General features: G+C 47.3%; 2 protein-coding genes across 3 annotated transcripts in view; one reads left to right on the top strand and one right to left on the bottom strand.

Annotated features, from left to right (window-relative positions):
• The first annotated feature begins 69030 nt into the window (after positions 1-69030).
• LOC137545187 (V-set domain-containing T-cell activation inhibitor 1-like) lies at positions 69031-114425 on the top strand. 2 transcript variants are annotated; one of them, XM_068266305.1, is made up of 7 exons: positions 69031-69238; positions 78035-78199; positions 100794-100842; positions 102134-102179; positions 109149-109481; positions 111438-111716; positions 113670-114425. In XM_068266305.1, exons 2-7 carry the CDS (start codon positions 78186-78188, stop codon positions 113711-113713), a joined length of 765 nt encoding a protein of 254 aa, XP_068122406.1. In that variant the 5' UTR covers positions 69031-69238; positions 78035-78185; the 3' UTR covers positions 113714-114425. The 2 variants fall into 2 exon arrangements, with proteins under 2 accessions (XP_068122406.1, XP_068122407.1); XM_068266306.1 differs by lacking the exon at positions 78035-78199 and having other exon boundaries at positions 69033-69238.
• Positions 114426-135919: 21494 nt separating this feature from the next.
• The window catches only part of LOC137545309 (uncharacterized), a 19709-nt gene continuing 11449 nt past the window's right edge, over positions 135920-144179 (bottom strand). The window contains exons 4-5 of the mRNA XM_068266424.1: positions 141933-142190; positions 135920-136080 (exon numbers count right to left, since the gene is read on the bottom strand). Of these exons, the coding sequence (XP_068122525.1) occupies positions 135920-136080; positions 141933-142190 (419 nt within the window). The remainder of the gene's footprint in view (positions 136081-141932; positions 142191-144179) is intronic.

Raw genomic sequence — 144179 nt, 5'->3', positions numbered from 1 at the left:
ACCCAAACCAAATGGATGCACTTTACAGCCGTCTTGATGCACTCACCACCTTGGTGGAAACTTTCATCCGAGTGCTGGACAGTCACCAGGCCCAGATCAACGCCTTGTCTGGGACTGTACAAGTCCTTCAGACGGCTGTGAATACCGTGCGATCTCCTCCTAGCACAGACATATGTATGCCTGTACCTGAAGGGTTTTCTGGCCACAGATCTGAATTTCAGAATTTTAGAAATCGAGTGTTATCGTACTTTGAGTTAAGACCTAATTCTTCGGGAACCGTGGCACAGAGAATTACGTTCATTAAGACTCTGTTGTCAGGGGATTCCCAGACCTGGGCATATAATCTTCAGCCAGGGAATAAAGCCTTAACCTCGGTTGAGGAATTTTTTAAAGCTATGGCTATAATTTATGATGATCCGGACATTGCCTCTACCGCTGAGCGGAAGCTCAAGACTTTACGGCAGGGCAAGGGTCCAGTGGAGGATTGTGCAGCTGAGTTCAGGAAGTGGGCAGTTTCAGCTAGATGGGACTCATTCGCACTTCTGGACTGTTTTTTGTCTGGGTTGTCAGATGCGATCTCTAATCTAATGTTGGGTCACCCCGAGCCGAAGTCTGTTGATGAGGCCATTTCTTTAGCAGTCAGAATTGATCGTCGCCTACGTTATCAGAGACAGACTCGGGGTAGGAATGATTTGAGATATGTTTCCTACACCGCGCCTCAAACTGATTCTTTTCCATCTGATTCATCTCCATCCGACTCACCTCCACCAGAACCAATGCAAGTTGGGCGGTCGAAATTGTCTCGGGTGGAGCAGAGGCGCAGAAAGTCAAAACAGCTCTGTCTATACTGTGCAGAGGAGGGTCATAGAGTTCGGAGTTGTCCCAAGCGGTCTTTACCTCTAGATGATAAACGTTTGCTCCTTCCTTGTGCGATATCTTGGAAGGATAAGACAGAGATTCCTGAAGCCTTCATTGACTCTGGCTCAGCAGCCAATTTTATAGATTATGAATTTGCTAAGAAGTTGGCGGTTCCGATCACCCCATTAAAACAACAGATTCGGGTCACTGCAGTGGATGATTCCCCCCTGCAGAGTAACCACCCTCTGTCTCAGACCCCAGAGTTAAGGGTCACTATAGGGGTGTTACATAAAGAGAGTTTACGATTCCTAGTGTTACGAATGACGACCTCCACGTCCATTCTTGGCATGCCATGGTTACAACTTCACTCGCCTCAGATTAATTGGGTTACAGGTCAGCTGACGAGCTGGTCTACCCATTGTTATCAGCATTGTCTAGCAAAGGTAACCTTAGGTAAAACCAAGATTCACATGGAGGGATTGCCAGATCAGTATTCGGAATTTGCGGACGTGTTTTGTCCCAAATCAGCAGATAGACTTCCTCCACACTGTCCTTTCGATTGCCCCATTGATCTCAGGTCTGGTTGTATGCCCCCTAGAGGTCATCTCTATAATTTATCTGGGCCAGAGAAATTAGCCATGCAAGACTACATCCGAGAAAACTTAGCTAAGGGTTTCATTCGTCCTTCTCGGTCTCCAGCAGGTGCAGGTTTCTTTTTTGTGAAAAAGAAGGATGGAGGCCTCCGTCCATGCATTGATTATCGGGGCTTAAATAAGATTACAGTAAAAAATCGTTATCCTTTACCCTTAATAGACGATTTATTTACCCAGGTCACCGATGCTAAGATTTTCTCAAAGTTGGATTTAAGGGGTGCATACAACCTTGTGCGGATCAGGGACGGCAATGAGTGGAAGATGGCCTTTAACACGCCCGACGGGCATTACGAGTACCTGGTGATGCCCTTCGGGTTGTGTAACGCCCCGGCCGTCTTTCAGGAGCTGATTAATGAGGTTTTCAGAGAGGTTTTAGGCAAATTTGTCTTGGTATATTTAGATGACCTACTAATTTTCTCATCTAACCTCTCAGAACACAGGGATCATGTTAAGTTTGTATTATGGAAGTTAAGACAAAACATGCTGTATGCTAAGTTGGAGAAATTCATTTTCGAGGTGACCTCTGTCGCCTTTCTGGGGTACATAATTTCAACCTCTGGCCTCTCTATGGACCCTGCAAAAGTCTCAGCTGTCCTGGAGTGGCCCCAACCTGTAGGACTGAAAGCTCTCCAGAGATTCTTGGGGTTCGCCAACTACTATAGGAGGTTCATAAAAGGGTACTCTACGGTAATCTCACCTCTCACCAGTCTCACCAAGAAAGGGGCAGATACTCACCACTGGTCCCCTGAGGCCCATGCTGCTTTCTCCACCCTGAATAAATTGTTCTGTTCTGCACCCATATTGAGACACCTTGACATCACCTTTCCCTTTATCGTGGAGGTAGATGCCTCAGAGGTAGGGGTAGGGGCTGTGCTGTCTCAGCGTTCTGGGTTGCAGGGAAGATTGCACCCTTGTGCCTATTTCTCCCATAGATTTTCACCCGCAGAGAAAAACTACGATATAGGCAATAAGGAACTTCTAGCCATCAAGTTGGCCTTTGAGGAATGGCGCCATTGGCTAGAAGGGGCAGAGCATACCATTACTGTTTACACTGACCACAAGAATCTGGAATACATTGAGGGAGCTAAGAGACTTAGTCCCCGACAGGCCCGGTGGTCATTATTTTTCTCGAGATTCAGATTTGTAATCACGTATACCCCTGGTAGTAAGAACATCAAGGCAGATGCCTTATCCAGATGTTTCGAGCCCGAGACAGCACAGCCCTCAGAACCAGAAACCATTCTCCCGCAGAAAGTGGTCCTGGCAGCTACCGAGACCTTGAGGGACTGGGCAGAGACGTTAGGTCCCTTCCAACAGGATGTACCAGAGTGGAAGCCTGATGGGGTCATGTTTGTACCATTGCCTTTTCGTCTACAGATTTTGCAGCTGTTCCATTCCCACAAGAATGCTGGGCATCCTGGAGCCACCAGAACGCAGGACCTTGTTGCTAGGTGTGCTTGGTGGCCTTCATTGGCAACTGACTGCAAGGAGTATGTGAGAGAATGTGCAGTGTGTGCAAGGAGCAAACCCTCCCGTCAGGCACCTGTGGGGACATTACAACCTTTGCCAGTCCCGAGTGAACCATGGACCCATCTGTTCATGGATTTTGTGGGTGAGCTCCCCAGGTCTGAGGGCATGACGGTCATTTGGGTGGTAGTCGATAGATTCAGTAAGATGGCCCATTTTGTCCCCCTGAAAGGACTCCCCTCGGCCCAGGAATTGGCCGACCTCTTCATCCTGCATATCTTCCGGCTGCATGGCATTCCGGAAAATATAGTGTCAGATCGGGGAGTCCAATTTGTTTCCAAGTTTTGGAGGGCATCCTGCCATCAGTTGGACATGGAGCTTTCTTTTTCATCAGGCTACCACCCACAGACCAATGGCCAGACCGAGAGACCCAATCAGTCTCTGGAACAGTTTCTGAGGTGTTATGTTGCAGATGCACAGACCAACTGGGTCAAATTCTTGCCGTTTGCAGAATTTGCACACAACAATCTGAAAAGCTCCTCCTCAGGATTTTCCCCATTTCAGGTGGTGATGGGAAAGTTACCTAAGTTCACCCCATTACCAGTGGCTTCTACCCCGTTTCCAGCCCTGGAGGATTGGCAAAAGTCATTTAAACAAATCTGGGGAATAGTGAGAGAGAATCTGGAGAAGGCTTTTCAGAGTCAGAAAGGTCAGGCTGACAAGAAACGTTCCATAGAGTGGGAATTCCGTCCAGGAGACTTGGTCAGGGTGTCTACACGACATTTGGCTCTGAAGCAACTGTCGCCCAAATTAGGACCCAGATTTGTGGGCCCTTTTCCAGTGACCAGGAAAATCAATAATGTCACTTATGCCATTGATCTCCCCGCCAGCATGCGAGGCGTGAGATCATTCCATGTGTCCCTGCTCAAGCCTGCAGTGCACGTGGATTCCGCTTCCCCCCCTCCCCCTGTGTTGGTAGATGATCAACCTGAGTACGAAGTTGAAAAGATCTTAGACTTGCGGCTTGTGCAGAACTCCGTGCAGTATTTGGTCCATTGGAAGGGGTATGGCATAGAGGAAAGATCGTGGGTGCCAGACTGTCGTATGCACGCAGAGGAGTTAAAAAGGGAATTCCATAGCTTACATCCTGGAAAGCCAGGTGGGAGCTGTCCGGAGTCCACTCCTCAGGGGGGGGGGTACTGTGAGAAATCGCGGAAAAGCCGCCGCGCGTTCTGATAGCAAGGCGGCTGATTCCGCGTCCAACGCGGTGGTTTGCGCGCGGAAGCGTGCGTCTGGTAACATGGCAGAACGCGGAAAAGCTGCCACATGTTCTGACAGCAAGGCGGCTGATTCCGCGTCCAGCGCGGCAGTTTGCACGCAGTAGCGTGCGTCTGGTGTGGCTGAGCCTGTTAGTTCACACAGGTTTAGGAATACGCGCGCGCGCTGAGAGGCAGAACTCTTATGACGGCCAAGAGGGGACCAGCTGACCAGGCTGGTCAGCTGACGCCAGAGCAAGTTACTATTGGTCCATCACTTAGGGGTGGCGCCAGAGGGCGCTACACTATATATGGTTACTGCTAGCCAGTCACAAGTTGTCTGCCGTTGCGAACACTACGTGGAAGCACTCAGACCTTAGTCAGATCCTACAGTGTGTTAGAACCGGCAGGACCTGGGAATTCACACTGAGCCAGAATTCTTATCTTGTTATTGTGTTATCATTCTGTTATACTTCAGACTAGTTCCAGGGTGTTGATGACCACGGACCTCACACCCAAGACTAGGGACTTGTGTTATCATTCTGTTATACTTCAGACTAGTTCCAGGGTGTTGATGACCACGGAGCTCACACCCAAGACTAGGCATTTCTGATATCTGTTATGACCTATTGCTTTCCTGACTACTCTTCTGATCTCTGATTCGGTACCTTGCATATCTAATACTCTGATGCCAAACCCTGCTTGCCTTGGATACCGAATCAGCCTTCTGTCTATGTACCTTATCTGACCGTGTGTTGCCGACCTGGCTTGCTCGACCTCGAGAGCTATCTCTCCTATTAAGAGATAGTCTCCAGACCAGTCAGTGACATTCACCTTGGGTGTCACTCACTCTCTGGACCTTCCTCCTTCCAGCCTGACTCCGCCCCTTGGGGAGTCTCAGGCTGCTGGAAGGTTTCCTTATCTCAAGAGCAGTATTGTCTGTACTGTCTCTAATTACCTGTGCTAAACTCAAAGTACTACTGTTACATCAAACACTCACATTACCCAGGTGTTCAGCGGTTAGTAATATATCTGTATTATCGGTGATTCTGCAGATCATCAATAATCAGGTATATATCTGTATTCTTGGTGATACTGCAGATCACCAATAATCAGATTCTCTCTGCGTGCTGACACCGATCGTTACAAATAGGTACGATTGTGTATATTCAGAACAGATTGTAACCATAACGATTTTGAAACGTTTTTTATAACAAAGTTGCATTACATACATTTACACAGATTAACACATAGACACAAAGCTTAAAATAACAGGGATAAAATCAGAAAGCTCTTACTGTAGTTATGGCTGATCAGTCCATTTGGCGAATGAAGAAAACAAAGTCCAGTTAAAGTAGGCATTAATGTTTAAGAGTCCTTGAAACACAGCATGCGTTCGGTCCTTCTTGAACACATGCTCCAAGCTCTCCTTTAGCAGATGAAATGAGGAAGGACAAGGGCGGGCTCTGCTGGCCCCATATTTATAGTCTTAAAATTGGGGCTGGGTTACCCTCCAAACTAGGTGGAGGGAAGGCGGGGTTATCTCCTGGCCGCAAGGTTGCCACCCCCAGACTCAGAGCAGAAAAATGTAACCTTTATTAATAATCTGTGGGACTCCGCCCCAGAGTGGCGCATCGCAAATCCGCGGCTATATTCATAAGCGGCCTGCGACCCTGTATCAAATGAGGTTACACGTGCCTATTCTATCGCATTCGCTCTACGTAGGCTGAATAAAGCAATTTTCCTACTGACTCCTGACAGTTGGAAAATAGTAATTCAGTGGAATTACAGAACTGGCTTATGGGTATCTGAAAATGTAATCTTTGTCTTTCTGTGACAAGCCTATTTTGAATTACAAATACATAAAAGTTCTTTTTGTTTGATTGTATGATTTTTGGAGGGAGCTCTTATCTGGCCAGTTCGAGCTGGCTTTTTTGGGAGAGGGCTGAAGCAGGAAATGGTCCTCCGCAGGAGGTCGGGCCAGGTGTGAAATTCCTTTCCATGTTATCAGGACACTGGGCATGGGTGAGGGGCTTGCTTCCCTTCAGATTTGAAAGGAAAGACATTTGTTGTACATTTACACAGCACTGACAGTAATGGTGCTGAACCATACGAAAATCGTTGGCGATTATGCACGACTTTCCGTAATGTTCGCCACACTTGTCACTACTGCATGAGCTATTTTGTCATTGAATGCTGCTAAACGTTATATTTAAATTTCTGTATGGAAATGGTGGTAAAAGTATGTAGTAAGTACACTCAAGTGCTTTCTGGCAGCATTTTGCACTTTGCTGATTACTGACAAATGTAATCCTATAGGATTACTCTCGCAGCACTTGCAATTTGGGAAAATCGCAAACATGCTGAATGCAGCATTTTCCGATTGTGATGCGATTCTCATTCACTGAAATGAGAATCGCAAACTGCAAGCGTGGCAACTTGCAAAAGACTGCAATGCGCAATCAGTAGGCATTGCGTTTTGCAATTTCTAGTGTGAATGAGCCCTAAGAGATATCCTGGAATTTACATCTTTCTGCTCCTGTCCTTGGTTCGGAAAACTGCAGACAAGGAAGTAAAATTTCACTCATACCTTTGAACCGCTACAGTTTCTCCTGTTTTACATCAAGGAGACATTTATTGCACTGAGAGGCAGGCATCTGCTGGTCTGTGGGCTAGATTTATCAAGAGTGTTTGAGACAAAATACTAGTAGGTTTTCAGAAATCAGTGCAGAACTGTCTCAGACATCCTAAGAAATCACTAGATAGTGCAGATTCCTTCTTAAACTGTGAGGAATAGGAGGAGCTAGGAAGGTCTCTCAGGCAGTGCAGTGTGTGAGGGAAATTGCTGTTGCTGAGGTAACCAATACATCTGCTGTCAGCAAGCACTGAGTGAGGGGGGAGGAGCCCTCCACAAATCACATCTAGCCTGATCTATCTGAAGAACTGCTAATGAGCACTTCTTAATCTGCAGCAGTTAAAGAGAACCCGAGGTGGGTTTGAAGAATATTATCTGCATACAGAGGCTGGATCTGCCTATACAGCCCAGCCTCTGTTGCTATCCCAAACCCCCCTAAGGTCCCCCTGCACTCTGCAATCCCTCATAAATCACAGCCACGCTGCTGACAAACAGCTTGTCAGAGCTGGCTGTGTTTATCTCTATAGAGTCAGTCTGCTGCTCTCCCCGCCTTCTGCAGAACTCCTGTCCCCGCCTGCATCCCTTTCCTCCCTGCTGATTGGAGGGAAGGGACGGGGGCAGGGACCGGAGCTATGCAGGAGGCGGGGGAGCAGCTGAGACTGACACTACAGATGTAAACACAGCCTCACAGCACGGCTGTGATTTATGAGGGATTGCTGAGTGCAGGGGGACCTTAGTGGGGTTTGGGCTAGCAACAGAGGCTGGGCTGTATAGGCACATCCAGCCTCTGTATGCAGATAACATTCTTTAAACACACCTTGGGTTCTCTTTAAGGAATGGATTTGCACTTTTCTTAACTGTAGTGTAGCTCTAGAAATCCACGCTAAACTGCCGCTATTACATAGGCTTTGGGAAGTTTCTTACTATCATGCAGAACTGTTCTTCTGCTGGTTAGAACAGTTTTACAAGAAAAAACTGTCAATAATGCTTTGATAAATCTGGCCCTGTGAGTCTGATGTGCTGGGGATTAGTACCTGATGGCAGGAGTAGCAATGCATATTGGGTTCAAAAATGTGTACAATTCTGTTCCTGTCCCGTCAGTTTTGTATCATTTTTCTACCAGTTCTAATCCTGACTGATAGAAAACTGATAAAAACTGACAGGACTGGAACAAAACTGTACACATTGTATGTGTGAACCCAGCCTTTAGGCTACATTACAGGACGCTGTTGGTCGGGCTACCCATGACCATGCCCACTTTCCCGCTGCATGGCCACGCCCATTTTTTGCTGTTTCTCCCTGGGTGCCCCTGCTCTACCAGGATCCTAGAAACGCCCCTGGTCTATGGCTAAAAGAATTAGAGGCAGAGGATCAGCAGGATTGCCAGGTAACTGGTATTGTTTAAAAGGAAATAAATATGGCAGCCTCCATATATCTCTCACTTCAGTTGTCCTTTAAAGGGACCCTGAGCAGTGCCAGAATTTAAAAGATTACACTTACCTGGGGCTTTTTCCAGCCCACCACAGGCCGCAAGGTCCCCCACTGTCCTCCTGGCTGCTCTCTGTGTGCCTCCGCCGGCCCCCGTTACCGGTGCGCACATGCGCAGACCTGTCACGCCGGCGTGATGACGACGGGCGTCAGGAACCAGGAAGAGCCGGCCAGGGTGTCACCGGTAACGGAGGCCGGCGGAGGCACACGGAGAGCAGCCAGGAGGACACTGGGGGACCTCGCGGCCTGTGGTGGGCTGGAAAAAAAGCCCCAGGTAAGTGTAATCTTTTAAATTCCAGCCCTGCTGAGGGTCCCTTTAGGGCTGGGATCACACTTGTCAAATGTTAATTTGCATATATTCAGCAGTGGTGCTCTGGGAGACATCTCAAGCTCACTCCAACCTGAATTATCGCAAATTCTTTCTGTTTTAGGAAAGCAAACTTTTGTTTTTCTTAACATCTTAGTAAGGGGGCTTTTAGGACCATTGTAGTCCCTTACACACTTCAATGAGTTCTGGGTAACCATGAGCTAGCTGGTTAGTCTGTACCTCTCGGATTTACAAGCCCTACTCCATAGAGCCAAATTAATCCATGCCATGCACTGATGAGGATCTAACAATCCGAAACAGTCTGTATGCATGTTGGATTATTATGGCTCTGTACAAATTAACAAGCTGACACATCATTGCATTCCAGTGGTTCTGGAGGTGTGTTTAGCTTCTAAGGGTACAATGGTTAATTTGCATACATTCAGCAGTGTTGCTCTGGGAGACATCTCAAGCTCACTCCAACCTGAATTATCGCAAATTCTTTCTGTTTTAGGAAAGCAAACTTTTGTTTTTCTTAACATCTTAGTAAGGGGGCTTTTAGGACCATTGTAGTCCCTTACACACTTCAATGAGTCCTGGGTCACCATGAGCTTGCTGGTTAGTCTGTACTTGTCGAAATCACACACTTTTTTTCCGCATGCAAAACCGCACTACAACCGAAAACCAATGTTGTGTAATGGGATGGTTCATAGATAAATGTGATTTTTGCATGTAGAAAAAAAAAACATACTTTTCCTGGTGTCACAATGGAGCATAAGAGGTGGGCAGTTCTCTGCCTCCAACTGGCAGATAGGACTACCTTGAATATAAAATTAGCTCCTCCCTATCCACCATATTCCTTTTTCGTCCTCGCCACCATTGGGACCAGGATACTCCTTTCTGATTGGCTGATTTGTGCTATTATCCTTACTTTTGCTATTTGTTTGTGGCTGCAACCAGTCTCTGCCTCTCCTGGTTGTAGTTCCGGTATTTGGTGTCTAATAGAGCTCATGAGTCCAGAAGACTGCTCTCTGTGTTGTCTTCACCTAAACGGTGATATTTGTGGCTCAAACTTCTGTTTCTCTCCATCTCCATTTCCAGTTTATTACTCTTATGCATTAGGCCTAGTTCACATTAGCGTTCGCTGTCCGGATTCGCCTGATCGGATCGGACCGTATACTGTACAAACGGAACGTACGTTCCGCATAGCAATGCAAAGTCTATGCGGCCGTTCACACGCGTCCGTTCCGTACGGAAAGGAGTCGGATGGGATCCGGACACTTTTCCAACATGCTCTATTTTTCGGGTCCGGATCATCCGGCGGACGCACCCGGACCGGAGCCTGACTGCACCCAGGGCCGGATTTGTACTTCCCAGTGCCCTAGGCCTGCTGTCACCAAGTTCCCCCCCCCCCCCCCCCCAAAAAAAAAAAAATATTTTGTCCAACACTCTGACTAGCAATCACTGGTTTGAATGGGCTCATTTCAGTTGTGCTGCTTTGCCCCCCAGTCAACAAATAATTCCTGTAATTTGCGCTCCTGCCCGAATGTGCACAGCAGCCGATAGTGTTCTGGGCATGCATACTTGAGAAATGATGCTGATGTATGACCGGTACTTGTCAAGAATGCATAACACTGTACCGGCCATGGGCAGGAGCGAGAAATTACAGGGAGCGCGAGTGGCCAGAGCATGCGCTGTTTCTTTGTCCTCTGTGCGACTGGCTGCAGTCGGAGCCACAAACAGGTGGCAGGGCAGTGCAATGGAGAGAAGCCCATCCAAAACAGAGAACAGGTAAGTAGCAAACATCCTGTCAAGACCCACTTTGGATGTTCTTTTGTAATTAGAGAGGACCTGAACTCAGAACTTCCTCTCTGCTCTAAAAGATATGCAACAAAATAGCCTTTAAATATAAACATTTCTTTGTTACAGCTAATACAAATCCTGCAATAAATCTGCAGTGTGTCTACTTCCCGCTTTTATGGAAGCAGACATATTTTTAACATCCTGTGCTTTCAAATGAGCTTAGATGTCGTGGCAGTCAGGTGACACATTGTAGAGATAAATTACAACTTGTGATTAGACACAGAGGAGGGGGAATTAGACAGGCTCTCTAAATACATACATGGTACATTCTCGGTTTTCCTTCTGTCCTGTGCAAGAGTTCAGCTCCACTTTAAAGCATCTGAATGACATTTATGTATATTTGCTGAAAAATCTATGCATCTCTTTTGAATGCTGAATGTACATATGGTGGTGTGCTCTAACATATTGACAGTATACAGGGACAAAGTCTGAAGAAGGCTTATTAGCAGAAAGCTTACTCTTTTTCTTTTAAGCAATAAAATGGTATCATCCTGATTCAAAACTTTCTGCTTTTGCTGATGGTACAATGCTCTGCTGCTACAGGAAAGAAGAAGGATGCCAAACCATACACACTAGCATAGAGGTAGTAACAGCTCAGGTGTCCTTTAAAGTCACAGTTTAGCAATGAAAGGGAAGCAAGCAGTTCTCATAGATGTTAGGAGATGAAGGACAGAAAGGAGCCAGGAAAGAGTTAACTGAATCAGACAAAGGATCACTGCTAGCTAGGGGAAAAAAAAGAGAGAGTCATAAATTAGGATTAGTTAAAGTAATTTACAACTGCTGGGTCAGTGTCAAAGCTGTAAAAAGAGGTGAAGAAACTAGCAGACCTCACTGATGTTTGGGAATGCCTGCATTAAAACTCAGCGTAACTTAGTTCTATCTGCTTTGCAATGTAAATCCCTGGCATTTCTCACATCATCTGTATGTCTATCATACAGAGAAATGGTGACAGTTATGATTGATCCTGATTGTTATAACACATGAGGAAATGTGAGAGAGAGAAGCAAGGATTGGGGAACTCTGGAATTCGCTGCCTGGCTGTGCTGCGGGACCAGAAGAGATGATTTACTTTGACATATGACCTCTTCTCTCTCCAAGTCATGCCGCCCTTCTTATCTTATCTGATTTTATCGCCCTAGGCCGTGGCCTTTCTGGCCTTTCCAGAAATCCGGCCCTGACTGCACCATCCGGAAATAGAAACCAACGGGAAACGGAAAGCACGGAACACACTGGCTATCAAAACCGGACGTTCTACCCCACTTCCTATGCGTTTTCTAGTGGCCATTTCGGATGGGGACACATGGGCCCAGCATTCCTGGAGTGGAGCAGCAGTGACTTTAGTGCTGGAGCTGTTGGCAGTATGTCGGACGTGGAGGTGAGGCCCTAAACATCGGAGGACCTGATTGTACAGGTGCACCTTCTGCTGACCTCCCACACCCCAACAATTTTAATAGTTTATTTATCTATTTTTACCAAACGGATCCGGATGGCAGCCGTATTCATGCCTGATGCAAACGGACCGGATCCGGTCCGGATCCGGTCCGTTTGCATCCCAGAACGCAAGTGTGAATGGGGCCTTAAGCGTGCGCACAGCCTCGATTTGGCTCAGTGGCCATCTTGTGAGCTGCAGGAGGTTGGAGAAGGCAGCTCTTGATGTGGTGGTGGCTATTTTTGATGCAGTGCCGTGCAATGCCCTCATTTAGAACATCCCCAGGACTGAACTCCTGAAATATAAGCAAAACCAGAAAGAGGAACGTGTCCCTTTGGTTGTCACCTACAACCCACACCTGGAAATCTTAAGGAGGATTGCTAAGGAACTTCATCCCATTTTATACAAGGATCACAGACTGAGAACGATATTCCCTAAACCTCCACTCTTGTCATATCGGCAACCACACAATCTAAAACAGATGATTGTCAGGAGCTCTTTGAATAGGCCTCAACAAAACGGAACATCACCCTGCCGACAAAAAATATGTGGGACCTGCAGACACATTTACTCCACTGACAGGGTAACGATACCAGGTTCACAACAGGAGTACAGAGTACAAGGTACATTTTCCTGTGGGTCCACCAATCTGGTATATCTGATCATGTGTGCTAAATGCCCCAATGTTATGTACGTGGGAGAAACTGGACAAACTCTGCGCAAACGTATGAATGGACACAGGCACACTATTAATGATACCAAATCTGGACTCCCAGTTGCTACACACTTTCGGTCCAACGGACACAGCATGGATGATCTTCGTGTCACTGCCCTGAAGGGTGGCTTCAAAACGTCAAATGATCGATTAATAGCAGAAACAAAATTTATAAATTTGTTCAAAGCTGTGGAGAAGGGTTTGAATAAGGACAACAACTTTCTATATTGGTAGGAGATTGATGATGTTTGAACTGTCTCAGCCACTCTAGCTGAACTTGTGAACTAAGAATTTACGATACCTCTGGGTCAATCCTAATACCAGGTCTGTGAGCATGGCGTAAACAAGGATCCTTATCTTACCCCATTTAGATGGTCTGTTTGAATTAAGGCATCTTAATGACGTATTTATGCTTGAGAAAAATATCCGTTTTCCCTTTTGATGTTGCATGTATATGTTATGGCCAGAACCTGAAGTGTGGCCACTTCTAGTTCTGGCCGGCCACTTCGGGTTCTGGCCGGCCAATGTGTGAACTGGCCGCAGTGCAGCGGCCAATGTGAGAAATGTTATGTTTACGCCGTCTCGCTGCGGTCAAATTGATGACAACTTGCTTAATTTAATGAAATATAGCCGGCGGCAATGTAATAGATGAAGCCGCCGGCTTTCGCACTGCCTCTCTCCTCCCCCCCCCCCCCCCCTCTCTCCTCTCCCCGCCTCCCATACAATAAGTAGCAGCCGGCGGGGACACGCGTGTCCCAAGAGTCGTTCGTCGCGGCATGCGAATCCTGCCGTTCCTGCAGAGCGGGTGCTGGCAGAAGCAATGTCTGCAGCCTCCCCGCTCTGCTGCCCTGCTGCGACGAACGACTCTTCGGCTGCATGTCCCCGGCTGCTACGTATATTGTATGGGAGGCGGGGAGAGGAGAGAGAAGGGGGGGGGGAGAGGAGAGAGGCAGTGCGAAAGCCGGCGGCTTCATCTATTACATTGCCGCCGGCTATATTTCATTAAATTAAGCAAGTTGTCATCAATTTGGCCGCAGCGAGATGGCGTAAACATTACATTTTTCACATTGGCCGCTGCGCTGCGGCCACTTCGCACATTGGCCGGCCAGAACCCGAAGTGGCCGGCCAGAACTAGAAGTGGCCACACTTCGGGTTCTGGCCGTAACATCTATAAGCTGTCTGTACCATCAGCCTGCAAACTAACAGGATGTAAACCTGAGGAAGGCTGCAAGGCCGAAAGCTTGTTTATTCTTATTCATTTGTAGTTAGCCAAGAAATGGTATCATCCTGATTTAAAACTTCTTGTTTTAAGCCATCTAAGAAGACAGCTCTGTGTCCTAGTAGCTTGTGAACCGGACATAGAGGGTATAAAGCAAGACGTTGCTGTGACAGGCTTATCTAAGCCATCTAAAGGTATACTCTCAGCAAATCAAAATGATATATGGTTAATGAACCTGTGTTTTTTAACTATAGCCTGTGTTTAGCTCAGTAAGCTAATAATAGCAGCTTAAACTGACAGTGGCTCTTTTTTATTTTTTTTATTTTTTTGCTTTGCCTTAGCTGTGTCTGTCTGCCTATTATGGGAAAACCATCTAAAAGAGACCCTCACAATGGGTATAGGTAAGGAGGGTAAGTTATTTAAAGAGGCGTGCACTCTAGTGAGAGCTGTTTGTAGTTTTTACCTTTATTATTATTGTATTAGTGTATTACACAGGACGACTTTTCCCCAAAGTCGGCTGCTGAATGGAGCTGCCGACTTTGGGGAAAAGTCGTCCTGTGTAATACAAGCAACTATGGAAAGTTGCATACCCTTTTGAAGCTCTCTTTCTCCTCTTTCCAACGACACATAAACCGTCGCCTTACGCCTTTTAGTTTTCATTATTTTTGCGATCGAAATCGCGTTTGCTGATTTCGATCGCAAAAATAGCGAAAACTAAAAGGCGTAGGGCGGCAGTTTATATATTGTTGGAAAGAGGAGAAAGAGAGCTTCAAAATGATATGCATCTTTCCATAGTTTCTGCACTGCTCAGAGTCCCTTTAAGAAACAGACTACACAAGATATATCCCCTCTTGGAGGAAGACGGGTGTAATATTGAAAGAAAAAATTATGTGACTATGGAAGAGACTTTATTCTTGTAACGAAGATCCCAGCTTTTAACTTAGCTGTAGGAACAGCATTGATTGCTGCATGTTTTTGTGAATGGATTTGCATGAGTGTGCAGAAGTTTATTTTGACTTTGGTGTAATATTGGATTCTTACCCTGTGGTTGATGCTTCAGCTAAGAGGTTAGCCAGGAATAGTTCTCTTCGATTGGAGGACTCAGTGACATTCAGAGATCTGTTAGACAGGCAATTAGATCAGGACTATGTCATTGGGGTATGCATCCAGACCAGCAGTGGCACTTACCTCAGTGACAAAGTCCTTGAAAGTCTGAAAGGTGCTATAGAAAGAAATGCAAAGCAGTACTCACTCTGTCGCTGGAAGAAATCATTTTAAAAGAAGCTAATTTCATAGAGGAAGCAGCACTGAACATAATCTAAGGATCCAGTTGTAACGATCGGTGTAACACAGAGAGGGTCTGATTATTGGTGATCTGCAGTATCACCAAGAATACAGATATATACCCGATTATTGATGATCTGCAGAATCACCGATAATCAAATATATCACTAACCTCTGGACACCTGAGATATATGAGTGTTTGGTGCAACAGTAATAGTTTGAGGACAGCACCTGAAGAGCAGGTGCAAAGGCAATAAGGAATACTGCACAAAATAACAAGTTCCTTCCAGTAGCCAGAGACTCTACTGAGGGAGGGGTCAGGCTGGGAGTAGGAAGGACCCGAGCATGAGTGACACCAAAGGGAGGGTGTCACTGACAGATCTGTGAACTATCTCTTAACTGGAGAGATAGCTCTCGAGGTCGGACGAGCCAGGTCGGCAACACACAGACAGATAATGTACAAAGACAGGAGGCTGATTCGGTAATCCTAAAACATGCAGGGTTTGGCAACAGAGAATCAGATATAGCGAAGTACCGAATCAGTGATCAGAAGAGTGGTCAGGAAATCAGAAGGTCATAACAGATAATAAACAATGCCTAGTCTTGGGTGTGAGCTCCGTGATCCTCAACACCCTGGAACTAGTCTGAGATATAACTGAATGATAACACAAGTCCCTAGTCTTGGGGTGTGAGGTCCGTGATCATCAACACCCTGGAACTAGTCTAGAGAATAACACAGATGATATACAGAATTCCTAGTCTGGGGTGTGAGGTCCGTGGTCATCAACACCCTGGAACTGGTCTAGAGAATAACACAGATGATATACAGAATTCCTAGTCTGGGGTGTGAGGTCCGTGGTCATCAACACCCTGGAACTGGTCTAGAGAATAACACAGATGATATACAGAATTCCTAGTCTGAGGTGTGAGGTCCGTGGTCATCAACACCCTGGAACTGGTCTAGAGAATAACACAGATGATATACAGAATTCATAGTCTGGGGTGTGAGGTCCGTGGTCATCAACACCCTGGAACTGGTCTAGAGGATAACACAGATACTGACAAAAGGTCTGAGTGCTTCCACATAGTGATCGCAACGGCAGACAACTGAAGAATGACCAGCACCCAGTATATATAGTGCAGCGCTCTCCAGCGCCTCGCCTAAGTGCTGGACCAATGAGAACTGGTGAAGTCGTCAGCTGACCAGCTTGGTCAGCTGACTCCCTTCTGGCTGTCATAAAAGTTCTGCCTCTCAGCGCGCGCGCGCGTGTCCTTCTGAACCTGTGTGGACTATTAGTCCCAGCCACACCAGACATGTGTTGTGTACCACCCGCCACGCTGAGCGCGGAACCAGCCGCACCTCTATCAGAGCATGCGGCGGTTTCTCCGCGTTCAGCCATACTGACAGATGTAGGCCTATGCGTGCAAACCGCCGCGTCAGACGCGGAATCAGCCACCTTGTTCTCAGGACATGCAGCGGTTTCTCCGCGTTCAGCCATACTAGCAGATGTAGGCCTACGCACGCAAACTGCCGCGTTGGACGTGGAATCAGCCGCCTTGCTCTGAGCACCTGCGGTGGCTTTTCCGCGTTTTCTCACACCAGTAGATCTATGATCAATTATGGCAAAAGGGGCCTTAAGGCTGGAACCCTGGGCAGCAGACCCCTCTTCTAAGTCAACACTTGTATTCCATATGATGGCGAAAACCCTTTTGTTTCAAAAATGGATCCTGCAATATCCAGAGGCACTGGTGGGAAGTCAGGGCTTTTACCCCAGGACAGTTCAGGTGCCAAAGGTTTCGTCAGTAAAACAAGCAATGTACCCAGAGATTTAAGATCTTATAAACCGGGGAAACCACTTAACAGAAGTTGTAAAGGAACACAATCTACTTTTCTTAAAACTGCCAAGAATAGATCTTCAGTTCCATCTGTGAAGAATGGAAGGTCCTTTTGGATGAACGGAGTTGGTAGAGGGGCCAGAATAAGTCTCTTCACTGTTGTTTGGGTGGGGAGAATATTACAGACCCCTAGGTAAAAGGTGTTTTCAGAAGGTCACAGGTGGTCTTTCACCACAATTCCAAGACTTCTTCATGTTGTAGAGACTACCAAGTGAATCAAGAATTCAAAAAAAATCTTCAAAAGAAATAGATTCCAGGGAGACTCTCCATTCTTACCGGAAGGCAGTGTATGAATATACTTGGCCTCATGTCATCCACAACCCCTTTAGTGAAATGGACTCATTGGAAACTGCACATTCTAGACAAACTTCTTAAGCCAGTGGTAAAGCAGACACTTGAACTGACCAATCTTTATTTCCTCAATCATGTGGAGAACTGTACAATGGTGTACAATGGTGGCAAGTTCCTCAAAATTTGCAGAACTGCTGTTCACTGATTCTGCCCTTCTGGAGGAAAGTCACCTCAGATGCCATTACGCATGGATTGGGGCAACTCTCGAAGAATGGGCAGTGCAGGGTACCCGGTCCTCTTCCCTAGATCTTTTTGTGTTCAATGTGATAGAGCGAAGGGCTGCCCACCAAGCCTTAAAGTGGTCTGAAAGCCAGCATTTCTACTTTGCTCCAAAAGATTCCTCACAGCTTCTATCCCAGAATTTTTTTTTAGCAGAACATCACTGAAATGGTTAAACAAAGCACTTTGTCCTGCTATTCAGCTTCAATCTGCATCCAAACTGGAGATAACAGTATCTTTGTTTACATTCCAATGTTGATACAATGTGTGTAAACACAGTGTAACAAGTGAAAGGAGCTCTCTGTGAAGCTCTCTGTGCTTCAAGAAAATGTTAATATATAATAAAAAGCAGTTTGAATAAAATGCAATGGCAGGTTTCAGGGCAAGATCAACTACACTATGGAAACTTGTAATTTGTAAACAGACAATATTACTTGCGCACAAAAGCAAATATCATAACTGTGTGAGTAATAAAAAGTAGAAAAACACATTTTTATTGAATGTTATGTCGGAGTTTCAGACCACTTTCAGTTCTTTTCTCCCAGTCATCAAGTGATGTCCAGTCACTCTTTGCCTAGACAACAAGGCAGCCATCTCTTGTGTCAAAAGGCAAGGCGGGACTCACAGGGACACTCTGAGGAGAGAAGTTAATCCCATAATGGTTCTGGCTCAGAGATATCTGTTGGATGTCACCGAGGTTTATCTCCCGGGTCCAGAAAATATCCAAGCGGAAAGCCTTCCAAGGAAAATGTTGTGCAACATGAATGGCCACTAAATGTCAAGATTTCATAGTCAAGAGGTCTTGACTACTGCAACACCCTACTCTGTGGTCTACCAAAAAGCAGACTGGCACCTCTCCAATCCCTACTAAACTCTGCGGCCCGTCTCATCCACCTCTCTTCTAGATCCTCTGATGCAGCCCCTCTCTGCCAATCCCTCCATTGGCTACCAGTTGCCCAAAGGATCCAGTTTAAAATTCTCACACTTGCATACAAAGCTCTACACAAGCTATCGCCTCCATACATCTCCTCTTTAATCTCCAGATACCTCCCCGCCCGGACCCTCCGTTCCTCACAGGAGACCCTTTTGTCCTCCAGCCTAGTCACCTCCTCTCACTCTCGCATCCAAGACTTCTCACGGGCTGTCCCTCTCCTTTGGAACTCTCTCCCTCAGCCGGTTCGTCATGCCACGAGTCTGGAAACCTTCAAACGTACTCTGAAAACACACCTGTTCAGACAAGCCTATAATTTGCTATAGGCAGCACTGAAGGCACACTGGCTCACCCACTAATCTTTGTGTTTCCTTCCCCTTTGTTTCCTCCCCACTACCCTCTAGATTGTAAGCTCGCAAGGGCAGGGACCTCCTCCTAGTGTTTCTCATATCGCTGTCATTTTAACATATGTATATGTACCAACTACATATCAACTATGTATGTATTTGTATTTATTCTATTCAATGTCATGACTGTACAGTGTCTTGTATTTCTTATGTATATCCCCATTATTTGTTTGTACTATGTACAGCGCTACGGAAGATGTTGGCGCTATATAAATAAAAAATAATAATAATAATAATAATCTGTTCACGACCAAAGAAAACGGCAAACTACCGAGAAGAACAGCAAGCTACCGACCAGCAACTCTCCCTCTGACGATTCCTAACCCTACCCCCTTGGTTGTGCCTAGTCCTAAGACCCCCCCCCCCCCCCCGGTGGTGCTAAACCCGAAGACCCCCTGGCCTGGTGGTGACTGACTCTAAGACCCCCCTGCTGGAATTAATAAAGAATCATAGCCAGATGTGCCAGCTTCCTTCCTACTTGATATTTGTCATTCAAACGTGACTTGACAGACCCCACTGCAAAATTAAACACATGCTTCACTGAGCTTCAGGAGTCAGTGAATGACAGTTGGCTTAAACTAAATTCTGACAAGACTGAGGTTCTTGTCATCGGAGGTCAGCACCTAACAGCAAAGCTGCTCCAGATGCTAACAACACCACTAAGGGCAGGGAACTCAGACCTTACTAGCTCCAACACAATTTTAGCTGAAACATTAAGGAATATTGCAAGAATTAAGCACCTCCAGAGGATCTTCCAACCCTAGTTCACGCCTTCATCACATCACGGCTGGACTATTTCAATACCCTGTATGCAGGCCTTCCAAATAAAGACCTACACTGCCTGCAGATAGTACAGAATGCTGCCGCAAGACTGTTAACAAGCCAATCCAACACTGCCTACCCATAAAATGGAAAGTCCTTTTAAATAAAATTGGCATTCAAATCCCTACGCGACCTAGGTCCCCGATACCTGAAGGATTGGGTGCAACCAGGCCCGGCCCTAGACTTTTTGCCGCCTGAGGCAAGCTTTAAATAAATCACCGAGCTGGAGGGGATAGCGGGCAGGAAGGGGGTATTGGGCCTAGCGTCGGGGAGGGGGGTCGGACCCCCCCTCCCTCGCCTGGGTCCCCCGTCCTCCGCTCCCCTCCAGCTTTAAAAAGTTACGTCGCTGGCTGCAGCTATTGTAAGAGGCAACAGGCGGGGATTACTCACCTCTTCCTCGTTCCAGCCTGCGCTCCACTGACCTCACTTCCTGCTACGCTGCAGGAAGTGACGTCAGTGGAGTGCACGCTGGAACGAGGAAGAGGTGAGTGATCCCTGCCCGTTGCTTCTTATAGCTGCAGCCAGCGACGTAACTTTTTAAAGCTGGAGGGGAGCGGAGGATGGGGGGTCCGACCCCCCTCCCCGACGCTAGGCCCAATACCCCCTTCCTGCCCGCTATCCCCTCCAGCTCGGGCGGCCCCCCACACCAACGGACGGGCGGGTGCCGCCCCCCCAGAAGTGCCGCCTGAGGCAAAAGTTTCACCCCACTTCATGGGCGGGCCGGCCCTGGTTGCAACTGCATCACACCTCCCACAACCTCAGATCAAAAGGATCCAATAACTTGACCACCCCCAGAGTCCAACTAAAAAACTTTTTCATGCTGCCCCTACCCTGTGGAATGCCTTGCTACACCTAATCAAGACAGCTCCAACCCTGGACAAATTTAAATGAAAGCTGAAAAGCCCCCTGTTTAGTCTGGCATTCATGATCACATAACTTTTCCCCTGTACATATCACTATGTACTGATCTGAGACAAGCTTATGAACTTTGGGTCCTTTGGGAGAAAAGTGCTTTACAAATGTTTTGTTGTTGATGTAGAAACCAGATAATACACCTTCAGATAGTACATTTGCATGTGAAGCAGAACTGCGGTTGATGAGAACACACAGCTTAACATCTGCCTGCAGGAAGCTCTCTGATATCACAGATCTCACATTGCAGAAGGCGTTGTAACATGTAGTGCGGTCAGCAAATACCAGTAATAAACACACCCTATAAACCTAGAATATACTTATAATCACACTATGTACACAGCATATACATGACACCCTTATGTTACATACACACTTGAAAGATAAATGAAAGATCACAGACCAATTTTACCCCCTTCCATGTAGTATGAGAGCCATACATACACAGTCTATTCTATTGGATGAACTGCAGCTTGTATAAAGCTGCAGTGTACATGGGAGTGCTGAAACTGAATGGGAAGGGTGAATATAAGCTGTGATACTGGCAGTGTGCTTTGTGTTTCAGGTGCTGTGAGGAGATCAGCTTACCTTACAGAAGAGTTGCTGAGGAGAGTGAAGAGCTGTGAGCCAATCAGCTGCAGCTGGAAGAGGATTGGACAAAGCGTTTTCCCTCCAGGGAAAGCAAGAAGTTTTAAATCAGGATGATACTATTTATTGGCTAACTAAAAATGAATAAAAATAAGCAAGCTTTCGGCCTTGCAGCCTTCGTCGGGCTTATAGCCTGTTAGTTTGCAGGCTGGTGGTACAGACAGCTTTATACATGCAACATCAAAAGGGAAAACAGATATTTTTTTCAAGCATAAATACATGCCATTAAGATGCCTTAATTCAAACAGAACATCTAAATGGGGTTAGAGGTTGTTAGCTGAGATAAGGATCCATGTTTACTCCATGTTCACAGACCTGGGATTAGGATTGACCCAGAGGTATCGTAAATTCTTAGTTCACAAGTTCAGCTAGAATGGCTGAGAAAGTTCAAATATCATCAGCCTCATACCAATATAAGAAGTTGTTGTCCTTATTCAAACCGTTCTGCACAGCTTTGAACCAATTTATAAATTTTGTTTCTGCTATTAATCGATCATTTGACGTTTTGAAGCCGCCCTTCAGGGCAGTGACACGAAGATCATCCATGCTGTGTCCGTTGGACCGAAAGTGTGTAGCAACTGGGAGTCCAGATTTGGTATCATTAATAGTGTGCCTGTGTCCATTCATACGTTTGCGCAGAGGTTGTCCAGTTTCTCCCACGTACATAACATTGGGGCATTTAGCACACATGATCAGATATACCAGATTGGTGGACCCACAGGAAAATGTACCTTGTACTCTGTACTCCTGTTGTGAACCTGGTATCATTACCCTGTCAGTGGAGTAAATGTGTCTGCAGGTCCCACATATTTTTTGTCGGCAGGGTGATGTTCCGTTTTGTTGAGGCCTATTCAAAGAACTCCTGACAATCATCTGTTTTAGATTGTGTGGTTGCCGATATGACAAGAGTGGAGGTTTAGGGAATATCGTTCTCAGTCTGTGATCCTTGTGTAAAATGGGATGTAGTTCCTTAGCAATCCTCCTTAAGATTTCCAGGTGTGGGTTGTAGGTGACAACCAAAGGGACACGTTCCTCTTTCTGGTTTTGCTTATATTTCAGGAGTTCAGTCCTGGGGATGTTGCTGGCTTTCCTGATTTGGGCCTCAGCCATGGGAGGACTGTAACCTTGTTTAATGAAAGTGTTCTTAAGGTGATCCAGGTGCTTGTCTCTGTCCATCCTGTCAGAACAAATCCGGTTGTACCTTATAGCTTGGCTGTAAATTATAGAGTTCTTAATGTGTTTAGGATGAAAACTGTCATATCTCAGGTATGTGGGACGGTCTATAGGTTTGCGATACACAGAGGTTTGTATGTTGTTACCCCTGATGTATATGGTGGTGTCCAGAAAGTTAATCTCTGTGTGAGAGTAGGTAAGTTTCAATTTGATTGTAGGATGGAAGGCATTGAAGTTCCTGTGGAACTGGAGAAGATCATCCTCACTTTCGGACCAGATGATTAAAATATCCCCCTCCAGCGAGGAAGAGCCAATCAGCAGAATGACAGGTGTCAATAAAAACTGTTCCTATCACAGAGCTATCACACTTGAGGACGGAGCTGAGCAGCTGCCCGACCGCCTTCCCCTTTTTTCATTAAAGAGACTCTGAAGCGAGATTAAAAATGGCTTTTTACCTTATATTCAGCAGAGGCATGTTTGCCCCTGCTAAAACGCCGCTATCCCGCGGCAGAACGAGGGGTCTTTACCCCAAATCCCCTCCATGGTGCCCGGGGAGCGCTTCCTGTAGAGGCAGAGCTTTCGGCTGTAGCTCTGCCTCTCAGCGCGTCTATCAGCACGTATCTCCGCCTCTCCCCCGCCCCTCTCAGTCTTCCTTCACTGAGAGGGGCGGGGGAGAGGCGGAGATCCGCCGGCTGATAGACACGCATGGAGGCAGAGCTACAGCCGAAAGCTCTGCCTCCATGAGCAGCAAAATCCACAACCAAGAAAGTCGTGGATTGTGCATAGGGGGGGTAAAGACTCCTCATTCTGCTGCGGGATAGCAGCATTTTAGCAGGGGCAAACATGCCCATTTTGAATATAAGGTAAAAAGCCATTTTTAATCTCGCTTCAGAGTCTCTTTAAGTTTTGTTGCGGGCTTCGTTTGGGGGGGAGATTTTGGACTTTAAAGGACATTGCTTGGAGGGATTGAGTTGGGTCCACAGACCATCAAATCTGTTTCGTGGCTGGTTTTTATGTGTGTGTTTTGGAGAACAAAAATGGTTGTAAGTTAATAAAGTTATTTGGTTATGGTTAAAAAAGAAAATAAACTAAAAAGTTAACAAAAAAATGGTTTAACCCTCCCCCAATAAAAAGGAGGCCTCGGCCTGTTAACTGCCAGCTGGTGTCTGTTTTATTTCTTTAGCTAAGTATATTTATTATTATTATTATTATATTTAAGTATTGTTGGGTTGATATCAATGAAATGTTGAATGCAATCCCATGAGCTGAACTCCCCATCACATAGAAATCTTTGCAAGATGCTGTACACAAAGATGCTGTACACATGCAACAGATCAGTATCTGCAAAAGATCTGTTCCTGCAAAAGATCCGTTCCTGCAAAATGCATTCATAGTCTATGAGATCTGCAGATCCTCATACACACCTTGTTTAACAGACATTCATCTGCAGATCAGACAATCATCTGCAGATCTGAAAATCCATCCTGGTGGATCTGATCTGCAGATGAATGTCTGTTAAACAAGGTGTGTATGAGGATCTGCAGATCTCATAGACTATGAATGCATTTTGCAGGAACGGATCTTTTGCAGGAACAGATCTTTTGCAGATACTGATCTGTTGCCTGTCTACAGCATCTGTGTGTGCAGCATCTTGCAAAGATTTTATCTGACGCGTGCAGCTCCATAGAAGAGACTGTGTAGAGTATGGCTCTCATACTACATGGAAGGGGGTAAAATTGGTCTATGATCTTTCATTAATCTGTCAAGTGTGTACAGTGTGTATTACGGGGTGTATTAGTGCTGCTCACATTTTTTTGCTAAAGGTGTGAAACAGACATTTGAGGTTAACTGCCTAAAATGAAAGCAGTGTGGCCTATTTTGGGTAATGGTAATTACATTATTAGCCAGAAAATCCGCCAAACAGGCTGACTGTGGCTAATTAAAAAAGGGGGAGCTGTTACAGAGCACCCAGTGATGTTGTAGCAGAACCATTAGGAATTTTTAAGAGGTCCAGATGATTTGCATATTCACCCATGATGCATTGTGGGGGTAACTTCCTGCTTACTTCAAGCTAAGTGCATGGAATTAAATTGTGCTTTAGCAAAGCAACAGTGGCGTACCTAGGGCATTTGGAACCCGGTGCTGGGTATGAAAAGACACCCCCCACCCCCCCTAAAAAATGGGCGTGGCCACAACCTGCGGCATGCTTTGCAGCAAAAAAAATGGGCGTGGTCATGACCAGATGAGGGCGGAGCTAACTGTATTTTAAAGTATTAGCTAGTATAGTTGCCCCCAGTATAGCTAGTACAGTTTCCCCCAGTATAGCTGCCCCCAGTGGAGCTAGTATAGTTGCCCCCAGTATAGCTAGTTTAGTTGCCCCCAGTATAGCTAGTATATTTGCCCCCAGTGTAGCTAGTATATTTGCCCCCAGTATAGCTAGTATAGCTGCCCCCAGTATAGCTAGTATAGCTGCCCCAGTATAGCTAGTTTAGCTGCCCCCAGTATAGCTGCCCCCAGTATAGCTAGTATAGCTGCCCCCAGTATAGCTGCCCCCAGTATAGCTAGTATAGCTGCCCCCCAGTATAGCTGCCCCCAGTATAGCTAGTATAGCTGCCCCCCAGTATAGCTAGTATAGTTGCCCCCAGCATAGCTGGTATAGTTGCCCCCAGTATAGCTAGTATAGCTGCCCCCCAGTATAGCTAGTATAGCTGCCCCCCAGTATAGCTAGTATAGCTGCCCCCCAGTATAGCTAGTATAGTTACCCCCAGTATAGCTGCCCCCAGTATAGTTGCCCCAGTATAGCTAGTATAGCTGCCCCAGTATAGCTAGTATAGCTGCCCCCAGTATAGCTGGTATAGTTGCCCCCAGTATAGCTGGTATAGTTGCCCCCAGTATAGCTAGTATAGCTGCCCCAGTATAGCTGCCCCCAGTATAGCTAGTATAGCTGCCCCCAGTATAGCTGCCCCCAGTATAGCGAGTATAGTTGCCCCCAATATAGCTAGTATAGCTGCCCCCAGTATAGCTAGTATAGTTGCCCCAGTATAGCTAGTATAGCTGCCCCCAGTATAGCTGCCCCCAGTATAGCTAGTATAGTTGCCCCAGTATAGCTAGTATAGCTGCCCCCAGTATAGCTGCCCCCAGTATAGCTAGTATAGTTGCCCCCAGTATAGCTGCCCCCAGTATAGCTAGTATAGCTGCCCCCAGTATAGCTAGTATAGTTGCCCCCAGTATAGCTGCCCCCAGTATAGCTAGTATAGCTGCCCCCAGTATAGCTAGTATAGCTGCCCCCAGTATAGCTGCCCCCAGTATAGCTAGTATAGCTGCCCCCAGTATAGCTAGTATAGCTGCCCCCAGTATAGCTAGTATAGCTGCCCCCAGTATAGCTGCCCCCAGTATAGTTGCCCCCAGTATAGCTAGTATAGCTGCCCCAGTATGGCTAGTATAGTTGCCCCCAGTATAGCTAGTAGAGCTGCCCCCAGTATAGCTAGTATAGCTGCCCCCAGTATGGCTAGTATAGTTGCCCCCAGTATAGCTAGTATAGCTGCCCCCAGTATAGCTGCCCCCAGTATAGCTAGTATAGCTGCCCCCCAGTATAGCTGGTATAGCTGCCCCCAGTATAGCTGCCCCCAGTATAGTTGCCCCCAGTATGGCTAGTATAGTTGCCCCAGTATGGCTAGTATAGTTGCCCCCAGTATAGCTAGTAGAGCTGCCCCCAGTATAGCTAGTATAGCTGCCCCCAGTATAGCTAGTATAGCTGCCCCCAGTATGGCTAGTATAGTTGCCCCAGTATAGCTAGTATAGCTGCCCCCCAGTATAGCTAGTATATTTGCCCCCAGTGTAGCTAGTATATTTGCCCCCAGTATAGCTAGTTTAGTTGCCCCCTGTATAGCTAGTATATTTGCCCCCAGTGTAGCTAGTATAGCTGCCCCCAGTATAGCTAGTATAGCTGCCCCCAGTATAGCTAGTATAGCTGCCCCCAGTATAGCTGCCCCCAGTATAGCTGCCCCCAGTATAGCTAGTTTAGTTGCCCCCAGTATAGCTGCCCCCAGTATAGCTAGTATAGCTGCCCCCAGTATAGCTAGTTTAGTTGCCCCAGTATAGCTGCCCCCAGTATAGCTAGTATAGCTGCCCCCAGTATAGTTGCCCCCAGTATAGCTAGTATAGCTGCCCCAGTATGGCTAGTATAGTTGCCCCCAGTATAGCTAGTAGAGCTGCCCCCAGTATAGCTAGTATAGCTGCCCCCAGTATGGCTAGTATAGTTGCCCCCAGTATAGCTAGTATAGCTGCCCCCAGTATAGCTGCCCCCAGTATAGCTAGTATAGCTGCCCCCCAGTATAGCTGGTATAGCTGCCCCCAGTATAGCTGCCCCCAGTATAGTTGCCCCCAGTATGGCTAGTATAGTTGCCCCAGTATGGCTAGTATAGTTGCCCCCAGTATAGCTAGTAGAGCTGCCCCCAGTATAGCTAGTATAGCTGCCCCCAGTATAGCTAGTATAGCTGCCCCCAGTATGGCTAGTATAGTTGCCCCAGTATAGCTAGTATAGCTGCCCCCCAGTATAGCTAGTATATTTGCCCCCAGTGTAGCTAGTATATTTGCCCCCAGTATAGCTAGTTTAGTTGCCCCCTGTATAGCTAGTATATTTGCCCCCAGTGTAGCTAGTATAGCTGCCCCCAGTATAGCTAGTATAGCTGCCCCCAGTATAGCTAGTATAGCTGCCCCCAGTATAGCTGCCCCCAGTATAGCTGCCCCCAGTATAGCTAGTTTAGTTGCCCCCAGTATAGCTGCCCCCAGTATAGCTAGTATAGCTGCCCCCAGTATAGCTAGTTTAGTTGCCCCAGTATAGCTGCCCCCAGTATAGCTAGTATAGCTGCCCCCAGTATAGCTGCCCCCAGTATAGCTAGTTTAGCTGCCCCCAGTATAGCTAGTTTAGCTGCCCCCAGTATAGCTAGTATAGCTGCCCCCAGTATAGCTAGTATAGCTGCCCCCAGTATAGCTGCCCCCAGTATAGCTAGTATAGCTGCCCCCAGTATAGCTAGTATAGTTGCCCCAGTATAGCTAGTATAGCTGCCCCCAGTATAGCTGCCCCCAGTATAGCTAGTATAGTTGCCCCAGTATAGCTAGTATAGCTGCCCCCAGTATAGCTGCCCCCAGTATAGCTAGTATAGTTGCCCCCAGTATAGCTGCCCCCAGTATAGCTAGTATAGCTGCCCCCAGTATAGCTAGTATAGTTGCCCCCAGTATAGCTGCCCCCAGTATAGCTAGTATAGCTGCCCCCAGTATAGCTAGTATAGCTGCCCCCAGTATAGCTGCCCCCAGTATAGCTAGTATAGCTGCCCCCAGTATAGCTAGTATAGCTGCCCCCAGTATAGCTAGTATAGCTGCCCCCAGTATAGCTGCCCCCAGTATAGTTGCCCCCAGTATAGCTAGTATAGCTGCCCCAGTATGGCTAGTATAGTTGCCCCCAGTATAGCTAGTAGAGCTGCCCCCAGTATAGCTAGTATAGCTGCCCCCAGTATGGCTAGTATAGCTGCCCCCAGTATAGCTGCCCCCAGTATAGCTAGTATAGCTGCCCCCCAGTATAGCTGGTATAGCTGCCCCCAGTATAGCTGCCCCCAGTATAGTTGCCCCCAGTATGGCTAGTATAGTTGCCCCAGTATGGCTAGTATAGTTACCCCCAGTATAGCTAGTAGAGCTGCCCCCAGTATAGCTAGTATAGCTGCCCCCAGTATAGCTAGTATAGCTGCCCCCAGTATGGCTAGTATAGTTGCCCCAGTATAGCTAGTATAGCTGCCCCCCAGTATAGCTAGTATATTTGCCCCCAGTGTAGCTAGTATATTTGCCCCCAGTATAGCTAGTTTAGTTGCCCCCTGTATAGCTAGTATATTTGCCCCCAGTGTAGCTAGTATAGCTGCCCCCAGTATAGCTAGTATAGCTGCCCCCAGTATAGCTAGTATAGCTGCCCCCAGTATAGCTGCCCCCAGTATAGCTGCCCCCAGTATAGCTGCCCCCAGTATAGCTAGTTTAGTTGCCCCCAGTATAGCTGCCCCCAGTATAGCTAGTATAGCTGCCCCCAGTATAGCTAGTTTAGTTGCCCCCAGTATAGCTGCCCCCAGTATAGCTAGTATAGCTGCCCCCAGTATAGCTGCCCCCAGTATAGCTAGTTTAGCTGCCCCCAGTATAGCTAGTTTAGCTGCCCCCAGTATAGCTAGTATAGTTGCCCCCAGTATAGCTAGTATAGCTGCCCCCAGTATAGCTAGTATAGCTGCCCCCAGTATAGCTGCCCCCAGTATAGCTAGTATAGCTGCCCCCCAGTATAGCTAGTATAGCTGCCCCCAGTATGGCTAGTATAGCTGCCCCCAGTATGGCTAGTATAGCTGCCCCCAGTATGGCTAGTATAGTTGCCCCCAGTATAGCTAGTATAGCTGCCCCCAGTATAGCTAGTATAGCTGCCCCCAGTATAGCTGCCCCCAGTATAGCTAGTATAGCTGCCCCCAGTATAGCTAGTTTAGCTGCCCCCAGTATAGCTAGTATAGCTGCCCCCCAGTATAGCTGCCCCCAGTATAGCTAGTATAGCTGCCCCCAGTATAGCTGCCCCCAGTATGGCTAGTATAGTTGCCCCAGTGTAGCTAGTATAGCTGCCCCCCAGTATAGCTAGTATAGCTGCCCCCAGTATAGCTGCCCCCAGTATAGCTAGTTTAGTTGCCCCAGTATAGCTAGTATATTTGCCCCCAGTGTAGCTAGTATATTTGCCCCCAGTATAGCTGCCCCCAGTATAGCTAGTTTAGCTGCCCCCAGTATAGCTAGTATAGCTGCCCCCCAGTATAGCTAGTATAGCTGCCCCCCAGTATAGCTGCCCCCAGTATAGCTAGTTTAGCTGCCCCCAGTATAGCTAGTTTAGCTGCCCCCAGTATAGCTAGTATAGCTGCCCCCCAGTATAGCTAGTATAGTTGCCCCCAGTATAGCTGCCCCCAGTATAGCTAGTATAGCTGCCCCCAGTATAGCTGCCCCCCAGTATAGCTAGTATAGCTGCCCCCAGTATAGCTAGTTTAGCTGCCCCCCAGTATAGCTAGTTTAGCTGCCCCCAGTATAGCTAGTATAGTTGCCCCCAGTATAGCTAGTATAGCTGCCCCCAGTATAGCTAGTATAGCTGCCCCCAGTATAGCTAGTATAGCTGCCCCCAGTATAGCTGGTATAGCTGCCCCCAGTATAGCTGCCCCCAGTATAGCTAGTTTAGCTGCCCCCAGTATAGCTAGTATAGCTGCCCCCAGTATAGCTAGTATAGCTGCCCCCAGTATAGTTGCCCCCAGTATGGCTAGTATAGTTTCCCCAGTGTAGCTAGTTTAGTTGCCCCAGTATAGCTAGTATATTTGCCCCCAGTGTAGCTAGTATACTTGCCCCCAGTGTAGCTAGTATATTTGCCCCCAGTATAGCTGCCCCCAGTATAGCTAGTATAGCTGCCCCCAGTATAGCTAGTTTAGTTGCCCCCAGTATAGCTGCCCCCAGTATAGCTAGTATAGCTGCCCCCAGTATAGCTGCCCCCAGTATAGCTAGTATAGCTGCCCCCAGTATAGCTAGTTTAGCTGCCCCCAGTATAGCTAGTATAGCTGCCCCCAGTATAGCTGCCCCCAGTATAGCTGCCCCCCAGTATAGCTACCCCCCAGTATAGCTGCCCCCCAGTATAGCTAGTTTAGTTGCCCCCAGTATAGCTAGTTTAGTTGCCCCCAATATCGCTAGTATAGCTGCCCCCAGTATAGCTGCCCCCAGTATAGCTGCCCCCCAGTATAGCTACCCCCCAGTATAGCTACCCCCTGTATAGCTAGTATAGCTGCCCCCAGTATAGCTAGTATAGCTGCCCCCCAGTATAGCTAGTATAGTTGCCCCCAGTATAGCTAGTACAGTTGCCCCCAGTATAGCTAGTATAGCTGCCCCCAGTGTAGCTAGTATATTTGCCCCCAGTATAGCTAGTATAGCTGGCCCCAGTATAGCTGCCCCCAGTATAGCTAGTATAGCTGCCCCCAGTATAGCTAGTATAGCTGCCCCCCAGTATAGCTAGTTTAGCTGCCCCCAGTATAGCTAGTATAGCTGCCCCCCAGTATAGCTGGTATAGCTGCCCCCCAGTATAGCTAGTATAGCTGCCCCCAGTATGGCTAGTATAGCTGCCCCCAGTATAGCTAGTTTAGCTGCCCCCAGTATAGCTAGTATAGCTGCCCCCCAGTATAGCTAGTATAGCTGCCCCCCAGTATAGCTGCCCCCAGTATAGCTAGTTTAGCTGCCCCCAGTATAGCTAGTTTAGCTGCCCCCAGTATAGCTAGTATAGCTGCCCCCCAGTATAGCTAGTATAGTTGCCCCCAGTATAGCTGCCCCCAGTATAGCTAGTATAGCTGCCCCCAGTATAGCTGCCCCCCAGTATAGCTAGTATAGCTGCCCCCAGTATAGCTAGTTTAGCTGCCCCCCAGTATAGCTAGTTTAGCTGCCCCCAGTATAGCTAGTATAGTTGCCCCCAGTATAGCTAGTATAGCTGCCCCCAGTATAGCTAGTATAGCTGCCCCCAGTATAGCTAGTATAGCTGCCCCCAGTATAGCTGGTATAGCTGCCCCCAGTATAGCTGCCCCCAGTATAGCTAGTTTAGCTGCCCCCAGTATAGCTAGTATAGCTGCCCCCAGTATAGCTAGTATAGCTGCCCCCAGTATAGTTGCCCCCAGTATGGCTAGTATAGTTTCCCCAGTGTAGCTAGTTTAGTTGCCCCAGTATAGCTAGTATATTTGCCCCCAGTGTAGCTAGTATACTTGCCCCCAGTGTAGCTAGTATATTTGCCCCCAGTATAGCTGCCCCCAGTATAGCTAGTATAGCTGCCCCCAGTATAGCTAGTTTAGTTGCCCCCAGTATAGCTGCCCCCAGTATAGCTAGTATAGCTGCCCCCAGTATAGCTGCCCCCAGTATAGCTAGTATAGCTGCCCCCAGTATAGCTAGTTTAGCTGCCCCCAGTATAGCTAGTATAGCTGCCCCCAGTATAGCTGCCCCCAGTATAGCTGCCCCCCAGTATAGCTACCCCCCAGTATAGCTGCCCCCCAGTATAGCTAGTTTAGTTGCCCCCAGTATAGCTAGTTTAGTTGCCCCCAATATCGCTAGTATAGCTGCCCCCAGTATAGCTGCCCCCAGTATAGCTGCCCCCCAGTATAGCTACCCCCCAGTATAGCTACCCCCTGTATAGCTAGTATAGCTGCCCCCAGTATAGCTAGTATAGCTGCCCCCCAGTATAGCTAGTATAGTTGCCCCCAGTATAGCTAGTACAGTTGCCCCCAGTATAGCTAGTATAGCTGCCCCCAGTGTAGCTAGTATATTTGCCCCCAGTATAGCTAGTATAGCTGGCCCCAGTATAGCTGCCCCCAGTATAGCTAGTATAGCTGCCCCCAGTATAGCTAGTATAGCTGCCCCCCAGTATAGCTAGTTTAGCTGCCCCCAGTATAGCTAGTATAGCTGCCCCCCAGTATAGCTGGTATAGCTGCCCCCCAGTATAGCTAGTATAGCTGCCCCCAGTATGGCTAGTATAGCTGCCCCCAGTATAGCTAGTATAGCTGCCCCCAGTATAGCTAGTATAGCTGCCCCCAGTATAGCTGCCCCCAGTATAGCTAGTATAGTTGCCCCCAGTATAGCTAGTATAGTTGCCCCCAGTATAGCTAGTATAGCTGCCCCCAGTATAGCTGCCCCCAGTATAGCTAGTATAGTTGCCCCCAGTATAGCTGCCCCAGTATAGCTAGTATAGTTGCCCCCAGTATAGCTAGTATAGTTGCCCCCAGTATAGCTGGTATAGTTGCCCCCAGTATAGCTAGTATAGTTGCCTCCAGTATAGCTAGTTTAGTTGCCCCCAGTATAGCTGCCCCCAGTATAGCTAGTATAGCTGCCCCCAGTATAGCTAGTATAGTTGCCCCCAGTATAGCTGCCCCCAGTATAGCTAGTATAGCTGCCCCCCAGTATAGCTAGTTTAGCTGCCCCCAGTATAGCTAGTATAGCTGCCCCCAGTATAGCTGCCCCCAGTATAGCTGCCCCCAGTATAGCTAGTATAGCTGCCCCCAGTATAGCTAGTATAGCTGCCCCCAGTATAGCTAGTTTAGTTGCCCCCAGTATAGCTAGTATAGCTGCCCCCAGTATAGCTAGTATAGTTGCCCCCAGTATAGCTGCCCCCAGTATAGCTAGTATAGCTGCCCCCCAGTATAGCTAGTTTAGCTGCCCCCAGTATAGCTAGTATAGCTGCCCCCAGTATAGCTGCCCCCAGTATAGCTGCCCCCCAGTATAGCTACCCCCCAGTATAGCTACCCCCCAGTATAGCTACCCCCAGTATAGCTAGTATAGCTGCCCCCCAGTATAGCTAGTTTAGTTGCCCCCAGTATAGCTAGTATAGCTGCCCCCAGTATAGCCAGTACAGTTGCCCCCAGTATAGCTGCCCCCAGTATAGCTAGTTTAGTTGCCCCCAGTATAGCCAGTACAGTTGCCCCCAGAATAGCTAGTATAGTTGCCCCCAGTATAGCTAGTATAGTTGCCCCCAGTATAGGTAGTTTAGTTGCCCCCAGTGTGAGGAAAGCCTGGAAGGAGGGGTGGCGGGGAGGGGGGCCGGACCCCCCACCTCCCTCACCTGGGTCCCCTCCTTCTGGCGCTTCCCCCTCCTAATTAGCAGCAGCGGGCAGGAGCGGCGAAGAAGACTCACTCACCTGCTCCTGGCGATGGCGGCGGCGCATAGCGTCATCCTCACGCGACGCTGGTCTCCGACTTCTCTGTCGCTCACTGTGCTTCCGCCAATCAGGAAGCACAGTGAGCGGTGGAGAAGGCGGAGACCAGCGTCACGTGACGATGACGCTATTTGCCATCGCCTGGAACGCAGGAAGGTGAGTAAGTCCTCTTGCCCACTGCTGCCCGCTGCTACTAATTAGGAGGGGGAAGCGCCAGAAGGAGGGGACCCAGGGGAGGGAGGTGGGGGGTCCGGCCCCCCTCCCTGCCGCTTTCCCCGCCACCCCTCCTTTCCGTGCTGCTTCCCCCTCCTGTCCTGCACAGGCCTCTGTGGGAGGCCTTGATGACACCCCCTGGGGCGCCCGACACCCGGTGCGGGGCGCCCCTTGCCGCCCTATGGTAGGGACGCTCAGGGCCGGATTTAGGCCAAGGCCACCTAGGCCATGGCCTAGGGCACCACAGGAGGAAGGGCACCAAAGCAGCAGGTTAAACTTGTGCAGCATTTGCAAGCTTGCAAATGCTGCAAGGCAGGGAGATCAGGCGAGCTGCCTGTGCAGCAGCCACCTTGCTCTCTGTGCACGTTTTCATTGTGGCCGGCGGCTATGGACTTGTGCACTGGAGAGGAGCCGAGAAATGAGTGACACAGATGGCTGCTGCGGTGTGAAGGTGAGCTGGCTACTTACACTGAAAGGTGGGGGGTGGGAAAAGGAGGGATTAAGGGAGTCATCTGGCTACCTATACTGGAGGGAAAGGGGAGAGGAGTCATCTGGCTACCTATACTGGGGGGTCATCAGGCTACCTATACTGGAGGGAAGGGGGGGTGTGTCATCTCGCTACCTATACTGGGGGGTCATCAGGCTACCTATACTAGAGGGAAGGGGGAGCGGTCATTTGGCTACCTATACTGGAGGGGGGGAGGGGTCCTCTGACTACCTATACTGAAGGGGGGCGGCTGGTGATAGTGGCCTAGGGCGGTAAAGAGTACAAATCCGGCCCTGGGGACGCTACTGCAAAGCAAAATTATATTTAGCCAACTTTTCCAGTAGAGCAGCTTTCAGTTCTGATATTACTGATTTTAGGTATCTGACAGACACTCCATTAACAGGATAAAATTATAGCCAACTCCACCATTAGGGCTGGGTATTACACAGATCTGTGTTAATATGTATGCAGGGCCGGATTTACCATAAGGCACAGTAGGCACATGCCTACAGGCTCCTGATGATGGAAAGGAGGCTCACAATCCTCCCTTAGTGCCTCCCTCCTTGTTTCCATAAGCAGAGTCCTGATGAGAGTGTTAATGAGAGGTTACTCACCTAACTATTGGCATTCCACTGACAAAATCCCGCTTCAGTTGGGGGCACCTCTAACTACTTAATACTGGGGGTACCTCTGGCTATCTAATACTAAGAAGCACCTGTAGCAACCTATGATGGGCAAGGGACATAAGGGAGGAGTGACATCTGGGACAGCCAGCCCACTTGCAGTGGCGGGTGTTTGTAGGCTCATGGAGGGCACTAGAGTGTCAGGACAACTGTGATGTAAATCCGGGCCTGTGTGTATGCATTTTAATTACTGAAAAATGTGTTTAACTGACTGTAAACTTTATTCCCATCAATTTAATTGATACATTTCTTATTTTCAAATGTTAAAATGAAGGAAAACTAATCATGATAGAGAGGACCAGTGTGGTCTGCATGATAAAACTACATATTTTGATTCTGAATTTTGTTGTGATATGCATAGTGAGGGGTGCGGCGGGGGCGTGGCTAGAGGTGTGGCAGGGGTGTGTCTCAAAGTGTCCCCCTTTCTTATTTCAAAAAGTTGGGAGGCATGATTAACATACATAGACCCCATAGCAGCACGGTGGTGTAGTGGTTAGCGCTCTCGCCTTGCAGCGCTGGGTTGAAATCCCAGCCAGGTCAACATCTGCACGAAGTTTGTATGTTCTCCCCGTGTCTGTGTGGGATTTCTCCAGGCACTCCATATTGTCTCACATCCCAAAACATACAGATAAGATAATTGGCTTCCCCCTAAATTGGCCCTAGACTATGCTACATACACTACACAATATAGACATATGACTATGGTAGGATTAGAGTGTGAGCTCCTCTGAGGGACAGTTAGTGACAAGACAATATACTCTGTATACTGTATAGTATACTGTACAGCGCTGCGTAATATGTCGGCGCTATATAAATAAATAGCACTAGTACAGTATGCGGATTGCTGTAACAGCAGCCTGCATGCCTCCCTCTTTACAAATATACAGTGTAAGGCAGGCGGGGCCTCAAAAATATAGATCTAGTAAAAACTGTTTAGCAATAGGGAAGTGATGGACGTACCTGCCAATCACGTTTATTTTACATTCAAAAAAACTGATTTATTAAAGCTCAAAAGCTCACTTCGGGCTTGTTCACACTAAGGGCGCTTTTGGCTTTTTTTAAGCGCTGGCAATTTTCAAAATCGCCCTAGAAGCGCTTGAACAAGGATTCCCTATGACAGAGTTCACTTCTGAGCGGTTTGATTACGATCCGCTCACCAAAGCGCCGCCTGCACCATTTTTCGGGTGATTTGCGTCAATGGCAGGTTTAGGGAGATCGCAAATGCTTGAAAAAAAAACGCTTTGTATAGAGGTTTCCCCAGCGCTTTCATTAATCAATACATTGTATTTATTCATTTCCGGGTCAAAGAGTTCCCTTCCCTTCAGGAAGTGCAAAAACAAATTGCTGTGCAAAAGTGCTTTACACAAAATCGTGCAGCGCAGGTAAGCGCCGGGAGGGGGAAAAAATAATCACTCTCAAAACCATAAAACGCAGCCGTCAGCAATTTCAATTTTAGATAGGAACAAAGCCTCATAACTTTGAAATTGGTTTTCTCAAAAACTACGCGGTCTTTTTGAAATATATTTATTTAACTACGGTATGTCCAAAGGCTGCTAAAAGGCAAAGCAAGCAGTATTAACCATTAAGGACCGCAGTGTTAAACCCCCCTAGGGACCAGGCCATTTTTTACTAAATAGGCTACTGCAGCTTTAAGGGCTCGCAGCAGGGTCGCACAACTCAGCACAAAAGTGATTCACCCTCCCTTTTCTGCCCACCAACAGAGCTCTCTATTGGTGGGGTCTTTACGCTGCCGGCATGTTTGTTTATTTTTATATAAATATTTTATTGGTTTTTTTATGAATATTACAATTGTGTGTGTGTGTGCCTTCCTCCCTCCCCACCAGCCAATCAGTGCGATCGGCTATGACAGCGGATCGCCGTTGTGCCTCTGGAGTGTACAGCCGAGTGACACGGCTGTCCTCAGTACAGCGCTGCCGTAGATCGCAGCACTGTACATTATAAATAGATGGCGGTTTCGCCATCTAACAGTCTCCGATAGCCGCTCGTCGCTGGGAGACTGATGGCGGAGCAGAGCTCCACCATTCCAGCGGGGGGTGCGTGCGCATCAGCGTGCGCAATCTCCTGCAATCCCCGCCCCAAGACTTAATGCCGATTGGCGTGGAGTAGGACTTGGAGCAGTCGGCAGAGGTTAAGAGATCTTTATGGTACTGATATTAGAAGGGTTTAAAGTGTACCCAAGGTGACGTGACATGATGAGATAGACATTAGAGTTGGGCCGAACCTCCGATTTTAGGTTCGCGAACTTCCGCGGAAGGTTCGGTTCGCGTTAAAGTTCGCGAACCGCAATAGACTTCAATGGGGATGCGAACTTTGAAAAAAAAAAAAAATTATGCTGGCCACAAAAGTGATGGAAAAGATGTTTCAAGGGGTCTAACACCTGGAGGGGGGCATGGCGGAGTGGGATACACGCCAAAAGTCCCCGGGAAAAATCTGGATTTGACGCAAATCAGCGTTTTAAGGGCAGAAATCACATTGAATGCTAAATGACAGGCCTAAAGTGCTTTAAAACATCTTGCATGTGTATACATCAATCAGGTAGTGTAATTAAGGTACTGCTTCACACTGACACACCAAACTCACCGTGTAACGCACCGCAAACAGCTGTTTGTGTAGTGACGGCAGTGGCGGGTTCACTGAACAGGAATACAGTGGCGGGTTCACTGAACAGGTATGCAGTGGTGGGTTCACAGAACAGGTATGCAGTGGTGGGTTCACAGAACAGGTATACAGTGGCGGGTTCACTGAACACAACAGGTATGCAGTGGCGGGTTCACTGAGCAGTACAGGTATGCAGTTGCAGGTTCACTGAACAGGTATGCAATGGTGGGTTCACAGAACAGGTATGCAGTGGCAGGTTCACTGAACAGGTATGCAGGTATCCAGTAGGTTCACAGAACAGAACAGGTATGCAGCCAGGAACAAGCTAAGCCTAACTAATCTTTCCCTATGAGAGACAGTCTGCAGCAGCTCGCCCTACTCTCACTAACGCAGGCACACGAGTGACCGTAATGGCCGCCGCTGCCTGCCTTTTATAAGGGGGGGGGAGTGGCTCCAGGGGCTAGTGTAGCCTAATTGGCTACACTGGGCCTGCTGACTGTGATGTAGAGGGTCAAAGTTGACCCTCATGGTGCATTATGGGGCGAACCGAACTTCCGCAAAAGTTCGCCTGCGGGACGCGAACGCGAACCACTGAAGTTCGCATGGAACCGTTCGCAGGCAAACCGTTCGGCCCAACTCTAATAGACATGTGTATGTACAGTGCCTAGCATATTAATAACCAGGCTGTCTTACTTGTATTTTGCTGCCTGAAACCGTTTATTTCTAGGCATGGCAGTGACAGCTTCTGTCTTGTCCTAACCTTATAGTAAACATCACTGATAAGCAAATTACAGCCATAAAAGTTTTCCTGGCAGAATACAACTTCTGAGAGCAGAGGGAGATTAAAGAAAAAGTCAACAGTTCATGTATTTTAACCTCCCTGGTGTTTCTTTTCTGCTAGATTTCTGTGCAGAAAGTGATCCAATTAATGTTCATAATCTTTTTTTCCTGTAATTTACCTAAATGTGAGGCCTCTTGCACACTGCACGCGATTCCGATTCAGATTCCGCTTTTTAATCAGTTTTTACATCCAATTCAGATTCTGATTTGCAGTTTGCTCCCTGCACACTGCAAATCGGAATCTGAATCGGATGTAAAAACTGATTAAAAAGCGGAATCTGAATCTGAATCGCGTGCAGTGTGCAAGAGGCAAGCAGGGTTCTGGTGTACATTTTGACTTTAATAACAGCTTGAAACACAAATCAAATCAAAATTAAATGTAAAAATTACTCCCCAAAACCTCTGATCATTTACACTTCTAAGCTGCAGCTGCTCAACCTGTACTAATATGATATGCATACATCTAGCGTGATGATGGGCAGATTTCACCAAGAGACAAATCTCTCTCTGATCAAATCTGATTAGAGAGAAATCTGTCGGCTGCCCATACACCGCAGGCCAATTCCCAATCAATTTCAGCATGAAATCTCTCAGGAATCGTCTGCTGCCTCGTCGCTGCCCCCTAATGTATAAATGTACCACCTGTGTGAGCCATGTATAGGTGCCCCCAGTATAGGTAGGCTGCTAAAGTTGTCCCCAGCATAGATAGCTTAATAGACACTTAAAGGGATACTGTAGGGGGGTCGGGGGAAAATGAGTTGAAGTTACCCGGGGCTTCTAATGGTCCCCCACAGACATCCTGTGCCCGTGCAGCCACTCACCGATGCTCCGGCCCCGCCTCCGGTTCACTTCTGGAATTTCTGACTTTAAAGTCAGAAAACTACTGCGCCTGCATTGCCGTGTCCTCGCTCCCGCTGATGTCACCAGGAGTGTATTGCACAAGTCCAGTATGGTCTTTGGTCTGTGCAGTATGCTCCTGGTGCCATCAGCGGGAGCGAGGACACGGCAATGCAGGCGGAGTGGTTTTCTGACTTTAAAGTCAGAAATTCCAGAAGTGAACTGGAGGCGGGGCCGGAGCGTCGGGGAGTGGCTGCGCAGGCACAGGATGTCTGCGGGGGACCATTAGAAGCCCCGGGTAACTTCAACTCATTTTCCCCCGACCCCCCTACAGTATCCCTTTAATAGACTGCCACTGAGCAGAGGCCACAAAACTTTCAATCTACTTTGTGAATGTTTAAATATAAAATAAAACCATGGAATATCTAAAAAAAGGTCATTTTTAGGAGGATAAATTCAATTGTGTATGTCATCAGTTTATTTTCACCCCGGGTTCACTTTAAATTGAGTTATGGGAGTATTGATGGCAGTTCTGGACATGTGCCAGTTGTATGTTTATCTGGGCTCACAGAAAAAAAAGTCAGACAAAGAGGAAGACTGTTATTTTGACAGTTGAAAAAAAAACTGCCTTGTGGAAGTTCACACTGGGATGCCCCCTGAATTCCTGCACGTACTTCAGCACGATATATGTTTGTGAAAAAAATATGTTTCTGATTGTCCACAGCAGCACAATGAAAAATATAAACGGAACGCACACAATCTCCACAATCGCTTACTGCCATGAACTGGCTCTAGGCTTCAGCCATCACCAATACGCAGATGACACCCAGATCAACCACTATATCACGGACCTCTCCACCACCACCATGGAGAAGGTATCCTCCTGCCTCTCGGCTATCTCATCCTGGATGTCTGCCAGGTTCCTAAAGTTAAAGGGACTCCGAGCAGTGCAGAAACTATGGAAAGATGCATATCATTTTAAAGCTCTCTTTCTCCTCTTTCCAATGATATATAAACCGCCGCCCTTTTAGTTTTCACTATTTTCGCGATTTAAATTGCCGCGGCCGCGATTTCGATCGCAGAAATAGAGAAAACGAAAAGGCGTAGGGCGACGATTTATGTGTCGTCAGAAAGAGGAGAAAGAGAGCTTTAAAATGATATCCATCTTTCCATAGTTACATTGTATTACACAGGGCGACTTTTTCTCAAAGTCAGCAGCTCCATTCAGCAGAAAAAGTCGCCCTGTGTTATACAATGTAACTATGGAAAGATGGATATCATTTTAAAGCTCTCTTTCTCCTCTTTCTGGCGACACATAAATCGTCGCCCTACGCCTTTTCGTTTTCTCTATTTCCGCGATCGAAATCGCGGGCGTGGCAATTTCAATCGCGAAAATAGTAAAAATAGCTTTAAAATGATATTGTAATGATACAACCTGATCCCCGGGCCTGCGACGAGTCGGCTCTTCCGGCTTGCGCTCCACGTCTGCTCGATCTGCGGCTGCGGGCAGACGCGTGCGTTCCAAAGGACGCATGGGACGTACGCGTTCAGCCTATGCGAGCAGGCGGAAGGCGTGCCGGAAATGAGGCGTCATAACGTACGCGTCTGACGCGGCGGAAGTTACGCATGCGGTAGGTTTATAAGCGTTTCCGGAACGCGGCCGCACGCCTGTTATAGCGTATATTTTGCTGCACATAGGCTAGTGTGAGCTTGCTCCTGATCCTGTTACTGTCATAAGCATCTGCTTGGTTTCTGAGTTCCAGTGTTGCTCCAGGCTAGGTTAGCCTGCGCTCCTGGCTGCTGTGACTCAGTTCCAGTCGATTGCTCCCTGATCTGATACCTGTGTTTGACCCGGCTTGTATTTCGACCATTCTCTGCCTAACCCCTTGTACCTCAGCCATCTGATACCTGTGTTTGACCCGGCTTGTATTTAGACCATTCTCTGCCTAACCCCTTGTACCTCAGCCATCTGATACCTGTGTTTGACCCGGCTTGTATTTAGACCATTCTCTGCCTAACCCCTTGTACCTCAGCCATCTGATACCTGTGTTTGACCCGGCTTGTATTGACCACCCGCCTGCCCAACCTCAGCAGTAGGGCAGGGATCTGTGCCATCCGTGACGTTTCGGTCGGCTGACCATTACATTATAACAGGCCCTAAATTAAGAATTGCATACCCCCTTGGGAATATACACATTGACATGGAGGACTTGCAAAGACAGATTGATCAGCTGGCCACGATGGTCAAGGGCCTCGCTGATATGGTGGCTCCATTGGCACAGGCTGCGGCCGCGGCCATCCCTCTAGGAGATGAGCCGGATGATGCTGCTGAACATCCGGTAGCTCCGGCAGCCCAGGCAGCTCCACCATCTATTCCTCCGATAGCCCCTGTAGCGCCGGTGGCAGAACCCAAACTTCCACTCCCTGAGAAGTTCTCTGGAGATCGTGGCACGTTTAGTAATTTCATGAATTCTTGCATGATGTATTTCTTTGTTAGGCCGCAAGCCACAGGCACAGAGACACAGAGGGTGGCCTTGGTGATCTCGCTGCTACAAGGGGATCCACAGGCCTGGGCCTATAGCCTCCCTCAGGGGCACCCGGCTCTCACCTCAGTGGAGGAATTCTTCCGGGCCATGGGGGTGCTATACTCTGACCCCGATATTACCACCACCGCTTCCCACAAGATCAGGGCCCTAAAGCAAGGGAAAAACACAGCGGAGGTGTACGCGTCTGAGTTCAGGCGTTGGTCCGTGGCCTCCAGGTGGAATGATCCAGCACTGGTGGATCAATTCAACTTTGGCCTTTCGGAATCAGTTAAGGACCACTTGGTCAACTATCCTCCGGCTGAGACGCTGGATGAGGCAATCACCCTGGCCATTAGGGTGGACCGCCGGATACGCCAGAGACGTGCTGAGCGGTCAGGAACTGGGGGTGTTTCACCCATGGTGGCGGGTCTGCTCAGTCCACCCGCTCCCACTGAAGAGCCCATGCAGATTGGGGCATCTAAATTGTCCGCAGCGGAGAAGACCCGCAGACGCTCCCAGGGGTTATGCCTGTACTGTGGAGGTGCCGGCCACATGGTCCGTGCTTGCCCCGAGAAGAAGTCGGGAAACGCCAGCGCCTAGATGAATCGGAGGAAGTTCATCCGGGCGGGCAGGTAATTCCTCTTAAAGATCAACGCTTTCTAATACCTTTTAGGCTGGACTGGGGGAATAAGGGGATGACAGGGCAGGCTTTCATTGACAGCGGGGCTGCGGGTAATTTTTTGGATATATCCATTGCCGCTCAGTTGAATATTCCCTCATTGCCTCTCCAACGCCCACTACAGGTCACCGCCATCGACGACTCCCCTTTGGAGTTAGTCACTCCGGTGGCAAGAACCCCGGAGTTGCACCTGAAAATCGGGGCTCTGCATTCAGAGAAGATCACTTTCTTCCTCCTGAACATGCCATCCACACCGGTGGTACTTGGTTTGCCGTGGCTGAGACAGCACAACCCGGTGTTGGACTGGCGTACGGGGCAACTGGTGAAATGGTCGGGAGCCTGTCACCAGAATTGTCTGTTGACATTACCGCTTCTCAGTACCCAAGTAGCGCCTTCTCAGGTTCCATGGCCCTACGGGGAGTTTGCGGACGTGTTCTCCCCGCAGGCAGCGGAGGAGCTACCTCCACACCGCCCCTATGACTGCCCTATAGATCTGCTGCCAGGGACCATGCCCCCCCGGGGTCACTTGTATAGTCTGTCAGGCCCTGAGCGCTCGGCAATGCGAGAGTATATCCGGGAAAACCTGGAAAAGGGGTTCATCCGACCTTCCAGCTCTCCGGCAGGGGCGGGATTCTTTTTTGTGGAAAAAAAAGATGGTGGGCTCAGGCCCTGTATTGATTATAGGGGTCTGAACGCAATCACTACAAAAAACCGCTATCCGCTACCGTTGATCGAGGATCTTTTTGGACAGGTGGCCGGGGCTCGAGTGTTTACGAAATTAGACCTTAGAGGGGCGTACAACCTCATTCGTATGCGGCAGGGGGACGAATGGAAGACTGCGTTTAACACTCACGACGGGCATTATGAGTATTTAGTGATGCCTTTCGGGCTCTGTAATGCCCCCGCAGTCTTCCAGGAGTTCGTCAACGACATCTTCCGGGACTTTCTCAGGAAGTTCGTCATCGTCTATCTAGATGATATTCTCATCTACTCCCCGACCCTCACAGAACATAGGCACCAGGTCTGTCAGGTGCTGCAGAAACTGAGGGAGAACCGCTTGTACGCCAAGCTCGAAAAGTGTATCTTTGAGACCAACCGGGTACCATTTTTGGGGTACCTGGTATCGGATACTGGGCTGACCATGGACGCAGCAAAAGTGTCCGCAGTCCTCAACTGGCCACAACCCGGCAATCTCAAGGCTCTTCAGAGATTCTTGGGATTTGCCAACTACTATAGGCGATTTATTCAGGGATACTCCTTGAAGGTGGCGCCATTGACCGATCTGACTAGGAAAGGGGCTGATCCCAGTCAATGGTCACCCCAAGCCCAACTTGCGTTCAAGACCCTCAAGGAGGCTTTCTGCTCCGCACCGATTCTCACACACCCCGACGTCACTCGCCCCTTCATTGTGGAGGTGGACGCTTCCGAGATAGGGGTAGGAGCGGTTCTCTCCCAGTATTCTGGAAACCCAGAGAAATTGCACCCCTGTGCCTACCTGTCCAAGAGGTTCTCCCCGGCGGAACGGAACTACGACATCGGGAACAGGGAGCTACTGGGGATTAAGTGGGCCTTCGAGGAATGGAGACAATGGCTAGAGGGGGCAACTCATCCCATCACCGTATACACAGATCACAAAAATCTGGAGTATATCAAGTCGGCCAAGAGATTGACTCCTAGGCAGGCTCGGTGGGCGCTCTTTTTCTCCCGGTTCTATTTCACCATCACATACAAACCAGGCCCTAAGAATGTGAAGGCGGATGCCTTGTCACGGGCGTTTGGGCCCAGTTCCAACGAGACCCGAACTCCTGAACCGATAGTGCCCACGCAATGTATCATTGCTTCTATGTCCACTTCCGTGCCTGACACAGACTTAATGGGTATGCTTTCTTCCTTTCAAGGTGATGCTCCTTCGGGAAAACCTGCCGGACGGGTATACGTTCCCCCTCAGTGGAGGCTCAAGATCTTACAACATTTCCATGAGGATAAAGCTGCAGGTCATCCGGGAGAAAGCAAGACAAGGGAGCTGCTGTCACGTTGGGTGTGGTGGCCATCATTGAGTCAAGATTCCAAGGCATTTGTGAAAGAATGTTCCACTTGTGCCCGTAGTAAAGTATCCCGGACTGCGCCCAGTGGGCTGCTACGGTCCCTACCTATCCCTTCTAAGCCCTGGACAGACCTATCCATGGACTTTATTGTAGACCTTCCTGCCTCCAAAGGGTATACGGTTATTTGGGTCACAGTGGACCGATTTAGCAAGATGACACATCTTGTTCCTTTAATTAAACTCCCTTCGGCAAAAGAACTGGCTGAGCTTTTTATTGCACATGTGTTCAGGCTCCATGGGGCTCCGGAAAGGATTGTCTCCGACAGGGGGGTCCAGTTTGTCTCTCGGTTCTGGCAGGCCTTTTGCTCCCGGCTGGGAGTTACCTTGTCCTTCTCGTCAGGGTTCCACCCTGAGACCAATGGCCAGACCGAGAGAATAAACCAATCCGTAGAGCAGTACTTACGATGCTATGTAGCCAGCAACCAGGAGGAATGGGCGGCGTACCTCCCATTCGCGGAATTCGCCTTGAACAACCAGATGAGTTCGTCTACGGGCATGTCCCCGTTTCAGGTAGTCACAGGGCTGAACCCAAAATTCTCTCCACTCTCGGGGACCCCGTCAAATCTACCCGCCGTCGAGAATTGGGTAACCCATATGACGGAGATTTGGAAACAGGTTCGAGCGAACTTGAGTAAGGCAGTAGACAAACAGAAACGCTCTTTCGACAAGCGTCGGTCACGGGAACCGAACTTGTCTCCAGGGGATCTAGTTTGGGTGTCCACCAGGAACATCCCGTTACGACAGCCTACGCCCAAGTTAGGGCCACGTTTTATCGGACCATTCCCTATCATTAGAAGGTTGAATGAGGTAGCCTACAAGGTTAAGTTACCCGACTCCCTCAGAGTCGGGAATTCCTTTCACGTTTCTCTACTGAAACCAGCTAAGGAGTCTCAGACCTCCACGTCCCCACCCCCTCCCGTGTCAGTATTAGGTGAGACAGAATACGAGGTGGAGAGGATTCTGGACTCAAGAAGGGTTAGGAACTCCTTACAATATCTCATTGATTGGAAGGGATACGGACCGGAGGAGAGATGCTGGATTCCAGCGAGGCAGGTGCATGCTCAAGAGTTGATACAGGAATTTCATGCGAATTTTCCCAACAAACCAGGGGTAGAGTGCCCGGAGGTCACTCCTCAGGGGGGGGGTAGTGTAATGATACAACCTGATCCCCGGGCCTGCGACGAGTCGGGCTCTTCCGGCTTGCGCTCCACGTCTGCTCGATCTGCGGCTGCGGGCAGACGCGTGCGTTCCAAAGGACGCATGGGACGTACGCGTTCAGCCTATGCGAGCAGGCGGAAGGCGTGCCGGAAATGAGGCGTCATAACGTACGCGTCTGACGCGGCGGAAGTTACGCATGCGGTAGGTTTATAAGCGTTTCCGGAACGCGGCCGCACGCCTGTTATAGCGTATATTTTGCTGCACATAGGCTAGTGTGAGCTTGCTCCTGATCCTGTTACTGTCATAAGCATCTGCTTGGTTTCTGAGTTCCAGTGTTGCTCCAGGCTAGGTTAGCCTGCGCTCCTGGCTGCTGTGACTCAGTTCCAGTCGATTGCTCCCTGATCTGATACCTGTGTTTGACCCGGCTTGTATTTCGACCATTCTCTGCCTAACCCCTTGTACCTCAGCCATCTGATACCTGTGTTTGACCCGGCTTGTATTTAGACCATTCTCTGCCTAACCCCTTGTACCTCAGCCATCTGATACCTGTGTTTGACCCGGCTTGTATTTAGACCATTCTCTGCCTAACCCCTTGTACCTCAGCCATCTGATACCTGTGTTTGACCCGGCTTGTATTGACCACCCGCCTGCCCAACCTCAGCAGTAGGGCAGGGATCTGTGCCATCCGTGACGTTTCGGTCGGCTGACCGTTACAGATATGCATCTTTCCATAGTTTCTGCACTGCTCGGAGTCCCTTTAAACCTGGATAAGACTGAACTCCTAACCTTCCCGCCCCGTGCAGTCAACCCCCTCCCCCGGACATCTATGTCACTGTCAACGGTACAATCATTCGCCCAACTACACAAGCCTGCTGCCTGGGTGTCACCCTGGACTCAGCTCTCTCCTTTACCCCCACATCCAAACCGTAGCTAGGGCCTGCAATTTCCACTTACGCAACATCTCCTGCCCTTTCCTGACCCTGAACACTGCCAAACTCCTTGTCTAAGCCCTTTTCATCTCCCCCCTGGGCTACTGCAACACCCTTTTGTCAGGCCTTCCTTAGAACTGCATCACCCTCCCTACAATCCTTCATGAAAGCAGCAGCCAGACTAATCTACTCATTCAACCGCTCTGTCTCCAAGACTTCCCTATGCAAATCCCTTCATTGGCTTCCAATTCACTTCAGAATCAACTTCAAGATCCTAGATTTGGCCTACAAATCTATACACAAGTCCTGTCCGACCTACATCTCTGACCTGGTCAGTCACTGCCGTCTCAACCACCAGGCAAGTACAAATGTTTCCGTAGAGCACAGGACAAGGGAGGGGCGCAGCTGCACTGAGTAGTGAGAGAAGACATGCCTCTCAGCTCACTCGGGGATCACATTACAGCTGACTCAACTCATAACTAATTCACTGATTCATTCAGTTCCTTCGGCTCAATGATTCAAAGAAGGACCACAGTAATGAGTCAGTTGAGAGAAGGAACTCCGCCCAGCTCACTCAGGGATCAGATTACAGCAGCAGCACCTGAGTCTTCACTCCTAACTGCTTCACTGATTCATTCAGTTCCTTCAGCTCAATGATTCAAAGAAGGAACCGCAGTAATGAGTAATGCTGGGAATACACGTTAAGTTTTTACTTTAGATAGATGGGTTCGATAGATAAATTCCAACCTGTTGGATCTGGTCGATTCTACTTTCGTTTCGATTCTCCTCATTCAAGTGAATGTAATTGATAAGAAAAGATAAGGAATCGAGAGGAGAATCGAGAGGAGAATCGAGAGTAGAATCGATCGAAAGCGAAAACGACGGCAAAAACGAACGCAAAAACGCATCGTGTATTCCCAGCATAAGTCTTGACTCATAACTGATTAATTGATTCTGAACAGTTCCTTCAAGCAAGTAACTCGTACCTAGTATTCACAGGAACAGAGGCAGAGCTGTCAAACAGCTAGCCTGGTTGCATGCACTTCCTCCACTCCTATTGCTGGCATGTCTAAACTCCCCTCTCTCTCTGCTACTGGTAGCTGCATGGATGTAGAGACTGAGTGTAGCAGCATAGTGTGTGCATGTGTATAGTGTGTGTGTACTGTGTGCTGTGTGTGTATAAAGTGTGTGTGTGTATAGTGTGGTGTGTGCGTGTGTATAGTGTGTGTGTATAGTGTGTGTGTACATGTATATAGTGTGTGTATAGTGTGTGTGTGTATAGTGTGTGTGTGCCTGTGTTTAGTGTGTGTGTGCATGTGTATAGTGTGTGTGTACTGTGTGCGTGTGTATAGTGTGTGTGTGCATGTGCAGTGTGTGCGCGTGTATAGTGTGTGTGTTTGTATAGTGTGTGTGTATAGTGTGGTGTGTGTAATGTGTGCGTGTGTATAGTGTGCGCTTGTATAGTGTGTATGTGCGTGTGTATAGTGTGGTGTGTGTGTACTGTGCGTGTGTATAGTGTGTGTACTGTGCGTGTATGTATAGTGTGTGTGCGCGTGTGTATAGTGTGCTGTGTGTGTGTGTATAGTGTTATGTGTGTGTACTGTGTGTGTGTTGTGTGTGTATATAGTGTGTGAGTGTGGTGTGTGTGTATATAGTGTGTGTGTGTGTGTACTGTGTGTGTATATAGTGTGTGTGTGTGTATGTGTGTGTGTATATAGTGTGTGTGTGTGTGTGTACTGTGTGTGTGGTGTGTGTGTGTACTGTGTGTGTGTACTGCGTGTGCGGTGTGTGTGTGTATATAGTGTGTACTGTGTGTGGTGTGTGTGTGTACTGTGTGTGTGTGTATATATAGTGTGTGTGTGTACTGTGTGTGTGGTGTGTGTGTATATAGTGTGTGTGGTGTGTGTATACTGTGTGTATGCCGCAATAAGTGTATTTTCTGGTGAAACGCTCTGCTGCATTACAACTATTTTCTGGGGAACCCATGCAGCAATAAGTGTATTTTCTGATTTTCTGGTGAAACGCTGCTGCATTGAGATTATTTCCCGGGGTCTTGGGGGTGGGGTTTACCATGGGGGTGGGGTGTATGGGGCTGGGGGGCAACCATGGGGGGGCGCCACAGGATTTCTCGCCTGCAGTGACAAAATGGCTAGAGGTGCCCCTGTGGTCAGTAGATACACACTTGGCCGCTCACTTTGCTCGTCCAACATCCTCCTCCAACAACCCCACGCATCTCGCACTCCCATGCATGACTACAGGACTTCACTAGAGCTGCCCCCATTCTGTGTAATTCTCTCCCACTGCCCATCAGGCTTGCCCTCACCTTCAACACCTTCAAACAAGCCCTCAAAACTCACCTCTTCAAGGAGGCCTAACCCCACCTCAATGCTGCCCTAACTCTCTTTGCTGAAAACCTCTTGACGCAGCACCCCTCCTTACATTTCACCACCCCCTCCCTCTAGGTTGTAAGCCTTTGGCATTTGACACTTCTGACTTCACCGGGATGGGGGGCAGGGCATAAGTCTGAGGTGGGCAGGACCAGGCGCTCGTTCTCCATCTCCTTCACTTATGAATTTGCCAGGCTGGGGAGGGGGGAGGTCGTGCGTAAGGCTGGGGTTGGTGGGCCTGGACGCTCGTCCCTACCTCCTCCTTCACTTATGACTTTGCCAGGCTGGGGTAAGTGGGGTATAAGGCTGTGGTGGGCAGGACCGGATGCTCGTCCCTATCGTCTCCACTTCTGACTTCACCAGGCTTGGGGGGGGGGGGGGGGGGGGGCCATGTGTAAGGCTGAGGTGAGCAGGACCGGATGCTCGTTCCCCATCTCCTTCACTTTTTGAATTTGCCGGGCTGGGGTGGGCTGGGCAGGTCAGTGATTCCCCCTTTCACTTCTTTCTTCGCTAGGGTGACCGTGATGCTCATTCTTCCTAAGCTTTGAGATGTTTTTGATTGAAATAGCTTGTGATTTCAGTAAATATGGCCTCCTAATGCTGCAAATTTTATAAAATGTTTCAAAACTGTGTTGTGCGTAATAATTTGGAACAGTGCATTCTTTTTATTGTTTCTTTAAATCCTGTTACCACAAGGAGGTTTGTTCAGTAATATTTTGCATTATACTATGATGGTTGATGATTCAAAAAATATGTTGACTGCCAGTAGTGCTCGATTACCCCCAATCACGAATTTGAGTGATCACGAATTCAACTCCACCCACTTATGTATTGACTCATGATCACAAGTAGCATATCATTTATTGGCATACTACACGATAGGTTGCAACACGTTTCGCAGGCAATATCCTGCTTCCTCATGCAATTAAGAACAGGGGAGCATACAACAGTATTCGGTCCAAGATATGCCAGGCGCCTTCACAGAGGTACCTGGCATATCTTGGACCGAATACTGTTGTATGCTCCCCTACTTTTAATTGCCTGAGGAAGCAGGATATTGCCTGTGAAGCGCGTTGCAACCTATCATGGAGTATGCCAATAAATTATATGCTTCATTAACTGACAGTTTCTAGTGTCTGCTTATAGGAGTTAAGTCCACCACTGCCTCCCAAGCATTTTTAACAATTTTAAAGATTGGTTTTATTCTTCTGGCGCCTCTGTTCACTACGTAGATTTGTTTCCACCCTTGGTGGACGGGTGACCTATCCCTACCTTTTCCGATCTACAGAGAGCGACTTCTTAACCCTGAGTGGAGACAGGACAATCTCCCCACCTGCCTGCACAGTGTTTGCCTTGGAGGTAACCCTGGTTTGTGAGTATTTAATTTTGTACTCTTCTACATTTTCCATATTCTAGAACATACTATTTTGGACTCTCGGTGTCTTTTCTCTACATATGATCACGATTAGACAGGGATATCCGACTCGAGTGCAGTTTTGTCGAATAACCACATGTAATCACAAATCATGAGTCGCTAAAGTCGGCGGGTTTTGGCGGGTTTTTAATCACGAATACATTTTTCCTTTGAAACTTTAAAATCGATTTTCTCAAAAACTATAAGGTCTTTTTGAAAAAAAAAATGTCCTCTTGTTCCCACTGTTCTTCTTAACATATCTGTCAAATGTAGTGTTTGTAGCATGTTGTAAGGGAGCTTTGCTATTAACCGCTAAAGTCGGCGACTTTTAATCATGAATAGTGTTGCTCTGATACCCCCGGTCACGGATTCGAATAAATCCGGCCACGGCAGCCCCAAAATCCGGATAAGCCGTGATTGTGACCCGGATTTAAAACTGACTTACGAATTCGACTCGGATTTTAGCCGTGATTACCATTAGAATCCGTCATTATGGATCGTGATCCGGATTTACCTTTAACGTTAATAGCAATGCCCCTATACATGCTACAATCCCCAAAACTGCATGGATTATAAAGTGATTAGTGTCTACAACTTAAAACATTTTTTTTTCAAAAAGACCTTATAGTTTTTGAGAAAATCAAATTTCAAATGAAAAAAAAAAATATTTGTGATTAAAAACTGCCCAAACCCGCCGATTTTAGCGGTTAAAGGGGCACTATGGCTAAATTCTTCTATTTTCGTCACTTTAACATAAATATTTGTTTTTGGAGCAATGTTCTTGACATTTAATGTGGCTGATTTTTTTTTTTTTTTACACTGGCAATATCCATTTATTGCTAATGAGTCACGTCAGAAGATTTACCTTACTGACGCCAAATCAGCATAATCCATTTCGTTGTAGGAGGCATCTGACGTTTGTCTGTTTTGCCGTTTGTTTCACCCCCCCCCCCCCCCCCCCCCCCCTCTGGTCCGCTCAGTGAGGATTATTCCAACTGTAACTGCACACTTTGTGCAGCTACTGAGATCTGTGCAGCCACCGTACAGCGCAGAACACCGCAATAGCGCTTGTGTCTGCAATATTACGCAGCGGCTGTCTGTGCAGAGTGCGCACTTGAAAAGCCGATTGCTGGTTACCACAGCAACGGACAACAATAGGTGTCCGTCGCTGTGCCAGCTTCAAATAAGGGGTCCTCAGCGTGAAAGTATAGAGCCGTATGGCGCCGTTCTGCGCTGTACAGTGGCTGCACAGAACTCAGTAACTGCACAAAGTGTGCAGTTACAGTTGGAATAATCCTCACTGAGCGGACCAGAGGGGGCTAAACAAACGGCAAAACAGACAAACTTCAGATGCCTCCTACAACAAAATGGATTATGCTGAAGTGGCGTCAGTAAGGTAAATATTCTGCCGTGGCTCATTAGCAATAAATAGATATTGCCAGTGTAAAAAAAAAAAACACAATCAGCCACATTAAAATGTCAATAACATTGCTGCAAAGACAAATATTTATGTTAAAGTGACTAAAATAGAAGAATTTAACCATAGTGCCCCTTTAATAGCAAAGACCACTTACATGGTAGAAACACAAAATTTGCCAGATATACTAAGTATACAGTGGGAACAAGAGGAATTTTTATTTTTTTTCAAAAATACTTTATAGTTTTTGAGAAAATCAATTTTAAAGGAAAAAAGTATACATTTAAATGCGTAAATGACAGTTAGTTAACCCCCTTGGCGGTACGCAGTTTCTGAGGCTGCGTCCGCCGGGAGTTTTTTTTGTCCAAATTTTTTTTTTAAACGCTTTAGCTAGCATTTCGCTAACTAAGCGTATGTGCAAGGTTGCTCCGGTCCCCCCCACATGTCTGCCGATCGCCACCGGCTATACGTACCTCGTCACGATCCCACCAAAAGCGCAGTTTCCTGATCGGCTTCTGGCGTTGCTATGGCGACGATCGGAGATGACATCATGACGTCATCAGCAATCCCGATCGCCATCATCGCGAAGCCTTGAGCCGATTGGGCAGCTGCACCGGCGTGGGAACGCTGGGGGGGTACGTATACTGGAAGCTATTGCGGGCGATCGGGGGGGGGACCGGAGCAACTTTGAGCATACGCTTAGCTAGCGAACCGCTAGCTAAAGGGTATAGCAACATTAAAAAAAAAAAAAAAATCGTCCTGGGGCCATGTGATCCTCCGTGGCGGCTACCCCGTGTGTAGTACATGGCTACCGCCAAGGAGGTTAACGAAGCAAAACCCGCCGACTTTAGCAGTTAATAGCAAATCCCCCTTACATGCTAGAAACACAAAATTTGCAAGATATGTTAAAAAAAAAAAGTGGGAAAAAATAATCTTTTCCTATTTTTTTAAACTTTTTTTTATATTCAGAGAGTGGGAAATTAAAAAATAAAAAAAAAAGTGGGGTCCCCCCTACCGAGCATATTTAACCCCTTGTCTCCCACAAAGGCTGGTATAGCCAGAATGCAAAGCCCTGGCTGACTGGGGCTTCGCACCGAGCTATACCAACCCGCATGGTCCATGGTATGGGGGGGCTCCGGGGGAGAGGGGCGGGCAAGGCTTCCCCTCCCCCCTGGTGTCCTGTCCAAACCATGGGGTTCTTCCCAACCTCCCCTTACCCATTTCCCCAAAGAGTTAAATGAAATAAAAACACCACGAAGAGTAAAGTATTTTAATATTCTAAATTAAGCAGAAATACTTATCTGTACCTTTAAAAAAAATGTTCCCACGCCAATATCCTCATAAATATCCCACACCAATATCCTCTATCTTGCGACCTTGAAGTTGATTAACGATCAACCACACACGCCGCCCCTGCCGAACTATACTAAGTATAGCTTAGAGCCAAAAGGATCTTTAAATTTCCTTCCAAGGCTTCCCATTGGTTCCTTAACAGACCAATGGCAATCAGGAGGATACCCATTGGTCGATAAGGAACCAATGGGGAGCTTTGGAGGGAAATTTAAAGATGCTTTGGCTCTCAGCTGTACTAGGTATAGCTGAGAGCGCGTCCAATGCGGACGCTATACCGCCAGCTCCCGCTGTCCTCCTCACCTGCCCACACCTATCACCCTCACCCATGCTGGCACCCAGTGCATCCATGGTTGCACTGGCTGCCAGCAAGGGTGTGGGTGATAGGTGTGGGAGGCAGGGAGGACAGCGGGAGCTAATGCCGATTAAGACCTCGCTCGTGATCTCGACTTTGTGATGAGCATCCCTGTTGACTGCCACTTGCATCAACAATTTAGGGAAATCAGCAAAAAATAAAATGTACATAATCATTTGTAATGGTGTCTGTGTATGGGCAGGGCTGTGTGACAAGGCAGTCCAGCAGGAGGGCAGAGAATAAGAACCCCGCTCCTGCAACAATTTGCCAAGTTCTCTTCACATTCCAGCCAGGGGGCACTATCTGCAAATAGTTTGTATGTTCTTCCCAGGTCTGTGTGGGTTTCCTCCAGGTACTCCAGTTTCATGCCACATCCCAAAAACATACAGATAAGTTAATTGACTTCCCTCCCTAGAGCCTAGACCAGTGATGGCTAACCTTGGCACTCCGGCTGTGGTGGAACTACAAGTCCCACGAGGCATTGCAATACTCTGACAGCTCCAAGCATAACTCAGGGTGGCAGAGGCATGATGGGACTTGTGGTTTTGTTACAGCTGGAGTGCCAAGGTTAGCCATCACTGGCCTAGACTATAGTGAATATATGACTATGGTAGGATTAGATTGTGAGCTCCTCTGAGGACAGTCAGTGAAATAACTATGTACTCTGTAAAGTGCTGCAGAAGATGTCAGTGCTATATAAATACATAATAATAATATGGTAGGACATTAGACTATGACTATGGTAGGATTAGACTGTGAGCTCCTCTGAGGACAGTCAGTGACATGACTATGTACTCTGTAATGTGCTGCAGAAGATGTCAGTGCTATATAAATACATAATAATAATATGGTAGGACATTAGACTATGATTATGGTAGGATTAGAGTGTGAGCTCCTCTGAGGACAATCGGTGACATGACTATGTACTCTGTAATGTGCTGCAGAAGATGTCAGTGCTATATAAATACATAATAATAATACGGTAGGACATTAGACTGAGTATAGTAGGATTAGAGTGTGAACTCCTCTGAGGACAGTCAGTGACATGACTATGTACTCTGTAATGTGCTGCAGAAGATGTCAGTGCTATATAAATGCATTATAATAATATGGTAGGACATTAGAATATGACTATGGTAGGATTAGAGTGTGAGCTCCTCTGAGGACAGTCAGTGACATGACTATGTACTCTGTAATGTGCTGCAGAAGATGTCAGTGCTATATAAATGCATAATAATAATATGGTAGGCCATTAGAATATGACTATGGTAAGATTAGACTGTGAGCTCCTCTGAGGACAGTCAGTGACATGACTATGTACTCTGTAATGTGCTGCAGGAGATGTCAGTGCTATATAAATACATAATAATAATATGGTAGGACATTAGACTATGACAGGATTAGAGTGTGAGCTCCTCTGAGGACAGTCAGTGACATGACTATGTACTCTGTAAAGTGCTGCAGAGGATGCCAGTGCTATATAAATACATAATAATAATATGGTAGGACATTAGAATATGACTATGGTAGGATTAGAGTGTGAGCTCCTCTGAGGACAGTCAGTGACATGACTATGTACTCTGTAATGTGCTGCAGAAGATGTCAGTGCTATATAAATACATAATAATAATATGGTAGGACATTAGAATATGACTATGGTAGGATTAGAGTGTGAGCTCCTCTGAGGACAGTCAGTGACATGACTATGTACTCTGTAATGTGCTGCAGAAGATGTCAGTGCTATATAAATACATAATAATAATATGGGAGGACATTAGACTATGACTATGGTAGGATTAGATTGTGAGCTCCTCTGAGGACAGTCAGTGACATGACTATGTACTCTGTACAGTGCTGCAGAAGATGTCAGTGCTATATAAATACATAATAATAATATGGGAGGACATTAGGCTATGACTATGGTAGGATTAGATTGTGAGCTCCTCTGAGGACAGTCAGTGGCATGACTATGTACTCTGTAATGTGCTGCAGAAGATGGCAGTGCTATATAAATACATAATAATAATATGGGAGGACATTAGACTATGACTATGGTAGGATTAGAGTGTGAGCTCCTCTGAGGACAGTCAGTGATATGACTATGTACTCTGTAAAGTGCTGCAGAAGATTGCAGTGCTATATAAATACATAATAATAATATGGTAGGACATTAGACTAGGACTATGGTAGGATTAGAGTGTGAGCTCCTCTGAGGACAGTCAGTGACATGACTATGTACTCTGTAATGTGCTGCAGAAGATGTCAGTGCTATATAAATACATAATAATGATATGGTAGGACATTAGACTATGACTATGGTAGGATTAGATTGTGAGCTCCTCTGAGGACAGTCAGTGACATGACTATGTATTTAATAAAGTGCTGCAGAAGATGTCATATCAGTAAATAGTAAAAAATAATATTAACATGCTTGCAGGCACATCAATGTAGGACGAGACTTTTCCCTGGCTTGCGCTGTTTGTAGAGCACGTCCAGCGGAAGGGATTGCTTGGGCCGATGTGATGAAAGACATTGCGACCCATTAGATTTTGCAACTTATCGTACAGCGCATGTGTGGCTTCTCTCAGTCATCTTCGCTGTAATTATTTGCAACCGCTCCGCTGGTGTTCCTAAAACAGCTTACGTTTAAATGGTTAATTCTTCCTTCTGGGGGGGAGGGGGGGGGGGGGGGGTTATTAGTTCCCTCCAGGGGGTTATTCGTTGCCCATTGGGGGAAATATTTCCCCAGAGGGGGAGGGGTTTAGTTATTAGTCACCCATTGGGGGGGGGGGGGGGTTATCAGTTGCTACCATGTAGGTTGCTACCAGGTTATTAGTTACCCATCAAGAGGGGGTTATCAGTTGCCCATTAGGGGGGGGGGGGGTATTATTTCCCTTGGTGGGGGGGTAGTAGATAGTTGCCCATCAAGGGCGGGTTATTAGTTGCCCGACAGAGGAGGGTTCTGTTTGAGAATAGGGTTAGGTTGGGTTGCATTTTCTGATAGCAATAGCATTAAAGGACTTCCGAAGCCAGTACATTTTACTCACCTGGGGCTTCCAGCCCATAGCAGCCGTAGCATCGCCACAGCTCCAGTCCTCCTCCGTGTCCCCGCTGGCCGCAAACCCACCAGTAGGTCGGGTCTCCTGCGCCTGCGCAGCATTTCTTCCCCTCACGTCCACGTCTTCTGGTGCGTACTGCGCACTAGTGATGGGAATTCCGGCTCTTCTCGGAGAATCGGCTCTTCTGAATCGGCTCCCATGAAAGAGCCGGCTCTTACGGCTCTGAATCGGCTCTTCATTAAATATCACTAGACACCACTCAGAATCGGAGTAAAAGCCCCGCCCCCGTCTCCATGACAACTCCAGACTGCTTCTCTGACTGGGGCAATCCCTCCTGCTACTGCTCCGCCCCATACACTCCTACAAGCTGCAAGAGGAGGACTACATCTCCCAGCATGCCTCAGCGCCCTTTATTACACAGCAAATGAGAGCTGTGTGGGGCGGCTGAGGCATCGGCTCTTTCAAAACTGAGAACCGGCTCTTGTCGTTCGCAGCAAAGAGCCGGCTCTTAGAGCCGGCTCGTTCGTGAACGACCCATCACTACTGTGCATAACTACTGTGCAGCTGCGGTGGGGCACAAGACGGCTGCTATGGGCTGGAAGAAGGTGAGTAAACTGCATTGGCCTCCGAAGTCCTTTAACCACTTCCCGACCGCCGTATGTACAATTGGCGGCCGGGAAGTGCACCCCGCAAGGACCGCCGTATAGACAAAATGCGGCGGTCCTTGTTTGGGCATGGGCGGAGCGATCGCGTCATCAGTGACGCGATCCTCCGCCGGGAGTCGGAAGCCCGGCATTTTGCCTCTGCTCGCCGGCCACTTAGCAGAGCCGGCGAGCGGAGGAATCCGTTACAATAGCCAATCAGGTAGTATAAGGCACTTTGTTAAGTAAACAAAGTGCCTTATACGTGCTTCCTCCTCGCCTCGTGGTCTCATTGTTGCAGAGACCACTAGCGAGGAGGAAGCACTTTGTAAGTACCAGCACACAGCCTTTTTTTTTTGCCTTACAGCCCCCTGATCACCCACCCCAGGCCTCATACCCCCTCTGATCACCCCAGCAGACCCCTGCCAGCACCCTTGCACCCCTGCAAAACCCCCACCCCCCCCCCCCACCTGCCACTAACTAGCGACGCTGCCCCTTAGTTTAGGTCCCTAACTGCCTCCTAGTCACCCCTGATCCCCCCCCCCCTACCTTTAGATCACCCCCAGACCCCATCCCAGACTACCCCCCTGTATACTGTATACATCTGTATACAGCTACCTTACCCCCTGATCCCCCTCTGATCACCTGTCTATCACCTGTCCATTACCCCTCAGCACCCCCACCCATCAGAGCAGACCCTAACTGCCCCGCGGGGGTAACCGATCACCTGCCCAGGCCCTCGATTGCCCTCATACCCCCCTTCTGATTACATCCCCTGCTCTTTGTTTACATCTGTCCTCCCCAGCGATCACTAACTGATCTTTGATCAGTAACCCCCTGTGTCTGCCTCTCATCAGATCAGGACTCAGTCTGCCCCGTGCGGGCTCCTGATCAACCCCCCACCCCCTCAAATCGCCCTCAGACCCCCCCCCCCCCCTAATCACCGTCCAAGTGCATTGTATTTGACTGTGCTGCACTTGTATTCGATTGTGCTGCGCTTGTATTCGATTGTGCTGCACTTGTATTTGATTGTCCCGTGATCTGCTTCGATTGTCCCGTGATTGTTTGATTGCCTGAGACCCCACTTCCCACCACACCCAACCCCCCCCTCCCCCCCCACCACACCCAATCCCACCCTCCCCCCCCCCCCCCCCCCACCACCTCCAACTACCACCTTCCGAGTGCATCAGATTTGCTTGTGCTGTGATTGGAGTCGATTGTGCTGTAATTGTATTTGATTGTCCCGTGATCGGCTTCGATTGCCCCGTGATTGTTTGATTGCCTGAGACCCCACTTCCCGCCACACCCAATCCCACCCTCCCCCCATCACCTTCCGAGTGCATCAGATTTGATTGGGCTGTGATTGGATTCGATTGTGCTGTAATTGTATTTGATTGTCCCGTGATCGGCTTTGATTTCCCCGTGATTGTTTGATTGCCTGAGACCCCACTTCCCGCCACACCCAATCCCACCCTCCCCCCATCACCTTCCGAGTGCATCAGATTTGATTGTGCTGTGATTGGAGTCGATTGTGCTGTAATTGTATTTGATTGTCCCGTGATTGTTTGATTGCCTCTGAGACCCCACTTCCCACCAACCCGAATACCTCTCAAATACTCCCTTTTTGCTAGGTAGGTGCTCTTTTTTTCTGGGTAGTCTCGGAGGAAAACCCCATAAATTTAGCAATCCAAAATGGCAAGAAGGGGGCTTTCCGATGACGAGGTATACAGGTACATGGACCAGTCGGATGAGTTCTTTTGGGAAGAATCATCCGTCGAATCTTCCGGGTCCGAATTTGAACCTGTAGAAAGCAGTGGTTCCCTGACTGAAAGTGATGACGAGGCTATGGTCCCGGCTAGAGCCAGGCGTACCAGACCCCAAGTCGTTAGACCGCAGGTGGCGCAGGATCCGCCTCAAGGGCAGCAGGGTGGTGCTAGCGCTGTTGATAGTCTTCTTGGTGAGGCAGGCACCAGCAGCGCAGCATCTCCTGGACTTGGTACCAGTACTTCTGTAGACCCTGGCGAAGTGGTGAGCGTCAGCATGGAAGTTGAAACTGGTACGGTGGCAAGTGCAGTAGTACCCCCGTCGCAGCCACCAAGAAGAAGACGGGCCCGTAGTACCCATAGACTCCCAGAGGTGCTGGCACAACCAGATTGGCAATCCCCTGATTCCGCCGCACCCGTAGTGCCCCCTTTCACCGCCCAGTCTGGAGTCCAGGTGGCGACAGCTCATCTAGGAACGGCCCTAGACTTTTTGCAGCTGTTCATCACCCAGGTTCTCTTGGACTTAATTGTGGTTGAGACCAACCGTAAAGCCACACAATTCACCACCGAGCACCCGGAGAGCATGTATGCCCAGCCTTTCGGGTGGAAACCAGTCCAAGTTTCCGACATTAAAATCTTTTTGGCCCTTATCCTTCACTTGGGACTAATGAAACAAAATGTATTGCGGGCGTATTGGTCTACGAACCCAGTACATCATGTTCCCTTGTACCCTGCTGCCATGTCCAGGACACGATTTGAGTCCATCCTGCGCTTCCTGCACTTCAACGACGACAAAACCTGTCATGAAAGGGGAGACCCTGCTTATGACCGGCTCCACAAAATTCGGCCCCTCATAGACCACCTGTCCTCAACATTTGCAGATGCTTATATCCCTGAACAGAACATCTGCGTAGACGAGTCCCTCTTACGCTTTACCGGGCGCCTTGGCATCAAACAGTACATCCCAAGCAAGCGCGCCCGGTATGGGGTGAAACTGTATAAGCTCTAGAGATGTCGCGAACCTCCGATTTTCGGTTCGCGAACCGGGTTCGCGAACTTCCGCGGAAGGTTCGGTTCGCGGAAAAGTTCGCGAACCGCAATAGACTTCAATGGGGAGGCGAACTTTGAAAAATAGAAAAAATTATGCTGGCCACAAAAGTGATGGAAAAGATGTTTCAAGGGGTCTAACACCTGGAGGGGGGCATGGCGGAGTGGGATACATGCCAAAAGTCCCGGTGAAAAATCTGGATGTGACGCAAAGCAGCGTTTTAAGGGCAGAAATCACATTGAATGCTAAATTGCAGGCCTAACGTGCTTTCAAACATCTTGCATGTGTATACATCAAACAGGGAGTGTAATTAGAGTACTGCTTCACACTGACACACCAAACTCACTGTGTAACGCACCGCAAACAGCTGTTTGTGTAGTGACGGCCATGCTGGACTACTGCGCAACATGGCGTGATTGCTCTTCCTCACTCAGTGATGTCAGGTAATGTGTGACTGCCTTATCAACTTTCCATGGCATTGTTAAAAAGCTTATGTTTTGTTTTTAAATTACATTTTCTACTTGCTGTGTACTTGTTCAGTACCGCTACAATGAGAATCCTATGGAGGCGGGCAAGTCTGGCATTGTGACCCCAGGTAATGGCCGGGGAATGAGGGTTTGAATCCAGTGTGGAGCCTGAGCAACGGCTACCACTACACATCCAAGGAGGGCAGCAGGCAGGCATGCACGCCCGCACGCCCCGAGGTAGTGACCAAAAATAACAATACAGGAGGAGGACTTTCGAGGCCCTGCTGTGTATTTGAAATGAATGTACTTTAAATCCTTTAACGAGAACCAGTTATGGCAGGAAATTAGTATATGGTTGGCAATCCAAAAGATCTCCTGTCACGAGAATCATATGGAGGGCAAGTCTGCCATTGTGACCGCGGGGAATGCAGGTTGGATTGCGGCCCGAAGTGGGAGCCTGCTGAGACCCATGCTGTAGCTGCCCTGACCGTGCTTTGCAGACCAGGCATCTGTGGTCAGATGGACCCTTGAGCCAGCGGAAGACAAACCAAGTCGAAAGCATTTGCCAAGAATGTTTTACGGAGGGCAAGTTTTTTTGCCCTTTTTTAAATTTTTTGAAAAAGATAGATGGTTGTATTTTTAAATTGTTTGAAAGTTTAGATGGTTGTATTTTTAAATTGTTTGAAAGTTTAGATGGTTGTATTTTTAAATTGTTTAAAAGTGTATCCATTCTTCCTCCCCCCAGCCACGAACAATACCATGGGAACGTGGAGCAGCAGAAGCCCCCTGTGACGGCTGCCACGGTTATTCTCCGCTGCTTGTCTTTTGAGGGGTACTTCTTTTCCTCAGGTGTTCTTGCCATAGCTGTTTGGGCCTTCTCTCCAGGTGCCTTCGTAAAGCACTTGTCCCTACGTGACAGTTGGCCTTTCCACGGCTCAATTTTTGCTGGCAGAGACAACAGATGGCTTTGCTCCGATCTGAGACACACACGTGAAAAAATTTCCAAACCGCTGAGCCCCCCTGGGGTGATGGCGCTACGGTGGCATCAGCAGCAGCTGACGTTGAAGGGCATGTGTGCTCCCTGGCCATAGCTGGCGATACATGGCGCCGGACACTGCCCCCAGCTGTTTCTGAGGACGAGCTACCTCTGCTTCTATCATGGAGTCGTCTCCTCCTACTCCTCTCTGACTCCTCCTCTGAACTGTCCCCCTGGTCATCTCCTCTACCGGGAACATATGTGGTATCCGTATAATCGTCATCATAATCCTCCTGGCTAGCTGCGCTTTCCTCAGACACCTCCTCAAGTGCACCAACTTCAGGTGGTCCACCATCATCCCCATCCACACACGTTACGTCCATACTATCGCCACCTAACTCAGACGTATGAGGTGGTGTACCTGCGCCTTCTTGTTGTTGTTGCAGTAGTGGCTGGGAATCAGTGATTTCACCACCACCACCAAATAACTCCTGCGAAGTGTCAAATGCAGCGGATGTGGTGCTTGTTGTAGCGCTGGTGGCTGCGGGAGATGAGGTGTTCTGTGTTAAATACTCAATCACCTCCTCACGATTTTGGGAAGTGATGGCACGTGCCTTCTTCTGAGCACTGTATTTTGGGGCAGGTCCGCATGAAATCACAGCAACACCACCTCGCACAGCCACAGACCTGCCGGTGCCTGGTGGCCTTCCTCTGGGTCTGCCTCTACCTCTTCCTCTACCTGGTTTGTCCATTTTGTCCATCTCGGGGGTATGCTAGCTATATGCAGTGAGGTGGGTTCTCACTCAACACAACAGGTAGTTAGATGCAGTGAGGTGGCCAGGTGGGTTCACACTCAACACAACAGGTAGTTAGATGCAGTGAGCTGGGTTCACTCAACAGTAAAGGTACTTAAGATGCAGTGAGGTGGGTTCTCACTCAACACAACAGGTAGTTAGATGCAGTGAGGTGGCCAGGTGGGTTCACACTCAACACAACAGGTAGTTAGATGCAGTGAGCTGGGTTCACTCAACACAAGGCCAGGTATATGCAGTGATGAGGTGGGTTAAGTAAACACAACAGGTACTGGGTAGTTAGATGCAGTGAGCTGGGTTCACTCAACAGTAAAGGTACTTAAGATGCAGTGAGGTGGGTTCTCACTCAACACAACAGGTAGTTAGATGCAGTGAGGTGGCCAGGTGGGTTCACACTCAACACAACAGGTAATTAGATGCAGTGAGCTGGGTTCACTCAACACAGGCTAGGTATATGCAGTGATGAGGTGGGTTAAGTAAACACAACAGGTACTGGGTAGTTAGATGCAGTGAGCTGGGTTCACTCAACACAAGGCCAGGTATATGCAGTGATGAGGTGGGTTAAGTAAACACAACAGGTACTGGGTAGTTAGATGCAGTGAGCTGGGTTCACTCAACAGTATACAGTAAAGGTACTTAAGATGCAGTGAGGTGGGTTCTCACTCAACACAACGCTAGGTATATGCAGTGATGAGGTGGGTTAAGTAAACACAACAGGTACTGGGTAGTTAGATGCAGTGAGCTGGGTTCACTCAACAGTAAAGGTACTTAAGATGCAGTGAGGTGGGTTCTCACTCAACACAACAGGTAGTTAGATGCAGTGAGGTGGCCAGGTGGGTTCACACTCAACACAACAGGTAATTAGATGCAGTGAGCTGGGTTCACTCAACACAGGCTAGGTATATGCAGTGATGAGGTGGGTTAAGTAAACACAACAGGTACTGGGTAGTTAGATGCAGTGAGCTGGGTTCACTCAACACAAGGCCAGGTATATGCAGTGATGAGGTGGGTTAAGTAAACACAACAGGTACTGGGTAGTTAGATGCAGTGAGCTGGGTTCACTCAACAGTATACAGTAAAGGTACTTAAGATGCAGTGAGGTGGGTTCTCACTCAACACAACGCTAGGTATATGCAGTGATGAGGTGGGTTAAGTAAACACAACAGGTACTGGGTAGTTAGATGCAGTGAGCTGGGTTCACTCAACAGTAAAGGTACTTAAGATGCAGTGAGGTGGGTTCTCACTCAACACAACAGGTAGTTAGATGCAGTGAGGTGGCCAGGTGGGTTCACACTCAACACAACAGGTAGTTAGATGCAGTGAGCTGGGTTCACTCAACACAAGGCCAGGTATATGCAGTGATGAGGTGGGTTAAGTAAACACAACAGGTACTGGGTAGTTAGATGCAGTGAGCTGGGTTCACTCAACAGTAAAGGTACTTAAGATGCAGTGAGGTGGGTTCTCACTCAACACAACAGGTAGTTAGATGCAGTGAGGTGGCCAGGTGGGTTCACACTCAACACAACAGGTAATTAGATGCAGTGAGCTGGGTTCACTCAACACAGGCTAGGTATATGCAGTGATGAGGTGGGTTAAGTAAACACAACAGGTACTGGGTAGTTAGATGCAGTGAGCTGGGTTCACTCAACACAAGGCCAGGTATATGCAGTGATGAGGTGGGTTAAGTAAACACAACAGGTACTGGGTAGTTAGATGCAGTGAGCTGGGTTCACTCAACAGTATACAGTAAAGGTACTTAAGATGCAGTGAGGTGGGTTCTCACTCAACACAACGCTAGGTATATGCAGTGATGAGGTGGGTTAAGTAAACACAACAGGTACTGGGGTATATGCAGTACTGGGTAGTACAATGTGCAGCTCCCTGTCACACACACAGGCAGTCAGTCACTGAATGTGCTGGGCTGCTGGCACTAGTGGCACACACACTATCAATTAGCAAGGCTGTGCATGCAACAAAAGTGTCAGAAAAAAAAATGTACAGGTTGAGCTCTGAAAAGAGCTGTTGCTGGGTGCTTTAAAAGCAATATTAATCAGTCAGGAACAAGCAAAGCAGCCTAGAACCTAACTAATCTGTCCCTAAGAGAAAAAGTCTGCAGCAGCTGTCCCTTTCCTCTCTCTAGCAGGCACACGAGTGACTGTAATGGCCGCCGGAGGCTGCCTTATATAAGGGGGGGTGGGGCTCCAGGGCTTACTGTAGCCTGAATGGCTACAATGTGCCTGCTGACTGTGATGCAGAGGGTCAAAGTTGACCCTCATAGTGCATTATGGGGCGAATCGAACTTCCGGAAAAGTTCGCCTGGCGCAGGCGAACGCGAACCCCCAATGTTCGCCTGGAACCGTTCGCCGGCGAACCGTTCGGTACACCTCTAATAAGCTCTGTGAAAGGGCCACAGGCTATACATGTCGTTTTAGGGTCTATGAGGGAAAAGACTCAAAATTGGAGCCGGTCGGATGCCCTGACTACTTGGGGAGCAGTGGAAAGGTTGTGTGGGACTTGGTGTCACCCTTGTTCCAGAAGGGGCACCATCTTTTTGTGGACAATTATTACACAAGTGTGGCCCTCTTTCAGCACTTAAAGTTAGAAGGAATCCGATGCTGTGGCATTGCGCGGCCTAGTCGCCAGGGCTTCCCCCAACGGCTCGTTACCACCAGACTTCAACGGGGGCAGAGGGCCGCCTTGCGTACTGAAGACCTGCTCGCGGTGAAATGGAGGGACAAGAGGGACGTTTACTTTCTGTCCACCATTCACACAGACACGACAGTCCAAATTCAACGGGCAACTAAGGTCATTGAAAAGCCTCTTGTCGTCCACGAATATAATGTCAACATGGGAGGGGTGGACTTCAATGACCAGAGGTTAGCGCCCTATTTAATTACCCGGAAAACAAGACGCTGGTATAAGAAAGTGTCTTTTTATCTGATTCAATTGGCAGTTTACAACAGCTTTGTTCTCTACAGTAAGGCTGGGAGAACTGGATCTTTCCTCCAATTTCAGGAACAGATCATTCTGGACATCCTGTATCCAGGAGGTGCCAGGCCCCCCCCCCCCCCAGATGCAACTAGCCGACTGCATGGAAGGCATTACGCCTATCAGATTCCGTGTGCCCCAGGTCAACGCATCCGAAGAAAACGTTGTCGTGTCTGCAGCAGGACTGGAAGAAGGAATGACACCAGTTTTTATTGTCCCCGCTGTCCTGACCAGCCTGGCCTATGCATAGGGGAGTGCTTTGAGAGGTACCACGAGCAGGTACACTATTAGAACCTAGGGAACTCCAGACATAGGAGTAGGCACACACTCAGTGGTCTTTCGCACAATGTCCCAGGTGGAGGAGAGGTGAGCTTGAAAACCAAAAAAACGGGTAAGCATAAAAGTGGGAAGAAGGATCGGTTTCCATGCTTGATATTGCTGATCTGTCCTGGGTTGGCGATATAAGACGGCATGTTTGAATTTCCCTTGAGTGTGGACACCCCCGGTTTATATGTGATTTGGGCCTATGATGATGCTTTAATGCCACACAGAGTCATCTCTATTGGTAGGCATATTGCTGTATCCTACAGGCATAATGCTGTATACTAAAGTTCTGAGGCCCAGTCACATAAGTTGGTGGCTCACCCTGAGTGCAGGGTGGCACGGGGTGTCTCTCTCCTGAGGTTATCACTGCCATTGATGTGGAGGAAGATCTGCCATTGATGTGGAGCAAGGTATGTTTGCCGTTCATTTTTCCTTTCAGCCCAGAGTGCATTACTTGTATACCCAATATAAGGAGTATAGCAGAAACTCCTAATACTGGCCATACATGTAATGATTGCAGAGACCCTAAAATGCCAGGACAGACTCCACAAATGACCCCATTTTGGAAAGAGGACACCCTAAAGTATTATGTGAGGTGCACGGTGAGTTCATAAAAGATTTTAGTTTTTGTCACAAGTTAGCAGAATTTTTTTTTTATTTTTTTTTTAACAAAGTGTCATTTTCCGTTTACTTGTGACAAAAAATAAAATTTTCAATGACCTCACCATTACCCTCATGGAATACCTTGTTGTGTATTCTTTCCAAAATGGGGTCATTTGTGGGGTTTGTTAACTGTCCTGGCAAGTGGGCGGGGTGCTAAATTGTGAGCACCCCTGTAAAGCCTAAAGGTACTCATTGGACTCTGGGCCACTTAGAGCAGTTAGGGTGCAAAAAAGTGCCACACATGTGGTATCGCCGTACTCGGGAGAAGTAGTACAATGTGTTTTGGGGTGTATTTTTACACATACCCATGCTGGGTGGGAGAAATACCTCTGTAAATGACAATCTTTTGATTTTTTTACACACAATTGTCCATTTACAGAGTTATTTCTCCCACCCAGCATGGGTATGTGTAAAAATACACCCCAAAACACATTGTACTACTTCTCCCAAGTACGGCGATACCACATGTGTGGCACTTTTTTGCACCCTAACTGCGCTAAAGGGCCCAAAGTCCAATGAGCACCTTTAGGATTTCACAGGTCATTTTGCGGAATTTGATTTCCAGACTCCTCCTCACGGCTTAGGGCCCCTAAAATGCCAGGGCAGTATAGGAACCCCACAAATGACCCCATTTTAGAAAGAAGACACCCCAAGGTATTCCGTTAGGAGTATGGTGAGTTCATAGAAGATTTTATTTTTTGTCACAAGTTAGTGGAAAATGACACTTTGTGAAAAAAACAATAAAAATCAATTTTCCGCTAACTTTTGACAAAAAATAAAATCTTCTATGAACTCGCTATGCTACTAACGGAATACCTTGGGGTGTCTTCTTTCTAAAATGGGGTCATTTGTGGGGTTCCTATACTGCCCTGGCATTTTAGGGGCCCTAAACCGTGAGGAGTAGTCTGGAAATCAAATTCCGCAAAATGACCTGTGAAATCCTAAAGGTACTCATTGGACTTTGGGCCCCTTAGCGTACTTGGGGTGTAAAAAAGTGCCACACATGTGGTACCGCCGTACTCGGGAGAAGTAGTACAATGTGTTTTGGGGTGTATTTTTACACATACCCATGCTGGGTGGGAGAAATAACTCTGTAAATGGACAATTGTGTGTAAAAAAAATTAAAAAATTGTCATTTACAGAGATATTTCTCCCACCCAGCATGGGTATGTGTAAAAATACACCTCAAAACACATTGTACTACTTCTCCTGAGTACGGCAATACCACATGTGTGGCACTTTTTTGCAGCCTAACTGTGGTAAGGGGTCCAAAGTCCAATGAGCACCTTTAGGCTTTACAGGGGTGCTTACAATTTAGCACCCCCCAAAATGTCAGGACAGTAAACACACCCCACAAATGACCCCATTTTGGAAAGTAGACCCTTCAAGGTATTCAGAGAGGGGCATGGTGAGTCCGTGGCAGATTTCATTTTTTTTTGTCGCAAGTTAGAAGAAATGGAAACTTTTTTTTTTTTTTTGGTCACAAAGTGTCATTTTCCGCTTACTTGTGACAAAAATAATATCTTCTATGAACTCACTATGCCTCTCAGTGCATACTCTGGGATGTCTTCTTTCCAAAATGGGGTCATTTGGGGGGTATTTATACTATCCTGGAATTCTAGCCCCTCATGAAACATGACAGGGGGTCAGAAAAGTCATAGATGCTTGAAAATGGGAAAATTCACTTTTTGCACCATAGTTTGTAAACGCTATAACTTTTACCCAAACCAATAAATATACGCTGAATGGGTTTTTTTTTTATCAAAAACATGTTTGTCCACATTTTTCGCGCTGCATGTATACAGAAATTTTACTTTATTTGAAAACTGTCAGCACAGAAAGTTAAAAAATCATTTTTTTGCCAAAATTCATGTCTTTTTTGCTGAATATAATAAAAAGTAAAAATCGCAGGAGCAATCAAATAGCACCAAAAGAAAACTTTAGTGAGAAGAAAAGGAGCCAAAATTCATTTAGGTGGTAGGTTGTATGAGCGAGCAATAAACCGTGAAAGCTGCAGTGGTCTGAATGGAAAAAAAGTGGCCGGTCCTTAAGGGGTAGAAAGCCCTAGGTCCTCAAGTGGTTAAGACAACTCAATTCTTAGACTGAACTTTCTGATGTTCATACTTATTGCAACCAATTAGAATTGGAGAAAATTTCAGCACACTAGTGGTGGGTATTATGGGGTTAATTTATGGCCCGCATTATTTGCACACGCTCAGTAGCATTTGTAGCTATTTTGATAGGCATGATGAAACGTTGGTACTCCCGGCACAGGCTGTGTGTGGTCCTGAGTCGGGAGGAGAGATTTCCCCTGCGGTGTGCTGTGGGGAGGGGTCTCAGCGCCAGCGCTGCTTGTACAGTATTTCCAGCAGGAGGGCACAGGATGCAGGAGGGGAGATAGATTCCCTGCTGTGCGGGGGGACACTGCATATTGCTGGTAGAGTTCCCGGGGATGGCAGCCTCCGGCGGGAGAGCTTGTAGTGCAGACACAGAGTCAGGAGTCAGCGCTGCGCAGACACAGAGTCAGGAGTCAGCGCTGTGCAGACACAGGGTCAGGAGTCAGCGCTGCGCAGAGACAGAGTCAGCGCTGCGCAGACACTGAGTCAGGAGTCAGAGCTGCGCAGACACTGAGTCAGGAGTCAGAGCTGCGCAGACAAGAGTCAGGAGTCCGCGCTGCGCAGACAAGAGTCAGGAGTCAGCGTTTCCCAGACACAGAGTCAGGAGTCAGAGCTGCGCAGACACAGAGCATCCCCGCCACCTCTGTGCCTCGGTCTGCAGAACACACGGCCTGATGCTGCCACAGTAAGTAATAAGCCATGAGCTCTGCAGTCCCGGAGATGGACGCCGCACACAGAGGAACAGTCCAGGATCTCATCTACAAGCTGAACTTACATGAAGCTCTGATACTTTGTAACGATCTCATATCATTGCCCAGATCTTGTGGATGAGGAAGCAGAGAGGCGCCCGAGGTGAGCTGGAAATCTGCCAAGTAGCTAAATGTGGCTGCATCACGTGATTTCTTGTAACACACTAAGAAGGCAGGAAAGAGAAACGAACAACATGACGGCTATACAGTGTCACTCAGCATCTTACTGGCTGAGCAGGACATTGCACTCTATATGCACAACCCACTTGTATCAGTAAGCTGTAACATGATGTGGAAACATTATTGGTGTGCAGCTCACCAGGATCCACAGCCTGCTGAAATTCTCCCGTGGAATGGACAGAAAACACCAATAAAATGTAAGTACCGCATCTCACACACTGCAGAGATCCCATGCAATCTGCCCTACATATAGCCAGAGCACAATGATCTCTGTGCAATCGTTCACTGCCATCCCTATCCTGACCGGTGACTGATCGGTTAGGCGCGCTAAAATAACGTTATTACACGTATGATTCCAAATCGGTAAATTAGGCGCTGCCATAGACCGCAATGTAAATTGTGGCGTTGATGATGCCAACTACGTAATTTAGGTGCAGGGGCTGAAAACAGCACGGTGGGGTTCATCTGTTATACACCCGAAATGCATCTATCAGCTAAAGTAGTGGCAACACTCAGGCAAGGTGCCCAGAATTAGCGTAGAAGGTGCGGTTGAGTATAATGGCTGGGCGACCAGATACCAGTGCAGGCAGGGGTGTGTAAGCGGCAGATATCGGCAATCATGTCCAGCGGGAGTACAGCATTGGAAAACGGGGTTCTGCTATCATATAGACAAATGCCAGATCGGATATGGCGCCCGGCTACATAAGTGTTAGTTGTGGGTGAGGTAAGGTTAGTGTGAGGTATAGGACAAGATAAGGCAATAGCAGAATATCGGTAACATTACTAATATTCTACTATACTGCCGCCCACAACTGCGCTGCCAACACTAAGCCACAACCCACATTCAGGCACCACCCACAACTGTCCCACCCACACTAAGCCACTGTCACATTAAGCCACCACCCACACTAAGCCACTTCCCACAACTGCATCGGCAATACCAATCTACCACCCACATTTATATTGGTGCATGGTATTCACAGATGCAGCTGTGCATACACACCACAACTGCCACATTAAGCCACTACCCACACTAAAGGCAGCCATATACTGGTCGATTGCAAAAGATCGACCAGCAGATAGATCCCTCTGTGATAAAATCTGATCACAGCGGGATCTATTGGCTGCCTACACTGCAGGCCGATTTTGAATCGATTTCACTATGAAACCGATACACAATCTGTGGAGCTGCTGCAGCATTCATTACGGCCGGCGCAAGTCCCCCGGTCTCCGCTGTCTCTTCTCCGCTCTGGGCTTCAGCTTCACTTTACTTCCTGTCAGGGGAAGTTTAAACAGTAGAGGGCACTCTACTGTTTAAACTTCCTCCGACAGGAAGTAAGTGAAGCCAGCCGGTGCCCAGCGGGGACACGCGTCGGCGGAGCAGGTAATGTATTGCCGCTAGCGTCGGTCGTCGGACATTCGAACGCCGCTATCGACGCACTCCCGACCCGCCGGTGATCGAGCGAAATCTTCCGCATTGGACAGATTGACGGGATCTATTTTGGACGGAAATCAGTCGTATGGTCAACGTTGCGCATCGATTTCACAGCAGATTCCATCACAGTGATCAAATCTGCTGCGTATCGGCGGGATATCGAGTAAGTGTATGGGCACCTTAAGCCACCACCCACAACTGTGCTGCCCACATTAAGCCACTGTCACACTAAGCAAACACCCACAGTAAGCCACCGCCCACACTTAGCCACTACCCACACAGAGCCACCATCCTCAGCCACTGTCACACTAAGCCACCACCCACACTAAGCCACCACCTTTACTAAGCCGCTGTCACATTAAGCCACCGCCCACAACTGTGCCACCAACAATAAGCCACCGCCCACAGTTGCATCTGTGCATGGTGTTCACGGACGCAGCTGTGCATGCACACCACAACTGCCACACTAAGCCGCCACCCACAATAAGCTGGTGCCTACAACTGCACCTCCCACACGAAGGCACCACCCAAAAGTGCTTCAGAGTCCTTGCATATTTGCAGCCTTTGGTTAGTATAGAGGATTCCTGGTAGATCGGCTGTTGAATGAGCAGATGCAGCTCGCTGACTGTGCAGTATAACTGTGCAAATCAAAGCTACTTACCTGGAACTTCCTCCAGCCCCTGGAAGCCTACTCACAAGCATGCAACCGCAGCGCTCGGGCTCCTGTGACTGGGAGAGTTCTGCACAGGCACAGTACTTCTGCACCTGCGCAGATCGCTCCTGGAAACATGAGAGCGAGTAGCACAGCCGCGCTCGCAGATGCCTCAAACTGGTGTGGGTCAGCGGCTGTTACAGTGGGGAGGCTGACTTGGAGCAAAGGTGCGGCGAGGGACGTATAGGCTTGCAGAGGCTGGAGGAAGCCCCAGTAAGTAGATCTGATTTTTTTTTTTAATTTACCTGAAATTTCCTTTAAGTTATGTCACTGACTGTCCTCAAAGGAGGTCACAGTCTAATCCTACCATAGTCTAATGTCCTACCATAGTATTATTATGTATTTATATAGCACTGACATCTTCTGCAGCACTTTACAGAGTACATAGTCATGTCACTGACTGTCCTCAGAGGAGCTCACACTCTAATCCTACCATAGTTATAGTCTAATGTCCTACCATATTATTATTATGTAGTTATATAGCACTGACATCTTCTGCAGCACATTACAGAGTACATAGTCATGTCACTGACTGTCCTCAGAGGAGCTCACACTCTAATCCTACCATAGTCATAGTCTAATGTCCTACCATATTATTATTATGTAGTTATATAGCACTGACATCTTCTGCAGCACATTACAGAGTACATAGTCATGTCACTGACTGTCCTCAGAGGAGCTCACACTCTAATCCTACCATAGTCATAGTCTAATGTCCTACCATATTATTATGCATTTATATAGCACTGACATCTTCTGCAGCACTGTACAGAGTACATAGTCATGTCACTGACTGTCCTCAGAGGAGCTCACACTCTAATCCTACCATAGTCATAGTCTAATGTCCTACTATATTATTATTATGTATTTATATAGCACTGACATCTTCTGCAGCACTGTACAGAGTACATAGTCATGTCACTGACTGTCCTCAGAGGAGCTCACACTCTAATCCTACCATAGTCATAGTCTAATGTCCTCCCATATTATTATTATGTATTTATATAGTAGTAGCAGTAGGGTATTTAAAACTTCTTGTATTTATATAGCACTGACATCTTCTGCAGCAATTTACAGAGTACATATCATTGCTATGCTGATGACACCCAGCTATATTTGTCATTCAAACCTGGCGTCACAGACCCTACTCCACAAATAAACGCATGCTTAGCTGAGCTTCAAGAGTGGATGAATAATAATTGGCTAAAACTTAATGCTGACAAAACTGAGGTTCTTGTTATCGAGGGCCAGGGCTCAACAGCAAAGCAGCCCCAGTCTCAACCAACACTGCTAAGGATAGGGAGCTCAGACCTGAACAACTCAGACTGTGTGCGCAGCCTGGGAGTACTGATTGATGGGAAATTAAGCTTCAGGAATCAAATCTCAGCTGTTGTGAAACATTCCTTCTTTCACCTAAGAAATATTTCAAGGATTAAACACCTAATTCCTTCAGAGGATCTTCCAACCCTAGTTCATACCTTCGTCACATCAAGGTTAGACTACTGCAACGTCCTCTACACAGGCCTGCATAAGAAAGACTTACGCCGCCTGCAATTAGTACAGAATGCCGCCGCAAGGCTGTTAACGAGCCAACCCCGCCATTGCCACATAACACCAACCCTGAGCTCACTCCACTGGCTACCGATAAAATGGAGAATTCTGTTTAAGATTGGCTTACTGACATTCAAATCCTTGCACAATCTGGGCCCTGGATACCTGAAGTACTTGTTGCAACTACATCCCCCCCCCCCCCCCCCCACAATCTTAGATCAAAATGACGTAACACCTTGGTCACCCCCAGAGTCCACCTCAAAACCTTTGGAGACAGAGCCTTTTGTCATGCTGCCCCTACACTTTGGAACTCACTGCCACACCCAATCAGGACAGCTCCATCCCTGGAAGCATTTAAGTCTAAACTGAAAACCTACCTCTTCAGTCTGGCATTCATGAACATCTGACCATCTCCTCTGTAACACAACCCAGCCTGCAACCCTGTATTAATCTGAGACACAGCTATGCGCTTTGAGTCCTATGGGAGAAAAGCGCTTTACAAATGTTATTGTATTGTATTGTACATAGTCATGTCACTGACTGTCCTCAGAGGAGCTCACACTCTAATCCTGTAATAGTCTAATGTCCTACCATATTATTATTATGTATTTATATAGCACTGACATCTTCTGCAGCACTTTACAGAGTACATAGTCATGTCACTGACTGTCCTCAGAGGAGCTCACAATCTAATCCTACCATAGTCATAGTCTAATGTCCTACCATATTATTATTATGTAGTTATATAGCACTGACATCTTCTGCAGCACATTACAGAGTACATAGTCATGTCATTGACTGTCCTCAGAGGAGCTCACACTCTAATCCTACCATAGTCACAGTCTAATGTCCTACCATATTATTATTATGTATTTATATAGCACTGACATCCTCTGCAGCACATTACAGAGTACATAGTCATGTCACTGACTGTCCTCAGAGGAGCTCACACTCTAATCCTACCATAGTCACAGTCTAATGTCCTGCCATATTATTATTATGTATTTATAGAGCACTGACATCTTCTGCAGCACTGTACAGAGTACATAGTCATGTCACTGACTGTCCTCAGAGGAACTCACAATCTAATCTCTACCATAGTCACAGTCTAATGTCCCTACCATATTATTATTATGTATTTATAATATAGCACTGACATCTTCTGCAGCACATTACAGAGTACATAGTCATGTCACTGACTGTCCTCAGAGGAGCTCACACTCTAATCCTACCATAGTCATAGTCTAATGTCCTACCATATTATTATTATGTATTTATATAGCACTGACATCTTTGCAGCACTGTACAGAGTACATAGTCATGTCACTGACTGCCCTCAGAGGAGCTCACAATCTAATCCTACCATAGTCATAGTCTAATGTCCTACCATATTATTATAATGTATTTATATAGCACTGACATCTTCTGCAGCACTGTACAGAGTACATAGTCATGTCTCTGACTGTCCTCAGAGGAGCTCACACTCTAATCTTACCATAGTCATAGTCTAATGTCCTACCATATTATTATTATTATTATTATTATTATTATGTACAGTATATAGCACTGACATCGTCTGCTGCACTTTCATGCTGGGTTATTAAAACTTTGTTCATTCAAGGTTGGATCATTTGCAAGTTAAATACAATTGTAACTGAATTTTTTGCACTCCATTAACCAGGGCTTTGTCACTCTCAGTACACATGAATTGTTTTTGACGTCTTGGTGAACACAGGCTTAATGATCTTTGGCTGATGCTAATTATTGAACAAGCCTATTGAGCTGGTACATAGCTGCCCTGCCAGATCTCGCATCATGGCTTTGCCCCTTTCCACAGAACAGCACATAGTGATTAGTCTCTTTAATCAGTTTAGATTCTTTGATATAACTGAAGCCGCCACATGTGCCCCCCTGCATGTTAGCGTGCATGTGTAGGCACTGGTTTAAAAAGGAATGATTGCTTCTATAGCAGCAATTATTCATTTAAAGAGAACCCGTGGTGGGTTTTAAAAATCCTATTAGGACACAGAGGCAAGTGCTGTATACAATGAGCAGCCTCTGTGTCCTTACACACTGTCTCCAGGCTCCCCCGGGCTCTGCTGAACCCCATAAAAAAACACCAGGCTAGCGACACACAGATTGTCGCTAGCCTGCTATTTACCTTTAGGCTGCCATTCACTGCTGCTCCCCCGCCTCCTGCATAGCGCATCTCCCCCGCCTGCATCCCTTCCCTCCCCGCCTCTGTAAGCTGATTGGAAGGAGCTGACAGAGGCAGGGAGGGAAGGGACGCAGGCCGAGAGCCGCACTATACATGAAGCGGGGGAGCAGCAGTGACAGACAGCCTTCAGGTAAACAGCCGGCTAGCGACAATCTGTGTGTCGCTAGCCTGGTGGTTTTTTATGGGTTACAGCAGAGCCCGGGGGAGCCTGGAGACAGTGTGTAAGGACACAGAGGCTGCTCATTGTATACAGCACTTGCCTCTCTGTCCTAATAGGATTTTTCAAACCCGCCTCGGGTTCTCTTTAAAATGTAAAAAGTGTCACAATATAAAAAAAAGTGTTTTTTCCACCTGTGGTTAAATTTAAATAATTAACCCTTTGTGTCACCTTGCCATAAGATTCATGGACACCTGTAATGGCTGCTGCCCAAAGCAATGGGATGCGATCACTATGGCAACAGCTCGGGGACCCAACGTTATATAGATGCATTGCTGTGGTGTTGCTTAGCAATATATCTGCACCCTAGCGACTGCTACAGATGCACAGACCGGCAGTAATGGTATGCTACATTCTCATCTAGAAATGAAATTTGTCATATGCGGTATCATTTTAATGAGTACAGGACAAACAATGTATTTTGAGGTGTTTTGTAACCGTGGCTTTTGTCACGTGAAAATTAGGAAGGGTGAAAAAAAAAAAATTGGAAAAATATTACCCAAAGAAAGCCTAGATTGTCCCCAGTAGAAAATAGATAGATAGATAGATACGATTATGTGGTTTGTAAATTCAAATATGACGGAATGATGCAATGTTATAAGAAAAAAAACCCTATACAACTGAAAATAAAAACATGACTCTTTTCACTAATGTTCTATCAATTATCTGTACTATACGTACAATTCATTATATTATACTACTTTTTTTTTTTTTTTTTGCTTTGGTGTCACTTTAAGGCCTCTTTCACAGTAGGACATTAAAGTTGCACGTTAGAAAATGTTTTAACGTGGACTAACGCACAGCAATACAAAGTCTGTGCGACATTCACAGTGCACACGTTGCGTTGTGTGTAACGTGTAGCAATATTTAGAAAGTGCTGCATGCTGTGCGTTTAGCAATAAATCTGCTGCGTTATGTGTGTTGCACATGCTCAGTAATGTTTTTTTTTTATGTAACGCATGCGCCGTTTTCATCCATCACTGTGTGACGAAAACGGCGCACCAAACGCAGGGCTAAAGAAAGAACTATATCGTCCAAGTCATAGTCTTTCAATGCGTTGCATTAGAGGCACGTTATGCAACCTTAACGTCGCATCAAACGCAAAGTCCCACTGTGAAAGAGGCCTTAAGGCTCTGCTTTAAAATGTAACAAAGCAGACCAAAGATCTTTAGAAATTGATCAAATAGTGATTGCAGACGCCTGTAGACTCCAAAAATCATAATAGCATTGTGCAGGACCAGAAGCAGGGCCGCCCCGCCCATGAGGCGGGGTGAAACTTTTGCCTCAGGCGGCACTTCTGGGGGGGGGGGGGGGCGGCACCCGCCCGTCCGTAAGTGTGGGGGGCCGCCCGAGCTGGAGGGGATAGCGGGCAGGAAGGGGGTATTGGGCCTAGCGGCGGGGAGGGGGGTCGGACCCCCCCTCTCTCGCCTGGGTCCCCTGTCCTCCGCTCCCCTCCAGCTTTAAACAGTTACGTCGCTGGCTGCAGCTATAAGAGGCAACGAGCGGGGATCACTCACCTCTTCCTCGTTCCAGCGTGCGCTCCACTGACGTCACTTCCTGCGGCGTAGCAGGAAGTGACGTCAGTGGAGCGCACGCCTCAGGCGGCAAAAAGTCTAGGGCCGGGCCTGACCAGAAGGTGTGCAACATATCATCTCTGACCCCGCAACCTCTAACACTAAGCCTAGCACTGGCTTCTAAAGAGTGGGAAAACCTAGCAGGAACCCAATACCAGTGCAGGAGTACTTTATAGGCCGATTCAACCACCGCTATATTTATGGAAAATTTTGGAACTATTTTCCAGGTGTTCTCTCACTCTTTATTGGATTTGTGTCCATTTAAATCAGACTCCCATCTGGCAACATAGGTGTGTGTGTGTGTGTGTGTGTGTATATATATTTAGAGTTCTCTTAAGTTAGCCAATAAATGGTATCATCCTGATTCAGAACTCCTTGCTTTTACTGATGGATGACACGGTACAACACTCTCCTGGTTCTTGAGAAAATTGATTTTAAAAATACAAAGAAAAACTCATTTTTCTGAGTGAAAAAACATTTTTCTTTGCATATTTAAAATCAATTTTCTCAAAAACTACAAGGTATCCACTATTCTCCTTAAAGGGGAACTGAAGAGAGAGGTATATGGAGGCTGCCATGTTTATTTCCTTTTAAGCAATACCAGTTGCCTGGCAGCCCTGCTGATCCTCTGCCTCTAATACTATACAGTGTTCTCCCCAGAATTTATTTCCAGCCGGGTGGAATGAAATAGTTGCCGGGTGGCATGAAAAAGTAGCCGGGTGGGTTGAGATGAAAATGCAGGGCAACTCTGCTTACAGCATAGGAGGAGGTGAGGCGGTGAGCCGATGACAGCCGGGTGGTCACCAAATCCAGCCGGGTGGAGCACCCGGCTAAAAGAGCCTGGGGAGAACACTGACTATTAGCCATAACCCCTGAACAAGCATGCAGCAGATCAGGTGTTTCAGACTGTAAAGTCAGATCTGACAAGACTAGCTGCATACTTGTTTCTGGTGTTATTCAGATACTACTGCAGAGAAATAGACCAGCAGGGCTGCCAGGCAACTGGTATTGATTAAAAGGAAATAAATATGGCAGCCTCCGTATACCTCTTACCTCTGTTCCCCTTTAACATATGTAGCGTTTTTGGTAGCAATAGCAGGTATGGGAGCATTGCTATTCATCGCCAAAGTCCGAACAAAATTACGCATAAATTGCATGTAAATTCATGCGTAATTACTAATAATAATGCAAAGTCAATTGAATTAACATTTGTAATTACTGGTAATTATTATACCATAATTATTGTATAGTAATACATTATATAGTAATTATTTTGACATCTGAAGGTGATTTATGACCTGGCTTGGCTGGATTCCCACATGGTGAAGGAGGATAGCTCATCTGATAAGAACCTGTATACCTACAGCTTGTGCATATCAGTCCGAGCCCATAACTCTGCCGACAGCAGCTGTGGAGAATCCTGGAACCGGTCACCTAATGCTTCAGAAAGTGTGAGTCCGGCGTGAGCCAGTGGTGTGAGAGAGGGGGCACGGTGCACTGTCCTCTACGCTGTGCTGTTTCTAAGATCTTAAAGGGAATCTGAAATGAAAACAAACCTATAATATAATGATTTGTATGTGTAGTACAGCTAAGAAATAAAACATTAGGAGCAGAGACATCAGTCTAATACTGTTTCCAGTACAGGAAGAGTTCAGAAACTCCAGTTGTTATCTATGCAAAAGAGCCACTGATCTCTCCAGGACTTTCAAACTAGCAGAGAGCTCTGTCTGCTGAAACTTATCTCAAGTGTCTGTCACTGTATTTGTTTTTTTTTTCAGAGGACAGGTCAATAGTTCACTGGCCTGCTCTGTAAAATCATTTAGAATGCTGAGTAATGTGTAAACTGCAAATATTAGAGAATGATGCAATGTTATAAAAAAAAAAAAAAACACCTATTTAACTTAAAATAAAAATATGAGAATATTTTCTTTGCTGCTAATCTTCTAGTAATTATCCGTACTACACAACCAATTCATTATATCATCATTTTTTTTTCTTCACTTTAAATGACTAAATAAAGTTTAGAAATATTAGTCTGTACTGAGCAACTTTTTTTATATATCAACCGTACGGTAGAAAATAACCTCACGCGGTGAAACTGAGAAAATTATGTTATTCTATAAAGAGAAATTTAATGATTGTGAAGTTCATGCCAACCACAATCTAAAGAAGAAAAAAAAGAAAGAAAGGCAGAAAATGTTTTGCAGCAATAATAAAAATAAATAAAAACTCTGGTAGAGCATTACACAGCTAATAAGTGAACAGGTCAGTAACACCACTGGGTGTGAAGAGAGCACTCCAGACAGATATGCGGATTCTCTACATGTACCCATTACTGGTGCAGTTTTTAGTGAATGATCCTATTGATGATCAGATTTTTTCATAAACATACCTACCAACTTTTTGAGATGAGAAAAAGGGACACTTAAGCCACGCCCCTGCCACACCCCATGGCCACGCCCTCACCATGCCTCTAGTCACGCATACCATAAAGATTTCATAAGAAACATATGTTGTTTATAATTCAAACCACACTGGTCCTTTCTATCCTGGTTCATTTTCCTTCATAGTAACATTTTACAATTAGTAATATATCAATTTAAAGGATGAATAAAGTTTAGAGTCAGTCATACACATTTTTAGTATAGAAATATATATATTTACATAGAAAGAGGGACAAAGTCCTGAAAGAGGGACAAATGAGGAGGAAAGAGGGACAGAGGGACAGGGATCCCAAAGAGGGACTGTCCCTCCGAAAAAGGGACAGTTGGGAGCTATGCATAAGCTAGATAAGAGTGTGGGAAAGTAGGAGAAATGAAAGTAGCCAGTTCATTACTAGAAAATAAAATCGTATTTTGGTGATGGACGTGGCTAAATGCATACAAATGCAAGGGAGGAGCTAGTCATTAGTACAAATGCAAGGGAGGAGCTAGTCCTTAGTACAAATGCAAGGGAGGAGCTAGTCCTTAGTACAAATGCAAGGGAGGAGCTAGTCCTTAGTACAAATGCAAGGGAGGAGCTAGTCCTTAGTACAAATGCAAGGGAGGAGCTAGTCCTTAGTACAAATGCAAGGGAGGAGCTAGTCATTAGTACAAATGCAAGGGAGGAGCTAGTCCTTAGTACAAATGCAAGGGAGGAGCTAGTCATTAGTACAAATGCAAGGGAGGAGCTAGTCATTAGTACAAATGCAAGGGAGGAGCTAGTCCTTAGTACAAATGCAAGGGAGGAGCTAGTCATTAGTACAAATGCAAGGGAGGAGCTAGTCATTAGTACAAATGCAAGGGAGGAGCTAGTCATTAGTACAAATGCAAGGGAGGAGCTAGTCATTAGTACAAATGCAGTAAATGAAATGAGACAGAGAGAGAAAGAGAGAGGAACAGAGGGGCTGGTAATGTTAAATATTATATTTTGCTATTGTAATTTCAACAACCAATACTTTTCTTATGTATCTTGATATAAAAACATTAGGCAAACCATTACTCACATGCTGAAAAATTTGATTTTCAGACAGACTAAACATCCAACCACTGAGAAATAAAAGTTATCGGTAATACTTTGTGGATTAATACTCATGTTTCATATGTGTGAATTCATAACGCTTTACTGAATGCAAATATGCAATCCATATATTGATAGGACTTGTGGGCACGTAGAAATCACCCTAAAGGTAGCCATACACTGGTCGATTTGCCATCAGATCGACCAACAGACAGATCCCGCTCTGATCGAATCTGATCAGAGAGGGATTGTATGGCTGCCTTTACTGCAAACAGATTGTGAACCGATTTCAGCCTGAATCTGATTCAACATCTGTGAAGCTGACGCTGACCCCCCACATACATTACCTGATCCGGACGGCGTGAGTCCTCTGGTCTCCGCTGTCTTCTTCTCTGCGCTCGGCTCCTCCAGCTTCACTTCACTTCCTGTTGGAACCCAGCAGAGAAGGAGCAGCGGTGACAGCGGGGACTCGCGCCGGCGGAGCAGGTAATGTATTGTCACTAGCGTCGGTCGTCGGAGATTCGAACGGCGCTATCAACGCACTCCCGACCCGCCGGCGATCGAGTAAAATCTTCCGCACAGACTGATCGACGGGAACAATCGATTTTGAACGGAAATTGATCGTTCGGTCATTGGACAATCTTCACTATTTTCTGTTTTCTGCTTATTTCTATACAACCAATCCTCTGTTCAACTGCTAGATAACTTTTGGCATTTTCTCTGTATATGTTTGTGTATAGTTTATTAATGAATTAATGATTTAAAGAAACACTGAAGCGAAAAAAAAAATGATGATATCATGAATTGGTTGTGTAGTAGGGGTAATTACTAGAACATTGGTAGCAAAAAAAACATTCTCATATTTTTATTTTTAGTTACCGTATACAGCTTTTTTTTTTGTTATAACATTGCATCATTCTCTAATATTTGCAGTTTACACACTACTCGGCATTCTACAGGCCCTACAAGTTTTTGCAGAACAGGCCTCTCCTGAACTGTTCTCTGCAAAGGAAAACACAATACAGCTGAGATAACCTAATCAGAAGTCAGAGAGCTCAATGGCTATTTGCATAGATAACTGGAGTTTTTTAACTCTTCCTGTACTGGAAACAAATATTAGACTTATGTCTCTGCTCCTAATGCTTTATTTCTTAGCTGTACCACACAACCAATTCATTATATCATATTTGTTTTTTTTTGCTTCAGTGTCTCTTTAATCGTTCCAGTTTTGCCCTTGCTGCCTAATTATTCTGATCCATGCTAGAACTCTCCGTCCTCAGAAGAGACACACTACCACGTTGTTTTATCTTTACCTTATATATTGTTTAGTTTGGCTAGTTAGGTTGCAGATAAACTTTTCTTCCTTTTCGGAATAGCTAGCTCCGAGGTCTCTCCACCTCATTTCAATCTGGAGAGTGGTGGCAGCAACATACCCGATTTCTAGCATGAAATCGATAATTGCAACAGATTGTACATACAATCGAGATTGTATTACAGTGGGATGCAAAAGTTTGGGCAACCTTGTTAATCGTCATGATTTTCCTGTATAAATTGTTAGTTGTTACGATAAAAAATGTCAGGTAAATATATCCTATAGGAGACACACACAGGGATATTTGAGAAGTGAAATGAAGTTTATTGGATTTACAGAAAGTGCGCAATAATTGTTTAAACAAAATTAGGCAGGTGTATAAATTTGGGCACCACAAAAAAGAAATAAAATCAATATTTAGTAGATCCTCCTTTTGCAGAAATTACAGCCTCTAAACGCTTCCTGTAGGTTCCACTGAGAGTCTGGATTCTGGTTGAAGGTATTTTGGACCATTCCTCTTTACAAAACATCTGTAGTTTATTCAGGTTTGATGGCACCACAGCTTTAACTCACACCACAGATTTTGAATTATATTCAGGTCTGGGGACTGAGATGTCCATTCCAGAACATTGTACTTGTTCCTCTGCATGAATGCCTTAGTGGATTTTGAGCAGTGTTTAGGGTCGTTGACTTGTTGAAAGATCCAACCCCGGCACAGCTTCTGCTTTGTCACTGATTCCTGGACATTGGTCTCCAGAATCTGCTGATACTGAGTACTGAGTGATACTGAGTGCAACCATATTTTACTGTAGGTAGCAGATGTTTTCTTGGAATGCTGTGTCCTTTTTCCTCCATGCATAACTCCTCTTGTTATGCCCAAATAACTCAATTTTAGTTTCCTCAGTCCACAGCACCTTATTCCAAAATGAAGCTGGCTTGTCCAAATGTGCTTTACCATATTTAAGCGTCTCTGTTTGTGCTGTGGGCAGAGAAAAGGCTTCCTCTGCATCACTTTCACATACAGCATCTCCTTGTGTAAAGTGCGCATAACGGTTGAACGATGCACAGTGACTCCATCTGCAGCAAGATAATGTTGTAGGTCTAGGTGGTGCTAGTCTGTGGGTTGACTCTGACTGTTCTCACCATTCGTCGCTTCTGATTTTTCTTGGTCTGCCACTTCAAGCCTTAACTTGAACTGAGCCTGTGCTCTTCCATTTCCTCAATGTGTTCCTCACTGTGGAAACAGACAGCTGAAATCTCTGAGACAGTTTTCTGTATCCTTCCCCTAAACCATGATAGTGAACAATCTTTTTCTTCAGGTCATTTGAGAGTTGTTTGGAGACCCCCATGTTGCTACTCTTCAGAGAAAATTAAAAGAGGATGGAAACTTACAACTGATCCTCTTAAATACGCTTTCTTATAATTGGATTCACCTGTGTATGTAGGTCAGAGGTCACTGAGCTTACCAAGCCAATTTGAGTTCCAATAATTAGTTCTAAAGGTTTTGGAATCAATAAAATGACAACAGTGCCCACATTTATGCACCTGCCTAATTGTATTTAAACAATTATTGTGCACTTTCTGTAAACCTAATGAACTTCATTTCACTTCTCAAATATCACTGTGTGTGTCTCCTATGACTTTTTTTTATCGTAACAGCCAACGATTTATACAGGAAAATCATGAAGATTTACAAGGTTGCCCAAACTTTCGCATCCCACTGTATGTATGGGCACATCATCCGGTCTTAAACGTTTACTTTGCTTACAGTACAGTCACCTTCAGAAGCCCCTAGTGGATGGGACCTGAATGGCAACTGTGGCATAGTAAGACGGTTGGTGGGTGTTGTAACAATCACTACAGGAATGTAGGTTTACATAAAAAGATTCTGGTGTAATTATTTCAGTGAGGGGTAACTGTTATAAATCTATACTGTGGCTAAATGTGGTCTAGAAACCCGTATAACCGAGTCTGGGCGAGTTATACATGTCTTTCCTCCAATCAGAGAGTTGAATGAGGTGTAGTTAATAACATGAGACTCTGCACCTAATTTCTGGAATTTAGGGGGCGGAGCATAAACAGAAATTTAAGGGGGTGGAGCAGAAATCTAGGAATTTAGGGGGTGGGCTAGAGACACATGAATTTAGGGGCGGGGCAGAGACACAGGAAGGTCACATGAATGTAACATTATAATTTGCAGTCTTTCATCTATTTGCTGAAGCTGGGTGTAAAGTGTGACACATTTACTATTCCTTATAATTAAATATGTCATTACATATCGGTCACAAACATTAGAACTGACATTTAAAACTATTTCTCTGCCATGAGCCGACCCTAGTTCAAAGAGCTGTTCACATCTCTAGCAGACATCCTGGCTTCAAAGACTCTTATCGGAACTGTACACACCCAACTGCTTCCACCAACTGCAGCTGAGCCTCAGGCAACTCACAACTTAAAGGGACACTTAAGTCAAACAAAAAAAATGAGTTTTACTCACCTGGGGCTTCCAATAGCCCCCTGCAGCTGTCCGGTGCCCTCGCCGTCTCCCTCCGATCCTCCTGGCCCCACCGGCAGCCACTTCCTGTTTCGGTGACAGGAGCTGACAGGCTGGGGACGCAAGAGATTCTTCGCGTTCCTGGCCACAATAGCGCCATCTATGCTGCTATAGCATATATCATATACCATACAGCAGCATAGAGGGTGCTAATGTGTCTGGGAACGCGAAGAATCACTCGCGTCCCCAGCCTGTCAGCTCCTGTCACCGAAACAGGAAGTGGCTGCTGGCGGGGCCAGGAGGATCGGAGGGAGACGGCGAGAACACCGGACAGCTGCAGGGGGCTATTGGAAGCCCTAGGTGAGTAAAACTCATTTTTTTTGTTTGACTTAAGTGTCCCTTTAATAATTTCCTTATAATTTCCTAGTTTCTAGGCTTTTTAGGATGATCCAAGGGTGCTAGCAGCACCGGTTTCCAGTGTCGGACTGGGCGCTGGGAGAGCTGAGGAAATCCACTTGCTGGCCAAGAAGCAGTAATCAGGTCAGGTGTTGCTGCTCACAGTGAAGACTTGCTGCAGGTTTCTATTGGGAGTGATAACACAGGGTTACTGCTGCTTGGCCAGTAGGTGGATTTCCTCACAGTGAAGACTTGCTGCAGGTTTCTATTGGGAGTGATAACACAGGGTTACTGCTGCTTGGCCAGCAGGTGGTTTCCTCAGTTTTTTCACCTCCCAGTCCAACACTGCTGGTTTTTCAGAGGTTAGTAAAATCTGCTTGATGCACAACCTGACCGAGTCTCACTCAAAGTGCTATGGAGCAAATCATGTTCACAGTCATGCTTTGAAGTTTCACATTCATATTTGATATCTGGGGATTGTTGTACTGAATATAAATAAATCCATTTCTTAAAGGGAACCCGAGGTGAGAGGAATATGGAGGCTGCCGTATTGATTTCCTTTTAAACAATACCAGTTGCCTGGCATCCTGATGATCCTGTGTCTCCAATACTTTTAGCCATAGCCCCTGAACAAGCATGCAGATAAGGTGCTCTGTCTCTGTTTGTACTGGATTAGCCATATGCTTGTTCCAGGGTTTTGACTCAGACACTACATATGCCAGAAGATGAACAAGACTGTCAGGCAACTGGCATTGTTTGCAAGGAAATAAATATGGCAGCCTCCATATCAATCTCTCCTCGGGTTCCCTTTAACATGACCTACAGGCACTCAGAGACTACAAAAGCAGGAATACTGCAAGCTTTTCGCTCTCTGGGGCAAGAACTGCCCCCTGTTCCAATTACACAAGGCTGGACTTTTCATAGTTACTTCCAGCTGGAGAATGGAGTAAAACCCAGGGACATACATGGTCCAGGGTCCTTTGTTGTCCAACTATTGTTGAATTTCCATCCATCGACAGGCCAGCAGGACACTGGCCACAACGCCTAAGGCCTCGTTCACATCAGGGACGTTTCTGTGCGCTTTCCACAGCGCACTGCCCTGTGCGATCAGCAAGGTATTCATTTTTCCATGTAACTAAATGTAGCTGGTTCACATCTATGCGCTGCGCTGAGCAGCGTTACAGAAACGTAGTGTTGCATGCATTTCTGTGCGCTGAGCTGGAAAGCGCACAGCAATGCAAGTGAATGGGTCCGCTTTTTTAGCGCATAGAAGCGCGTACAAGCGCATAGAAGCGCATGCGTTTTTTACCCCTAATTGGAGAAAAAAATACATTTACATACAAAAACAAAGTTTTATTGACAACTGCTGCTGCTACAACAAGCAAAACGTGCTTTAAAGAAGCGCAGCGCAACGCATAGAAACGCGGACTAAAGCGCGCACAAGCGCATGCGTTTTTTACCCTGCGCTTTAACACGTTTTTCAGCGCAGCAGATGTGAACGAGGCCATAGTTTGGATTACTTCAGTGCAAAGACTTCATTGCTTACTGGGCTTACTTATTGGACTTACTGGACCACACACGGTATTTTGAACTTTCAAACATTCTACTATAATTCCTCATCACTTGCGTATCCTTTTCAACCAATCTCGCTTGAAAATGAAGGTAAGAAAACGAGAGCCCAATATAGTGTAGTATTTCAGTAAATTAGGTAGATTGTAATAAAAGCAACAAAGGTTATACTCACAAACGTGGGTTACCACACAGGCAACCACTGCAATGGCAGGCGGGGAGAATTAGAACCTGACCCCACTCGGGATTAAGAAGTCGCTCTCTGTAGATAGGAAAAGTATGGGGATGCACCCCTCCACCAAGGGTGGACTAGACTGAGTACAGAATTTTGAACAGAGGCACCAACAAGATTAAAAAACATCTAAAAAAAAGTTTAAAAGGGGGGAAGTTTTAGTGGACTTACCTCCCTTGTAGATAAACAGACTGAAAGCCGTTATTTTAAACAAAATGTTATTTTGTTGGATGCATCCATTGAATTTATTGGAGCATCCAATAAATGTTACTTTGTTTAAAATAACAGCTTTCAGTCTGTTAGGGCCCTTTTACACTTCATCAGCTGCTCTCAGTTAAAACGGAAAGAAAACGGATTTTCAAAGTAATGCCCATGTTTTCCTATGGCCTCTTTTACACTTAAAGGGACTCCGAGCTCAGCAAAAAAATGAAAGTTGTACTCACCTGGGGCTTTCTCCAGCCCAGTGCTGGTCGGGAGGTCCCACGACGGCGTCCTGGCTCCTCTCCAAGTCCCCGCTCCGGAATGGCTGACCGGCCGCAGCCCGGGCGACACTTGGCCGAGTGTCGGGCTGCTCCTTCCACGTATGACACGGCTGACGTCACACGCCGGCCGCCTCACGTCATGCCGGCGTGGCAGTACGGCGCATGCGTGCTTTAAACGCGCATGCGCAGTACTGCCACGCCGGCCGCAGTGATGACGTGAGGCGGTCGGCGTGTGACGTCAGCCGTGTCATACGCGGAAGGAGCAGCCCGGGCGACACTCGGCCGAGTGTCGCCCGGGCTGCGGCCGGTCAGCCATTCCGGAGCGGGGAGAAGGAGAGGAGCCAGAACGCCGTCGTGGGACCTCCCAACCAGCACTGGGCTGGAAAAAGTCCCGGGTGAGTACAACTTTCATTTTTTGCTGAGCTCGGAGTCCCTTTAACGCATTTTAACTAAAATCTTCCCAATGCACTGCTATGGAAAAAACGCATACCAACGCGCATTAACTGCGAGTGGGGGTAAGTCCACTAAAACTTCCCCCTTTTTTAAAACATTTTAGACGTTTTTATTCTTGTTGGCGCCTCTGTTCAAATGTCTGTACTTTTCAACCAATCTGTTCAGCTGCCAGATATATTTATTTGGGCCAGAGCTAATGTATATTTTTTGTGTATAGGTTTATAATAAACAAACAATTTGATCATTCCAGTTTTGCCCTTGTTATCTGACCATTCTGATCTATGCTATGATCTCCTTGGCACATATGCAATTCACTACTTCTCCTGAGTTTTCTGCTAGGGGATATTTTCACCATAAAACGCCTTTTAAGCCACCAGTGAGCAAGAAAATACTGAAAATACATTTGATGGTACTTTTTCATGAACTTTTGGGTACTTTTTCAATTGTAAAATGCTTAAAAGTTATTTTAAAGAAAACATGAAAATTCTCATAGGAGAAAAAGGTAATTGCATATGGCCACGTCCTCACACTGAGACACACTACCGCATTGTCTTATTTTTATAAATTGTCGATTTGGCTAGTTACATTGCAATTATCTGTTTTCTTCCTTTTAGCTTTCGAGGTCTCTCTATCTCATGAATCTAGAGAGTGGTGTGGCAGTATTACCCTCGATTTCCAGCGCAAAATCGATAATTGTATTTTTCCGATTGTACATACAAACAAGATTGTATCATGTATGGGCACACTGACCAACCTTAAACGTTTACTGTGCTCACAGTGGATTCACCTCCAGAAGTCTCTAGTGGATGAGACCTGTATGGCAACTGCTGCATAGTACGTTAGTATGCTATAGTTATGTGCGCTGTTTGCATAGCAACGCACACTCCTTTAAATACCGCCCACTGCTGTGATGTATCACAACTGCGTTACTTCGCTAGCGAGGCCGCTACTATGTTTATTGAAATAGTTACTATGTAATTAGTAACTATTTCAATTAACATAATAGTGAAGTGTCCTGATACTTCACAGCAGTGGGTGGCATTTAAAGTAGGGTGCGTTGCTATGTGAACAGCGTGTGTAACTAAGGAAGGCACCCTATGCTGCTCGACCGCACGTAGCGTGCCTCTCTGAATTTAGCTTGTGATGCTGTTATGTAGCTATAGCAGCGCAGCTTCCTGAATCAGCCCCAAAGTGCCTGTGACATTATAAAGCATGACTGAGTGATGACACATTTAGTCTGATGGAAACACAGCTATAAATGGAAGCACTGAGTGCTTTGAGGAGGCTGAGCAACTGTCAGGGTGGGGGAGATAAGTGAACTGGTCTGAGGAGGCGGAGCCACTGTGGGGGAGATAAGTGAAAAATAATTTGCAGCAGATTCGACCATCAGATAGATTTCTGTCAGGTGCCTGTCAGGTTGAATCTGACAGGAATCTATCTGATGTGTGCCACACACTAGGAACAGATTTCCAATAGATTTCAGAATTAAATCTATTGGAGATCTATCTAAATGCAATATTGGACCATTACATCCAATGCAACTCTATGGGCCATCGATCTGCTGCCAGCAGCAGGAGCACCTAGATTTTCCATCCTTTCAGATAGCTCAAATCCATAAAAATCGGCCATAAATCGATCGATAGATTTGATAGAATTGATTTCTGATCGACCAATCGATTCTATAGAATCGATCAATGGCTGAAATTGACCAGTGTATGAGCCCCTTTAGGATGGGGGGAGATAAGTGAACTGCAGATTCTCTCATCACTCTCCATCCAGTTATAACATCAGAGCTTCTCACCTGCAGCACGTCTGCCTGCAACCAGAACTGAAAGAGGTTTCATATATGACATTCAAATGACTTCTCCTTTCATTTCTAATTCAGAGACAAGGGGAAGTTCCCAGCTCGGTTTACAGTAAAGAGAAATCCTGAAAACCCTTCCTATAAGTCAGAACACCTCTATTTGTAAGGCCTGTTCTACCCTGCCACACCTGCTGGTGGCGCTGCACGTTGGATTGCCTACACTTCCTCTGTCTGCCAGCAGGTGGCCGTCTGATAACCCTCTGGAGCAGGGGTGTCAGATTTCAATCAGAGAAGGGCCCAAATGTGAAAAGCCATCTTTAATGGGGGTTTATTAACCTCTTAAAGGAGTACTGTAAGGGGGAAAAAAAGAGTTGAACTTGCCCGGGGTTTCTAATGGTCCCCCGCAGACGTCCTGTGCCCGCGCAGCCACTCCTCAATGCTCCGACCCCGCCTCTGATTCACTTCTGGAATTTCCGACTTCAAAGTCTGAAAACCACTGCGCCTGCATGGCCGCACCCTTGCTCCCGCTGACGTCTCCAGGAGTGTATTATGCAGGCCCAGTACAGTCTGTGCCTGCGCAGTATGCACCCATCAGCAGGAGTGAGGACATGGACGCGCAGGCGCAGTGGTTTTCCCACTTTAAAGTCTGAAATTCCAGAAGTGAACCGGAGGCGGGGCCAGAGCATCGGTGAGTGGCTGCGCGGGCACAGGATGTCTGCGGGGGACCATTAGAAGCCCCAGGTAACTTCAACTCTCTCCCCCCCCCCCCCCCTACAGTACTCCTTTAAGGACCACTCCACGCCAACAGGCGTGGATGCGGCACCAGCCCCAGGACCACCTAACGCCGTTTGGTACTCTTGAAGTCTTGAAGAAGAATGTTTGCTCACAGCTTTTGGCAGTATGAGCAGGAACCAGGGGCATAACTAGACCTAAAGGGACTCCAAGCACCTCTCATGGGCATGCCTTTAAGCCAGACGACTTCCAACAAAAGTCGTGCTATGACCGCTCTGGAGGAGACTCTTGCAATAGCCATGCGTGTCACTTCCTCTTCCTGCTTAATTCAGTGATGCACTTCTCTAACAGAGAAAACAAGGGTGACCCGGAAGTTATAACATAGCCAAGATGGCAGCCACGATATTTACATTGGAATTGAATGAAAACTGTTTGGTGTAGAATGGCGACTCAGGCATCAAATGAAAGAGGAGAGCACAAGCTACAGAAAGGTATGCATCTATAAGTACTTTGCAGTACTGGTCAGAGTCTCTAGGCATACCCATGAGAGGTGCTTGGAGTCCCTTTAATAGGGCCCCCTGCAAAAATGATAGAACCCCATGAGGGTCACGTGATCGGGAGCCAGCGAATGGCAGCAGAGAGGGTGTGAAGCTGTGTCTGGAAGCAGGAAAACATTACACACGCTCCTGCTACTCGCTACTCTGCGTGGCGGGAGAAGGTGGTGCGGGGGGGGGGGGCACTTGGCTGCACTTGTGGTTGGGCAGAGGGAGGACGAGGGGCCCCCAAGCCTCTGGGGCCGCTGCGATGGCGGGGATCGCAGGGGTGATTGCTACGCCCATGGCAGGAATGGCAAAGACGCTATGCTTTTAAATGAGTGTACAAATTGTGCAAATGGTAGACGTATACAACACACTACAACAGGAAATGGGGAGGCTGAATATACTGTATTTAGAGGAAAAAATAAAAAAACAAAAAATCACTTATTATACAGCAAATTAGTGGAAAAAGATAAAATGGTACATGTGCAAAAGCCAAAAAATGATGTGTGGGTGCATACAGCTGCAATGCCCCGCCGTCTCAATGGAAACGTCAATCCCCGCCCATAAGACACAAGTATACAGCATAGATTAATTTCCTCCTTTCTTTTACTACCTACAAGCATGCAGATTGAAGTGCCACATAAAATTGTGTGTGTGGTAGTCCTGCATACATACTGCATAGTGTCTGGATCACACACCTGAAACAAGCATGCAGCTAATCTTGTCAAATTTGTGTCAGAAGCATCTGGTCTGCATGCCTGGTGGGGTCTATGGCTACAAGTATTAGAGGCAGAGTGTCAGCTGGACAGCCAGGTAATGTTCATTGTTTAAAAGGAAATAAATATGACAGCCTCCGTATGCCTCTCACCTCCGGTTCCCTTTACTGACACAAGGATTATACAGATCTTGGGGCTAGTTAGATGTAGCTTAGGCACTGATTAAAATGCTAGAGGTCAGAGGAGAATGGGCCGACTGCTTCAAGCTGATAGAAGAGCAACGTTGACTGAAATAACCACTCGTTACAACCGAGGTATGCAGCAAAGCATTTGTGAAGCCACAACACGCACAACCTTGAGGCGGATGGGCTACAACAGCAGAAGACCCCACCGGGTACCACTCATCTCCACTACAAATAGGAAAAAGAGGCTACAATTTGCACAAGCTCACCAAAATTGGACAGTTGAAGAGTGGAAAAATGTTGCCTGGTCTGATGAGTCTCGATAGAGTCAGAATTTGGCGTAAACAGAATGAGAACATGGATCCATCATGCCTTGTTACCACTGTGCAGGCTGCTGGTGGTGGTGTAATGGTCTGCGGGATGTTTTCTTGGCACACTTTAGGCCCCTTAGTGCCAATTGGGCATCGTTTAATTGCCACGGGCTACCTCAGCATTGTTTCTGACCATGTCCATCTCTTCATGACCACCATGTACCCATCCTCTGGCTACTTCCAGCAGGATAATGCACCATGTCACAAACCTCGAATGATTTCACATTGGCTTCTTGAACATGACAATGCGTTCCCTGTACTAAAATGGCCCCCACAGTCACCAGATCTCAACCCAATAGAGCATCTTTGGGATGTGATGGAACGGGAGCTTCGTGCCCTCGATGTGCAGCCCACAAATCTCCACCAATTGCAAGATGCTATCCTATCAATATGGGCCAACATTTCTAAAGAATGCTTTCAGCTCCTTGTTCAATCAATGCCACGTAGAATTAAGGCAGTGCTGCAGATGAAAGGGGGTCAAACACTGTATTAGTATGGTGTTACTAATAATCCTTTAGGTGAGTGTATATATTTTTTTCTTGCATCAATTAATGCACATACATATATATATTTTTTAAGCTTTCTTGGCTCCTGTTGCGCACAACAGGAACCTGGAGTAAGCAAGGCTTTATGCCCATGTACAGAAAGAGTGGAAGTGCATAAACACCCCACAAAAACGTGCAAGAGTAGCCCCGGGCCCCACAAAAACAGGGCCCTTTCTGTTGTTCCCCCGGAGGGGAACCCCCCTTTTGCCTTCGGAGGCAGGGGGCTTTGAGGTCCTCCGAAACCCAAAGGATTGGAGGACCCCGACATGCCACGTGGTTGCCCACTGGCCAGGGTCGGCTCCCCTGAGAGGGAGCCTCTAGGCGGAGTCCCCAGGGGACAAGTCCCCAGTGCCAGCAAGCTGGCCCCGACCTTGCAGCCAGCATTATAAAAATTCTGCTCTCTCCCTAGCCAAAAGGCCGGGGAGCTGCGTTAGTTGGCTAAGCATACAGGTAGTACAGACCTTAGTGCCTTACTCCGCCATGGGGTTTCCCAGGCCCAGGGTTTTCCGGCACTCCTGGATGCCACTTCCAGGGGCAGTACACCTAAGCAACGCCCTCAGCCTCGACCATGGTAGATCTGTTTGTGCAGTCAGGATCGAGGGAGCGTAAGAACAGTGGACACCCATACTAGAGGATTTGGGGTTGTCCCTCCCCACTCGTTCGAGGTGCCCGCCCCCCACTTTCAGGGTTGTCATAGCTTACTTCAGTCCCGACCCTGAAAATAAGAACAGATTCTACACTTGATCTTAGCCAAATGCAATATCTTTTTTTTTTTTTTTAGCTTTCTTGGCTCCTGTTGCATGCATCAGGAGACCAAAGTAAGCAAGGCTTTATGCTCATGCACGGAAAAAGTGGAAGTGTTTTTGTGGGGTACAAAAACATGCACGAGCAGCCCCAGACCCCACAAAAGCAGGGCCCTTTCCGGTGTTCCCCGAAGGGAACCTCCCCCTTTGCCTTCGGCGCAGGGGGTACATGGGGTCCTCCGACACCTGAAGGATTGGAGGACCCCGACCTGCCCTGTTGTTACCCACAGAGCCTGGCCATGTGGCATTCTGCTTGTACTAATCTACAGTAGTGTTGTCCGGATCATGAACGATTCGGATCTTTGATCCGAATCTATTTTGTGAGTCGAATCATCCGAATCATCAAAATGAGTGATTTGGATTGCAAAGGGGGCGGGGCCAGGAGAGGCACGCCCCCTCTCAGCGGGCAGCGGGGTCCTGGAAGCAGAGCAGAGATGGATCGCTCTGTTGGAGGGGTGGCTCCCCTCCCCTCCTTGCAGCCCGGGACAGGTAGATGAGAGAGAGGGGACATCGGTGCCACTGCCAGATATGTGTAGAGCACACATACTGGCTATAATGTGCTGCTGATTATAGGCTGTCTGTTCCGTAGTTGTGCACAGTGAACAAATTGGAAACTTTTGGCACAGCTCAATAACGTTACAGGCAGCATGCTGGGCTAGGACAGGGCAGGCACTGTGATTGCTGTGAAATATGATCCTCCTGCACTTCTCTAAACAGCTGCACTTTACTTCTGGGAATGCTTTGGGGAATGGGAGTTGGGAGTATACAGATGAACATATAGGTGAAATATATGTAAAGCATAGAATTGCAGCATGTGGGTATTGTGTGCAAACAAACATTTCTGCTCTCTGCTCGTCCCTCCTCCCTTCTTTGTCCACTCCCTGCCCTCTGTCCATCTTCTCCCCTTCTCTGTGTGTCCACCCCCCTCCACTTCTCCTGTCCTGCTAGTCATTTCACCCCCCAATGCTTCCCTTGTAAAATGATCCGAGATGAGATTCGGATCAAAGATCCGGATCTTTTCAATGATCCGATTCGAATCATCCGAATCATTGAAAAGATCCGAACTTCCCATCTCTAATCTAGGGTGCTCATGTTTTTATTTATATTTTTTCTCTCTTCAGTTGATGGAGTATATTCTATATGCCATGGTACCCGGTAATGGAGATAAAAATTATAAATTAATTATAAATGCAAGAAAAAAAAAAAGTGGAGTGCTAATTAGTGAAAAACAAAACAGTTTCTTATTCGGTTCCATTAAAAAAATGTTTTTTTGTGGATGTTACGAAGGGGAAAGATAGAAAGCTGTGATATGCAAATTTAATTCAGAGAGCTATTTCTCCTTTCTGGGTTTTAGGTAGTGTTGGGCGAACACTTCCCGAACACTTACTGTTCGGGTTCGGGTGACGTCATTGAGCGCGGCTGCCCCCTCCCGCCACCAGGGGGTGCCGGTCCTCCCGAGAGCCGGACGGCCCCTCCACAAGCCCCCCCTCGCCCGCTGTATCATGGCGCGGGGGGGCTTGTGGAGGGGCCGGCCGGCTCTCGGGAGGATCGGCACCCCCTGGTGGCGGGAGGGGGCAGCCGCGCTCAATGACGTCACCCAAACCCGAACAGTAAGTGTTCGGGAAGTGTTCGCCCAACACTAGTTTTAGGCAAGTGATTCTGTATCCATAAGGGGGCAGCATAGTGCCAGTATTAATCTTCAAATAAAAGAGAAGAACATGAAGATCACACAACTAACATGGTATAAATTATCAATAAAAACATAAGTAATCAGTAAAAACAATAGAATATTGTATATCAATAGTAATATTCTAAATGATGATAATACAAACTTGTGTAGTAAAACTATCAAGATCAATAAATAAAATATATAAGAAATCTCTAAGAAAATACGATACATCCTGTAAGAAGATGAATCATTGGCCTGAGTATATGTTACTGAGACTAGGTATAGAATGCTATTCCAGTGGGTAGTGTGGTTTTTTAGTAGGAGGATTTTTTGGTCTATTTTAGTCCCCTATACTTGCCGAGTAGTTCTAAGTCACCCCGAGCTGCTTGGTTACTGTTATTCCAGTGGTTGTCATAGTTCTAGTTCAACATATTTTCCAGTGCTATATTTAGTCCACTGAGGCTCAAAGTCTTCAAATATAAAATCCAATAAGTCTCGCTATTGCACAATGCCCTGAACGTGTTGACCTTATTAATGTCCACAACTTTTTCCATGATGGTAATCTTTATTAATCTGAAGTCTGTATTGTGCATTTGATTGAAGTGTTCCTATGTTTCATACAACCTTGTCTGACATTCTCTCTGTGTTTATGTATGCGTTTGTAGAACGGTTGTTTAGTGCGGCCTATGTATTGACGGCCACAGGGCACTACAAAAGGAAGATTACGTAGTCACTTTTACACTTAATATATTGATAGATAGGCCAACTCTTGTTATTCACTTTGGAGTTACTGTAACTGCAAGGAAAGTTCCAGATAATTTTTTGATTGGATTGGATTGGATTGGATTGGATTTGGATTGGATTGGATTGGATTTTTTAATAAGGTTTGTTTCTTTGAGGATTTTGAGCCTACTAGGTGGTATTATGTTATGTTTTAGGTTTTCTTCTTCTAAATGTAATCTTAGGTTTTGGTGGTAGGATAGTATTTAAAATGGGGTCATTGAGCAATAGGCTCCAGTGTTTCTCAAAGATACTTCTACACTCCTTGTGTTGACTGGAATACAGTAGTTTATTATAATACTGAGGTTCTTTTTGTCAAAATACGTAAAAATCATTCTTTACCTTTTTGCTTTGGTAACAGACAATCCTGTTGTGTGAGACCAGAGGCATCATTCACTATCTTGTTGGGATATCTTTTGTGGAATAATCTTTTTCTCAAAGAAGTGGGAAAGAGCCCCTTCCTGCCCCTCTCCTCCAGAGCCACCCCCCTTCCCCAGACCATGGACCATGTGAGCTGGTATAGATCAGGCTGCAGAGCTATCCAAGCCTGCATGGGGGACAAGGAGATAGGAGGCTTGGGAGAGGGGACCCCACATCACCTTTTTTTTATGTAGCTTTTTATAGTCCAAACCATAGGTACATTTTCCAGGGATCCTTATTCAGCAATAATGCAATGGTATAGCAATCCCTGGCCTAAGTGTTGCCAGTTCTACAGGGTTTCTAATGGTACGTACACACCTGCGATAACGATCGTTCGTTACAAGCGATCGTTCCGCGACGGGCGATAGGTGGACGAGCAGGTAGTAAATGCAAATCAGGCGACTGAGAAAGTAGCGAAGCGATTGTTGTCGCCGAAACGAACGATCAGGAAGAATAGTTGCGTGCGCACACGATCGCTACAAAACAAACGTTCCCGGAAATACGTACGTTCCTAGTTTCAACGCACCTGCGCAGTTCATGCGCTAGCGATCGTTCTCGCACGATCGCTATACACACTTCATTTTCACGGCGACAATCGCTCGATTATATCCAACTATTTGGAAAATTTTCTCGCGCAATCATTGCCCTTCCATCGCTTGACTTAACGATCGCTTATGAACGAACTTTAGGCAATAATCGTGCGAGCGACTACGAGCGATCGTTAATTGGCATTTACGAGCGATCGTTATCGCAAGTGTGTACGCAGCATTAGTGACCCTCTACTGCTTCTCCTAAGTGATCATACACACTGCGTACTGACCACCTGAATACCTTGGCAGTTACGGACTAGTCACGCTCTTATGAGTAATAACGAGTGCTTAAGCACTCAAATTCGTGATTTAAATAAGCTATAATTAGCTCAGGTGTGCGGCAGGGAGTGAAGGGGTTATTTACCCATAAGTGCGCATCCCTCCAGCAACCTCCGCTCCTCCCAAGAAATTCTCCTGGCCTCTAAGCTGATCACCTCCTCTCATGCTCACATCCAAGACTTTACACGAGCTTCATCCCTTATCTGGAACTCTCTTCCACAGCCTGTACGTCATGCTCCAAACCTGGACATCTTCAAACGCACTCTTAAAACACACCTTTTCAGACAAGCTTATAACATTCTATAGCCCTTATTTACTTATCTGACACAATGTAATCAGAGGCAAAGGGTCACTGCCTCATCCATCCTCCACCCCCTTACCTAGTGTGTCCCCCACTACCCATTAGAGTGTAAGCTCGCAAGGGCAGGGTCCTCCTCCTAATGCTTACTGTTTTTGTCACAATATTTGTGCTGCTTGGAACTCTGCTGTACATTTGTTAGTTGTATCTATGTTCCCCTTGTCTTCTTATTGTGCTTTGTAAAGTGCTGCGGAATGTGTTGGCGCTATATAAATAAAAAATAATAATAATAATAATCCTCCTTGTGCTCCAACTAGCTTGCACGCGTCCTACTGGATGCGTTGCAAGTCTCACTGCTTGCACTTCCTCCTTCAAGCCGGAAGGAGGGAGTGCGTGGTGGTGAGGTTTGCAACGCATCCAATAGGGAGCGTGCAAGCTAGTTGGAGCGCAAGGACACGCACTTATGGGTAAATTCACACTACCGATACGTGATATAATACCCGCATTCAGGCCTCTTGCACATTGCATGCATTTCCGATTCCGCTTTTTAATCGGTTTTTACATCCGATTCAGATTTTTAATCTTTACTGCATGCTGCGTTTTTTTGATCCATTTTTCTGTTGAATGTATTCAGGGAAAATCAGAATTGAAAATCGGAATCAGAATCAGAAAACGTATTTGCAGTGTGCAGGGAGCCTTAATGTTGAGGTTAATTTGCTGGCGGTCACAGAGCACATGTGACACAAGCCTGCAGTGCTGCTGATGGGCTTTCAGCTTTAGTTGTGCCCTGTTTCTGAATACCTCCCAGCATTTTGAGGTAACAAAGTGGGACATCTTTAAGCCACGCCCCTGCCACGCTCCTAGTGACACTCCCACTACACCCCTAGTCAGGCATACCATAAAGAATTTATAAGCAAAATATGTCATTTTGTTTTCCTATTAAATTATATCCTTTTTATCATCACTACTTTTCCTTCATATTAACATTTGAAAATCAGAAATAGATCAGTTTAAAAGAAGAGAATAAAGGCTTTAGGGTAAATTAAATACATTTTTCAGTAGAAGCATGCAGTACCTACATTCACATAACGCAGTATGGATACAGAGGCACCAGAAGGATAAAACGGTGGACTTACCTCCTTCGGGCAGACACAAGAAAAATGCCGATCAATTTTCAGCAAAACAATGTATTTACATACTCCAGTATAATTCTACGCGTTTTGCCTCACAGAAGCACTTGGCCTAGTACCAGATCTGCTTTGTATCTGCTCCATCATATTGCCTGAGGAAGCCGGTCAGTCCTGCGAAACGCATTGTACTTTACTGGAGTATGTAAATAAATGGTTTTGCTGAAAATTGATCAGCATTTTCTTGTGTCTGTCCGGAGGAGGTAAGACCACCACTGCCTCCTCGTTTTTTAAAGGACTTCCGAGGCCAAAATCCGGGCCCAAAACATAAAAAAAAGTTAGCTACCTTCATGGCTTTGTAAGGCACGGAGGACGCCGTCCGCGCCCTCCGTGCCGTTCCGCCTGGTCCCCTCTGGTGAATAGCCCCCCGAAAGGCTGCGACCCCACGGTCCGGGTCGGCATCTTCTGCCCCTATAAAGATGGCCGCCGGAGCTGGCCACGGCTGCGCAGTCCGCATAGCCGCTACTGCGCAGCTCTAGGGCCAACCCTCCGATCCACGCTGCCTGTTACGTAGCGGCTATGCGGACTGCGCAGCCGTGGCCAGCTCCGGCGGCCATCTTTATAGGGGCAGAAGATGCCGACCCGGACCGTGGGGTCGCAGCCTTTCGGGGGGCTATTCAGCAGAGGGGACCAGGCGGAACGGCACGGAGGGCGCGGACGGCGTCCTCCGTGCCTTACAAAGCCATGAAGGTAGCTAACTTTTTTTATGTTTTGGGCCCGGATTTTGGCCTCGGAAGAGGGACCAGCGGTGCGACGGAAGCTGTCGCCGATGTTCCTCCTCCCCCCGCCGGAAGCGCCGTATTCTTTATGAAGGTTGCTGTCACTAGTCCGCATACTCACGCGGACTAGCAACAGTTGCGGCGGAGTTGCGGCGGCAACTGTCGCCAGGCGATTGACCGGGTCAATCGCCTGGCGACATCAGCGACGAGCGACGGTTCGGGGTGTGCGCCCGTGCAACGCCGCATACTCACGGGCGACCTGTGGCCGCAACACGCGCGCGCCGCGTGTTGCGGCGACAATTGTAACCCGTGAGTATGGGCCATTAAGCTACATATACACATGCAGTAACCATTGGCTAAAACAGACAAGTATGTGAGTACAATGGCGATCTATAAGGCTGCCTGTCTGATCCATAAAGACCCCCTTTACCAGTTGCAATGCTATTTTCAACCCTCGCTGAATAATTGAAGCCCATCTGTTGCTTGCCGATAGCAACAGAACACATTGCTAGCCTCAAGGCCAGGGATGTGTCTGTACAGCATAGTTCCCTGAATTGTTGCCCAAAGGGATTGTTTCCCAATCCCCAATGGATGACAATTCTTGCATGTGTGTACTAGGCATAGCCCCTGAACAAGCATGCAACAGATCAGGTGTTTCTGACATTATTGTAAAATCTGGCAAAATTAGCTGCATGCTTGTTTCAGACACTAGTGCAGCCAAAGAGATCAGCGGGAGTGCCAGGCAACTGGTATTGTTTAACAGGAAATAAATATGGCAGCCTCCATATAAATAGGAAATGCTTTTGAATACAAAGAATACCCGAGAATCCCACATGAGGAGATGGACTTGTCCAGGGCCGCGCCTGGGCGGGTGCATTGCACCCAGGCGCCTCTCTCTGACAGGCGCCGCCCGGCCGCCGCTCACCCCCTCTGGCCGCCGCTCCCCCACTCTAGCTGCCGCTCCCATCTCCCTCTAGCACGGCAGACCTCGATCAGACGGCGACCAATAGTGCGGGCGCTAGGACCTAGCACACCGCACTGATATGCGGAAGTGACATCACTTCCGCATATAGAGCGGGTGCATCCGGCGCCCGCTCTTACTGGTCGGGTCGCCGCTGATCCTGAGGTCTGACGCTGGGCTGCTAGCTGCAAGATGAGGGGGGAGCGGCGGCTAGAGGGGGGGTCCCTGTCACTCACTGCCTAAACGGGGTCCCTGTCACTCACTACCTAAATGGGGTCCCTCTCACTCACTACCTAAAGGGCTCCCTGTCACTCACTAAACGGGGTCCCTGTCACTCACTACCTAAACGGGGAATATGGGTGTGATTAGGCAGGACATGGGTGTGGTTATGTGGTTGGGCGCGGTTAATTTAAGCACTCCCATAAGCGCCAGAGAAAATCTTGCACCCAGGTGGCAGGCACCCCAGGCTCACCCCTGGACTTTTCCAAAGTCTGTTGGTTCTGTCAGATTTTAACAGCTTACTTACGTCGCTGTAGTGGTCTTTTAAAAAGAAAACGTTGAAAAGCTTTAAAATCGACTTTCTAAAAAACAACAAGGTCTTTTGAAAGATTTTTTTCCCCACTCTTCTCATTAACATACCCTGCAAATTTGGGGATTCCAGCTTTTATGGGGGTTTTGCAATTAACCGCTAAAATTGGCAGCCATTGACTTCAATGTTAAATGTTAACACACATTTTCCGGAGCGATCTATCGCGTAAATGTGAACGATAAACTTTCATTCGTCAGGAGCTGTCAGCCAGCAAACGTCTTCATCAATCACAATTCAGGACTCAATTCCCAAAGGTCTTTCGAAATATCTGTAGGATCACATCTCCCCGTGTGTGAACTGCCTGAACTGAACATGTTATTATGTTATTTTCATGGTTTGGTAATGAGGAATAATAATAATGACTCATTTTACTCATGTGAAAAATGTAGCAGCATTATTGAATGTTTGTTTCTCTCTCTCTCCAGCCAGAGAAACGTCATGCCATCAACAATTAACATGAGATACATATTCCTGGTAAGATTCAGAGGTTGTAGTTTCCTAATTCACTCCTCTTGGTGTCCAAAAAATGCAGTGACGAATCTAATGGCAGACATGGACAGAGAGGTGTGTGTGTGTTTGCCTATGTGTGAGAATAGAGGGTTGAGGAGGAGTGGTGGGAGGACACAGTGCAGAGAGGAGCAGCAGATGAGGAGTGGTGGAAGGAGCCAGGGTAGAGATTTGCAGAGAGGAGCAGCAGATGAGGAGTGGTGGGAGGAGCCATTGTAGAGATTTGCAGAGAAGGGGAGCAGATGAGGCATTGTAGGAGGAGTCAGTGCAGAGATCTGCAGAGATGAGCAACAGATGAGGAGTGGTGGGAGGAGCCATTGTGGAGATTTGCAGAGAGGAGCAGCAGATGAGTTGTGGGAGGAGCTATTGTAGAGATTTGCAGAGAGGAGCAGCAGATGAGGCGTTGTAGGAGGAGTCAGTGTAGAAATCTGCAGAGAGGAGTAGCAGATGAGGCATGGTGGGAGGAGACAGTGTAGAGATCTACAGAGAGGAGCAGCAGATGAGGCATGGTGGGAAGAGACAGTGTAGAGATCTGCAGAGAGGAGCAGCAGATGAGGCGTTGTAGGAGGAGTCAGTGTAGAGATCTGCAGAGAGGAGAAGCAGATGAGGAGTTGTGGGAGGAGCCATGTAGAGATTTGCAGAGAGGAGCAGCAGATGAGGAGTTGTGGGAGGAGCCAGTGTAGAGATCTGCAGAGAGCAGCAGCAGATGAGGAGTTGTGGGAGGAGCCGTGTAGAGATTTGCAGAGAGGGGAGTGTGATGAGGAGTGGTGGGAGGAGCCTGTGTAGAGATCTGCAGAGAGGAGCAGCAGATGAGGAGTTGTGGGAGGAGCTGTGTAGAGATCTGCAGAGAGCAGCAGCAGATGAGGAGTTGTGGGAGGAGCCGTGTAGAGATTTGCAGAGAGGGGAGTGTGATGAGGAGTGGTGGGAGGAGCCTGTGTAGAGATCTGCAGAGAGGAGCAGCAGATGAGGAGTTGTGGGAGGAGCTGTGTAGAGATTTGCAGAGAGGGGAGTGTGATGAGGAGTGGTAAGAAGCATATAAGTCTGTCTGCAGTATGTGTGATTGTAGTGCTGCTGAGAGTCTAGTTAGAGGAATACCAGATAATTAGAGGTTGTAGAAGATGAGATTTATGTCAGCATTGGGACAGTATGCTGGGTTAGATTGTCAGCTCTGTTCACGTGCTTATACTGTATTATATCATAAGATAAAAAAACGTTTCTTCTCTCCACACTTATGTATTCTCCTCCTGTCTTGTTGCAGATAATCCCCCTGTTGTGTGTAACAATCAAGGATGTGGTTTCATCAGGTAAGAAGTATTGATGACCGTTCGTAATCAGCTAATTACGATTACGCAAAATTTTCGCATACATTTTTGCAATTTCACCTATACGTAATTACGATTTGTACATTTAATTGATATCGTATAGTCATTCGGAATTTTGCGTATAATTTCACATAATTTCGTGCCGACTTTAGCAGTGAATAGCAAGGCTCCCATACAGGCTATTGACACCAAAATTGCTACATACTGTATGTTAAGGAGAATCGTGGTTACAAGTCACAAAACATTTTTTTTCAAAAAATACCATTTTAAAAACGCAAAGAAAAAATGGTTTTTAAACTCAGAAAAATGACAATTTAAAAACCTTTTTTTTTCTTTTGCATTTTTAAAATCAATTTTCTCAAAAACGACAAGGTCTTGGTAGCAATAGCATTGTATGGGGACTTTGCTATTAACCACCGAAGTCAGCACAAAATGATGCGAAATTATGAAATATTATTATTACATACGAATTTAACATTACGATTACGATGCATAATTGCAAATTTCGATGCCCACCACTGTAATCATCTCATCTAAATTTCCTACATTTACGAAAGCAATGAGAATAGGAGTGAGCCGGCAATCCTGGCCTGGACTGAGGGAGACATTGGGGTTGAGTCCCTAAACCGTGCTAACTCAGAGCTCGGCCGCGCTAGCGTTTAGCATGCGTTAGAACACGCGTAACGGTTTACAATTTTCATGCTCTAAATTTTTGCGCGCAAACACGGCATAAGAAAATTTGCGTTTGCCCGCATAAACCGTTACGCACGTTATAACGTGTGCAAACCGCTAGCGCAGCCGTGCTAGGAGTTATGTCTGCAGCCCTTGTGTGGACTATATCAGAACAGAGGGCTGTTGCACACCGAGTGGGTTATTCAGCGTTTTTGCAGACGCTTGCGGCTGTGGATACGCTTGGTTAATGTATCTCAATGGGGTGGTTCACACCAGAGCGGGAGGCGTTTTGCTGAAACGCATACTCCCGAGGTGAGACATTTTTTGGATTGCGGCGGCGTTTCTGCCTCCAATGTAAAGTATAGGAAAACCGCAAACCGCTCTGAACTGCCGTTTTTCAGGCGTTTTTGTTACAGAAGCTGTTCAGTAACAGCTTTACTGTAACAATATCTGAAATCTACTACACCAAAAACGCTTCACAAAACCGCAAAATACTAGGTGAAACGCTACAGAAAAATAAAAAGCGTTTCAAAATCTGCTAGCATTTTGCGGATCTGCTAGCGGGTTTTGGTGTGCATCGGGCCTTATGCTGGGAATACACGTTGCGTTTTTGCCTTCGTTTTAGCCTTCGATTCGTTTGGTAAACGAATCGAGTGTTGAAAATGTATGTGAAAATAGTCATAATCTCATTATAGTTTCGATTAGCAGACCCCAAAAACGAACGACTAGTGATCGAACATGTTTGATATTATCTCTCTTTATCCATCTAATCGAGCCATTGGTAGGCTTGATGGCTGTTCAGATCGATTATATATTCGTTTATGTTAGTCCGTCCCTGTAAAAAGGGATTTTCGTTTCGTTTCTTGGCAGCCTTCGATCATTGGAAAAACGAAACCATCAGAATCGAAAAAAAAAACGAAATCGTGGGTGGTGATATTAACCGTATGATCGATTATTTAGGGAACGAAAAGGACAAAAGGCACAATCGAAACGAAGGTTTAAACGAAGGCAAAAACGCAACGTGTATTCCCAGCATTAGTGAGAAATGCTGAAAGAGCAGGAAACTAAAGGTGGCCATACACTTATAGATTAGCAGCAGATTCGACCATCAAACAGATTTCTGTCAGATGCCTGTCAAGTCGAATCTGACAGGAATCTGTCTGATGTGTGCCACACACTAGGAACAGATTTCCAATAGATTTCAGAAAGAAATGTATTGGAAATCGATCTAAATGTATTATTTGACCATTATGCTGGGAATACACGGTACGCTTTTGAGTCATTTAGATGGCTCGATTGATCATTTTCGACATGCCCGATCTCCCGCACGATCGATTCTACGCTCGATTTTGCATAGAGAACAATGGGAAAAGATAAGAAAAACGAATGGAAGCTAAAACCGGCGGAGGCGGGGCGCGAAATCGAGCGGGGAATCAATCGGGTGGCAGAATCGAGCGCAAAAAGGCACTGTGTATTCCCAGCATTAGATCCAATGCAACTCTATGGGCCATGGATCTGCTGCCCTCACCCGATCAACCTAGATTTTCCATCTTGTCAGAGCAAATAGATCTAAATCGAAAATCGATAGATCTGATAGAATCCATTTCCGATCGATTCTACAGAATCGATTGATGGCTGAAATTGACCAGTGTATATGCCCCTTAACAGTTTAGTGATTGCATCATCATTGTATCATTGTTACCACCTGGAGACGGGTCAAATGTCTTCTCTTTTCCTCACTTTGGATGTGGAGAAGGCGTTCGACCGGGACCATTGGCTTTTTCCCCAGCGCACTCTGCAGAAATTTGGTTTTACAGGAGAAGTATTAAGAGGCATAACGGCACTTTACTTAAAGGGACACTGTAGGGGGGTCGGGGGAAAATGAGTTGAACTTACCCGGGGCTTCTAATGGTCCCCCGCAGACATCCTGTGCCCGCGCAGCCACTCACCGATGCTCCGGCCCCGCCTCCGGGTCACTTCTGGAATTTCAGACTTTAAAGTCGGGAAACCACTGCGCCTGTGTTGCCGTGTCCTCACTCCTGCTGATGTCACCAAGAGCGTACTGCGCAGGCCTAGTATGGTCTGTGTCTGCACAGTATGCTCCTGGTGACATCAGGGGAAGCGAGGACACGGCAACGCAGGCGCAGTGGTTTCCCGACTTTAAAGTCTGTAATTCCAGAAGTGAACCGGGGGCTGGAGCATCAGTGAGTGGCTGCGTGCTCACAGGATGCCTGCGGGGGACCATTAGAAGCCCCGGGTAAGTTCAACTCATTTTCCCCCAACCCCCCTACAGTATTCCTTTAAGCCCCTCAAAATCAATGCTTGAGGGACCTTTTACACTGGTGCGGTGCGGTGGGTCATTTTACCGGACCTCACCGCTATGGCAATGCATACAGCATGCGGTGCAGTGCACCAGAGGTCACCGATCTACTGCAAACGCATACCTATTTTGCCGTGCAACCTCGGCAACGAACTGAGGTGGACCGGAAGTCGTGTTAGTCTATGGCGACGCAGATATTTAAAAAATGATCATGGTGGCAGTGTGGCGCGCATGCACAGAAACATATTTTTACAAAACGCTTCCTTACACCGTATTTCCAAAACAGGAAGTGAGCGTCACTTCCTGTTTGGTTGTTAGCCTGAAGGGGATTACCGCATACTAATGCGGTAATTCCTGAAGGCCTGTTTTTAACGGTGCGGCACTCTCGCTGGTTTGCAGCGTGAAACCGGCCACTGGGTTTTACTCAGAAATCTTCCACATATCAAATGTTACTCGGCAAGGGTGTTTGTTAATTATCCCCTTTAATTTTCACCTTGATGATGGAGACCCTTGCCGAATCCATACGTAACGATCATGAAGGGACTCCCAATAGGTGAGAAACCACCCAAGATTGGCTTATTCGCCGATTGATCTTGACTGTCATGGACCTGGTGGAATCTCTCCATAGTACGGTGCAGATCTAAACAACCTTTCTAAAATATCATACTGTAAAGTTAATTATACTAAATTATTTCTTCTAGATTCTAATATGTCCCAAGCTTAAAAGAAATAAATATCCTCAATTTCTTCATTCCATTGGGCCAACAAGTCTGTTCAATATGGTAACTAGGTATACACCTGACGAACCCATGTACAGGATTATATGGCGCCAGTTATGCCTCTTTACTGAAACATATGAAAGCCGAGCTTGACTCTCTAGAGAGGAGGATACTTGGGCGGGTAGATTGAATGTTTTCAAGTTTGTTTTACCAGAAACCCATATAAATGTTCTATCACTATGCAACTTAGGGCTGGTGCACACCAGAGCGGTTCATGAGTGTTTTTAAAAAGGCTAGCGGTTTGAAAACCGCTTGGGTAATGTATTTCAATGGGCTGGTGCACACCAGAGCGGCTCGTTCTTTCCACAAACGCAAACTCGGGGGCTGCAGCATTTTTTAGATTTCTGAGGCGTTTCTGCCTCAATGTAAAGTATAGGAAAAGCTCTGGAAAACCCTAGATCAGAGCGGTTTTGCAGGCGTTTTTGCTACAGAAGCTGTTCAGTAACAGCTTTACTGTAACAATATATGACATCTGCTACACAAAAACGCTGCAAAATCGCTAGGCATGTTTAGAAAATCTCTCTAAACATGCTTAGAATCGCTCAGAATCTGCTTCAAAAACCTCTAGCGTTTTGCGGATATGCTAGAGGTTTTTGGTGTACACTGCCCTCAAAGTGAACCAGAGACGAAGCACCCTCATGTATTTTAATATATATATATATATATATATATATATATATATATATATATATATATATATATATTATTGGTAACATTAGAGAAAACACCTACCCTGTTCTCAGCTTCATTCTTCACTTCTTCACTACTCAGCATTCTTCTAATCAGCTCTGATAAAATCCCCCACTGAGCATTCTCAGGAATCATTATAGCTGAGCAATTATAGCAGAGCCAGAAGAGGGCAGGCTTGGGCTTGAAAAGACATCAGAGAAGACTGACACAGCTAATATCATTCCGGGGAAATGTAGACTGAATGCTCAGTGGGGGATTTTATCAGGGCTGCTAACAAGCAGGCTGAGCAGTGAAGAATGAAACAGAGAGCAGGGTAGGTGTTTTCTCTAATGTTCCCACTGATACAGTATATATGGTAAAATACATGAGGGTGCTTCATCTCTGGTTCACTTTAACCATTTTAGCCTTTTGGAGGTTGCTGCTACGCACTCCCGCGGCTGATCGCGCACACACCCGCACGCGCTCGTGCCACCGTCTGTTATCCCGAAGATCAATGAATGAGAACGCAGTTCCCATTTATCGATCTCAGTCCTCGTTAGAAAGACCGACAGCTTCTATGAGAAGCCGTGGTCTTTCTGAAAAAAAAAAATCACGTCCTCCCTATGCTTCCTGTAAGCGAGAGTGCTCGCTTACAGGATGGAATAAAAAAATGACTGTGGCCATATAGTAAAACTACATGTACTGTACATACATTAACGCTGGCTTCCCCATTAGCAGTCTCTGACCAATGAGTTAGAGACTGCTCTCTGCCGCTGCGGGAGGCTTCTGCTAACAGAGGAGCCAGCGGAGAACAACGGGTCCAGGAGAGGAAAGGGTGTAGTGATCTTGGCGCGAGTGTAAGGGTGTAGTGCATTGTCAATGCCACCAAGAAGTGTATAATGCAATTTGTGTGAATGAAGTCATGAAAATAAGCAGGAGGAGGAGGCGGCAGCACCCAGAACGTAGCATGGACCGCATTGGTAATTGCCAACTAGAGCTGGGTGCGGTGCATCGTCAATGCCACCTAGAAGTGTACATAAAAATGTTTCTTCTGTTAATTCCCATTGAGTTTTGTAAACTAATATGAATTAATAAGTACCGTAGGATTTATATTTAAAAAAAAAAAAAAAAAAACATTCTCTCTTTGCAACATATTTTTTCACAACTGTTTAAAGCAGATCTGAAGTGAAAAACTCACTGCAGGTTAGATACCTAGCTAAATAGAGGGAAGGCTCTGGGTACCAGAGACTCTTCCAGGTCCTCTGTCCAACCTGTACTTCCTGCACCATCCCCATTAACCCCCCTGGCGGTATGAAAAATTCCGCCAGGGGGCAGCGCAGCAGGTTTTTTTATTTATTTTTTTTTTAAGATCATGTAGCGAGCCCAGGGCTCGCTACATGATAGCCGCTGCTCAGCGGCATCCCCCCGCCCGCTTCGATCGCCTTCGGCGATCTCCGATCAGGAAATCCCGTTCAAAGAACGGGATTTCCTGGAGGGCTTCCCCCGTCGCCATGGCGACGGGGCGGGATGACGTCACCGACGTCGGGACGTTGTTGGGAGTCCCGATCCACCCCTCTGCGCTGCCTGGCACTGATTGGCCAGGCAGCGCACGGGGTCTGGGGGGGGGGGGCCGCGCGCCGCAACACATAGCGGCGATCGGGCGGGGGCCGGCGGCGATCAGAGTGCTGGCGCAGCTAGCAAAGTGCTAGCTGCGTCCAGCAAAAAAAAAAATTATGAAAATCGGCCCAGCAGGGCCTGAGCGGCACCCTCCGGCGGCTTACCCCGTGTCCAGCACGGGGTTACCGCTAAGGAGGTTAAAGCTACTTGTCCTCCTAGGTCTTTGGTTCTCCCTGGGCACTAGTGTTTGGCACTACGGACATCCCTGATTTGTAGGGATGGCCCTGCCTAGGAGAACTCACGGAGAAGCATGTGATCAGTTTGATCAGCTGATAGATTTGTAAGGCTCTGATTTGCTGGCCATGATCATGTGCTAAACCAGGAAGTCATCACAGCAAATTAGAACCTTAAAAATCTAACAGCTGATCAATCTGATCACATGCTTCTCCATGAGTTCTCCTAGGCAGAGTCATCCGTACTGATTAGTTCTGAAGAGGAACGCCTCTGTACTGCTCGTGTGTAAGTTGGGACCTGCACATGCATTGTATGGATGTGATCGGCTTCAGAAGTACTCGAGGTCAGAGAAGTTCCAAAGCGTGCCTGAAGAGTGCTGAAGTGCTATTCAACCTACAGGGGGAATAACTTCAACCGAGGATGGTACAGTAACAATGGGACGGACTGATGACCAGGAGGGCTCTATGAGTTCTACAGCCTTCCATCTACTCAGGTATGTATCTAGACTGAGCGGAGTTTCTCACTTCAGATTCCCTTTAATACTTCTGCACAGTGCTGTATATCTTCTACCAAAGATACTTCTTTTTATGACTTGTTGGTATGATGTCACAATACGGGTCAGTTTTGGCTAATGTTGTGTGAAACGCCTGTCATCCACAGATGAGGTCAGAGTGACAGCTACCCTCTACGGTACACTCAGGCTTCCCTGCTCCTTCCCGTTCATAGGAGGAGAGGTGGGGCTCTCAGTGGTATGGGAGTTGGTGGACAAGGATGGAAGAAGACTGCTTGTACACAAGTTCACTAAAGGTGAAGATAATCTCACTGATCAGGATTTACAGTTCACGGAACGCACGGAACTCTCCAAACAATTCTCAGAGGGGAACCTGGACCTCACTCTGAGCGACGTCACATATAATGATGAGGGGAGATATTTCTGCAGGGCTGCCAATAACAAAGGACATGGAGAGAAGGAGGTGGAATTGTCTATAAGCGGTAAGATGTCTTCTGATATGTCTGGACCATCAGATACACAAGGGTTCTGTACAGATATCGCAGCTTATCATCTGTGTCCAATGTTGTCTTCTTTAAGCAGAAGCGTAAGCAGAAAAGCAACAGCAATAATGCATGATGTCTGTCTCCTAGGTAATAAGAGAGTATAGTGCGGTTGTGCAAAGTTCAGTGGATAGGCAGTGATTATGGTCATGTGCTGCACCCACTTTGGAGAATATTAATAATTAATCAGAGACATCCTGTACTTGTTACAAAAATTCTTTGTACTTTTACCCAGATGCAATTAACTTTTTCTCCTGAATTTTTTCCAAGGAGATAATTTTTCATCTTCACTTTAAAATAATTTTTCTAAACTTTGCAATTGAAAAAGCGGCAAAAAGTAGGTGAAAAAGTATTGTTGAAATTATTTTTGATTATTTGATTGCTGATGGTTTAAAAAGGCATTTGATTAATTAACGAGTCCGAAAATTATCACCTAGGAGGAAAGTCGGGAGAAAAAGTTACGGTAGTTGCCTGTGGGCCTTTGTATGACTATGGAAGCTCACAGGACCCACGACGGCAATTCACTACTCTCACAGAAAACCCTCAGGACCCTTTTACACATAAAGCGGAATGAAACCCTGCATTTCTTCTTTGCTCTAAAATATTACTTACAGCATATTATATACAACCAGCATTTTTTTGTTTGAACAAAAAACAGTGTTTATTCTCGGCGGACATGTACGGATTGGCACAGGGGACTTTTGTCTCCAGCAGCCAACCCCCCCTGCTAGCAGCAGCAACGGCATCGTGGTCATCTGCCCGCAGGATCGCCTGCAGACCCCCCCAAACTGCAGGGATGTGACTAGCGCGTCCCTGCGGCTCTAGCTGCTGCCGCTGCGGGCATAAATGGTTAAGGGACCACACCAGCGAAAAAAGTAAGCAGTTAAAATCTGACAGAACCAACAGGTTTTAGACTAGTCCACCTTCTCATGGGGATTCTCAGGGTTTTCTTTGTTTTCAGAAGCATTTGTTGAACAGCAGTTTTACTGCCATAAGGGCCTTTTCACGCCGACACGGTGCGGTGTAGTGTTTTTACCGCACTCCACCACCGTGCAATGAAAGTCTATGGAGACTTTTATACTTCCGCGGTACGGCACGATGCGACAGAAGTGACGTTTTCGCTGCATCAACGACGCAGGTCCAAAACTAGGTTAACGCTGAGGTGATCAGTCGACTTGCAGTGAGCTGCATCGTCCCGGAAGTCCTGTTAGTCGATGGCAACGCATGGATTAAAAAAATTACCATTGTGGCGCACATGTGCGGAAGCATATTTTAACAATACGCTTCTGCATACCCGAAGCAGGAAATAACGGGATGCACACATCACTTCCTGCTTGGCCGGTGGCCGGACATTGCACAGTGTTCCCTGAAGGCTTGGATTTGACAGTGCAATGCGGTGCTCCGCGGCGCACACCTCATCGCCGACGATGGTTTATGATGTGAAACCAGCCTAACAGTAACATATCAGCCAGCCTCCCTACTCACATGCACACTATTTTGGCAGTTAGACTTCCCAACTGCCATTCGGGGAAATGCTTTTGAAATCAAACAAAATCCCTGAAAATCCCACATGAAGAGATGGACTAGACCAGGCATGGGCAAACTTGGCCCTCCAGCTGTTAAGGAACTACAAGTCCCACAATGCATTGCAGGAGTCTGACAGCCACAGTCATGACTCACAAAGGCAAATGCATTGTGGGACTTGTAGTTCCGTAACAGCTGGAGGGCCGAGTTTGCCCATGCCTGGACTAGACCAAAATCTGTCAGATTTTAACTGCTTACTTTTTTTGCTGGAGTGGTGCTTTAAGCATTGACTTCCACTTTAAACATTATGCTGGAGGTGAGCAGACTCAGATAATGTCCATCTGGTTTATAGCTTCATTTCTGTAATTTCAGAATTAAATGCTGATGACGCAATGGTGACCGTCACTCATGTGGAAGGGAAGAAATGTCTCAAGTGTATTGACATTGGAATGTTCCGGAATCCGTGGGTCAGGTGGTTCGATGACCAAGGAAAGGACCTGTCAGTATTTTCAACCCGTAACATCACTGAGGCCGCTAACGGGAAGAAGAGGGTGGAGTGTGTACTGAATTATAGCGTGGAGATAAACAAGCATTACTTCTGCCAGATCAAAGAGGGCAGACTGAGGAGGACCGCCCGGGCTGTGATTTCCGGTACGTACGCTGGTCACCAGATTCACCAGGGGATATGTACAGATTGGCAAAGTGCAGAAACTGACAATACCATGGACCATGCGGGCTGGTATAGCTCAGGGTGCGAAGCCCCAGTCGGCCGGGGCTCCGCATTCTGGCTATACCAGCCTGCATGGTGGACAAGGGGTTACAGAGGCTCGGCAGGGGGGACCCCACGTCATTTTTTTTTTTATTTCCCACACACAGCACACAAAAAAAATAAATTAAAAATAGGAAAATAATATTTTTTCCCATTATCTTTTTAACATATCCTGCAAATTTGGTGTTTTTAGGATGTAAGGGGGCTTCTTAACTGCTAAAGTCGGTGGGTTTTGTTTCATGAACGAACTGTCATTTACGCATTTAAATGTATACTTTTTTCCTTTGAAATTTTAAAATCGATTTTCTCAAAAAGTATAAGGTCTTTTCGAAAAAAAAAATCCTCTTCTTCCCACTGTTCTTCTTAACATATCTGGCAAATTGTGTTCGCAAATTGCAAACCCGTGATCACGACTGAATTTCGAGTGCTATCTTGGGTGCACTCGAATTCAGATCAATGATCATGGATCCCAATTCGAGTACCAGAATTTGGCAAATTTGACTCATGATCACGGGTTACCCGTTAGGTTCATGGAGGGCGGAGTCTAGGGTGCCAGGACATCTGTGCCTATAGGCTCCTCAGAGGTAAATCCAGGACTGCTCAGGCAGTGCTCGTTACTACCTGCATAGGAGCTTCTTCAGTAGCCAGAGAAGAAAGATGAATGAGACAAGCAGCCGAGTTCAGTACAGATTGGAGCGGTGCCAGTCTGTTAGCCGGTAGTCCACAAAGCACCGTAATATATTACAATACGAGATATTATAACAGCATGTATTAACATTTTAGTTGTGTCCTGAGTGAGATATGTTTTTGAGTTGGAGATGACAGGAGCTGGTTAAGGAGTAAATGTGAGGAATAAAACAGAGAGGATTCAAATATTACCCCTAAGCAATGTGCATTGGGAACTGAAGTTATGGGGGTGTTATTAAAGGGAAGGTCCAAGCAAAAAAAAAAAAATGAGTTTCACTTACCTGGGGCTTCTACCAGCCCCCTGCAGCCATCCTGTGCCCTCGTAGTCACTCACTGCTGCTCCAGTCCCCCGCTGGCAACTTTCTGACCTCGGAGGTCAGGGCGAAATTGCATACATTTTTACACATTCCCGCTAGTGCAGGAACATTAACACATACATTTTTACGCGTTAGTGGTGCAACGCGTAAATTTTTGTTCCTGCACTAGCTGGAATGTGTAAATATTTATGCAATGTGGCCCTGACCTCCGAGGTCAGAAAGCTGCCAGCGGGGGACTGGAGCAGCAGTGAGTGACTACGAGGGCACAGGATGGCTACATGGGGCTGGTAGAAGCCCCAGGTAAGTGAAACTCATTTTTTTTTTTTTGCTTGGACCTTCCCTTTAACATTTATTGTTATATCAGGCAGAGAGGTGGACAGAGACGGTGGAAAAATGATTAGTTCCATTTGACTCACATTAAAAAGTGAAAGGTTATGAAAGAGGATCTAGCAGACAAGCAGTCAGGAGCCCGTGTGAGAGGGGTGGTAAGGTCTGGGGCCCAGAGGTACAGTAGTGTATCATCTGCATATAAATGGTATTGAAACCCAAATGAGTTCACTAACCCCTTCAGCCTGCAGTGTTTTTTCACCCCCCGTTCTCCTGTGTCCCCCTCCTTTCTCGGCTAAAGCCCCCCAGCGGACTCTTCCGGGTCGCCGGAGTCAGGCTCCACTGCGCAGACGCTAGCTCGGCTTGCAACCACCACGGCCGGGAGCGCTCTGCTCATACCGTCACGATTCCGTTTCTCCAAAGATTTTCAACTCTGATATCCTTTAAACCCTTTCTTTGAGTGAATTATTTACATGTTTGTTTGTTTGTTGTTTGTTTTTCTAGCTGGAGATACTGTGTCTGTTCCTGTGGTGAGACTTCCAGAGTGAACACCAGAGGGCGCTGCAACAAGGCATTTAATCAAGAAATGAATAATCTCTGTAATAATCCTGCTGTGTGTCTCTCTGGAGCCGGGCTTAGTGTTGCATGTTGTTTATACTCCCGCGTAGCGTGGTGCAGCCTGCTAGACTAGACTGAAGCCTTGTACACATGCTAGACCGTAACTGGCTGTCCAGGCCCACCTCTGCTAACAAGCCGCTGTGTGTACAGTGAGTAGCGATGGGTGAACACTGCAAACAAACGTTTGTGTATGTTTCTGTGACAGTTTGTTTGCGGCGGACCCTATTGACTTTAACGTCATTGAGAATCGTGATTAAAAAAAATACACATAAAAACCAGCTACTTACCTAAGGAGAGGGAAGACTCTGGGTCCAAATGAGCCACCCCTCTCCTCTCCCGGTGCCCTCGGCGCAGCGCTGGCTCCCCCGTAGCAGTATTCCACCAATTTGGTCAAATGCGGCTGTGTCCGCCGCCGAAGGGAGGCTTCAGAAGTCTTTGGGAAGACAGGCTGCTCCACACTGCACATGCGCGAGTGCCCTCTCTCGCACACTCCTACGTGCACAATATGGAGCCGCACGTCTTCGGGAGGACTCGGCTCTCAAAGACTTCCAAAGTCCTCCGCAGCGGGAGATTCAAACGGGGACCGGGAGAGGAGAGGGAGGGCTCTTTAGGACAGACAAGCAGCAACAATCCACAAGGACCCGACCCTCCAAAAGTGAATTACAGCGGAATATTTATTTTTATATAGCGGTGATACAGCACACTAAAAAGCACAACGTTTCGGGCAGAGGCCCTTTCTCAAGTGCTCCAGAACTTGAGAAAGGGCCTCTGCCCGAAACGTTGTGCTTTTTAGTGTGCTGTATCACCGCTATATAAAAATAAATATTCCGCTGTAATTCACTTTTGGAGTGTCGAGTCCTTGTGGATTGTTGCTGCTTGTCTGGACTATATGGTGAGGTGTGATGGGCCTCTGACCGCATTGGACTCCCCATGTGACACAAAGATTCCTCTGTGGCCGGCAGGTACACTGTGTTCTAGGGCTCTTTAGGACCCAGAGCCTTCCCTCGCCCTTAGGTAAGTATCTGGATTTTTTTTTATCGCGACTCCCAATGACTTTAATGGTAGGAACCTTCAGGGCCAAGGCCGGATTTGCCATAAGGCAGTGTAGGCACATGCCTACAGGCGCCTGATGATGGAAAGGCGGCTCACTTCCCTTTCCAAACACCTCCCTCCCATCTTCCCTATGCAGAGTCCTGATGAGGGTGTAAATGAGAGGTTACTCACCCAGCTCTCTGCATTCTACTGAGGAGATCTCTCTTCAGTCAGGGGCAACTGTAGCTAAATAATACGGGTCCAGTTAAAAATGGCGCCAGCCAAATAATGGCGCCTGGTTACGCATGATATTTTTTAAAAAATGATATTTATCGTTTTTACTAAAACGGTATTTATCGTTTTTACAAAAAACGATATTTATCGTTTTTATGAAAAACAATATTTTTCGTTTTTGAGAGTCCTTTCCTGGATGTGTGTGTGTGTGTGTGTGTGTGTATATATATATAGATAGATAGATAGATAGATAGATAGATAGATAGATAGATAGATAGGTGTGTGTGTGTGTATATACAGTGTGTGTGTATATATGTGTATGTGTGGGTGTATATATGTGTGTGTGTTTGTGTGTGTATGCTTGTGTGTCTGTGTGTGTATATATGTGTGTGTCTGTGTGTGTGTATATATGTGTGTGTGTGTATATATGTGTGTGTCTGTGTGTGTGTATATATGTGTGTGTGTTTGTGTGTATATGTGTGTGTGTATTTATGTAGGTGTGTGTGTGTGTGTGTGTGTGTGTGTGTGTGTGTGTGTATGTATATATTCACGTGTATGTATGTATGTATGTATATATATATATATATATATTATATATATATACACACACACACACATATATATATACACACGCACACACACACACACACACATACACACACACACATATATACACACACACACACCCCTACACACATACACACATACACACACACACACATATACACACACACACATATACACACACACACATATACACACACACATACACACACACACATATATATACATATGCACACACACACACATATGCACACACACACACATATGCACACACACACACACACACACACATATATATATATATATATATATACACACATAGACATACACACACACACACACACACACACTGGGAGCAAAACCCATATTCAACACATTTCAAAACGATATTTATCGTTTTATGACTTACATTTCAAAACGATATTTATAGTTTTATGGAAGTTATAAAACGATAAATATCGTTTTTAGTGCGGCGCCATTTTTTAACTTATAAAACGATAAATATCGTTTTATAATGCAAATTAATGCGGCGCCATTTTTACACTGTAGGCTCTGGCGCCATTTTTAACTGATCCCAAATAATACTGAGGGTACCTCTGGCTATGTAATACTATGGGACACCTGTAGCAACCTATGACGGGCAAGGGAAGTAAGGGAGAAGTGACATCTGCACCAGCCAGCACACTTGCAGTGCAGCTTATTGGAGGTTTGTAGGCTCATCGTGAGTGAAGTCTATGTTGCCAGGACATCTGTGCCTATAGGCTCCTGTGAGGCAAATCCAGCCATGTTCAGGGCAAAAGTTACCGAACGGTCCACAATGTTCATCTATCACTAACAGTGAGCTACAAACTGTCATCCAGGTGATTGGATCCTGATCCCTGCTTGTGTGTGTGGGTAAGGCACACATTGTACACCCCCCATACCCCCCCCCCCCCCCCCCTACCAAATCCCAAAGCACTAGCATGCTGAAATATTTCACACTATCTTGTGGTGGTTAGGCTCATATAAATTGTGGTTTTCTTAACCTTTAGAAGAAAAGAAAAATGAAGACTGAACCTTGTACACACACTAGGTGAAACTTGGCAGAGGTGGTTATTATCGCCCGCCATTGGTAAGTTTCATCTAGTGTGTGTACATCAGCACCCGATGCTTCCTCGGTGCCTCAGCCAGCGATCAGACTGGGGCATCAATTCAGCCAATTGTCCTCCTCACTCACCCTCCCAGTGTGTGATGTCACTTCCGCACCTCTCCCTCAACCCTCCTCCACCCCACAAAGCAACAGCAGGGGTCACTAGCGTACAGGCTAGCAACAGGTCTGTACAGCCTCTGCCCTGCAATGTCCCCTGAGAAATCCCAACAGGCAACATGGCTTATACGTGTGTATGAGGTCAGCCGTGCAAAAATGTTTATTTTTACTAAAACTGTGAGAGATTAACCTTAAAGGGAAACTGAAATAAGAGGGATATGGAAGCTGCCATATTTATTTCCTGTCACACAATACCAGTTGCCTGGCTGTGCTGCTGATCACTCTGGCTGCAGTAGTGTCTGAATAACACCTGAAACAAGCATGCAGCTAATCCAGCCACACTTCAGTCAGAGCTGTTCAGGATCTGTGGCTAAGGCTCCTTGCATACTGTGTGCGCTGCATCGCTGTAGAAATCCTGAAAAGTCGCATTGCATATTAGACATGCAATGCATCTTGTTGCGACATATGCAGTGAAGCATACAGTACCATTGAAAGTATGCTTCACTGTTGCTATAAACGCACATGACCCAGCGCATAGCACTGTTGTCACATTGTGATGCAACGATATTGTCCCTTGTGACGCATTGCAATGGACACAGGGCTTGATTCACTAACTCATATCGCAGCCGCTTTCGCGCACATTTTCACGTTTGCGCATGATGGCGAGTTTTCCCACGCAATCACGATTTTTCATGCAAAATCACGAATTTTCGCATGAAAACGATAGCGTTTTCGGGTGGAAATTCGCAATTACACAAGAAAAGTCGTGATTGTGCGAAAAATTCGCAATCGCGCGAAAACGGCCACGATATGAGTTATCACTACTTAGTGAATCAAGCCCATAGTGTGCAAGGAGCCTAAAGTATTGAAGCAGAAGATCAGCAGGACAGCCAGGCAACTGGCATTGTTTAATAGGAAACAAATATGGCAGCCTCCATATCCCTGTCACCTCAGGTGTGCTTTAAAGGTTCTTTTTACACGGACAGTTGAACTGCATGCTTGGCCCGTGGTTCGCTCTGCCCGGGATTGGCGCGTGTGTGTCAGTGGTTGCCACACAGCATGGACAATACGTAGTAGAAACTAACTGCATGTAAAGACCAGCGGGCTGGCTGCCTCCCGCTCACATGTTGGACGCCTGAGATCCATGGGTACTGATGACAGGCCAGGAATGCTCAGCTGTCAGCTGCCCCTGTGTAAGAGGCCTTATAGCACTACCAATTCTTAGTAACTTTAGCTAAACACAGAGAGATAATCACCTACACAGATTTGTTTGAGGCCCCATTCACAGCGCGCTGTTGCAACGTAATGGATGCATTGTAATGCAGAAAGTCGCGCTGCGATGGTAAATCTGTGCCACGTTCACAGTGCATACGGTATAATCTAATGGAGTGTGGTGTCCCAATGCAGTGCATGCAGCGTGAGAACACATAGGGCTTCATTCACAAAGCAGTGATGACAGTTATATCACTGCTTTGTGAATCAAGCCCGTAGTGCGACTTTCACCTGCCATTGTACTCCTGTTTATACAGCGAACCCAGCGCAACAACCACTGTGAATGGGGCAGACAGTTTCTAGGCTATAAACACAAATCTCAAATGCATTCCTGCTGATTTTAATTGCCCCAATATGCATTTAAGTGAACTCGAGGTGAGAGGGATATGGAGGCTGCCATATTTATTTCCTTTTAATCAATACCAGTTGCCTGGCAGCCCTGCTGATCCTCTGCCTCTAATATGTTTAGCCATAGTCCCTGAACAAGCATGCAGCAGATCGGTTGTTTCTGACATTATTGTCAAATCTGACAAGATTAGCTGCATGCTTGTTTTTGGTGTTATTCAGACACTACTGCAGCCAGAGAGACAAGCAGGGCTGCCAGGCAACTGGTATTGTTTAACAGGAAATAAATATGGCAGCCTCCATATCACTCTCACCTCAGAGTCACTTTAAAGTTTCATTCAAGTTGTAATATAACTAACGTCTCACTAACCGAAAGGAGATGAATAATAAAGAATACCACAAAGTGTTTAATAAAAACGTCTCCCTTGTTGATAATGATGACAATGTGGCAGCTACAGGAGGTCCTGCTGAGACAGACACTCTCGTCACAGGAGTATCTTTGACGTTACATAGTTGTATCTGGCCTGAGGCCCACTGGAGCACTTTAACCTGCGCTTTGGGATTGGCGATAAAGCGCCTGCAATCCCAAAAAGCGCTTTGCTGATGCAAGTGAATGGAAGGAATGACCGGAGCGATTGAGATTTGGCTAAATTGCAATCTCAGGTCCAGCAGCATTTCTGGAGCAATTGTGCCCTGATGCAAATATACAGATGCTGCAAAATTGATTTTAAATCGCTACTCTATGTACAGGACTGGATTTACCATAAGGCAGTGTAGGCACGTGCCTACAGGCGCCTGACAATGGAAAGACACTCACTCTCCTCTACGCGCGCCTTCTTCTCTCCTTCCCTATGCAAAGTAGAATAGGGAAAGTAGAAAGCAGGGTCCCAAGCAAAATATAAATGAGAGGTTACTCACCCTGGTTCTGCTCTCCACTGGCCTGATCTCCTTTCAGTCAGGGGTACCTCTAGCTGCCTAATTCTTGGAGGCAACTCTAGCCAGTGGCGTCACTAGCGGGTTGCGGTAGCTGCAGACTGCACCTGGTGTCACCAGCACAGGGAGTAATACCAAGCTCCAGGCTAAGGGACAGTGGGTAGGGCTATGTAAATATAGACCAGGCTATTGCCCACTCCTCTCTCCCCTACAGCAAATGGGTCCAGTATAACCCCTTCCCAACCCCATTCTCAACTAATGTAACAAGTAACGATACTACAAAAACAATTATTGGTTTTGTTTAGCCCGGTGAGGTGGGAGGTTCATGGGGCAATGGTGACATCATGAGCTACCGCACTGGGTGACACCAATCCTAGTGACGCCCCTGACTCTGGCTACATAATACCAAGGAAAGCTCTGGCTATGATAATGATGGGCAAGGGAAGTAAGGGAGAGGTGACAGCTGGGCCAGCCAGCACACTTTCAGTGCGGTTCAGAGGGTGTTTGTAGATTCATGGAGGGCGGAGTCTAGGGTGCCAGGATATCTGTGCCTATAGGCTGCTGTGATGTAAATCCTGGCCTGCATGCATGGACGGCGGAGTCTAGGGAGCCAGGACATCTGTGCCTATAGGCTCCTGTGATGTAAATCCGGGCCTGCATGCATGGAGGGCGGAGTCTAGGGTGCCAGGACATCTGTGCCTATAGGCTCCTGTGATGTAAATCTGGGCCTGCATGCATGGAGGGCGGAGTCTAGGGTACCAGGACATCTGTGCCTATAGGCTCCTGTGATGTAAATCCAGGCCTGCATGCATGGAGGGCGGAGTCTAGGGTACCAGGACATCTGTGCCTATAGGCTCCTGTGATGTAAATCCAGGCCTGCATGCATGGAGGGCGGAGTCTAGGGTACCAGGACATCTGTGCCTATAGTCTCCTGTGATGTAAATCCAGGCCTGCATGCATGGAGGGCGGAGTCTAGGGTACCAGGACATCTGTGCCTATAGGCTCCTGTGATGTAAATCCGGGCCTGCATGCATGGAGGGCGGAGTCTAGGGTGCCAGGACATCTGTGCTTATAGGCTCCTGTGATGTAAATCTGGGCCTGCATGCATGGGGGGCGGAGTCTAGGGTGCCAGGACATCTGTGCCTATAGGCTCCTGTGATGTAAATCCAGGCCTGCATGCATGGAGGGCGGAGTCTAGGGTGCCAGGACTTCAGTGCCTATAGGCTCCTGTGATGTAAATCCGGGCCTGCATGCATGGAGGGCAGAGTCTAGGGTACCAGGACATCTGTGCCTATAGGCTCTTGTGATGTAAATCTGGGCCTGCATGCATGGAGGGCGGAGTCTAGGGTACCAGGACATCTGTGCCTATAGGCTCCTGTGATGTAAATCCGGGCCTGCATGCATGGAGGGCGGAGTCTAGGGTGCCAGGACATCTGTGCTTATAGGCTCCTGTGATGTAAATCTGGGCCTGCATGCATGGAGGGCGGAGTCTAGGGTACCAGGACATCTGTGCCTATAGGCTCCTGTGATGTAAATCCGGGCCTGCATGCATGGAGGGCGGAGTCTAGGGTGCCAGGACATCTGTGCCTATAGGCTGCTGTGATGTAAATCCGGGCCTGCATGCATGGAGGGCGGAGTCTAGGGTGCTAGGATATCGGTGCCTATAGGCTCCTGTGATGTAAATCCGGGCCTGCATGCATGGAGGGCGGAGTCTAGGGTGCTAGGATATCGGTGCCTATAGGCTCCTGTGATGTAAATCCAGGCCTGCATGCATGGAGGGCAGAGTCTAGGGTGCCAGGACATCTGTGCCTATAGGCTCTTGTGATGTAAATCCGGGCCTGCATGCATGGAGGGCGGAGTCTAGTGTGCCGTGACATCTGTGCCTATAGGCTGCTGTGATGTAAATCCGGACCTGCATGCATGGAGGGCGGAGTCTAGGGTGCTAGGATATCGGTGCCTATAGGCTCCTGTGATGTAAATCCGGGCCTGCATGCATGGAGGGCGGAGTCTAGGGTGCTAGGATATCTGTGCCTATAGGCTCTTGTGATGTAAATCTGGGCCTGTCTGTGTAAATATAGTTTAAACCAGGGATGAGCAGAAACTACGCCAATGCGAATTTACACATCGTAGTTCGCATCTACGCATCGTAGTTCGTAGGTGAAGTTTAAAAACTGCGCTTACGAATTTACACATAGCGAAGTACCGCTACGCGTAGCTTACGCCCACTATGCGCAGTTAACAAGTGTATTGCGTAGTGAACTTTTTCCGCGCTCGATTGTATGCTTACAAATTTACGCATTGGAAAAGGGAATGTACGCATAGAAGAGTTCCCGTTATAAGCATAAAAAAAAGGCATTATTTTCTGCATACGGACATAAGCATCCGCATACAATATCCTTTGCAATACACGTAATTGCGTATTTTAACGCGTAGTCTACGAAATGCATACGAACCGAATATTTAATTTCGAAGCCGTACTTTGGCGAAGCGTAATTGCATAAAACTACACGTAGTTCCAGCGTAGCGAAGTTGGCTGACTACGACCATCCCTGGTTTAAACTGCTTGCTGGGTCTTCGCCAAAGTCCGGCTTCCGGCAGCCCCGCCCCCTAGCACAAGAGGTCATTGGTACTTCTCCATTTGGTGACATGTGACCTCTTGTGCTAGGGGCGGAGCTACGCACCAGAAACTGGCGGGAATGGATCTTGGGAGGACCGGAATTTTAAACTTTATTTACACAAGATACAGAATTAAAAAAACAAACCAAAAAAAAAAAAAAAAAAAAAACGGGAAGAGCTGTACAACAAAAAAGCTCCAGAAAATTGCTGTAGCAAACAGAAGCGAAAACCCTGAGAGTTTACTTGTTATGTTCTTTTTTTAAACATTTTTTTTTCCAATTTATTATTCTTGTTTATTATTAGTTTTATTATTAGTATACAAGCATTGTGTAATAAGAACATGTCTGTCTGGAGCACTTTATACCTGCGGAGCCGCAGCATTCTGTTTTGGCCCAGCAGTGGCTGTAAGCAGTGAGTGTTTTATTTTTATCTATACATTTGTATAAATTGATCTACTTTTGAGTGGAACTTTGGATGTGTATATATATATATATAGATTTTTTTTTTTTAATATTGTCTAATCATTAAAATCTGGATGGGACTGATTGGTGGTGCGCCCGACTGCCTGTTAGACAGGATCAGTGACAGTCTGACAGGCACGACTTACAGCCTTGCACATCATGGAACAGGGTTAACAAAAAAATGCCCCTTTTTCAGGGGAGGCTGAAGTGCGTGCTTGGTCAGTCATAAGGGCCTTGCGACTGCAATTTCAATTAGCTAAGTGTCATTTCTTCATCTCCTGCATATTGCATCCATAAATATAAAGGCGCCTGGAAAAAAGGGCGCAGGGGATTGCTGCTAGTAAAATATCGCTTGAAGTTGGCAATAATTCTACCACTGCATTTTTACCCTAAGACTCCCTTGGTGGTGCCTAACCCTAAGAACCCTCCCTCCCATCAGTGGTGCCTAACCCTAAGACCTTACCTCCTGGTGGTGCCTAACCCTACGAACCCCCCTCCCCTCGGTGGTGCCTAACCCTAAGACCTTACCTCCTGGTGGTGCCTAACCCTAAGACCTTACCTCCTGGTGGTGCCTAACCTTAAGAACCCCCCCTCCCCTCGGTGGTGCCTAACCCTAAGACCTTACCTCCTGGTGGTGCCTAACCCTAAGACCTTACCTCCTGGTGGTGCCTAACCTTAAGAACCCCCCCTCCCCTCGGTGGTGCCTAACCCTAAGACCTTACCTCCTGGTGGTGCCTAACCCTAAGACCTTACCTCCTGGTGGTGCCTAACCCTAAGACCTTACCTCCTGGTGGTGCCTAACCCTAAGACCTTACCTCCTGGTGCTGCCTAACCTTAAGACCCCCCCCCCCCCTGGTGGTGGATGTGGGAGACACGTAACAGGTGGGGGGGGGGGGGCTCGGCAGGCTGAAATATATTTGAAAATCTGCGTGCAGTGTGTGGGCAGCGTGTATCCCATTCTCCGAATCGATCAGATCATCAAATCTAGTCATAGTCTAACACATGGCAAGCTACATACACATTTACGATAATTGTAGCTTGTTGTGTATTGGATTGACCCCTAGGGTAACAGTTTGGGGAACCATGTTGTACAGACACATCGCTTACCCTACAGTTTTTTGGTAAGCTGTAGTGGGAGAATGGGCGTGGCTGGGCCCTAGATGACCACTAGACCAGAGTTCCCCAACCCTGTCCTCTAGGCCCACCAACAGTGCATGTTTTGCAGGAAACCACACAATCACAGTGACAGGAGGGGTAATTAGTGTCTTAGCAGAGCTGATTATCTACCTCTGTGGATTTCCACAAAACATGCACTGTTTGGTGGGCCTTGAGGACAGGGTTGGGGAACACTGCGCTAGACCGTAGGCAGTTGCCTAGGGTGCCTTGAGGATTATCCTGCTGTCTGCCTCCGCTTGCCTTGCCGCAAGGGAGGCCAGTAGCCCTCTTGAGATGGGGGGGGGGGGGTGAGGTATCCAAATAAAACGGTTCGAAGGTTTAATTAGACTTCTTGGCCCATATGCAATTATCTTTTTTTCGAGAGAGATGTTTCCTAGGAGATCATTTTACATCTTCTTCTCCTTCAAATATCTGCCTGAGCTCTGTGATAAGTGACCTTCACCCTGAACTGATGTTTCAGCTACAGGTTCCCCACCAGCACCTTACAGCTCACAATCCCCAGTGGTGGGGTCTCTAAACCTGAGTTCCCAGCTTCACCTACCAACTTTAACCGACCAATGGGATAGCTGCAGACATCCTGCTGAAACCACTAACCCTCTGCAGTCTGAGGAGTGAGACTAACTGAAACAGAACAGAGTTTTCACTTTCTTATATAAAAAGTAAAGTGTGTATCATAACTGCTGATTTTAAATAAACTGTTTTGTTTTGTATTGGTAAAATGCCTTGAATAAAGCATATCTGAACTGAGTGAATTCTGTGTTATTGTTCTAAGTGGTTTCTGTACCTAAGGGGGCCAAAATAGCCAAACTGAAGCCAAACGAAACTCAAACATAAAAAAATGGAATTCTTTAACTACACAGAGGGCCTGATTCACAAAGCGTGATAACAGTTAGCACGCTGGTGAAAAGCCCTTTATCATGCCTAAACTCAGTTTAGGCATGATAAGTTTAGGTGTGATAAGTTTAGGTGTGATAAGTTTAGGCATGATAAGTTTAAAGGGAACCAGAGAGGAAGCACCCTTGTGTATTTTACCATGTATATCAGTAAGAACATTAGAGAAAACACTTACCATGCTCTCTGTTTCCTCCTCACTGCCAAAAGTGTCTGTTAACAGCAGTCACAAGAATCCCAGACTAAGCAATTAAATCTGGCTTTGCTGGGAATGATTATTGCTGAGTCATTATAGCAAAACCACAAGGGGGCAGGCTTGGGCTTGAAATAACACCACAGAAGACAGACTTAGCTATAATCTTTCTGTAGCAAAGCTAGACGGAGCAGCCTGACTTCTCAGTCGGGGATTCTTATCAGAGGTGATAAGAGTCAGATTACACAGAGAACAATGAAACAAAGGGCAGATTAGGTGTTTACTGTCATGTTCCCACTGATTTATAAGGTAAAATACAAGAGGGTGCTTCATCTCTGGTTCTCTTTAAGCACCAACTGTGTTAGCACCGCAGTGCTCAGCTGATCAAAAGTTTTGCGCTAGCAAAGTCTGGTGCACTTCGCATAGAGTTTAATGGCGCTGCTTTGCGTGCGGGACTTTGCACACTATCTACACTTATCTAAACTTAGCATGCCTAAACTTATCACACCTAAACTGGCTTTTCACCAGTGTGGTGCAATGGTTATCACGCCTAAAGTCTCTAACTGGGTTAGCACCGCTTTGTGAATCGAGCCCAGAAAGTTCATGTGTGCAAATCTTAGTGCTGCCTCATATTTGCTCACTGCTCACTTCCTGTGATCTACAAGTCTGCATCCTGCAGGACCCATGTTGTCTACTGTAATGCAGGGATGCTGTGAAATGTAGCCTGGAACCTGTTGTTCTTCCTACTTAGGAGGTCACATGACCCACCTGACCCACCCACTGGCTGAATCCAGAGAAGAGAGGAAGAGACCTGCACTGAAGTATCAGAATCTCCTCTATCCCATGAAACAGAGTACTGTCTTCCTGTTTGCATACATTCCCTTGTCATCTATTTGCTGCCAGAATTTCCCTTGCTCAGTTTCCAGTTTGCCTGAGCTTTAGGGCTCTTTTCCACTATGGAATGCGATCGCGATTGCGTTCGCGATTCTGATCGCAATCGCGTTTCAATTTCCACCATGCGATTGCGATTGAGCTACTATACTCATTATAGTCCAGCTCAATCGCATACAAAACGCGGCAGGACGACGATTGCGCTTTGACCAAAATCGCATCGCAATCGGATCGCACTAATGGAAATTGCTGCTGCAGTTTCCATTAGTTTAATGTACCTTGCGATTTGCGATCAGAAGCAAATCGCAGGCTAGTGGAAAAAGGCCCTTACAGTTATTGGACAATGTGAAGTTTGAGAACAATACTCGGCAGAACAATAAGCCGATTCCTGAATCTCTGGGGCTGAAGTCAAACGTCTGATCATATCTACAAGGAAAACAACACAACACAATACAAAACTAAAATCTTTAATGACAGAGACAAAATGTACAAGACTTTTATACAAATGTAACTTAAATATAATCTAGATTTAAATAGTGTGTGGCGTGTGTTCTGGTTATGTGTCCACATGTTGTGTCCATGTGTTGCATTGCTTGTGTGTGTCCATGTGTTGCATTGCATTGCATGTGTGTCCATGTGTTGCATTGCATGTGTGTCCATGTGTTGCATTGCATTGCATGTGTGTCCATGTGTTGCATTGCATTGCATGTGTGTCCATGTGTTGCATTGCATTGCATGTGTGTCCATGTGTTGCATTGCATTGCATGTGTGTCCATGTGTTGCATTGCATGTGTGTCCATGTGTTGCGCCCATGTGTTGCATTACGTTGCATGTGTCCATGTGCTGTGTTGCGTGTACCCATGTGTTGGGCCCATGAGTTGCATTACATGTACGCATGTGTTGTGTTGCGTGTACCCATGTGTTGCGCCCATGAGTTGCATTACGTGTACGCATGTGTTGCATGTACGTATGTGTTGTGTTGCGTGTACCCATGAGTTGTATTACATGTACGCGTGTGTTGTGTTGCGTGTACCGATGTGTTGCGTGTCGGGGCTACACGGACTAAGTAACAGAGACTTGGGATATTTCCGCACAGGCTTCTTGTCTTGTCTTCTGCTTCCTCTTCCTGAAGGTCTGGAAAATAATCATAAAGATGAATGTTATCTCTCATGTATTTTGCTTTCAGGCCGCAGGAAGGTTAGCGGAAGATCTCACAGATGGGGGGGGGCGCCGTTCTGCCCCTCCGGATGATAGAAGAGGAGGCAGCCATATTACACACCTATAAACACTCTGAAAAATCCTTTGAGCCAATCACTGGTGGTTTGAGCCAGGAAACAGACACAATCGGTGAGATGCTGACACTTCCGTTATGCAGATTGTACATGATATCGGATTGGACCAATCCTGGCCCACACATGGAGTGTTTTATTGGCCTAATTCCAAGCTAAATCCAATTTGCATTAAAGTGAACCAAAGTTGAAGCTCGGTACAAATCCCATAATTACCTAACAAGACGGGTGCCGCTGGATCCTAATGAGGCTTCCCTCGCTGTCCTCTGTTGTCGAGTGCGGACCCTCCAAAGATTACCAACAGGGGGTTGTGGGTAATCTGATCGGAGCCGCGCTCCTCTGTAAGCGCGAGGGGTCGGGGGTCTGTACTGCGCCTGCGGGAGGACGGCCATTCCTGCGCGGTGAGCTGGAGCCGCTCCTGCCAGAAGTGTGTGGCCCTGATCAGCTGGAGGGTCCACGAGTGGCAGCCGGGGACCAGAGGACAGCGAGGGAAGACTCGATAGTATCCAGAGGCTTCTCTCTCCTTAGCAGAGCCAGATCATCCATAAGGCAAAGCTAGGCAGTTGCCTAGGGCCTGGGCATAGTCTAGGGGCCTGGTGGATGCTAGTCCCCACCAAATCTAACTAAACAAGCCAGGTGACCATCAGTGGAGGGAAAAAACTGCTATCTTGCCTGGGGCCCCATTTCATAGCAATCCTTTCAGCTCCTTAACCCCCATACGACCACATAGCGCCAATTGGCGTGAAGTCCTGGGGCGATCACCGCTAGGAGACAGATGGTGAAACCGCCGTCTATTTACATTGTACAGCGCTGCGATCTACGGCAGCCTCTGGGGAGGCACAGGAGCGATCAGCTCTCATAGGCTGATGGCTAGGAGAGAGGATCACCATGATTGGCTGGTGGGGAGAGGGAGGGGAAAAAATAAAAATAGGTACATTTATTAAATATAATCAAATAAATACACAAAAAAATAAATAAATACTGGGGGAGCAATCAGAGCCCACCAACAGAAATCTCTGTTAGTGGGCAGAAAAGAGGGGGCATGGGGATAATTTGTCTGCTGTGTGGTATAGCTCTGCAGCGAGGTTTTAAAGCTGCAGAGCCCAAAATTGTAAAAAAAAATTAGCCTGTTCACTAGGGGGTGTAAGCCTATGGTCCTCAAGAGGTTAAAGGACAACTGTAACTAGAGGGATATGGAGGCTGCCATATTTATTTCCTTTTAAGCAATACCAGTTGCCTGGCAGTCCTGCTGATCCTCTGCCTCTAATACTTTCAGCCATAGCCCCTGAACAAGCATGCAGCACATCAGGTGTTTCTGACATTCTAGTCAGATCTGACAAGATTAGCTGCATGCTTGTCTCTGGTGTTATTCAGACACTAATGCAGCCAAATAGATCAGCAGGGCTGCCAGGCAACTGGTATTGTTTAACAGGAAATAAATATGGCAGCCTCCATAGCGCTCTTACTTCAGTTGTCCTTTAAGGGAGCTTCCATGAACTTTGCCACGCACATTGTTTCAGCCATGGATCCAACAAACAATGTCATTTTATGGACTACTAGATTATCTTGTTTATCTCTATAGAGTGGTGTTCCCTATTTTGTTTGTATAGCCTTCCCTCAGAGCGTACATGATTCATTTCACTTCTCATCTCAGTCGTACCTGTGGGGGTGAAATACAATGTGCCGGATTCATGAATGTGCGGTAAAGTTGCCGCGCCCAGGTAGCAGTTTTACCATTACTACCTCTGAGGGAGCAGTGACCGTTAACCCTTACTACCACCTGCATTACTGGGTTAATGCGTGCGTTGCTGTAGTTATGTGTGCAGTAATCCACTATAGCAGGTGGCGCTAATGGTTGATGCCCGCTGCTCCTCCGGCGGCAGTACCGGTAATATTGCCACGTACTACCTTGGCACGGCCACTTTACCGTACATTCGTGTGTCAGTCCCCTTGTGAGTTAAGCCCGTAGTGGGCTGCATTACTGTAACTGTGGATACAAAATATAGGTAAAAGGCTGCGCATCCCTGACCCAATACTGTACAATTGAATGGTTAATCGCTAATCGCATTACTGTAACTGACACATCTCATGTTTTTTGTTTCAGGGTCCTTCCTGCTCCCCATTCCTGAACTCTTTAAGATTCGACTGTTCCCTCTGCAAATATTCTCCAGGAAGTGGCTGGGCACCAGCGGGCATGCTCGAGTGCCTGAACTGTGCATGTCCAGTAATAGGAAGCACGCATGCACTGAAGAAACAAGGCTCTCCACCCCTCTTTGCAAAGCACCAGCTACCAACATGAGCAGACAGGATATGTCCGTAGTACTAAAGGGGCTATGGGCTACCCCTAAAGTGAACCCGAGATCAGAGGTACATGGAGGCTGCCATATTTATTTCCTTTTAAGCAATACTGGTTGCCTGGCTGTTCTGCTGATCCTCTGCTTCTTATACTTTTAGCCATAGCCCCTGAACAAGCATGCAGCAGATCAGGTGTTTCAGATCTGACTGGATTAGCTGCATGCTTGTTTCTGGTGTGATTCAGCCACTACTGCAGCCAGAGAGATCAGCAGGGCTGCCCGGGAACTGGTATTGTTTAACAGGAAATAAATATGGCAGCCTCCATATCCATCTCACCTCGGGTTCTCTTTAGTGAGAGAGAGATATCACCCCTCCCAGGTGGATGATTGGAGGGGGGGGGGGGGTTTACAGACTTCTTACCCATTGGCCGGTGGAAGAACAAAACATGAAAAAGCTCACACTGCATGGTTAAAGTCTTCAAGTTGGAACAAATACTGGCTGGTGTTGATATATAAATAAAGCGTATTTGTGTCTATAAATGATTATGTTCCTAGGCAGGAAGGAGCCTCAGCCCATCTTCCAGATTTAACCTGTAATAAACGTGTAATCACTCCCCTGTGTCAGCAATTCAACATCTATAATGCATCACTTCAGAACAGTGTGCAGAACCAAACAAGACACAAGACATTTCTCTTGCTTTATGAGCTAGGAGAGCACTTTGTTCACATGTAAAATCGAAATTGCAAAGGCCAGCATTTTTCTATTTTGTGAGTGATTTCCCCCCCCCCCCCCCCCCCCCCCCCGGTCACTTACCCACGCGCTACAATTGTGTGTACAGCGCTTTTTAAAGTGCTTTTGCAGAGCGATTTTTTTTTTTACTTCCTGACGCAAGTCAGGAAGTGACCTATTTGACCCGGAAAATAATAAATACAATGTGTTTATTCTTAAAAGCGCGAACGCAATCGCCGCACAAAGCGATTTTGTGTGCATTTTACGCCTTTCCTATACCTCCCATTGTAGCAAAATTGCCCTAAAACTGGTACAGGCAGCGCTTTGCTGAGCGGAAAGCTGACAAAATGCTCAGATATGAACTATCCCATAAGGATTCATTGCACTAGCAATTGATAGGGCGATGGCGTTTTTTAAAACCGACGGCACTCAAAAACCGCAAAACGCCCTAGGTGTGAATGAGCCCTCAGAGCTGGTGGTTTGCAGCACATCTATAGACTTTAATTTGTTAAAGCAAATCTATGCAAAACAGAAATTTGCCTTCTTACAGTGTAACTGTCGGGCATAAAATCAAAAATCGATTCTTTATTTTTATCTGGTAAACAAGTAATAAGGATGCTAACCGGGCAATCCAAAAGTTACAATCACTACCGTCTTTCCCCTAAAGTAAGACCTACCCCGAAAGTAAGGCCTCCCTTATATTTCAAGCATGCTTGAAATATAAGGCCTACCCCGAAAATAAGGCCTAGCTGGGGGCGGGGCGCTGTGTGTATGGGGAGGTGCGTGGTCTCTTACCGCACCTCCCTTGTGGCTGCGTCCCCCTCCGTTCCTGGTAATTCCTCCGGTGGCGGCGGCATTGTAATTCATCTGTGAGGGCGCCCTGTTACCCTCACGCAGTACACTAGGCCGGCTCTGCGCTGGCGCTCTCTTCCTGTCATCATGTGCGCCCGGCAGATGCGTCAATGTGCGCCTGGGACGCATCTGGCGGGCGCACATGATGACAGGAAGAGAGCGCCAGCGCAGAGCCGGCCTAGCGTACTGCGTGAGGGTCACAGGGCGCCCTCACAGATGGATTACTATGCCGCCGCCACCGGAGGAATTATCAGGAACGGAGGGGGACGCAGCCACAAGAGAGGTGCGGTAAGAGACCACGCACCTGCCCATACACACAGCGTCTAGCCCCTTCCACCCCCCAAAATAAGCCCTAGCACACATTTCCTACCCAAAAAGAATATAAGACAGTGTCTTATATTCGGGGAAAGACGGTATTACTTTTCTTCTCCATAAAACATCATTCCCCAGTTTCCCTCGCTCTTATTTGGTACATCTGCCGCACAAAGGAAGTTGCAGGGCATGCTGGGTTTTCGTTTTTTGTTTCTTTAGCATCCTCTCAGACATAACTAATGCAGCCTGATTGGCTGAAGCCTCTTTCCCTCCTGTTTTCCCCTCCCACACCTCTGTTCCTCTCTGATTGGCCAATATTTCTCAATTCTAATACAATGCACTTTCTATTGCAGAGCTGAGTGGGAGTATCTTAAGACTGGGAGGGGGCGAGTAATGATGCACAGACAAAGTAAGGGAGGAAATGATGTCAGGATTGGCTTCAAGATAGACACAGTCAAAATGAAAAATCTTAGGATTTTCTCTTTTTAAAATCAACCACTAGAATCAAAATGTGGACAGTGCAATACATATGTTATGTAAGTAGAGCAAATATTTATCTATGGGTGACCGCTCCTCTTTAAAACAGAAGGTATTTGTGATTACTCAGGTTTTTAGTGAGCATGTGATGTCTCCCACAATGCATCACTGCTGAATATGCAAATCATCCTTTGTTGTCCCTGTAAGATAGCCACACCTCCAGAGCCGCTGGAATGCAATGATGTGTCAGCTTGTTAATTGTACAGAGCCATAATAATCCAACATGCATACAGACTGTTTGGTTGATCCTCATCAGTGGATGGCATGGATTAATGTGGCTCTATGGAGTAGGACTTGAAACACCCGGAGTTACAGACTACCCAGAAAGTTCATGGTGAACCAGAACTCCTAGAAGTGTGTAAGAGACTACAACCTAAATAATCACAAATACCTTCTGTTTTAACCACTTCCCCCCAATGGATTTTTACCTTAATGGACCAAAGCAATTTTCACCTGTCAGCACTTCTCCCTTTCATTCACCAATCTATATATATAATTCAGTAAGTGCCTCAACCGTCCAGCAAGAAGAAGAAGTACTTTGCATGAGAAAATGTATGCGTGCTCAAAGACCAAGTTTGAGGCCTCCTTTCCACGGACTGTTGAGCTGTGTGCTCAGCAAGCAGTTACCAGGCACAGGTAAGAAGTTATCAGGCAGCAACAAGCAGTTATCAGGCAGCAACAAGCAGTTACTAGGCAGCAGTGAGCAGTTACCAGGCAGCAGTGAGCAGTTACTAGGCAGCAGTGAGCAGTTGAGAGAGTTTGAGAGGCATTTCACTGCCTATTAACAGTCCGTGGAAAGGAGGCCTAACCCTAGCAAGTCTGGGTTTGCAAATCTGGCCTAATTGGCTATTCATAATTGAATAAGGGCCTCAACCTTCCAGCAAGAAGAAGAAGTACTTTGCATGAGAAAATGTATGCGTGCTCAAAGACCAAGTTTGATGCCTCCTTTCCACGGACTGTTGAGCTGTGTGCTCAGCAGGCAGTTACCAGGCACAAGTAAGAAGTTATCAGGCAGCAACAAGCAGTTATCAGGCAGCAACAAGCAGTTACTAGGCAGCAGTGAGCAGTTGAGAGAGTTTGAGAGGCATTTCACTGCCTATCAACAGTCTGTGGAAAGGAGGCTTAACCCTAGCAAGTCTGGCTTTGCAAATCTGGCCTAATTGACTATTCATGAGGCAATGCTCATGCAAATATGCATTTGCTTTCGCATGTCAAACTATGCAGGGTCAAAAAACCAATACTGCAAAGCGGTCGTGGAGCAGTGCTTTTCAGCACTGCTAGATTTGGGCGCAGCGAGTGCCGCCATAGACTGTAATGGGAATCATTAAAGCTATATGCTTGCTATACACCAGTGGCTCTGGATGCTTGCTTGGCTTACTAAGCAATGTACTGATGAGGACCAAAAGTCTGAAACAGGCTGTCACATGTGGGTTTGATATGACTGTGTAAAACTTAAAGCTATAGGCTTGCTTGACTTATCAAGGGTGAAAAGGAATTATTTGCATATTTAGTAGCAGTGCATTGTGGGTAACCACAAATGTTCACTTATAGCTGAATTATTGCACATTTCCTTCTGTTTTAGGAAGGCAAATTACATCAAGCTTTGCTTTTTTTAGTAGGAGGTCTTTTTGGTCCCTTTTATCCCCCTATACATTCCGAGTGGTTTGGGTCACCCTGAGCTGCTTGGTTACTCTGTTGTACTGGTCCAAGCCCTATCTCATACAGCTGTATCAATCCCTGCCATGTACTGATGTAGCAGTGCATTGTGGGTAACCACAAATGTTCACTTAAAGCTGAATTATTGCAGATTTCCTTCTGTTTTAAAAAGGCAAATTACACCAATACAGTGTGCGGCATTGCAGGAAGTGACGACAGTGGAATGCACGATGGAACACGGAAGAGGTGAGTCATCCCCGCCCGCTGCCTCTTACTAATAGTGACGGCTGCTACTGTGCTTAAGCAGGAGGGGGAGTGCACATGGGGGACCCAGGTGAGGGGGGGGGGGTTCCTGCTGAGCTTAGGCTGGAGGTAGAGCACACATGGGGGACCCAGTTGAGGGGGGGTCCAATCCCCCTCCCTGCCGCTGTACCCAATACCCCCTTCCTGCCCTCTACCCTCTTATGCGGCGTATGGTACGCCGCGGGTCGGCTAGTAACTTTTTAATTTTAAATATATGGTGTGTATAATTTTTACTTTTTTCGCAACTAGATGATGCTACAAACACTATCCTGGGTTGCCAGGATGTGATATACATTATATATACATTTTTTTACACTTTTGTTTTACTTTCACTATTATGAATGAACCTTGGCCCTGATTGGGGTCATGTCCGTTCATTCCAGGCACTGTGATTGGTTTGGGGAATACTTGTTCCCCTTCACCAATCACGGATTCCCATGACCTGACAGGTATAAGTGGTGGGCAAGTGTGTGCACGGTGGTGGTTAAGAGGCTCCAGCATGTTTTAATGCGGCGGCTTGCCGTGCAGAGGTTAAGAATGCGACTTTCTATTTTGCATAATATTTTAGTAAGGGGCTTTTAGGTCCTTTTTAACCCCTTACACAATCCTAGGAGTTCTGGTTCACCATGAGCTTGCTAGGCAATCTGTAACTTAAAACAAATCTGTGCAGAAAGAAACCATGACACCCTTGGTGAACAGCCACAGCTGTTGGAGTGGAGCCGGCTGTGATACATTCCTTACCCCTCTTGTAACTGTCCCGGCAACACCTCATCTTTACATATAACTTAGCACTTCCTGTTTACCAGATGAATATCCCCATTTGTCAATCATGTGTAATTCCAGAACAAGCAAGCATTAAAGAGGAACTGTAACATGAAAAGATCCCCGGGGGGTACTCACCTCGGGTGGGGGAAGCCTCCGGATCCTAATGAGGCTTCCCACGCCGTCCTCCATCCGTCAGGGGTCTCGCTGCAGCCCTCCGTGGAGTCCGTGCAGCGGTGACGTCAATATTTACCTTCCTGGCTCCTGCGCAGGCGCTCTGACAGCTGTCGGCTCCGAACTACACAGAAATACCCGATCGCCGTCGGGTCCGCTCTACTGCGCAGGCGCAAGTTTCCTGCGCCTGCGCAGTAGAGCGGACCCGAATGAGATCGGGTATTTCCGTGTAGTTCGGAACGGAAAGCCGCCACAGCGCCCCCGCTGGAGCTAGTGTTGGTCGAACAGTGTTCGCCACTGTTCGGGGTTCTGCAGAACATCACCCTGTTCGGGTAATGTTCGAGTTCGGCCGAACACCTGGTGGTGTTCGGCCGAACTGTTCGCGTTCGTCCGAACGGCTCAATTCCTGGCCGAACAGGGCCCCTGTTCGGCCGAACAGGGCCCTGTTCGGCCGAATACGGCCCCCCTATGGGGTCGCAGGCATAAGGGGGGAGCATGCCCCGATCGCGGGGGGGGGTCGGAAATTCCCCCCACCCCCTCCGCTAGCGCTCCCCCCTCTGCCCGCTTCCCCATACAAAAGTTTAAGCAAAGTACCTGTAATAGTGGATGGCCTGGCAGTGGCACTGTGGAGTGAGGAGGAGGAGTCCGGAGAGTGACGCGTTGAGGGAGGCCGGGCAGCGAGCGTGAGGTCAGAGAAAGGGCGGAAGTACCACAAGGGTACTACCGCTGAACCGCCCGCTGCCCGGCCTCCCTCAACGCGTCACTCTCCGGACTCCTCCTCCTCACTCCACAGTGCCACTGCCAGGCCATCCACTATTACAGGTACTTTGCTTAAACTTTTGTATGGGGAAGCGGGCAGAGGGGGGAGCGCTAGCGGAGGGGGTGGGGGGAATTTCCGACCCCCCCCCCCCGCGATCGGGGCATGCTCCCCCCTTATGCCTGCGACCCCATAGGGCCCCCAAAAGCAGGATGTTCGGGAAGTTCGGGGTTCGGCCCGAACATGCCGAACATCTCGGCCATGTTCGGCGAACTTTCCCGAACCCGAACATCCAGGTGTTCGCCCATCACTAGCTGGAGCCAGCAAAGGTAAATATTGAACTGACAGTCGGGTCTGTCACCGGCTGTTCGGAGGGCTGCAGCGAGACCCCTGTGGGACAGAGGACGGCGTGGAAAGCCTCATTAGGATCCGGAGGCTTTCCCCACCCGAGGTGAGTACCCCCCAGGGGATCTTTTTCATGTTACAGAGTCTCTTTAAGCACAGTCATGTGATGTTATGTAATGAATCACAAGCAAACCCTGAGAGTTTGAGGTTTCACAATCCATCTATGAGATGCCAGAGGCTACTGGAGTAGTCAGAAGGAATGGGGAGAATGTCACACCAACATGTATGAGCAGAGGAAGGAGAGACTTGCCTTGTAATGTAGATGGTTCCACACCATGAGGGACGCCAGGACTGTTATTAGTACAGGAAGCAGGAGGACTCGGACAGGAAACAGCTGGTGATACAGGGAGGCCTTGACATCTGTGCCAGAAACTGAGGAGAAGAGACAAATGCAACAATTACCATAATACACTGAGAGGGGCTCCAGCAATCAGTAGTATGACCAGATCACTGTTCCAACAGCTTGGTCACCTCTATCCAGTGGCGGACACAGGCAGCAGTGGGCCCCTGTGCAAAATATCAATTGTGGGCCCCCCTTCGCGCGCCGCGCCCAAAAATGGGTGCACCTATAACCTGCGGCGCAAAAAATGGGCATGGATAGAACCTGCGGCGCGTAGCGCCGCGGCAAAAAATGGGCGTGGCAATGACCGGATAAGGGCGGAGCTAACTGTAATTTAAAGTGATCCCGGGGTGAGAGTGATATGGAGGCTGCCATATTTATTTCCTTTTAAACAATACTAGTTGTCTGGCGGCCCTGCTGATCTATTTGGCTGCAGTAATAAACTGAATTACACCAGCAACAAGCATGCAGCTTAATCTTCTCAGTTCTGACAATATTGTCAGAAACCCCTGACCTGCTGCATGCTTGTTCAGGGTCTATGGTTGAAAGAATAAGAGGCAGAGGACCAGAACGGCAACCAGGCAACTGGTATTGCTTAAAAGGAGAGAAATATGGCAGCCTCAATATTATTCTCACCTCAGGTTCCCTTGAAAAGTGCAACGCAAAGACAGTGGGCCCAAGTTTTGGTGACCCTTTCCCCAGAAAATTCACATAATTGTGCAGGTTTTCTCAAGAAAATACACATAATGTGAGCAGATTTGCCCAGAAAATACATTCAATCATGTCGGCAGATTTGCCCAGAAAATACGTGCAATGATGTCGGCAGATATGCCCAGAAAATACGTGCAATGATGTCGGCAGATATGCCCAGAAAATACGTGCAATCATGTCGGCAGATATGCCCAGAAAATACGTGCAATCATGTCGGCAGATATGCCCAGAAAATACGTGCAATCATGTCGGCAGATATGCCCAGAAAATACGTGCAATCATGTCGGCAGATATGCCCAGAAAATACGTGCAATCATGTCGGCAGATATGCCCAGAAAATACGTGCAATCATGTCGGCAGATATGCCCAGAAAATACGTGCAATCATGTTGGCAGATATGCCCAGAAAATACGTGCAATCATGTCGGCAGATATGCCCAGAAAATACGTGCAATCATGTCGGCAGATATGCCCAGAAAATACGTGCAATCATGTCGGCAGATATGCCCAGAAAATACCTGCAATCATGTCGGCAGATATGCCCAGAAAATACCTGCAATCATGTCGGCAGATATGCCCAGAAAATACCTGCAATCATGTCGGCAGATATGCCCAGAAAATACCTGCAATCATGTCGGCAGATATGCCCAGAAAATACCTGCAATCATGTCGGCAGATTTGCCCAGAAAACACATGCAATCATGTAGCAAATTTGCCCAGAACATACATGCAATCATGTGGCAGACCTGCCCAGAACATACACGCAATCATGTGGCAGACCTGCCCAGAACATACACGCAATCATGTGGCAGACCTGCCCAGAACATACACCTGCTAAAATAAATAATAAAAAAAAAACATTTACTCACCTGCAGCAGCAGACCTCCTGTCCCAGCCTCCATCCGGCGCGCAGCTCCCATGGGTGGTTGGGTGGATAGGTAGCCTGGTGGGTAGGTAGGCAGCCGGGTGGGTAGGTAGGTAGCCCTTAGCCGGGTGGGTAAGTAGCCTGGTGGGTGGCTGGGTAGCCGGGTGGGTAGCCTGGTGGGTGGCTGGGTAGGCGGGTGGGTAGGTAGCCTGGTGGGTGGGTAGGTGGGTGGTTAGGTAGCTGGGTGGGTGGGTAGGTAGCCTGGTGGGTTGGTAGGTAGCCGGGTGGGTAGGTAGGTAGGTAGCCTGGTGGGTAGGTAGGTAGCCGGGTGGGTGTGTAGGTAGCCGGGTGGGTGGTTAGGTAGCCGGGTGGGTAGGTAGCCGGGTGGGTTGGTAGGTAGCCGGGTGGGTAGGTAGGTATCCGGGTGGGTAGGTAGCCGGGTGGGTGGGTAGGTAGCCGGGTGGGTAGGTAGCCAGGTAGATAGCCGGCAGGGTGGTTAGGTAGCCGGGTGGGTAGGTAGCCAGGTAGATAGCCGGCAGGGTGGTTAGGTAGCCGGGTGGGTAGCTAGGTAGCCGGGTGGGTAGGTAGCCGGGTGGGTAGGTAGCCAGGTAGATAGCCGGCAGGGTGGTTAGGTAGCCGGGTGGGTAGGTAGCCGGGTGGGTAGGTAGCCGGGTGGGTAGGTAGGTATCCGGGTGGGTAGGTAGCCGGGTGGGTGGGTAGGTAGCCGGGTGGGTGGGTAGGTAGCCGGGTGGGTAGGTAGCCAGCAGGGTGGGTAGGTAGCCGGGTGGGTAGGTAGCCAGGTAGATAGCCGGCAGGGTGGTTAGGTAGCCGGGTGGGTAGCTAGGTAGCCGGGTGGGTAGGTAGCCGGGTGGGTAGCTAGCCGGGTGGGTAGGTAGCCAGGTAGATAGCCGGCAGGGTGGTTAGGTAGCCGGGTGGGTAGCTAGGTAGCCGGGTGGGTAGGTAGCCAGGTAGATAGCCGGCAGGGTGGTCAGGTAGCCGGGTGGGTAGCTAGGTAGCCGGGTGGGTAGGTAGCCAGGTAGGTAGCCGGCAGGGTGGTTAGGTAGCCGGGTGGGTAGCTAGGTAGCCAGGTGGGTAGGTAGCCGGGTGGGTAGGTAGCCAGGTAGATAGCCGGCAGGGTGGTTAGGTAGCCGGGTGGGTAGCTAGGTAGCCGGGTGGGTAGGTAGCCAGGTAGATAGCCGGCAGGGTGGTTAGGTAGCCGGGTGGGTAGCTAGGTAGCCGGGTGGGTAGGTAGCCGGCAGGGTGGTTAGGTAGCCGGGTGGGTAGCTAGGTAGCCGGGTGGGTAGGTAGCCGGGTGGGTAGGTAGCCAGGTAGATAGCCGGCAGGGTGGTTAGGTAGCCGGGTGGGTAGCTAGGTAGCCGGGTGGGTAGGTAGCCAGGTAGATAGCCGGCAGGGTGGTCAGGTAGCCGGGTGGGTAGCTAGGTAGCCGGGTGGGTAGGTAGCCAGGTAGGTAGCCGGCAGGGTGGTTAGGTAGCCGGGTGGGTAGCTAGGTAGCCGGGTGGGTAGGTAGCCGGGTGGGTAGGTAGCCAGGTAGATAGCCGGCAGGGTGGTTAGGTAGCCGGGTGGGTAGGTAGCCAGGTAGATAGCCGGCAGGGTAGCTAGGTAGCCGGGTGGGTGGGTAGGTAGCCTGGTTAGGTAGCCGGGTAGGTAGCCGGGTGGATGGTTAGGTAGCGGGGTAGGTAGCCGGGTGGGTGGGTAAGGTAGCCGGGTGGGTAGCTATCCGGGTGGGGGGCCCGACTCCTATCCTCCCTCACTCACCTCGGGGCCCCCCTCCCGGTATGCGCTGCAGCCGGCGGGAGAGCAGAAAATACAGGAAGTCTCCGGCCGGGGCTGCAGCAGACGCTAGAGGCAGCTGCTGCTTAGTTTCCGATATGTCTCCAAAGTTGGAGACCAAGCGGCAGCTGCCGCCCCGGCCGGAGACTTCTTGTATTTTCCGCTCTCCCGCCGCATGAGGGGGGGGGGGGGGCGAGGTGAGGGGGGAGGACAGGAGTTGGGCCCCCCAGGTTTAAAAAAAAAAAAAAAAAAAAAAACCTGCAATACTTAATGGGCCCCTGAAGCAGCAGAACTTCAGGGGCCCTCGTGCGGCGGCACGGCCTGCACGGCCGTATGTCCGCCACTGCCTCTATCATTGTACTAGAGACATCATCTATACCACAGGGGGAAAAGAGGCACCCAGAAAGGATAAAATGCCTAAAATACTAAAAATGATAAAGGTGGCTTTCCCCAATGATGACACTGATGAGCTACAGTGAAAATGTTTTATTAGCACAAGGCAATGCATTTTGTGGACTCAAAACGTCCCACTTCTTCAGGCCAAAAAATTCAGTGCTGACTGTAGCAAGACACGGGTATTGATACTTCTATCTTGCTACTCTCGGCACTTCCCCCATGTTGATTACACCCCTCCTCCTGGGGGGTGATCTCCCTGAGCCCAGGCACGTTTCTAGGTGCCCTGCAGCCGTGCGGCCTTCCTGAGCGCTATTGGGAGGGGGGCGCTGTAATGGAGGGGGGAGCCACAGCCGTGGGGAGGGCAACCCGACCTCTCCCTCCCTTACTCTCCCCGGGCCGCCCTCCGTGCTCCCCCCTCAGATGCAGAGTAATGCGCAGGGAAGTGCTGTAAATAGCTACTCACCTCCCTGGTTCCAAACGCTGATCACTCACTTGCCGCCGGTATCCTCTCTGCATAGCCGGGTATACACACGCTGCTTTCTGTTTATCAGGAAGCAGCGTGTGTATCAGCGTCTATGCAGAGCAGGAGACGGGCGGCAAGTGAGTGATCAGCGATTGGAACCAGGGAGGTGAGTAGCTGTGTATAGCGCTTCCCTGCTCTCTCACTTGGCAGTCAGAGGGGGAGCACGGAGGGTGGCCTGGGGAGAGGAAGGGAGGGAAGGGAGGGAGAGGTTGGACTGTCCTCCCTGCGGCTCCCCCCTCCATTATGGGGGGGGTGGGGGGGACCTACCTACCTAACTTATACTGGGAGCAGCTATCTAATCTAACCTATACTGGGGGCAGCTACCTATCTAACCTATACTGGGGTGCAGCTACCTAATCTAATCTATACTGGGGGGCAGCTACCTAATCTAACCTATACTGGGGGGCAGCTACCTAATCTAATCTATACTGGGGGGCAGCTACCTATCTAACCTATACTGGGGGGCAGCTATCTAATCTAACCTATACTGGGGGCAGCTACCTATCTACCCTATTCTGGGGGGCAGCTACCTAATCTAACCTATACTGGGGGGCAGCTACGTATCTAACCTATACTGGGGGGCACCTGCCTATTTAACCTATACTGAGGGGCAGCTACCTATCTAACCTATACTGGAGGGCACCTACCTAATCTAACCTATACAGGGGGGAAGCTACCTATCTAACCTATACTGGGGGCAGCTATCTAATCTAACATGTATTGGGGCATCTACCTACCTAGATAGCCTATACTAGTGGCAACTATACTAGCTACCTATATTGGAGGCACCTACCTAACTAGCCTATACTGGAGGAACCTACCTATCTAACCTATGCTGGGGGCAACTATTCTGGCTACCTATATTAGAGGCACCCACCTAGCTAACCTGTACTGGGGGCACCTACCTATCTAACTTATACCGGGGGCACCTGCCTATCTAACCTATACTGGGGGCGGGCAACTATACTGGCTACCTATACTGGAGGCACCTACCTGGCTAACCTATACTAGGGGCGACTATACTGGGGCACCTATGCCTGGCTACCTATACTGGGGTACCTATTCCTGGCTACCTATACTGGGGGGGGGGACCTATACTGAGTGCAACTAGACCTGGCTAACCTATACAGCGGGCACCTATACCTGAGGGGGGGGGGGCAATTTTTACACGCTCGCCCTTGGGGCATTTTAGCCTAGAAACTGCCCTGCCTGAGCCTCAGGTCATAGGACCTCTGTTTTTCTGAGAGAGCGATCAATGTTTGTGTGAGATCCTGCACCCATGTGGAGATGGCTCTTCAAAAGCCGTTATTTGGATGGTTGCCCAACCTTTGATTGTTGATCTGTTGTAGATTGCCCCAAAACATATCATACTATCCAGGCTCCCAGTGTCTGTTTACTTTCTCAAGGTTTGCCCCATTTTAAGCCCATCATCTATGCCAGCTCATCCATCCATTTACTGCCTCTTTTTCCTTGCGTTTTTGCAGAGTGACATCATGACATGTGGAGGAACAGAACAAGGACAGCCCCCCTGAACATTTCTGCCTCCTATTCTAATTACTGAATTGGTTAAATATGTTATTCTCTACATTGCCCACTCACGGTACAGGAAGAGGGTCGTATTGCACAACGCATGACGCAGGTGACAAGTGACATTCTGTCCTCGCGGATGTTCAGCGATGGTCAACATGGACATCTTAGTGAAGGTCCCATCTTCATTCTCCATTAAGTTCTCCCATATCTGAAGGCCGGTCAGGTTGGTCCTCCAGTAAATGTCCAGTTCTGGAGGGAAAAAACTCTTAGCCTGACAGACGAGGAGATGATTCCCGGGGTCTTCCTTTAGGGTTATCATCGGTGGTGCTGGGCATAAAATACAGAAGGAGTTAATAGAGCAATAAAACAGTCATAAAAATAATTACACAGCCAGGGGGTCTGAGTCACACCACTAAAGAGGACTGAAAAGTGGGCCTATCTGAGGTTCCCACGGCCAGTAACAAGTAGGCGAGTTTGTAAATCAGTCCCTAAATATATTTCTTACTCTTCATCTTACTGAATGTGGCATCAAGAAAGATGTTTTTATTTTTTAAAGTGAACCTGTAAGGAGGAAGACCGTAAAATATGCAGCAGATGAAAGCCTCAGGATTGGGCCCTCCTCTGTCATCATTGAGCTGATGATATACAGAATCAGAATCAGAATCAGTTTATTCGCCAGGCACGACAAGGTCATGCTCGGAATTGGGTTTGGCACAAGCAATTAACAGAGTAGAGATAACAGGGCATAAAATGCAGAAGAGCATCAATACAAAAAACAAAGAACAAAAAACTAGGAACTAACTAAACTAGGGAACTGTCTGAGATCATGCTAGACAGTCGCTAGAGGAGAAAAAGAGTGAAGAAATGTAGAGCCTTGTGCTGAGGCAGCCCGACTGGGCGCCATCTTGTTCTGCATCTTTTTAGCTTTCCCTATACAGCGCTGGGACTAGTCTGATATGCTTCCATCTGTATTCAAGTGTGGCTGTACTATGCAGGCACAGGTAGCTTTGTGCTACAGTGTAAACTTGGATCATACTGGCACTCAGGAGTGCGGCTACAAGTAGTGTTGGGCGAACATCTAGATGTTCGGGTTCGGGCCGAACAGGCCGAACATGGCCGCGATGTTCGGGTGTTCGACCCGAACTCCGAACATAATGGAAGTCAATGGGGACCCGAACTTTTGTGGTTTGTAAAGCCTCCTTACATGCTACATACCCCAAATTTACAGGGTATGTGCACCTTGGGAGTGGGTACAAGAGGAAAAAAAAATTAGCAAAAAGAGCTAATAGTTTTTGAGAAAATCGATTTTAAAGTTTCAAAGGGAAAACTGTCTTTTAAATGCGGGAAATGTCTGTTTACTTTGCACAGGTAACATGTTTTTTGTCGGCATGCAGTCATAAATGTAATACATATAAGAGGTTCCAGGAAAAGGGACCGATAACGCTAACCCAGCAGCAGCACACGTGATGGAACAGGAGGAGGGTGGCGCAGGAGGAGGAGAAGGCCACGCTTTGTGAGACACAACAACCCAGGCCTTGCATGAGGGCAAGAAGCGTGCGGATAGCATGCTTTGTACCGCCATGCAGTCATAAATGTAATAAAGATAAGTGGTTCAATAAACAGGGACCACGCGGCAACGCTAACCCAGCAGCAGCAGACGTGATGGAACAGGAGGAGGCGCAGGAGGAGAAGGCCACGCTTTGTGAGACACAACAACCCAGGCCTTGCATGAGGGCAAGAAGCGTGCGGATAGCATGCTTTGTACCGCCATGCAGTCATAAATGTAATAAAGATAAGTGGTTCAATAAACAGGGACCACGCGGCAACGCTAACCCAGCAGCAGCAGACGTGATGGAACAGGAGGAGGCGCAGGAGGAGAAGGCCACGCTTTGTGAGACACAACAACCCAGGCCTTGCATGAGGGCAAGAAGCGTGCGGATAGCATGCTTTGTACCGCCATGCAGTCATAAATGTAATAAAGATAAGTGGTTCAATAAACAGGGACCACGCGGCAACGCTAACCCAGCAGCAGCAGACGTGATGGAACAGGAGCAGGCGCAGGAGGAGAAGGCCACGCTTTGTGAGACACAACAACCCAGGCCTTGCATGAGGGCAAGAAGCGTGCGGATAGCATGCTTTGTACCGCCATGCAGTCATAAATGTAATAAAGATAAGTGGTTCAATAAACAGGGACCACGCGGCAACGCTAACCCAGCAGCAGCAGACGTGATGGAACAGGAGCAGGCGCAGGAGGAGAAGGCCACGCTTTGTGAGACACAACAACCCAGGCCTTGCATGTGGACAAAAAGCGTGCGG

Source organism: Hyperolius riggenbachi, chromosome 2 (genome assembly GCF_040937935.1).
Source record: "Hyperolius riggenbachi isolate aHypRig1 chromosome 2, aHypRig1.pri, whole genome shotgun sequence".
NCBI classification, from domain to species: Eukaryota; Metazoa; Chordata; class Amphibia; order Anura; family Hyperoliidae; genus Hyperolius; species Hyperolius riggenbachi.
This window is presented reverse-complemented; position numbering and strand designations above follow the sequence as displayed.

Coding starts and splice junctions, on each gene's coding strand:
- LOC137545187 (XM_068266305.1), top strand. Junction 102,180..109,148: donor CAAGGATGTGGTTTCATCAG/GTAAGAAGTATT, acceptor TGTCATCCACAG/ATGAGGTCAGAGTGACAGCT. Junction 111,717..113,669: donor CGCCCGGGCTGTGATTTCCG/GTACGTACGCTG, acceptor TTGTTTTTCTAG/CTGGAGATACTGTGTCTGTT.